At 43.7% G+C, this 127,112-nt stretch overlaps 3 protein-coding genes across 5 annotated transcripts; all 3 read left to right on the forward strand.

Moving 5' to 3' along the window:
• The first annotated feature begins 30,128 nt into the window (after nt 1-30,128).
• Nucleotides 30,129-52,697, forward strand: Lman1 (lectin, mannose binding 1). Of its 3 annotated transcripts, none has more exons than XM_027402712.2 (14): nt 30,129-30,384; nt 34,137-34,291; nt 34,372-34,479; nt 35,164-35,225; nt 36,026-36,125; nt 37,695-37,818; nt 39,073-39,131; nt 39,535-39,667; nt 40,853-41,046; nt 41,135-41,205; nt 44,196-44,346; nt 49,306-49,427; nt 49,630-49,692; nt 50,811-52,697. In XM_027402712.2, the coding sequence occupies exons 1-13, from the start codon at nt 30,147-30,149 to the stop codon at nt 49,664-49,666; spliced, it is 1,554 nt and encodes a 517-aa protein (XP_027258513.1). In that variant the 5' UTR covers nt 30,129-30,146; the 3' UTR covers nt 49,667-49,692; nt 50,811-52,697. The 3 variants fall into 3 exon arrangements, with proteins under 3 accessions (XP_027258513.1, XP_027258514.1, XP_027258512.1); XM_027402713.2 differs by having other exon boundaries at nt 50,962-52,697; XM_027402711.2 differs by having other exon boundaries at nt 49,630-51,287.
• Nucleotides 52,698-63,179: 10,482 nt separating this feature from the next.
• Nucleotides 63,180-76,820, forward strand: Cplx4 (complexin 4). Its single transcript, XM_027402626.1, has 3 exons — nt 63,180-63,346; nt 64,648-64,735; nt 76,593-76,820. Exons 1-3 carry the CDS (start codon nt 63,180-63,182, stop codon nt 76,818-76,820), a joined length of 483 nt encoding a protein of 160 aa, XP_027258427.1.
• A 15,802-nt stretch (nt 76,821-92,622) lies between these two features.
• Nucleotides 92,623-96,511, forward strand: Rax (retina and anterior neural fold homeobox). The gene is made up of 3 exons (XM_027402627.1): nt 92,623-92,911; nt 93,160-93,413; nt 96,026-96,511. Exons 1-3 carry the CDS (start codon nt 92,623-92,625, stop codon nt 96,509-96,511), a joined length of 1,029 nt encoding a protein of 342 aa, XP_027258428.1.
• Nucleotides 96,512-127,112: the final 30,601 nt, after the last annotated feature.

Below are 127,112 nucleotides of genomic sequence, written 5' to 3' on the forward strand. Positions count from 1 at the left end.
ATGGGGTTATTTACCAGCCAGAGTCTCGATGGGCTACAGGTATAGGATGTCCTAGTGACTTGTTACTTAATTCCTATCCTCTTTGCTTTGTTTGTCATTAAAGGTATTTTTTTAATTCAAAAATTCACCTATCACCAAAACAATGATTAATTAGCAAGATTCTTATTTATTCCTTTTGTTTTGAGTTTTTCTGTAATGGGATTGTTATATTTTATATTAATAGAAGTTAATTTAGCAAATACTTGAGTTCAGTTTCCTGACTTAGTAATACATACATATAAGAAATTGAGGGCTGGGTAGATGTTGAGCAGGTAAAGGCATTTACTGTGTGAGCCTTGCAACCTGAGTTCAATCCTCGGAACCCATGTATAAAGTTGGAAGGAGGGAACTGACTCCACAGAGTTATCCCCGATCTCAATGTCCCTTCTATGGTGTGTACACCCACACCCATATAGAACAAGAAGATGAAGATGATGGTGATGATGATAATGATGATGATGGCAGTGATGAGGAGGAATTACAGAAGTATTGTGCTTGAAAATGCTGGACAGCGCAATTGGGAGGCTGGGGTAAGATCATTTGAACACAACAGCTCAAGGCCAGCTTGAGCAACACAGGACTCCCAACTCAAACAAACAAAAATCATCTCCTGAGAGATTCCTGGCTCCTCTCCACTAATAGTTCCAGCTACAAAGAAGGAAACCATAGGTATCACAGGCTGTGTTTAATGTGTAGTCTCTGCTCAGGGCAAGGTGAGCTTAGTGCATTTTTCTTTCTGACAACTGTATTGTGTGCCATGCTAGCTACTGGTCTTCCTTGAAGCAGATGGAAGCTAGATCAGTGTGCACAGACACTAACAGGGGGAGGGCATGAGGGAAAAGTGGGAAGGAGCCAGGACAGTCAATGCTATCAGGCAATGCTGGCATGGTCCCAAGTCATAGTGTAATTACAGAGCTAAACATTGGCCAGGGCTATAAAAGTGGGTTCACTAAAGTAATTCTTTTCTGTCTATGCTCATTAAGTCAAATACTTTGAAGAGGTGTGGTATATAAACAAGTAGTCACAAAAGCATAACTCCATCAAATCAGAGGTGGCCAAGATTACTAGAAATGTTTTGGAAAAGAAATTTAATAAACTCCACTCTTTTGCTGATTTACAATGTCTGTTGTTTAAAGAGAACAACTGTAAACAATTGTCAATGATTTAAAAAACATAAAATATGGCTTATACAGAAAATAAAGCAGTGACAAACTCCATGATGGGCTGATCAAAAGCAAAGCCAACAGACCTGTATCTTAAAGTGTAAATAGCCATTTATAGTTAGGTGAGAATGTTTACTTCTTTAAAAGTCTGTGATTTGATAGGCTTTCAGTTACTCAACCAACTCCTCTCTGAAGATGACCTTAAGAGGCATTTGTGGTCATTCAGCAACTTTACCACTGATACGTATGGGATAAAATTGGGGAAAGGCCCTCCTGGGATGGCAGCCAGTATAGGGTTAGGGCTAGGTGCTTTTGTTCAACAAACATTTGCAAGAATGGTTTTACAACCTTGTCAAATCAAAGACAGTCTACTTTTATTGACATCTGTGTTTGACAAGACTGTATAAATACACACACTTTTTTTTACTGGACAGAATACATGTGTGGCCTACTAGAGCTAGTAATCAACTACTAGAGATCTAAAACAACTTTAAAGGATTGTCAATGGTTTCAAAATATGAAATGTGGCTTATACAAAAAATAAAACAAGGGAGAACTCCATGGTGGGTTGATCAAGAGCAAAGCAAATAGACCTATATCTTAAAGTGGGTATGAATAGATCTTTATAGCGAGGTGAGAATGCTTACTTCTTAGTGAATGTCAATGATTGGATAGGTTTTTAGTTATTCAACCACCTCCTCTCTGAAGGTGACCAATGAGGTTTCTTCTGTCTCCTCCATGCTCTACCAAAGGTGCTAGGGAGCATCCAGCTATGGTCTTCTTCACATCGCAGCTATTTTTTGTGTTTTTGTTTTTTGTGTTTTTTTTTTTTTTTTGACAAGGCTGTTGCAAGAACCTCTTAGATCTTGTCTTCTCAGAGGAAAGATTTCAATCAAGAGACACCGATTCAGCAGAACTTTATTTAGTAAAGCAAAGAAAGAGCACCAGAGAGATTGGCATAGGTTGCCTCAAAAGGTATAGTAGTGCTGTAGGTTCTGGTCATGGATTTTTTAAGAGTTTCTGGATAATTATGAGACAGGGGGCATATATGTGCAATCAGCTTCAGTGAGCTGGCAGCAGCCTGAGGCTGCTGGAGTCAGGAGCAGAGCCAGGAATGGCAGTGTCCACTGGGTTTTCTGGTCTGGAAGCCCAACATAGATTTAGATTTAGGGTGGGCCTTCCACCCTCAATCAAACCTCTTTAGAAACACCCCTGATGTGCCAAGTCATGTCTCCTGAACTCTGCCAAGATGACAAGCTTAACTCATTCACAGGTGATGGCAACCTGGGCCTTCTACTGGGACTGAAAATGTCCTGACGGGTATGCTGCCATCATAGTGTGGAACATTAGGACTTTCCACTTTGGAAAGAGAAAGTCCATGCAAGAAGGTCATAATGGATAGAGTGTGGTTCCAACAGCAACATCAAATGACACCACAAATCCCCAGACCAGGCAGCCCCCTCTGGGAACACCAGAAAGAAACATCAGCACGAACTAAAGCAGATGGTGGGTTTGTTTTGTGGTGGTGGTGGTGATGGGTTTTTTGGAGTTTCCATTCTCCTGTTCAGTGCTCTGGAGTGCTGTAATAATATTGACTTCCACCAAACCTCCCTTGAGCATGGTTTGTAAACCTTATCAAGGATCAGAACTGCCTGTAGCCTTGGTAAAGCAAATTTTTTAACCTTCCCTAAAGATGGGGGTGGGTGGTGTCTGGGATGCAGAGCCTCCATGTTAATGCTCCATGGTCATGGTCCCAGAAACAAGTTTTGAACAACACTATCCTGAGAAGACAACAGCTGAAAACAATGTTGCTCTCAAGATTTTAGGTTATTAAATAAATGATAGATACACAGGTGGGTTCTTTATTTCTTAAGATTTATTTTTGTTTATGTGAGGGATTGTGTGTATGCCATATGTGTGCAAGCACCCATGGAGGCTAGAAAAGGCCACTGGATTCTCTGGAGCTGGAATCACAGGCAGTTGTGAGCTGCCAGATGTAGGTGCTGGGAACCAAACTCTGGTCCTCTGTAAGAACAGTAAATCTTCTTAATCATGAAGCCACCTTTCCAGCCCCATGTGTGGAGTGTTTCAATTTTTATCATAAGCACCATGAAGTATGCACAAAAGTAGAAACTTGAGTATTATAATTTAGATTTTAAGTGTGCAAGTACACATTGCCAGCCTGTCACACTATTGGCAGATGGTGCCAACCTTTAAAGTCAACTCATTAGGGCATGCCCTTGAAGCCTGTATTTTTCCTTCCTACTGTCTTCTCTGCCTCTTCTCCTTCTCATTCTTCTTCTCAGCCACCATTGGCTAAACAGTTTTCCTCTGCTACAAGCTTCCATCATGATGCACTGCCTTGTCACAGTCCAAAGGCAATGAAGCCAAGTGACCACGAAATGAAAATTAGACAAAATACATTTTTCATCTTTGTAACTTGTTTTTTTTTCAGATGTTGCACCATAACAACAAACCTGACCCCACAGCAGGTATAGAAACCCTACAGCCATAACACCCAGGTTAGAAAGTGCCCTTTTACAGACTGGATTTCATGATACAATCTGTCTCTCTGTCTCTCTCTCACACACACATACACATCATTTAATCTGTTATTATTCAGCAGTTATTTCTAGCAGCTACACACTCTTTTTAAGTCTCTTTACTTGTTTCAGGAGGCTGCAATGTTTGAGATAAATTCCTAAGGGAAACCAGGTGGAATGAACCCTCAGTTCTGTTTGATGGGATGTTATTTGACTTCTGTTTCTCTGCTCCTAGATCTTTGACCAGCCTGTGTCCCCCATCCCACCTCCACCTAACAACTGTGAGATCCACAACTTTACCTTCCTGCAATGGCTATTCCTTAACCCTGTGTAAAGCTCACACATACTGTTTCACTCAAGCCCCCATGAGATCAGGTGTATGAGTTAGGTTTCTAATGCTGTGACCAAAGGCAGCTTGGGGAGGAAAGGGTTTATTTCACCTTATAGTTGTAGTCCATCTTGAAGGGAAATCAGGGCAGGAACTCAAGGCAGGAACCCAGAGACAGGAATCGAAGCATATGTTGTGGCTTGCTAACTTGCTTTCTTATGGTACGCAGGGCCACCTGCCCAAAGATGGCTCCATTCCCAGTCAATCAGAGGCTCCCCCATTAATCATTAACCAAGAAAACACCCCACAGACTTGCCTACAGGAGGCATTTTTCTCAGTCGAGGTTCCCTCTTCCCAGATGACTCCAGTTTATGCTAGAGTTGACAAAATAACTAACCAGGACATCAGGTCATTATGGCCCGTGGGCTTCACCAGGCACAGCTACCCTCTTAGCCAGGTACATCCTGAAAAGTTCTGTAACCTTCATAATCTCTACTCTCATCACCATGTATGTTGGCGCCACATTAAATCAACAATTTAATAACATACAAATTATTTTATACTCTGTGTCCTACAAACTGCAGGTGATTTATTACTGCCAGCTATAAACCAGTTGGTAGCCTTGCCTTATGGTATTCACCTACGGGTCTGCACACCTGCTCACTGCAGTTCACATGCTCATCACTTCACAGTCTCATTTGCATGCCCTTAAAGTGTCAAAAAAAAAACAAAAAAAAACAGGTTCTGTTCTCCTTCCAGCAGCTTTTTATATTAGACATCAGTCATCTCACCAAAAGGGTTGGAACTCCAGGTTTGATAAGCATTCTTGATCAATGGATTTCCAGGAGGAAAAAATTCTTACCTGAACTTTGGAAGCAAGATTGCTTATGTATCCTACGTAGCTTGTGCTGTCTTGACACTCAACATCAACTCCAAAAGTAGCTCAAAGCCAAAGCTCATGTTTCCTAACCTATTCCACCATGATCTGAACAAGCTTAGAAAGTGACTTCTCCATTCTCCTCTGAAAGCCATGACAATTCTCAGATTTGAAGACAGGGGTCAAGCCCTCTTGCCAAGTGGAGAAGCCTGGGTACCAGATGCCTTCCATAGCTCCACAGTTATCCAAGCTTTGAATGTCACTCCAAGGCACAGTGCAGGGAACCAGAGAGTAAGGCTGTGGGAGGAATAGGGGCACTTTGCCTTATCGATGTTCACCGGAGATTATTAAAGGAACACTCAGTGTCACAGGCTAGACCTGCAGAAGGGTGTCAGGAGCACAAAGAGGAGGGAATTCTGAGAAAGCTGAGTATTTGGGATAAAGAAGATTAGGACTTCCGGTTCTTGAAGGAGGAGGAGGCTGTAACTGAGTGTGGCAGGGCAGGTTAATGCTCACATATGCCAAGTGGGTGCCAGGGATTATAAACAGACAGTGTGCATGGCAGATATTTACTCTGGGTGACATAGGTCTGAATTTGCTAAGCATCCTTGTCAAGGTGAGTGGATGTCAGGGACTCCAGCGAAATGTGTTACCCCAAACTATCAGTACTGTGGCTGGGAGACATGATTTTGAGCCAAAACAAAACAAAACAAATCCCCAAACAAACAAACAAAAACAAAAAACAAAACAAACAAAACAAAAACCCCAACCCACTAGCCTCAGTGAGTTCTAGTGGCTAAATAGGGCAGTGTGGAGAAACCACACACAGATGTTAACCTAATTCTCTTTTTAAATAATGTTTGATGAATCAGACAAGGGGGTTCCTATTAGAAAATTTCACAACACTCTTGAAATAAATTATGGATTCCACTCTGGAATAACACAATACAGTTTGAATGCACAGTTTTCTGTAGCTACAATGGCCAGCCATCCACCAGCTTTGCTAGCTCCCCGGTTAAGCCACCTCCCTCCTTGTGGAGCAGACAAATCACCCCCTGTGGTCTTGTGCCCTGCCTTGCCCCTGAAGAACCTCCCTTTTTTTCTCTTTCCCCTTTTCTCTCTTTTATGCGCAGTTGGTTCCCACAGGCTGCTTTTATCAATATTTCAATTGGTTGCTGCTGACCTATACTTGAATCCAAATATTTGCCCTATTCAGTGTGAATTGCCCATTCAGCCACATGCTTGATTATGTCTGTGCCCTTTTGAGCAAACTGAATGGGCTACTTGACTATGTAATGCCGATATAACCTGGTCATTAGTAGTGTTTATCAGAGTCGACCATATGCAACAAGGGAGGAGGCAGGACAGGGCCTGGTATTTCCTTCCAGTGCAGTCATATGTGCAAACTACACATAGGCTCTTCAGAACATATCTGTACTCTACTAAGAGTTAAATAGGTCAGGAATCAAGGATGGGTAGTTTTTAAGACTCACAATCTTATTTCTTCCCTGGAATATTGTCTCCTGTAAAATGAACATGGTATTTTTTTAATGTCGACCCACTCTTGCCTTCATTGTTTAGATCAGACATGAAGTTCAGGGAAGTGGTCCTGGTTAACATCACCCTATCTCGATGGCCTGACATTCCTTTCCAGAGGGAAACTCCCTGTCTGTGAACATCGAAGAGCGTGTGACCACATCTGTGAACATCGGGTAGTGTGTATCCGAACAATGTTTCTTCTTGTTTTCCTTTCTTTCCTTAACTGTACAGCTTTAACTATCAGATGCCAACCCATAGTCTTCACTGTCAGCAAGGGAGAACCTGCTCCTCTGCCCTTTGTGTGCTGTGACTAGTGCCTCACAAACCCAATAGCAAAAGACACAGTAGCAGGGTGAGGGTCATCTAGTCATCTGTGCCTGCAGTGTGCATGTACATAGAATCCAGAGATGAGTAACTAGAGGGAGATCAGCAACTTATATAGCAATCTTAACAGAAAGTTATAGAATTAAAGAAGGGGTTAGTCAAAGGAAAGAGGGTTGGAGACTTTGGTAAGGCATTAATAAGTTATAGGACAGTCACTAAAAATGTATGGGCCATTTAGCCAGGTCTCTCTCTCTCTCTCTCTCTCTCTCTCTCTCTCTCTCTCTCTCTCTCTCTCTCTCTGTGTGTGTGTGTGTGTGTGTGTGTGTGTGTGTGTGTGTGTGTGTGATCTCAGATGAGATCCATTAGCTCAGTATAGTTTTGTCCTGTCATAAAGAAAGATCTCTTTAATAGTCATTATCTTACAAAGGGAATCTATGCCCCATTTTAAGCAGAAATGAAGAAGGCAGAAAGCTAATCACCTCAAGCCCAAGACAATTCAGATTTCACAGTGACTTCCTTTGGGGTGTCACACTTGAAACCACCCTGCCAGGAGAGGAGAAATTCTAACTGGTCATACTTCGGTTCCCCACTGAGTGAAAATATCCCCAGGAATACTACACTGCCTGACTGCCTGAAGGGAAAGACTGAAGTCTGGTGTCAGGCAGAGGGGTAACTTGCCTGACAGGAAGAGAAACAGTATACCTGTGTGTCAAAAAACAACCTATCCTGATTCCAGTTATGCCGGAAAAAAAAAAAAGTTGTGGCTTCCTGTTAGCTACCTATGTATATTCACATATCCCCCTAAATGCAGTAAACCTTCATCCTTCAGAAAAGTTGGGGCCCCTCATTGTTCCAACAAAGTAGTCTCAGTGTGTTGAGATCTACTATGTTTGAATCTCTTTGTTATTTTTCTTAGAGGTACCACCAGTGTCCTCCCTAGGGAACCAATGTGTTTTACTGGGTTACTTATAGGATAATGGGTTACTTATAGGATATGTACTGGTTCATTTTTGTCAGCTTGACACAAAGTAGAGTCACCTGGAAGGAGGGAACGTCAACTGAGGAACTGCCTCCTTCATATTTTCCTGTGAGCATGCCTGTGGGGCATTTTATTAATTGCTAATTGATGTAGGAGGGCCCAGCCCACTGTGGGTGTTGCCATGTCTAGGCAAATGGACTTGTAAGAAAAGTAGCTAAGCAAGCCCAAGAGAGCAAGACAGTAGGCAGCATTCCTCTGTGGTCTCAGCTTCAGCACCTACCCTGGCTTCCCTCAATAATGGGTTGTAAAGGGTAAAATAAGATAAACCCTTACCTTTCCAGCTTGCTTTTGGCCAAAGTTTTATCACAGTGAAAGAAAGGCAAACTAGAAGAGGTTGCTTAACTGGAGCAGAAATGACCCAAAGCCAGCAGCATCACCAAAATCCCACCCCAGCCTCAGTGACAGGTGAGAACCATCAGCTCACTATACCACTTACAGATGGTCCAGTTAGTCTGAGACTGTCACTCAGCAGTTCTTGCTGCCTCTATAAGCTTGGGAGAAAGGGGCACCTGGTTGGTTTACACTCTAAAGTGATTCTCAACCTGTGGGTCACAACCCCATGGGGGGGTCATATATCATATGTTTACGTTACAATTCATAACAGTAGCAAAATTACAGTTGTGAAGTAGCAATGAAAATAATTTTATTGTTGGAGGGTCACCGCAACCTGAAGAATGGTGTTGAAGGGTTACAGCATTAGGAAGGTTGAGAACTTGGTCTAGAGACTTCCTGAAACTTTGAGTTATTTCCTGAGTCCTTGGAGCTGAAACTCTACACCTCCCTTCAGAACACCCTGTGTCTTAATAAGCTTTCCTCCGAGAAGGCTTTTATCTTCTAGGAAACAGCTATCTGACAACCAGAAACAAGTATGATTGTAAAATGCAGGCTAATGTGTCCAGTGCTCCAGATCAGAGAGAGCATTGCAAGGACCTGTGTATTTGTGCTTGTCCTTGAAGAGTCCAAATCTTATCAGCAAAAGCATATATCTAAACAGTGTAGAAGCGTGCATACAGTCAGATATGTAGAATACCATTTCAAGTAGTGCAATGATGGACTGAATACAACCAAAAATGTATAGAAAAATTCCTGGCCTCTAGGAACTAGTAGTCTTTTCGAGGGGATAATCTGTGGATACAAATAGGCAATATCTGAGGTAGATCCTACTTAAAGGTACGAGAGGGTAAGGTGGTTATTTGAAGCTGGAAGAAGCCATGTACAAGTGCACTGGGTATTTCTCACCTGTGTCTTTTAAAGCCTTACGGGACACTATTTAGTTCTGCTTCACTCTCAAACCCCCCATGTTTCCTCTCTCTCTCTCTGCAAGTTGAGCCAGCCTTCAGGCATCTTTAGTGTGATCCTGTGACATAGCCAGCCTTATTGTTTTGTCTCCCTATTCCCTGTAAAGGGATAACAGTGCCTGAGACGGGGTAGAGAAATGGGCATTTCTTAAGCACCCACTACATCCCAGTCACTGCACTGGGCACTTACAAATGTGTTTGTTATTCATTTTTTATTGTCTTCACTAATTCTCTGGTTCCACCTCATTCAAGATACTCAGTGTCTAGATTTTCAAATCTTCTCCTCAGGAGCCGAGGAAGTTATCTGTGTCTGATCATGGGATTGCTTGGTAAGGTCTGGGATTCTGGCTTGCTTTAGAGTTCCTTAAACTGGCTGTGATAATTAATTGTGACTGTCAACTTGTCATGATTTAGAATCACCCAGGAGACACACTTCAGGATGTATCTGCAAAGGTTATTTACAGAGACTTCACTGAAGGGGAAAGACACACTGTGGATGAAGGTTGCACCATTCTAGGGCATAGGGTCCTGGGCTGAACAAAAAGAAGGCAGCCAGCTGGAACCAGAATTCATCTAGTTTCTGACTTCAGACACAATGTGACCAGCCACCTCACACCCCTGACATCATGTCTTCACCACTGTGACAGACTACACTCTCAAGCCCTTTCTCCCTCCCTTAAGTCAATTTTGCTAGCTATTTTGTTACAGCAAAAAGAAAGTCACTAAATACTGTCTCTGTTATGTAGCCACTAGGATTACTTCTAAGATCAGACAGTGCAAATCCTGTTGTGACTTTTCGCTGAGCTCATGTCCTTTAGAGTCCCCTTCCTGCCTTTCTGGGTCCTCTAAGCAAAGCCGTCACAGCCTGTTCCACACATTGTCCTCCACAGGGACAAACTTCACGGCTATTGCTCCCATGACACTGGAACATATTGGCAGCCTTTCTCCTATCTTGCATGAATTCCTGCAAAGGAAATTCACTGCATAAGCTCTACATTAAAACCCAGCTCAGCACATGTAAAAATAGACTAGTGCCCCTTGCCAAGCTACCCAGAAGGATGAGCAGTGACAAAGGTCCAAGAATGCCACCCAGGACTGCCTGCATGTAGACAATGTTCTGGCATCAAGATTTGAATGTGCTGATAAAAGCATGCTTTGCAGGGGAGTTGAGGGTTTGTTTTCAATGCTGGTTTGTCTGAGCAAGAAAGAGAAGGGAACTGACGCTTCTGGAATCTCTAGCTCCCTATGCCACCTGCTGGTGTTCTGTGACCCAGAACTGTAACTCAGCACCTTTTGTCCTTGTCTCTAAAATGCAGGCCTATAATGCTAAATACAACAGAGGCTGTGGCTGAGTTCAAGGCCAACCTAGAGAAGTTAATGAAACCCTGTCTCAAAATAGAAAGTAAAAAGATAAGTGGGGCAGAATGTTTGCCTAGCATGTACAGGGCCCTAAGTTCAAACCCTCATGCCAAACAACCAAATAAATTAAATAAGTACCACAAAATGGAGGCCTTTACAGAATTATTTTGACAATTAAATTGAAGAAAGGTATATACATCCATAGTTTATTGTCCAGCTATGGTGGACGATGTGGGAATGTAGGGGTGTCTTTAAGAACAACAGATCCTTTCTTGGCTCTTGGGGATCTTAGCCTGGGGAGCTAGGGTTCTCAAAACTTGACAGTCACTAAAGCCACCCGAGTCAGTAGCTTTTGAGTTCTTGTCTCTCAAACTTGAAGAATGAAATTCATGGACCGTAGAGGGCAAATTTTAGAAATATGTGTATTATAGATAGCTGGGCACTTAAGAGAGAGGGAAGGAGGGGAGAGAAGAGAAGGGAGGAGGAGGAATAGAGAGGAAAGGAGGGGGAGGAGAGACATTTATATTACAGGAAGGAGTTCTGGGAAACAGAGTACCATTGAGATGCTAGTCAGGGACTTTTAAAGGACAACAGAAACTTCCATGAAGTATGGGGAGGGGATGAGCTGGCCAGTGATGGACTGACCATGAGGTGTCCATGTGCCTCCTCTAGGCTCGGAGCATGTCCTGACATACATGTAGCCTCTGGGCAGAGGCAGTCATTTAGGAGAAGAGGTAACAAGGAAGCAGAAGTTGCTTCTTCATCCCTAGACTCCAGCAAGGAGATTCTTAAAGCTGTTGCCTTGGGGTCCCTGCGCTGCCTGACTAGTGTCCACCCCCTGTTCTTTGACATGTACATGTTGTCTTCATGTTAGCAATATGAGATTGAAGTAACTTCCTATTAGTAGTGACAAAATCACACCAACATCCAAGGTTTTCTCTATGGTGTAAAACAGCTCCAAATAAAGCTGCATATAGGTAGGCCATTTGACTGGTGAATTTGGGGAGAAGAAAAGAGTGTCACGGGAATGCTTGGGCAGTTTTTTTTTTCTAATAAATATCCATTAGTGGTCAAAAACAATACGAAGATCTTCGGAGGAAAACAATTGATAAATAATTAAGTTATTACTTGATGTATATAACAAACTACCCTATTACTGTTGACATAAGAGGAAGCCAAATTATTTATAACAATGTTAAATAGTTCTGAAAGTACTTGTGTAGAATGCCTGCTCATTATTTGTGGCTGTCAAAGTCAATTACCTTAAGCTAGATGATTCAAAGACAGAAAATGTTACCTCCCAGTCCTGGAGACTAGAAGCTACAAATCGAGGTGTATGGGGGGCCATTCCCACTGAAGGGACCGGTCTGTTGTAGGCCTTGCTCCTGGCATCTGTGGTTCAGCTAAAAGTACATTATAACCCAGCTCTGCTTTCAAAGCCATGCATCTTTGTTAGTCTCTCCAGTGTTCTGAGTCTTCATTTTAGTGCATGACCTATCCCTGCATCCATGCAACTCCCCTGAGGCAGACAGAAGACAAGGAAAATTACAGGGACTTGGGACGAGAAGGATGTGCCTACTCCCGCAGTCTGCTCAGGTCTCTTAGTAGCCGAGAGTCAAGAATCACAGTACAATTAGCATTTTCTGTGAAGGATGTCCACACAGATAGAATCTTCCTTTTATATGGAGCTGCTCCAAAGAAGAATGTTAAAGTCGAAAAATCCAGACTGGGCATGGTGGCACACACCTTTTACCTCAGCACTCAGAAGACAGGAAAGTGGATCTCTGTGAGTCTGAGATCAACCTTGTCTACATAGTGAGTTCTGAACCAGCAAGGACTACGTAGTAAAACCCTGTCTCAAAAATAGGGATGGGTATGAACAATGTTTAGGGCCTAAATGTATATTGCCTTTCTACTTTCTAAGTTGTAAACCACAACCTTCTAAAAACATCTCCCAAGAAACACCATTTATAGCAAAAGACATATCTGAACCTACTTGTAATCTATGGGTTTTGAAGGTAGCATGATGTATTCACAGAAAGGGGAAGGACGGAAGGAAAGGGAAGAGTATAGATGAAGGAGAAGTCACTCTGCTGAGTGAGAGAGAGTCAGTAGCCATCACAAAGGACCTTTTCCCTGGGAAGATCACAGTGGCAAGTATGTGTTTCCCAGCCCTCACAAAACCTCAATGTGTTTTCAAGCCAGTGAAATAATGGTCTTGATCAGGGACAAATGATAGCCATTGCAACAGTGCCCAAAACGTATTGATTCTCACATTGACACGATGGGCTATTTGCTAAATAACAACTAACTAATGTTCTGGCCATTTTTGTCCTGATAAAGAGAGCCTTCTGCAAATACTATGTTGGTTTGGGCATTGATGAGGAATTGAAATGCATGTAAATTACCTGATGAAGTTTCCATGACTCCATGTAGAAAAATATATTTTCCCCCAGTGTTAGTGTTCTCTACAAGTTCAGAGATACTTACATTGGAGTTTTGTGTCCAAAGTATTATAATCCATGCTTAGAAATATATTGCATATTTAATGACATGGCTTTAAAGATAGGTCCCACTTAAGTATTATCTGGTTAAGTCATAAATATTAAATATGTGAATTACAGCCAACATGTAGAAAGCAATGCTCCTTGGGTCCTTTCTAAGGGTGTGGAGTCACTTAGGTTGGTGACTGTTAATGCCAGCTTCACCTTGCTGGCTGAGATTACAAGACATTGCCACTACCATATTCTTCACATGTGTTCTCCCATTTCAACATGTGTGGGTTGATTATCTCCATGGAACAAATGAAGAAACTAAATAGCTGAGAAAAAGTGAAGAATCTGGATCCATCGGTGTGGAACCCATAGGCAGACCTGTCTGACTCCTAGACCTATACTCATTCCATTGAATCCTGGCACCACCTTGTGGGTATTTCTGGCTTCCAAAGGAGTAGCAGTATTGTTTACATTTGGGTTTTTCTCTTTGGTTCTCCATCATTGGCTGAACCATTCTGAGGTTTGTACATTTCTGCCTTTTCACCCTCACTCCATCTCTCTCTCTCTCTACCCCCTCCTTTTCCTGTCCCTTACTCCTTCTTTCTTCTTCCCCACTCTTCCCCTCTCTCCCCACACCACCTTTCCTCCCTTCCTCTTACCTCTTCTCTAGTACTCGTGCTTTATAATTAACTGACACTTTGGGCCCAGAACGGCCTGTACCATATATTTCTGGCTCTTGGATGCATCATGACTTGTGTGCTATGTCTGAGATATATACATCAGATAGTATTAGCACTAGAGTGATATTGCTGGCGATGCTCCCTGCCTTCTCCATGCACATATTGAATCTGAGATGGTATAAATGCACATGACCCTTCTATATGTTACCAGAAAGCAGCTCTGCCTTCAAAACAAAGCATAGTCTCCCCAAGCTTATGCTCCAGCAGCCTCTGGACCTTCACTCATCGTAACCATGAGTCTGGGTCACTCAGGCCTGTGAAACTGTCTTTTCATTGACACCTGACACCTACATCTTCACAGAGTTGCTGCATCACATAAGAAAACACTTTCTGGAGGTTTAATTCCCAAGACTGCTCCTCACTCAGGACACACCTTCCTGTGTCTGCCCCAGGGAGGTGCTGGGCCAGCAGCCCAGTTGCTTGGTGTGTGCACTCCCTCCCTCACCATTATATTTCTCCCTGGAAACAGCAACATGCATGGCGCCCTTCAGAGCTCGTGTTAGAAAGCACAAATAATAAATTATTAGGGGAACAAAGATGGGGCTCATGGAGAAACGATCGCCCTGTGGGTAAATAGAACCCCACTGTGTATTAAACAAAAAGTAAACCCCATTTTCTTTTGGATAGTTAAGTTGCCATCAATTCAAACAGAAAACAAGGCCCTGGACATAGTTAATAGTCCGCAGACTGGCCAGCCCCGGCTTTGAAAGCAGTTCAGCTTTCCTGAAGTGCTGCTTGTGCCCAATTATAACTCACTGCTCACCGTCTTCATAATTTAAATCTGTCCGCCCCTCAGGGGGCAAAATTTTTTGCTAATCAGAGCCATGAATGCACCTTTTTCCTTTTGACAGCATTCAATTAAAGCTAAATGGTCGGTTTTGAATGAGTTACTGTGAAGAATAAAGGCATTAATGAGGTAATTTCATTATGGAGGCTCGGCCAGGCCTATGTGAAAACGAGGGAACTAAATGGAGGGGAAAGCTGCTGAGGAAATTAGGGTTTCTTCCACCCTAATTAATGTTTGGGGGCATTTAGTACAGGCACCAAATTAACTGCTCCAAAGAACTCTCATTGAAAAAAAAAATACATTGTTACTCTCTCCTGTAATTAGAAGACAGTACAAGGAGAACCCTCTGGGAGTATAAAGCGGGCCTTTAACTTGTTCTGAGGGCCACCGAAAACACACTATTAAGGATGGGGAATTTAAGGAAGCAGGCATACAATATGGGATTGTTTAGGTCCTTGGACTCTCTGAGAAGTAAACAGGTAGCCGCTGAATGAGGAATTATGAGACTCCTGGGGGGCCTGTCTTCCCAGCCAAACAGTCTTAAATGCATCCAAAAGGAAGAAAGAAAGGTGAATAGGCCCAGTGTGGGTCGCCGGGAGAATGCTCAATGCCTGTCTTAAGTGATTACATGATGTTGCGCCCGCCCCTCTCACTGAGTTATCTTTACACTGCTTTTGTCTGCTCTAATTGGAGCTGATGAGGTGCTAATTGGAGGCCTTTTTAAAAAGCCCACGACTTTAATCATTGGAAAAGCGGGGGAATCCGAAGGAGTGGAGTTAATGAGATGGAGAGAAGAGAGAAAACTGTATGTAGCTCAACAAAAATAAAACTGGTTTTGCGTGCTCGAAGAGGGAAGTTTGATGGAAGCCAGGAAAGGAGCCCAGGATGTTTTAAAACCTTTTCATAACATCTTCACAAAAGAGGATGCATCTTGCTAGTCCAGCAGTTTCTGCCTTTCAGTTCCCATCTCGGGCCTGAACTGGGGCAAAAACCCTCATGTCCCAACTCCCTGGTTCCCTTTCAAAACTTTAAGGAAGAGATGTAGGCAGCGGGCAAGCCCCTGCTGACCAACATCTTGCTTCTCAGAGAGAGAGTTTTCCCTGAGTCTTTTGGAAGTGGCATGCCATCAGCTGTGTAAAAGGTGTCTTCAGCAAATTTCCCCCATACTTGAAGCATAGCATTCAACAAGATGGGGACAGAAACCCAGGCTTGCCTTACCTATGTGACCCTGAGTTGGGTCTATTCTGATCTATTCTGATTTGGGGGCTCTTATTTTTTTTCTGGGGGAGGGATGCTGTTGTTATTATTGATTTTCTTTGCTTTTTTATTTTTTCCAAGTTGCTAAAAAGAGACTTATGGCTTTTAGCAGAAAAAAATAACATTTAACATATACTTGCATTCAAGGTAGCTTTAATTGTTCGGCTTTTGTGTTGTTTCGTTTGTACCACAGACATCACAGTGGCAGGCAGAGAGGAGCCCCCTGTGTAGTGCAAATGTGGGCTTCCGGAAACATCTTTATTTTTCCAATTGGAAATCACTTTTTATTAATAAAAATAAAGTCATTTTACTCAACAAGGGCTTAAAGAGAGCAGCCAACATAAGCCTTAGCAAAAATACAAAAACAACAAGAACAAAAGAAAGAATAAAGAGCAAAACCTCAAACTATAACAAAACAAACAAACCCCAAGCAACCAAAATCCAAACAAAAAATGAAGCTAAGCAGCATTCCCTTAGTGCTCCTGCTGCAGCAGCTCTGTCTGCAGGAGGCTTCGTCCTGGGCTGTGGTCTGTTCCAACTCAGATTGGAGATTTTCTGACCTAATCTCGGAGTCATTGTAGAACAAATCCTACAGAAACATCTTTTAAAGGACACTGAGCCTGGCCTGCTCTGCCAAAGGATCACTGGGAAGTCAGGACACCATGAGTGTTTGAGGGTTAACCAGGAAGTATGTGTTTCACCCAGGCTCCCACCCACAGTCTGTTTCCTAGCCTCCAGGAAGATCTGTAAGGGGTTTGTGGAGTGTTTTATTGGATTTACAAAGCGTGCCATGGACTTAGCACTTCTTAGAGTATTTCACACTTGTGGTTAAACCCTTCTGGAAGGCTAATTTCCTGATACACCATGACCCACTTGAGGCCAGTGACCCTGCCATTTGTCTTCTATTCTCACCTAAGTAGCTAAATGTTTCCGTCACCTTTCCCATACTGCCTTAATGTAAAATCCAAGCTACAGTGCATCAGTCAAACAAACACAAAACTAACACAGCACAGGCAGGTCAGCCTATAAATTTGAGCATGTGATGTGCGCAGAAGCTCAGTGGACTGAATTTTATCTTTGGGAAGTGAATGGATACCTGGGAGGTGCTTAAACCATGCCTGGCATGCAATTAGGGGCCAGAAATTCAGAGCAGACACAGGGCGACTGAGAGGAGGAGAAAAGGCTGAAGAACAGAGTCCCAATAGGCAAAAAGACAAACCGGATATGGAAACTGTGGATCTGAAGAAGAGAACACAAAAGGAGATACATAGATTGGACGCTGCCCATGGCACATACTGCCTCAGAGCTAGAAAACACCTGCCAGTTGCTCTGGTCTCAGACCACTGTTCCTCAGATCAAGTGATGGGTTCAAAATCTCCCAGGTCAGAGGAAGTGGCTAAATCAGCACTAAATTCTAGATCTGCTTCAACCAACAAACTTGGAACTGTTTTTCTTTTTCTTTTAGATATATTTTTGTTGTATGCTTATGAGTGTTTGGCCTTCATGTGAGAATATGTCCACTTCATGCATGCCTGGTTCTCACAGAGGCCAGGAAAGGATCCGGGATCCCCACTAACAAGAGTTATGAGTTATAAACCACCATATTGGTCCCAAGAATCAAATCCAGGTCCACTATAAAAGCAGAAAGTGCTCTTAGCTCTTAGATGAGCTCTTAAACAGCACAGGGGTTGACTCACAATTTGAAGAGGTTGCCAGTCATCTGCTATGACCAGGGAAAGCCAGTTATATGTATGTGTATACCTATATACATTTATACAATATACTGACACCTAGACCTACCTTTTATTGACATGGACAAATGTATACCTAAGAGGACAGTCACTGTGTTTGTCAGTTTGATTCGTTTGGTCATTCCTGTACCCTTGTGTTCAGCATCCAGCAAAAGTTGGGATATTCACAATCAACAAAATCTGGCCTGTGTCTTGTGCACAAGGCAGACATTACTGTAAGATCGCCACACCAGATGCACTGATTTCTGATGCTGTACATAAGGCAGACATTACTGTAAAATCTCCACACCAGATGCACTGATTTCTGATGCTGCGCACCATGCCTGTGTGCAATGTCAGATTGGATGGTCATCTGAAGACTTCAAATGGCACCAAGTGGGTTGCTTCCAAAACCCAAGCTGTAGTCACGGGCACCAGAGCCTCCCTCAGCTCCTGGCGAAGCAGCTTCTAATGGGTTAATGAGCAGCCTGAATGTGGAGGGTAAGGAGCAGTGGGGAGGGTGTGTGTGTGTATGTGTGGGGACCTGGTAATCTCCACACATTAGCAGATGCTCCAGCAGGAGGCTGGGGAAGCTATTTGCCAGCTGGCTGCAGCTTCTGGAAGAGCCAGCAGAAGGGTCGGTCCATGAGGCTTCCATCAGTTCCGAGACCATATTTTCAATGATAGTCTAAGGCATTTATCAATTTCATAAATTGAAATTTCCTTAGAGTTGTTGACATCTTTACTGTGTCAGGATTCCGAATATAATGTTCCAACCTCAGAAACAAAAATTTCTCTCCACCTTCCTCTTATGCTCCTGTCTTGCCCCTTTCATTCCACCCAACACAAACCTAGAATCCAGAATTTCTTTTTCCCCAAGGCAGATCACAGAAACTTCAATGCTACTTCCTCATAGCCAACCATAAAGCCTGAAAATAGTGGGAACCTACGCCTGCCTTTGCCGGGAAGCAGGCCAGGAAAGACTTGTCTAGCAGTAGTAGTAGACAGAAGGCTCATATCCCAGAGTGGGAGGAAAGGATGCTACATCTAAGACACCAAGAAGGGTCTGGACAGACAGGCCTGATGTTTGGCCCATGGTCTGCTTTCTTATCCAGTCCTATTCTACAGGGCTTTTGGGTCATCAGTCTCAAGAGTCCTGTGATACATAAAACAATGATCAGATACATCTGCAGTGTTTTCTTCTTGTTGACCTGTGTCTCATGACTCTCTTTGATAGGCAGTAAAGGGATCAACTATTCCTCCCCAGCACCCCACTCCAGCTGTCTGTCTTTGAGTTCGAGGCCAGCCTGGTCTCCAGAGCGAGTGCCAGCATAGGCTCCAAAGCTACACAGAGAAACCCTGTCTGGAAAAAAAAAAGATACTAGGATAGAGAGTTCCTGGCTGCATTATTCATGGTTGTATCCCTAAGGTCCAGCATAGCACTAGGTGTTATCCATAAAGGGCACAATGAATGCTGAATGAATGAATGAATGAATGAATTCCCAGTGTTTCAGGTATAACCATGTATGTCTGAGATTTAACCCAGATATTACAAGTTATTGTCAGAGTTATATATGTGGAGCACCTTATTAAGGACTCCTGGGCTGTTTACACAGCCACTGCAGGTGAGCTCAGCCTCCCAATCAGATCCCATTGCTGTCTGTGTTCCAAAGTTTACTTTCTGTCCTCCGAGTTTTAAATCTGTTTACAAACACTCAAAGAAAGAACAGATTGCCCCTCCTCTATGACACCTCTATTACCCTGTGTAAACATGCACAGCCCTTCAAACATCTCAGAGAAAGGCACACAGGCTTTGCCTCATCCCAGCCCTAAGGAGCGCCTATCTTCTCACCCATGTGTTTCCAATAAGCAAGAAAATCTTTTCAATTTCCTCTATGAAATTGGCATCTCTGTTTTCCTTTAAATTATTTTCTTTTGCATTTATTTGTGTGTGTGTGTGTGTGTGTGTGTGAGAGAGAGAGAGAGAGAGAGAGAGAGAGAGAGAGAGAGAGAGAGAGAGACTATGTATTCCATAATGTTCTTGCAGAGGTCACAGAACAACTTTCAGAAGCCAGTTCTCTTTCCTATTGAGTCCCAGAAATCAAGCTCAGGTTCTCAGGTTCAGCAGTAGGTGTTCACTTGATAAGCCATGTGGCCAGCTCCCTCCTGTTAACTTTTTATGCATAGTGCTCATTCCTGCCTTAGCCAGCTTTCCATCACCACAACAAACAAACACACAAGGTAAATAACTTATCAAGAGAAAAGGCAAGATTTCTCTTATAGTAGGGGTTTCAGGACACAAATATTTGTTCCCCTCGCTTTGAGCTTGCAGAGGCACACCATGGTGGAAGTATGTGGCACAGGACACTCTACAGAGAAAGAGAAAGGCTAGAGTGATGACTTAGCAGTTAAGAGAGATGGCTTAGAGGTTAAGAGCACTGACTGCTCTTCCAGATGTCCTGAGTTCAATTCCCAGCAACCACATGGTGGCTCACAATCATCTGTAATGAGACCTGGTGCCCTCTTCTGGCATGTAGGCATAAATGCAGGCAGAAGAGTGTATATGTAATAAATAAATCTTTTTTTTTTTTAAAAAAAAAAAAGAGTGCTTTCTGCTCTGGCAGAGAACTGGAATTCGAGTTCGGCCCCTAACACCCATGTAGGGAGTCTCACAGCTGCCTGTATTTACTCTAGTACCAGAGGACCAAGAGCCTCTATCTGGACATGTGCACATGACCACACACACCTACAGATAAAAAGAAACAAAATAAATCTTTTTTAAAAGAGGAAGCAAGGGTAAGGTCCCAGTTTCCCCTTCAAGCACATGCCCTCATTAACTGGAAGACCATCCACTAGACCCCACCCCCGGAAGATTCCAGCACTTCCCAATGGAAAAGAGCTGAGCAATAAATCTCCCACACCTGGTCCTGAGGGACATAACACTTCAGACCCAAAACACAGCAATCCCTTTATCATTATCATAGTTTCCTACCTAAACATCTCACTTAGATGCCACAAGACCCAAAACCTAGGCAAAGTAGATTATGAATGAACACAGAAAGAGAGTATGTAGTTAGGTGTACAGTGTGGTTTAGAAGTGTTCAGAGAAGGGGCATGAATGAGGTCATATAGCCATAAAGAGTGGCTTAGGGTGCAGAAGAGAAGCCTAGAATAAGGGTAGAATTAACTTTATGAGGGGCAGAGCCAGGGTGTGTTAGGGAAGAGTAAAGGGAGCACTGAAGAACTAGAGGGAGTTGAATTTTCTCTCTACCTCTCAGGGTTCTCTTGTAAAGCTTTTGGTTTTCTCTTCACCTCTGGTGGCATCGTCTTGGTTCACTCACCTGCACTCCTCTACCTTTACCAACCTGGCCCAAAAGTCTCATGCCACATAATCTTAATTTCCAGTCTAGCCTGGGCTAATGGAAACTCTGATGGAAAATACCCCTTCTGTCTTCCTTTCCCAAGTCCCATGGGTCACTCTCCTGGCATCAGGTGGTAAATAAGGTGTCCATCAGAGGAAACCAGGTTGTAGGTGACTAGTTTATAGAAGATTCTGAAAACAAGATTTAGCCAGACACTAGGCAAATTTGTAAAGCTTGGCCTGGCTTGAGCTCACTATGGGCTAAGTGGAGCCCTATAAGCCTGGCCTAGCAGAGCAATGATAATTATCTCCATTCCGTAAATGTTTTTTCTCTGCTGGCTTTTGGAGGCATTTATTCTCTAACACCGAATTACTCAATAGCCGTATAATTGTTGTGTCCATTTCCTTGGCTCTGATGGGTGGGAGAGCCAGTTATCTTTCCCAGTTCATTAGCCGACTGGCCTTTGCATTAGCAGCCCCACCATTGGGGGGTTGCCTTGGAGACAAAGCTTCCTGTGGGTAATCCAAGATTATCCAGCTCTTTGTCCCGCATGTGACCCATAATTACTTGCTAAATTAGAATGGTTTTCTGGAAATCACAGAGAGAGGTTAATATGTTCTTCCAGAACTGGTCAAGCTAAGATGACACTGAATTCAGAGGGAATTCAAGTCACATGATCCCTGAAGGCGTCTCATTGAGTAAGAAGATGAACTCTCCCACTAGGAAGCACTGCGCCCCACAAAGCCCCTGTCACTCACACAGCCTCCTCCGCCTGCTTTTCTGGTTGTGGTTTAATCTCATGACAATTCACTATGTCAATATTGAGTAGACTCATTCTGCAGCAAGAGTCTGCATCCATTTGTCTTTGATAGATGCTTCACGCTTCAGCCCATAGCTCTCCTGTAACTGCCATTTTCACTCTGTGTTCACACAGTTGTAATTAATGTACCAATTTGGGACAAGCAAGGAACTAATAGAAAACACAGAAGGAGAACATGCTGGGCAAAAATGTCTGTAAAATGTGCTTCCTAAGATTTTTATAGTGGAAGGGAGGGTAGAACACTCCTAATGAGAAGCCCCTTCAAACACTTTTTAAAATATAGATAAATACCACACCAGAGAATGCAAACATAGAATGATCATAAACATACATGTGACATTCTTAGGTGTTTATCAATTTAGACTGTGAGTGAAGCTACTGAGGAGAATTCTAGAAGTAAGGGAAATAAAACACTACCTTAAAATTTCAAATGAGTAGTTCTTGCCACTGGAATCTCAAACTTGGAATAGTACAGGGTCTGGAATCTCATAGTCACCCATCCAAAAGGCATTTAAGAAACCAAACTGAATCATGTTAGAATAAACACCATTGTCGATTTGACCAGTTGGCTATCTGCTTGATGAATTCCATAGCAAGTTCTGTGTTGTCATGATTGTATTTCTCAGCTAAGATATCACCTTTGAAAATGTTTACAGATCTAGTGTGTAGAGTGTGCCATGAGACCTCATTATGTTAAGCTGTAATAGTCTACAAAGACACTGGCAGATAAATCACCTTGTAAATTTGCAAACATCTTGAACATATGTGTTAAACACTAAGAAACTGATTTTACTGTGGTAGTCTGAGGTCAGCCATCACATTGAATTTTAGAGGGCAGTTTAGTAAACTGGTGGGGTGGTTAGCCAGGGAAATGAAAATTCTCTTTGACAACACTTTCTCTAGCAAGTTAGATGAAGTTCTGGGGATCAAACCAAGGGCTGTCTGTATTCTAGGTGGGCATTTATCTCTGAGCTATGTCCCAGGTCCAGTTTGATAGCACATAAAACCAGTACCATTAAGCATTTCCTAAAATGTATTCTATATGACAGAAGTCCTGTAAACATAAAGCACTATGAAAATGATTTTGTGGTCAAATAATACTGAGGAAATACTGTGTTAAAAGCATTAAAAAAATCTGAGTGTGTGTGGTTTTGTGTGCACCTGCAGTTTGTGTGTGGGTGCGTGTGCACACACTTGCCACGGGTCAAGTTTGAGTGTCTTCCTCAATTACTTTCCACCTTATTTTTTTTTATAGTCTTTCACTAGCTGGAGCTTTTTAATTAGCTAGACATTAGTCCGTGAAGCTCCAAGGATTCTCTGTCTCCATTTCCTATTGCTGGGATTCTAGGCATGTGTCTGGCCTTCTGTGGGTGCTGGGGATTTGAACCCAGGTCATCACGCTTGCAAAGAGAGCAAGTCATCATTCTTACACAGTGAGCACTATATCCACTAAATCATCTCCTCAGTATCAAATTAAAATGAATTTGTAGAAAAGTTGACTCTAATTTACTATTAATGAGCTTCCATCTATGTTTAATACTTAAGCACACATTATAAATATCCAAGTCTCCTATATTTATTTGTTGAAGCAATTCTTTTTTCAGTGTCTGCAGTACTCTCAACCAGTAAGCTTTAACTGGTCTAACTGGGAAGTTAACTTTGACCTTGCTTTAACTAATAGATGCAAGTGCAACCAAATTCTTCTGCAAGGCACCAGCTCTTCACTACTTTCCTAAACAGCACCACCAACTGGGGACCACATGTTCAAACGTCTGAGCCTATGCAGACGTTTCTGATATGTATCATCCCAATCACTGGGAAGCACCATCAGGGGCACGTAACTAGTACCAGGCACACTCTAATTCATGTACCCACTTTCTTTCATAGCTTAAATCCATTAAAGTAGAAAGCCAGTTTTGTTTGACTTTTCAGAGAAAGTAGCTAGAGGGGTTAGTTTTTTTGTTGTTTGCTTGGTTTTTGTCAACTTGACACAAGTAATGGTCATCTGGGAGGACAGAACCTCAATTGAGAAAATTCCTCCTTCAGATTGGCAAATCTTTGGGTTCATTTTCTTGATTAATGATAGATGTGGTACCAACCAAAGAGGTTGGTACCACTCCTGAGAAGGTGGTCTTGTGTTGTGTACAAGAAGTACCTGAGCAAGCCATGAAGAACAAGCCAGGAGACATCACTCTTTTCTGGTATCTGTTTCAATTCCTACCTCCAAGTCCTGCCTTGAGTTCCTGTTGTGGCTTCTGTTCAACATAAGGGGAAATCAACCCTTCCTTCTCCAAGTTGCTTTTGTTCATGATGTTTTATCACAGCCATAGAAACCCTAACTAACATTTTATGCTAAAGGTTCAGCCAAAGAGAAGACACATGAGTTTGGGCCTCTACGTGTCATGTGGGAAACTTTCATGAAATAAAAAATCAACTAGAACATAAGGCTCCAATAATTACTCTCTTGTCAGCAAGTAGTACAAAACACATCATAATTCCTATCAATAGGAATAGGGTGATTTGCCACATATAAATAGACTATCATTGTCAAAAAAGTCTTCTGGCTTTGTTTTGTTTTGTTTTTTACTATTGCCCAAATAGTAAAATTGTCCTTTGGTAGTCCATTTCAAATATTTTACCAGTTTTCATATAATACATTATTGTCTTTACTTGAACTGAATTATAAAATTCTAAAATAGTCTAATCATTTAACATTTGCTATAGGGGCTGGAGAGATGGCTCAGTACTCTTAAGAGCACTCTGAACTGTCTGCTCTTCCAGAGGACGTGGATTCAATTCCCAGCACCCACATGGCAGCTCGCAACTGTCTGTAATTCCTGTTCCAGAGGTTCTACCACCCTCACCCAGACATACTTGCAGGCAAAGCACCAATGCACATAAAACAAAGATATTACCTGCACCAGTCTCAATGCTCCTTCCAGAACCTGGGTTAGAATTTAGACAGTTTACTACCTTTTTGACAGTGTTGAGATGGTAGAGCTTGAAGATAATCCTTAGCAACCAAATCAACTGGGGTATAATTATCAGCACACAATTCTCCTGAGAAAATAATAAGCTAACATCTCTGAAATTTTCTTACCTTATGAGTATATTTAGTGTATTGTCATCATATGCTTAGCAAATATTTTCCATCCAAGCAAAAATATGATAAAAATCAGGCCAATCATGGATAAAATCAATAGTCCATGTTCTAAGCTGTTGGAATGAGAGATATTATGGATTTATTTTACATGTGCTCTTTTCCTAATAGGAAAGAAGAAGTAGGAGATTCATAGTTAGGCCTGAATTAGTGATGCATTTACTTGTCTGATGATTTACACTACTGTCTCTTCACTATTAGAAAACTGCCCTTTAAAGGGTCACAGCACCAGGAGTCTCAAAGAATCAGATAGGAAACTATTCTATCCATATCATGTTGATTTTGTCAACTTGATACCAACTAGAACTGCCAAGAAGATAGGCAGGCCTGGGGGCTACCTGGATCCCATTAATTGGTATAGGAAGACCATTTTAATTATGGATGACACCATTCCTTGGCTGGGGTAATCCCAGGATGGATAAAATGGAGACAAGGGCCCGAGCAGCAGCCTGCACTCATCTGTTTCCTGTTCACAGATGATATGTGACCAGCTGCTTCAGTCTCCTGCTGCCTCAACTTCCCTGTTGTGATAGACTGTACACTGAGCTGTAGTTAAAAAACAAAACAAAACAAAACAAAAAACAAAAAACCAGCCCCTTCTCTCTTGTGCTGGTTTTATCTCAGCAATCGGAAGGGATCGAAGGCAACTAATAAGATTGCAAGAGACCCAATGACTGCAAGAAGCCCTAATTATTGTTCCATGTGCTGCTGGATTTTTCCCCCATGCCAAAAGTGTTCCTGTGTTTCAAATATGTGTAGGCATCTAAGTGTTCTAGTTTGGGGTGACTGTAATTCTAGGTGCTCATATCTGGTCTTGTCTTTGCTGGGTGGTTGTTCCATTTCTTGATTTCTGTTGCCCTTTCTGTTTCTTAGGAGACAGTGGTGGCTGTGAGTTGCCAGGTAGGAGAATCTGTGATTCTCCCAGTTGTGGCCACTAGGCTCTGGGTAGAATATTTTCCTAGGTATTGGTTTCCGGGTAGGATGTTTTTCTAGGTATTGAGTTCCAGGTAGGATGTTTTTCTAGGTATTGGGTTCCAGGTAGAATGCTTTTCTAGGTTATTGGGTGTTGACAGTAATGAGGATGAGGTAAAAGCAGGGGGTCCAGAGGATGAAGCAAAGCAGGATATGCCACCAGGATCTGTTTAGTTCCTTGGGAATGGCGGGCAGAGAAGGAGGAAAGGTAGTCTGGGATGACACTGGACACTGGCTTTGTGGGGGAGGAGGCAGATTAAAGACCTAAAGATCACCTAACAAGCCATCTCTCCAGCCCCAGTTTGCAAGTATTTTTTTTTTTTTTTTGAGAATTTCTGCATCTATGTTCATAAGGGACGTTGATCTGTAATTGTCTTTCTTTGTTGGATCTTTATGTGGTTTGAGTATCATTGCCGGCTGGAGAGATGGCTCAGAGGTTAAGAGCACTGGCTGTCCTTCCAGAGGTCCTGAGTTAAATTCCCAGCAACCACATGGTGGGCTTATGACCACTTATAATGGGATCTGATGCCCTCTACTGGCATTCAGGCATACATGCAGACAAAACATTCATACGGTTAAAAAAAAAAGAAAGAAAGAAAGAATTCTTGGTAATCACTGGCACAGTGATAAGCAAACTGACCTGTGGAACCAAGTCCAAAAATACACTCATATGTGTCTGTCACTTGGCGTTTGACAGAAACCACGCCAAAGACCAGGGAGGAAAGGAATTATTTTTACAAATGTAACTGGGTCAATTGAATATGCGTGTAGAAAATGCACATCTCTATGGAAAATCAATTTATAAAGAAAGCAGATTAGAACATAGAAAACCCTGAGTAACTAAAGGAGGGTCTGTGTGATATTAAAATTATGAACTTTTATTGATTAAAAGAAAATATTTAAGAAAATTGTCTGAGACAACATATATCCAAAGAAGGACATCCAAAAGAAAGAACTTCTGGAAATGAGTAAGAGAGAGTCAGGAGCTTACTTTCTGGTAGGCTATTGGTAGGAATGGCAGTTAGTACAAATGCTTTGCAAAACTGGTTAGTGGTGGCTTCCATGTCTCAGCAACTCTGCTTCTACAGAAGCACAAAGCAAAAAATATGTTCCTTTTAAAAGGGAACACTGTTTGGCCAGATGGTTGTGGTGATGTATTCTTTATGATTTATTAAAGCTTGCTTGAGGATTCAGAAAGCAAGTCAGCCACAAGCCATAGAAGTCAGGCACAGGATTAAGAGGTAAATGGATCTCTGTTAGTTCAAGGCCACACCAAGCTATAAGAAATATATCTAGTCCTAAAGAGAAACAGCTCACACAAAGATAATCTCAGCACTTGGAATCACACACCTTTAATCCCAGGGCTCATGAGAGGTATTAAAGACAGAAACAGGGTCTCTGAGCTGGCATTCATTCTCCAGCCAACTTGAGGATAGGAAGGCATTCAGTCTCAGGATTCTCCAGCCACATTAAGGAGAACATAACAATCTGGGATTGCAGTATGAGGAGCCAGGATTGCCTTGCAGTCTGAGGTAGAGGCAAGAAAGAGCTAGTGGCTGGCTTCTTTGCTTTTCTGATCTTCAGCTTGAAATCGAACCCCAGTATCAGTCTCTGGATCTTTTATTTTTTGTGTTATGTTCCTTTAGTCCCAGCACTTGAGAGGCAGAGGCCAACCTGGTCTACAAAGCAAGCTCCAGAATAGCTGAGATAGTTACACAGAGAAACCCTGTCTCAAAAAACAAAACAAAAAAATTGAATGTTGGGGCAATTCCTCAGGCAGTGTTCTTAGGGCCTATACCTTTCTGTGTTTATTATGTTTAATAACATTAAAAAATGTAACAGCCTTACAGCATATTATTTATGTTTTGGCTCCTGAAAATTACAAGTTATAACTTGCGTTTCTTTTTCGTTTGGGGATTTATTTATTTTCTTTTGTGTGTAGGAGCATGTTGTCTGCATGATGTGTGCACCTGGTTCCCATAGAGGCCAGAAGTCACAGGATCCCTGGAAGTGAAGTTACCAATGGTTGTGGGTCACCATGTAGATATTGGGAATTGGACCTGGTCCTCTGCAAAAGCAACAAGTGCTCTAAACCACTGAGTCATTTGTTTAGCTCAGCTTGTATTTCTTGTACTTGGAATTTGGGTCTCTCATATCATTAAGTTTAAAACCATTAGCAATAAGTTTAAAATAGTCTGTGTATTTATTGCCAAAGACAGAATGAGTCTTTTTTTAAAGATTTTATTTATTTATTATGTATACAACATTCTGCTTCCGTGTATATCTGCACACCAGAAGAGGGGACCAGATCTCATAACAGATGGTTGTGAGCCACCATGTGGTTGCTGGCAATTGAACTCAGGACCCCTGGAAGAGCAGTGGGCACTCTTAACCTCTGAGCCATCTCTCTAGCCCTAGAATGAGTCTTAATACTGAGGACTTTAATAACAGAATTCTTGGAATTAAAACCCATCTCTGACGGGGCGTTGGTGGCGCACGTCTTTACTCCCAGAACTCGGGAGGCAGAGGCGGGTGGATCTCTGTGAATTCGAGGCCAGCCTGGTCTCCGGAGCCAGTGCCAGGATAGGCTCCAAAGCTACACAGAGAAAACCTATCTCGAAAAACCAAAAAAAACCAAACCAAAACAAAACAACAAAACAAACAAACAAAAAACTCTGCTCTTACTGTGTGACACTGGGTAAATTATTTGATCATTCCGTGCCTCCATTCCTTCATTGTAAAATGATGATGCTAATAACAGCGCCTACCTTAGATATAGAGGGCTTGGTGGAGCTTCAGTTACACTGTAAAGGCTCAGTAAGAGTTCGCCAGTTTTTATTAACTTCATGTTTGCTTCATAAATATTTGAAGGCTAATGTGCAAATCTGAGTGATGGTTTCCAGAGATTAAAGAACTTAAGAGGGGAAAGATGTGGAATTAAGAACCCAGAGCACCCAGGGCAATGACCCACACAGTCTAACAATGCAAGTTATAGATGTTTGTTACTGGTGTAACCAATAGGGGACTGAAGACGAGTATGCTTTCATTTAAATGATGGGTAGGAAACCTTAGATGTGGCTATCGATGCTCAGTATGAAGGTTTGATTGGTGTTCTAGAATGAGAATTACTAGTAATGGCTAGGGCATATGAAGAGGAGAAACCCGGATGTCAAAAACAAACAAACAAACAAAAAAAGCGGTCATACTGCCCTAAGGAGAGTGTGCTGTCAACAGCCCAGATGAACTAGAATTGCCTGTAAAATCATTTTGCTGTTTCTCAGGGTTTTTTTTTTTCTTTTTAAATTTAATCATAGTAAAGCAAAACTCTAGATGACTATGAATATGCTAACAATACAGATGCTACAAAATGTGAGGACCTGAGTTTGACCCCTAAAATAGAACACACATAAAAACATGGAAAGAGAGAACCTGCACCATAATGTTGTCATCTGACCTCCATCTGTGTGCTACATTATGTGTGTGATGCCCACGTACACATATCTCATGCAAACAAAATAAAAAAAATAAAATAAAATGCAACTCATTAATCGACTCTGCTCATAGCGTTTAAGCTTGTAACAACTACCAAGTTTTATTTGAATGCACTGTTGCCATGGTTTCAAAACTTTGGAAAGTCTTTGCCACTTTTTGAGAAATAAAAGTTGACTTGACATAAAAAACAAAATACAAAAAAAAAAAAAAACCCTGATTCAACCACCTAAAAGATCCTGGGGCTCTTGTGAGATGCTGTTAGTGGGCTGAAACTGTTAGTATTCATGATCATGCCTTGTTCCTGTAAAGTTCACAAAGAAAGCCAGCCACTGAATAATGAATGCCTTTATTCTAAATATAGTTTATTATGGACTGTTTCCACAAGTCTTAGGGCTCCCAAGGTTTTCTAAGCCACAGAAGGAAGCCCGCCACTCTGGATCTTGGAAAAATTGGTAGTACGGAAAAGTGGGAATCACCTTCCCAACACGCACTAGAGAGCTGGGTAGACCCCAAGGTCGGGTCTCGGTCCTCTCTCCCGCCCCTGTCCCCGCCCCTGCCCCTGTCCGGATCCCCGCCCCCTCCACGCGGCTGGAGTTGTGAGCTCCTGAGCCAGACCCTCCTCCCAGTCTTGCCCCACCTCTTCCGTAGCCCCGCCCACAAATGCTCTGTCCTCAGTGGACCCGGGAAAAGAGGGGGCAGGGGCGGGGCTCACCCCTTGCCCTCGGGTCTCTCATGCTCCACCAATCAGAGAGCGCCCTGTTGGCCATCCGCGGCTCCAGCGCCCCTCCCTCTCCCGCCGGCCTCTGCGTCCCAGAATCCAAGATGGCGGGGTCCAGAAGGAAGGGTACGCAGGCTGGAGCGCGGCCGTTCATTTGCGCCCTGCTGCTGTCTTTCAGCCGATTCGTCGGGAGTGACGGCATGGGAGGCGACGCTGCGGCCCCCGGCGCCGCGAGCACCCCAGCCGAGTTGCCGCACCGCCGTTTCGAGTACAAGTACAGCTTTAAGGGGCCGCATCTGGTGCAGAGCGATGGGACCGTGCCCTTCTGGGCCCACGCGGGGAGTAAGCCGGGGCTGGGCCGTGGATTGGGGGCCGGGTTTCCTCCTTGCTTTCCGTCCGCTTGTTCCACCTCCCCAGTGTCCTGCAGGACCGAGGGTCAACTCCGGCACTGCACGCCACATGCGCTGGGGCAGAACTCCCCCAGACAACCCCAGGTCCCCCTGGCTCGCAGGTTCCCCGTGTGTCTTCTCGCCCAGGTTGTCCACCCACTTCGCAGTCTTCCCTTTCTTAATCTCACCAGTACTTTGTTTGCTTCAGAGGTTTTCTTTTTACTTTCTGCAGTTCCTTTGCACTCAAACCAGCTTCTGGGTGTCACGTTACATTATACCCTGATGCCACGTCTCAAGGGTACACTTTGCCTGGCCATAGCAATTGAGACCAATTCCAGCAGCCTCCTCCTACTTGCTTTTTTTTACGGAGTTAGCAGTAGTCACTGGTCAGCTAGTTTCCCAAATGCTCCAAGATAGCATAGAGCCTTGGAGTGATTTCTTTGGTCTTTGGATGCCGTTCTTAAAATGTTGGGATTACACCATAGGATTGCCTCTCAGTTGACAGTGTGTGTGGTCTTGGATCTTTACACTATAAACTTTATATTAGTGTCTTTATTTAGTTAGTACAGGAGATATATTTTTGTATTGATTGTTTCTGAACTTGGGGCTAAGAATACTCGTATCTTCTCCTTTAAGACATCCATGAAATAGTTTCTGCTTCAAGGTTTATTCACTCTGACACAGGTGACAGAACTGTGACTGAGCACTGCCCTGAAAACAAAACACACCTCCACTTTTTAGTGCTGATGTGTCACTGCTGACCCAAGAATGTCAGGTAGCACTTGTCATTCCATAAGCTCCCCAGTGACTGTCAGATACATCCATTAAAGCAACTAGTAAATACCTTCTATTTTTGTGTGTAATTAAAGGATCATTTGCAGAAGGCTTTGATATGTTGATATATCATTTGAGATTGTCCAGTGACTGAAACAAAATGCTTCATTTCTAGAAAGTAATTGCTAAATAGAAAGCACACACCCGGTAAGGGCCATGTTCCTCAAATTAATGTGCCATTATCAGGTGTAGATTTCATTGAACTTAATGACCGAGTCATTATGTAGTTGAAACAGAGTGCAATTAGGCTCTTACTCAGTTCATTTATTATAAGCCTTCTGGGCTCATGTTATCAAGATAGCATTGCTCTGAATACACAGAGATGATGGGCATGATACTTAACACAGGTCTGCAGATCTTCTGTTTCTGTTTCTCTTTTGGAAATGATGATGAAATTGTCTGCACCTCTCCATTGACTGTCAGCTGTTCTGTATCTTTTCCGTCACAGTCCCACATCGCAAATTCAGAGTGTTAATCAACTACTGAAATTAGTTGTCTTCACTCTGTTTTACAGAGCCACAAGCAACAAATCTAGTCTACTGGGAAAGAGGTCAGGATAGAGGGTTGGAGTTGCTGCTCAGTTGGTAGGGTGCTTTCCCACCATGTGCCAAGCCCTGGGTTCAATCCCCAGCACCCCATTAACCAGGAGTAGTAGTTTACACTTGTAATCCCAGTACTGATTATACTGGGAGGTGGAGGCAAGAAGATCAGAAGTTCAAGGTCAACCTTGGCTGAGTTTAACTTCAGTTTGGGCTAAAGATATGATGTAGGTGTGTGTGTGGGGGTGTATGTCTAATGTACCCCAATGTAAGTGTGTGACTAAAGTATTTTACTGTTTTAGTCATGATTTGATCTGTCTACTGACTTTGACACTCACTGGTATGGATGGCATGGAAATCCATTGCTTTTGTGGTTACTATAAATTTTAATCTTATTCTATTGATGCTGTTCATTTTTCTCCCTTTTCATTTCTTCTTGCAATCGATCATTTGAAACCAGAAAAGTGAAGAAATTTAGGATTCAGTTTGAACACAGCCAATTGCATTCAGCCCTAATTATGATCACGTAGAGGGAATTTCTCTTTTATAAGTCGTACATCCTTTTGTACTGTCAGTACATCCTAAGGTTCATAAGGGCAATAAATGATAATAATCTTTAACGGTTCACAACCCTCAAAGCTCTCACCTTTACTCTCCTATTTGAGCTGTAGTAGGCAGCCAGGCATCTCCTGTGTAGATGGAACAAGAACTACAGACAGACAAAGGCTCTTGGACATTTACTCAAATCTTCTGTTTGTCTGGCCAGGGCTTTTTCCATAATGTTCTACCCCACCCTTTGAGTGTTTGAACCAGTGAGTACACTAAAGTATCTCAGCTTTCTTTTCCTACCTAAAAGTGGTGTCGTTTCAGTTGTTTTATTTCCTATTGTGAATATCAGAATGTTTACAATCAGAGAAAGTATGTTAGAATTGTTCAAATTTGAGCCTTTTAGTTAGCCAATAGTAAGAGGATGGAAGGATTTATAAGCATACTTTGTTTTATTGTCCCAGTTTATTGAATTTTGCAGAGACTGATTTTTTTTACAGACTGAAAGTTTGTTCAGAAGTCTGTCGGTGCTGCGTTTCCAGCTTCACCGGGTGATCTTTAGCGGTTTCAATCAATGACGGTTTTGTTTTCTGTCTCAGGCCCATGTGTGATAAGACAAGTGCTTTTTCAAAATTGATCTGTATGCCAACTTCTAATGTTTTAAAATTAAAGCCTGCTCATTGTTATTTTAGATATGATATGTTATACACTCAGTATATAATATAAATGTAACTTTTAGATGCACTGGAAAACCCCCAAAATGGTGTGCCTTGTGTTGCTGTGATGGTTTGAAACTGAACCAGCAATATCTCTGGGCTATACCTATATATAATTCATACTCATTGCATACTAGTGACCTGCTGAAGATCTGACAGTCATATAAGTGGCTGGATTGGGACTTGAGCCAGCTACTCTTTTGAGGATCACTTGTTTTCTCTAGAGTCCACTATAGTTAGAGAACTACTTATTAAATTAAAAGTTAGTTGGCCCTCTTCCTGGGGAAATGTATATCTGCAGGATACTTTGTATATGATTTTGTAATGTTTAGAGAAGTTGCCAGGCCTGCCCCTTTCATTTTACAGATGAACATATATGATGAATCAGAGTACAGAAATGATTTGTTCAAAGTCACAGCTGAACTTGATTCCTAGTGGTTGGTTCTAACAATTTTTTCCTAACATTGTAAATATATAGAGAGAGTTTGTAATATGCAACTGGTAGAACACATAGACTTTTAATATTGGACAAATTTGGGGGGTTATTACAATTAGATTATGAAAACCAAATAGTTTGTCTTTTTTATTAAAAATTTAAACAATATTTTCTGATCACTGGTTCCCCTCCTCACCTCCTCACCCATCCAACTCTATGCCTTCTCTCTCTTTAGAAAACATACAAATAAAAAAGAAACCAGAATTTTTTAAAAAAAAAAAAACAGAAAAAAAACGAACACCAGAAACGTACACACAGAAACAAAACCCATAAAAATACAAAATTGGAAACCATAATATAAAGGTCTTGATCTCCTTCGTCGGTCTCTGGAATTTTTAATATGTAATACATGGGTGTAGGCTTGCAGGTGCAATTCTCTGTTCAAAAGACAGAAGAGATATTACTTTAACATTTCAAAGTCATAGCTATCAGCATGAAGCTATCTCTAACACAATTCTTAGATACAATAAGAAGGTAAAATTGGATCTTTGTAGTTCCATGTAGCAGTTAATGTTATGTGTTGAATTCTGCATAATTATAACTTAGAGCCTTTCTTTTCTGGTTTCTACCATAGATGCCATTCCAAGTTCAGATCAAATTCGAATAGCACCATCATTAAAAAGCCAGAGAGGTTCAGTGTGGACAAAAACAAAAGCAGCCTTTGAGAACTGGGAAGTAGAAGTAACATTTCGAGTGACTGGAAGAGGTCGAATTGGAGCTGATGGCCTAGTATGATCATTTCTGTTGCTTAAACCAGTATGGTTGCATAAGCCACTGGTCCCTAACTAGTCCCTCTTATGTATTTTCAGGCAATTTGGTATACAGAAAATCAAGGCTTGGACGGCCCTGTGTTTGGATCAGCTGATATGTGGAATGGTGTTGGAATATTTTTTGATTCTTTTGACAATGATGGAAAGGTATATTTATTGTTAAAATTGTTAGCCATTTTCCCTTTTAATGTATTTTTAGCAGTTAGACTATGAGAAGGTAGCTTACTTCACACCTTAAACTTCATAAAGAACTTGGTTGATAGCCTATGCATGGTCATTAGTCTTGGTAGCAGAGAATCTCGAACTGAAAGCTATGCAGTTGTGATATTTTGCATGCTGATTTACAGTCAAGATGAAGACCTAGCTCTGAGAAGCTGTCTGTGATTCACACCCTGTATGTGCTTAGTGACTGAAATCATCAGCGTTTGTCTCAGATTTGGGCAGTGAAGCCAGGAGAGCTTAGGAAGCCATGGTGGTATTCAGTGCAGGGCTTGACTGGCCCTTGTACTCAACTCTCCTGTGTTAATTACTTTTTGGTCAGGCTGTTTTCCTGATGATATCTTAAAAATAAAATGACTTAGATGCTGAAACAGTGACTCGTGGCTTGGACACTTTAAGACTGATGGTCTTCCCTTTGGCTAGTTGTTACTGATTTCAGAGGACACTGTCAGCAATTTAAAGAAATCTTAATGACATTGAAGAAGCTTGGCCCATACTATTTTTAAAATTTAAGATCCCTAGAATCTTAGCAGTATGAAATTTTCATAGCAAAAAAAAAGAATGAAGTTTTCTATGAAAGATACTAAATAAATTCATTCTCTTTATTTTTAGAAAAATAATCCTGCTATAGTAATTATAGGCAACAATGGACAAATTAATTATGACCATCAGAAGTAAGTGTGATTTTGCACTATTTCTTATTTCACCTTTTCTTTGGAAACCCCATGAAATATATTGCTTCAAATCTTAACACTCCAAATGAATTAAGATTTTTTTCCTTGGGTTATAGTGTAACTCAATGAATGGGTCTAATTTCCGTTTGTGTCGTCAAGTCTTTCTGTGAGCCACACTTTACATGTTTATTCAAAGAGATATTTAGCTTTCACCAAACTAAAGAGTCCACAGTTTTCAACATTAATGTCACTGGCAGGGTGTTTCAGAGCTTCCAGGTGTTGGGTATAAGAAAATTGCTTACCCATGCCTTGCTTGACTTTTTCCTACATTGCTGACTACAGTGCTGGTAGTTTTCTACAGTCCCAAGTGTGCTGGTTTAAAATAGAAATGCCTAGGCAGGTTCCTTTAGATTTAGCTTCCTCTGGCTTGGATGGAGTTGACAAACTTACATCTTTAAAAACTCCATGAAGGGCTGGGGATGTAGTTCAGTCGTAGAGCACTTGCCTAGTGTGTGTGAGACTCTAGGTCCAACACCACAAAAAATAAAATAAAAATTAAATCCCACTGAGTGATTTGGATGTTGTCTTCTCTCATAATAGCATATCCTCTGTCCCTTCAGCACCCAGTGGTGTTAGGCTTCCCTTCCAGTGTCCCCAGAGTTCTGACAGGAGAGGCATTTCTGTATTCTGACTGACACAGGCAGTCATAAGTTTCACTAGAATTTGATATTTTTGAATCTTCCTGAATCTTCAATACTAAAAAGCCTTTTTTCTTTCTTTTCTTCTCCCTTGCATTACAGTGATGGTACCACTCAAGCTTTAGCAAGTTGTCAGAGGGACTTTCGTAATAAACCCTATCCTGTCCGAGCAAAGATTACCTATTACCAGAAAACACTGACAGTAAGTGGCAGTAACCATAAGCAATACTCTAGCATGACTTTTCTTTTGAATTTTGGAAAGAAGTTAATGTACTTAAACATGGGCATCCACACATCTATGTGAATGTAAGTATGTCCTCTGGTGTATGTGATTTCCTGTAGTGTAGCCTTGCCGGGAAGTTTCTGTTTGGTCAGAGGAGGTATAAGCACAAGCTCAAAGATAACATAAGCATACATCCAGTCTTCAGGATACAAGTAGGAGTAAGACAAAGGTCATTCTCCCTGAAGAGCTTATAGACTATAGAGTAACCATGTAGCATCACTGTGCTGTGTGAGGAGGGCTATGACACAGCAGTAAGGGATTTTGACCTTGGAACCTGGGCCCTGAGATGATCCTGGGGAAGGTCTAGAGGGGTTTAGTTGAGACGAACCTTGGAGCAGGAGTAGGGAATATGTGTGTTTTCCAGGCACAGAAAGCTGAACATTTGAGAGCAAATAGTTTGCTGTGGTGTGATGATCGAGAACATCTTGGAAGTCAGGTAGAAAGGCTGGCAGTACTTATTCTTGTGAGGAACTTTGAAAAGAGTTGGTGTTCTCAGCAGGAAGGGAAATGGTATTTGCAATTTTAACAAGTGACTTAGGCCCCAGAGCAAGTCTTAAAGTAATGTGATGGGAACTAGTTGAGATGATACAGGCTCCTAGACCCTTAAAACAACACGTCTGCTGCATTGTAATTTAAATGCAGCTTTTCATGCAGCTCTGTGAGATAGTCTCTCTATTTGCAACATGGAGAAATTGATTGTGAGAGATTTTAAGTAACTTGAAGAAACCCTGGTTTGAACAGCTCCATCTTATCTGCAGGGTTCCACTTACTGCCTGACCTGAGGTGATAGATGCCAAAAGGAGGTGAGAGGAGAGATGAGCAGCACTGTCACATTTGCTCACCTAGGATAATGCAGAGCATTTGTATTACTGCTGTGTGATCTATTCATAATCATGGCTCCCTAAGGCTTTGCAAGAGAGGAACTTACTTTCTTCACTGTAGAAAGTGTTAAATCATCAACATTTTCTCTTTTTGAGCCTTAGACAAATAATGGGTAAAAAAAAATTAAGTAAGTGATTTTACTGTGTAACGATGGTTAGTGAGTGAGTTTATTTCAAATTACCCTTTGTAAAATTGGGGAGATGGCTCAGTGGATAAAGAACTTGCGGTGCAACCCTGACAGCCAGAACTCTGATCCCCAGAACCCTTGTAAAAGCTGAGAAAGTGTGGTCATCTGGAATCCCAACACTCAAGAGGCAGTGCAAGATGGCTAGCTAGTCTAGGGAATCACTGAACTCCGGGGTCAATTTAGGGACCCTGCCTCAATAAATAAAGGGGAAAGTGATTGAGGCAGATGGCCAGTGTCAACTTCAGGTCTCCATATATTCACACACATGCAAGCATGCGTACACAAACACACACAGTATCCATATACAAAAGGAGTTATAACAATAGAAGGAAGCAAGGATAAATATTATTAATCACAAAATGCTAAAATTTATTTTTAAATGTGTTTTGAGAATCTAAAGCTGTACTGTGTCTTCCTAGGTCATGATCAATAATGGCTTTACACCTGATAAAAATGATTATGAATTTTGTGCCAAAGTGGAAAATATGATTATCCCCACACAAGGGCATTTTGGGATATCTGCTGCAACAGGAGGTCTTGCAGGTAAATCTTGTCATCTTTTCATATTGAAAGCTTGTGAATGATTCTTACTGGCAATCATATGTTTACGGTATATAGACTAGATTCCATTTCACTTCTAAATCTCTTTGGAGTCTTCCCTGGTCTGTTCTACCAGTCTTTGGCTAGGTTGGAGCTGCATGGGTGTGTATAAATGACACCATTCTTTCAGGCACACTTTGTAGTGAAGGGGACATATTTAAAGTTGAGGATGTAAAAAGTTACTTCCCAAGTGTTTTGGGACCATTAAAAATTTCTTTATCATATACAAAAGACTTTGGAAACTCAAGGAAATATTATTTGGGGGCAAACTTTAAATGTTGATAAATGAGGTTCCTCCACACCATTACAGTTTTGTACTCATATGGCACATTACCATTTTAAATACTTCCAAAACTATAGATTGTTCTATACAATCCAAGCAGAGAGGGAGAAAGTATATCCCTGTGGTTTTCAGGTGTTGCCAAGTCCAGATGAAGGCAGTTTCTCAAGGTCACATAGACACCCACACACACACACACACACACACCCACCCACCCACACACACACACACACACACACACACATACACACACACACACACACACACATACACACACACACATATACACCCCACACACACCACACATATACACACACACCCACACACACACACACACCCTGAAAGTCCTGGTCTGGATTTGTGATTCTTGACTGTTCAGAACATGATCTCTCCTAGCTACCTCTTCAAATCTCCCCGAGAGAGGAAGGAGTAGAAGGATGCAGCACACTTGAAATAAATCACTCTGTACCATGTATGTAGTCAGCCAGGATTGGCACAGTAGTTCACTGTCCTGAGGTCCAGTCTCCTTAGTTCCTGCCATTAACTTAAACAACTTGATATTAGTTTGACTTTACATGGTTTAGATAAAATAGAAGTATCATCCGGTTGTGAAAAACAATTATGAAAGGCCAGAGCTAGCGTGTACCAAAGGAAGGGCACTGCAAGTAGGTGGACAGGGTTTTGTGCACTTGGAACAGGACTTTATCCATGCAGGAGACTGGGAAAGTGTAGGAGGCACCTTCACCTGTCAGACACTCACTATTCACTAACTTCACTCCAGTTAAACCCTGCTGCACCTGCTGACTTGGGGCAGTTCTGAAGTCAGTCTTTCATAAGTAATAAATGCCTGTCAAGTAAATTCACAACTGTGAAACAACTACTTAGAGCATTTCTTGAAACTTTTCTTAAATTTGTAGATGACCACGATGTTCTTTCTTTCCTGACTTTCCAATTAACTGAGCCCGGAAAAGAGCCAGTGAGTATACTTTCTTCCAAACAGTTAATTCCCAGTTTTCAGTGGTGTTCTCCAGCTGTGGGTTTTGATAAGAGTGACGTCAGTCTGGGTCTAGTTTCAGTCCCTGCCATTTGGTGTTGTATAAGTCCCCGAACCCTCTCTGTAACATGCTGTTGATATGTTCAGTGGCCACCTCTTAATGTTGTCAGGATTAAGTGAGACACATGTGTTTATAATAAATACTCATTAAATGGTAGTAGTTACTATGATTTTTGGCATTATTAAAACCAAGAACAAATTAGCTGTAGTTTAAGTAAAGGACAACCTTTAAGCCAGTTGTGGAGTAGCGAGCATAAGAAAAGGGACAGATGCTAAGATGTCTCACCAGTTCCCTTTCTTATGACCTGCTCTTCCTCTGAAAAAGCCTACACTAGAAAAAGACATTTCAGAAAAAGAAAAGGAAAAATATCAAGAAGAGTTTGAGCACTTCCAACAAGAATTGGACAAGAAGAAGGAGGAATTCCAGAAAGGCCACCCTGACCTCCAGGGACAGCCAGGTAAGTTTTGGCTGGGGTGGCTCTGTGGGGACACTTGGGTCTGTACTGTCTGCCTCATCCCGTCTGTCTCAGCACACCCAGGAATTGCTGAGCACAGTGATAAATAAAGCAAGCCCTGAGTCCTTCAGGGTCTGAGAGTGTGGCTTGTGAGGTGTGAACGAAGAACACCTTAGTTGTGTGAGTGAATATGAGCCACTGGGTTGGAGCTTGGTGAGGGTGGCATTGACACGTTCACCACTGTGTTCTTGAAACTAAACAAATGAAAAACAAAAGACAGTGCTGCCCTCATGGGTAAATAAAACCATCCAAGATGGCTCTCTCCTTTCAGGGTTATGCAGTGGCCTTTATTGAAAAGCCAATTTTATATAGGTATACAATGTATTTGAATTATTTTGCCCCCATTTCCCTGTGTTACCTTCCTGTCCCTATGAACACAACTGGTCCAATAGTTCCCAGGCCTTTGAAGAAAATGACACCCTCATCCCCAGCAACTTCCCCTTACTGCTGAGAATACAGACTTTGATGGTGGGAATTTTTTAAGTGCTAGTGTAAGCCAGAGAAATTGAGACTTTATATGTTGTTACATCCTCAAAAATATAACAGTGCAAAGTCCAACAGACTACACACTTAGTATCTGCTAGGTTTATGTCTGGTCTTTCCCCATCAGCTTGAAAGAGACTGCTTGATAAAGCCCATGTCTAGCATTTGAATGCTGTGTAGTGTACAGTTCTCAGTGGTGTATGGTAAATATCATGTTGTTTGTCACCGTACCCTGAAGCTGCTTGTAGAAGGTGTATAAAGAACACAGCTGGTTGTTGACAATTATGGGTGACAACCTAAGCATCACCGTATCAGTGCATGGAATTTTCTTTTCACCCCAGAAAGTTCTCTGATTCCATAAACCTGCTGTCCACAAAGCCTGTCACTGTTTTGATTTCTGTTACTCCAGGTTAGTTCTCCCTAGTAAAATTACACAATACATATAAAATAAAATTATTTTAAGCGAAAAAGTTCAGATAGTAATTTCTATAGTAATTTAGTCATGTTTGAACTGTTTGGAAGTTTATACCCCTGTGCTGGTAATGTTCTGGTTTTGGTGTATGTCAGCACCTGGTCTGTTAGAGCATTTCAAAGCCACAGATGTTCAGAGGACTGTAATGATTGTAACTTGTGATTACTTTTCAGCGGATGACGTATTCGAGAGTGTAGGCGATCGCGAGCTAAGACAAGTCTTTGAAGGACAGAATCGTATTCATCTGGAAATCAAGCAACTTAACAGGCAGCTAGATATGATCCTTGATGAACAGAGGAGGTACGTCTCTTCCCTGACAGAAGAGATCTCCAGGAGAGGAGCGGGGACCCCAGGGCAGCCTGGGCAGGTAAGGGTTCCCTCAAAATGCTCCAGCCAGAACAGCACTGTGCTCTCATGACCTGGATGCTAAGCTGCTTTGTCTTGTTTCCCTCCAGGTCTCTCAACAGGAACTAGATACAGTTGTGAAAACCCAGCATGAGATTTTGCGACAAGTGAATGAGATGAAGTAAGTATCCAACAATCATATTTGAGTGTTCTGTTCCCTTGTCCTAAAGAAGCTTGTGTGCCTGCTCTCCTGTGTCAGTATCCTTCAGGAAGGCAAGCTGCAAACATCCAAATTTTAAAAATCATTATGATCTGAAAAAAGGGGGGAAATTCTTCAATATTAGCATCTTTAAAAACAAAGAGGTTTGTTGTAGTGATTTGAAACCAAGTATATGTCTATCTTTGGAAATTATGGGTGTGTGGAGTGAGCTGCTGCAACTCCGTGAGAAATCTTGGGGTAGAAGGGCATTTACTGTGGCAGGCCTGGAGAACAGGCACACTTGCTCAGGAATTTCCTTTTGATGCCGTCTTCTGCCCTATGACAGCCTGGACAGGTTGGAATAGACAAAGTCCAGACAGTTGAATGACAAATCTCTTATGAGGATGGCTGACTCACACAGATAGCCAATCTTCTCAATGTCTTTGACGGAGAACACAGCCCATGTGTGTTTTCATAAGCTAATGCTTCAGTGTTCCCACCCAGTTCAACCCTTGACAGGAGGGTGTCAAAGTGAGCCTTTTAAGGAATAAACATAGGACAAGGTTGAGCAGAAGAAGCTTAACAGACACAGCTGACAGCTGGAAATTTGTATTTTGCTCCTTAGTGTTTAAGAAACATTTTTGTTATTGGGTCACAATTCCCAAGCGAATACTTGTGCTGTTCAAATAGTTTAGCTAAATGAACAGATTTATTTTAGAAGTTGACTGGGTTATATAACATAGTATTTTTTATTTTGCGATTTATTATTTATGTTTTGTCTATATGTCCGTCCATACCATGTTCATACAGTACCTTTAGAGGCCAGAAAAATGGATCTGCGGTTAGAGGTGGTTGTGAGCCATCCTGTGAGCTAGAAATGAAACTCAGACCCTCTGGGAGAGCAGCCGGTGCTCTTTACAGGAGCCATCTCTCAAGCCCCTTATTTTCATATGAGTTTGAACTTTAGAATATTACATATATTAAGTCTCCGTGTATCTTTCACCCATCTTTTAATGTTGATATTTTATATAAACACTATATGATTGTAAGAACCAGGAAATTAACATTCATATTATATGTCAACAAATGACCTGGGTGGGCCCTCCATCACTAGGGAGCTGCAACACACACTCACATGCATGCATGCACGCATACACTAAAGGTATTACCCCTTTCAGACCTGCTGCCTCCTCCTCCTCCCACCTCCCCATCTGCTTATCATCAGGGTGTTAAAGCCTCAGATAGGAAGCAAGGGTCATATCTAGGAAGAGCCTTATACAGACAGGCTTACAGCTGAAGGGTATTTTCAGGGAATGGAAAGGACCAAGACCAATGAAAGAGGAGTAGGAGATAAAGTCAGAAGGGTGAAGAGCCTCTTAGTGTTTTACCCACCTTGGGAAATCACCCACCAGACTTGAAGGTATTTTATCCTGTCCATGGTGGACATAGGGACAGCTTGCCGTTCACAGACTTGAAGGACTTCATCCTGTCCATGGTGATCACATGATGACTTAACCATTCATAAAGCTTTGAAAGTACCTTCACTATTTTCAGGTACCATTCATCCCTTTATATAAACAGATCTGTTCTCTTTCTTCCATTATTAGAGTGCTTATGGTTTCTTACCATCATGCTGTCACTCACATCCACAGGCTTCAGTGGCAGCTTCGCCTTAGATTTGAGCAGTGGAGTCATGTCTTGCATGGGGAATATGCCCTAAATCAGTGTGTAAGAGTGGTGCATGGGGTCAGGAGACTGTCACACATTCCTTCATGCTTGATTGAGTAGACAGTGCTGCTTTGTTGGCTGTTTCCTGGTGACTCTCTGGGCTTGTACCTGAGGGCCATCTGATAGCACAGGGAGATAGAGGTGCAGTTCAACCCTAAGACCAACATATTCTCTGAATTCTCAGAGAATTCAGAAAGCTGCTGTGAATCTGGTCATGGTTTGTGACAACAAAAAGTAACATGGTCATCAAAGAAAGGGTGGCATGGGGGTAGGGTGCAGGAACACCTAGAAGCCCCCACCCCTACACCCCCCTGGTCCCACCCCTTCCAGCAGCTTCCCAGTACACACAGGGCTTGAATTACAAGTTTTCACTTTACTGTGATTCGAAAGTGATAAGTGTGCATTACAAACTGTACTACAGATTTTGAACTTTATCTTTTCCTGGGCTATGGTTATTGGTATGATATGACAATGGCGGGCAGTGGCATCTTACCTCAAATCTCAGTCAACCCCTCATTCATGAGGGTCAACAAGCAAATCTCTGCTATGCTGTGTGCTGATCCAAAGTGTTCTATCTACTGGGTGTATTAAATGTGCTTTTCATTTAATGATAGCTTTATTCAGACATGATGCCCCATAAGACAGGGGTCATTCTCCAAATAGTGTGGGAAGCTCTCTCAAGCTTTGGTATCTAGAATTTTTACTAGAGGACATTCACATAGGTAAGGATCCCTGAGCTGATTTTCAGTAACTTTCCAGTCCCTCTTTAGGTCAGTCCTTTAAGGTTCCATGTGAACAAAATAGGCTTGCTCACATCACAGTGTTTACGTGGACTGTCCAGACCTACCTCGGGACTTGTAGTCATCTCCCGGGAACTGGCATTACACCAGATCCAGCTTCACTCTTCTGAATACATATTTCTGTTGTAGGGTTCTTTTTTCCCCTTTTCCTTTCCTTTCCCTTCCCATCCTCTCCCATCGAGTCCCCTCTTTTCAGGCAGGGTCTCACTGTGTAGCCCAAGCTGGACTTTAGCTCCCAGTCCTGTTGCCTCAGCCTTCAAGTATGGAGTTTATGGGTATGCACCACTGTGTCTTCTGGTTTTGTATTTGTTCTGTTGGACTTTTTGGGTTTTTCTTTTTTTGATAATCTGATGCGTTGAACTTTAAAAGGAGTACCCATTTGAAATATGTAACTGGAAACAAAAAACAAAACCCTTGTGATTTCAAAGGGATTTTGTGTTCCAGGAACTCCATGAGTGAAACAGTCCGGCTGGTGAGTGGCATACAGCACCCCGGCTCTGCAGGCGTCTATGAGACAACTCAGCACTTCATGGACATCAAAGAGCACCTGCATGTCGTGAAGAGAGATATTGACAACCTTGCTCAGCGCAACATGGTAAGGTGGTTTCCTGTGTCATGGTTTAAGCTATGCTCATGTTCTTTCTTAACTGTCCCATGGGTTCCGAAAGCCTTTGGATTTGGGTTTCCTAGGTAGAAAGCAGAGCCTGTGTCGGCACTTGTCATTACTTACTGGGCAGGAGCAAACAACGAGGGTTTTGTGAGTGGGATTTACATTACCAGACAATGAAAATATTTGTATTCCTATTTTACTATCCTCTGTAATCCCATGCCTTTTATCTTGTTTGAGAATTTATAAATGGATATGAGGTCGATTTTTTCTGTTTTAATTGAAAATGGATATTTTTATAATATATTCTGATTATAGTTTCCCCTTTCCAAACTCCTTTATGGTGCCTCATTTGATAACAAGAAATGTCCAGTTGGGGCTCCGTCTCCCCAGTTATTTGGCAAACACATTTAAGTCACCTTTGTATTTGTATATATTTTAGGACGCTTCTACTACATTAGCTTTCCATACAGTTGCTCAGGTGGCCCTTAGTTTTAGCTGTCCCTCCTCATTTTTCCTCTCTCAGCTCCTTTTTCTTCCCCCTTCCTATCCCCATCTATAAGTATCTGTTCTATTTCCTCTTCCTAGAGTCATCCAATCCTCCCCCTTTCTTCCTTACTCTGTAACCTTTGTGACTGTATGAATTGTAGCCTGCTTATCAAGGACTTAACAGCTAACATCTACATATATGCAGATGCATACCGTTTTTTGTTCTTTGGGGTCTGGGTTATCTCACTTGGGATGATTTTATTTCTATCTCCATCTATTTACCTACAAATGTCATTTTTTTAAACAGCTGAGTAATAGTCAACTGTATACATATAACACATTTACTTTATCCATTCATACTTTGGCAGACATCTGTTTGTTTCCAATTACTGGTTACTATGAATAGAGCAGCAATGAGCATGGTTGAGAAAGTGTCTCTGTCTCGGGATGTAGAGTTCTTTGGGTATATGCCCAAGAGTGGTATAGCTGGATCTTGAAGTAGATCTATTCCTAGTTTCCTGAGGAACCACTATAGTAATTTCCATAATGGCTGTATAAGTTTACACTTCCACCAGCAATGGATAAGTGTTCCTCTTGCTCCATATCCTCACCAGCATAAACTGTCATTATTGATCTTGGCCATTCTGATTGGTATAGGATCAAAGTATTACTTGTATTTCCATGATAAGAAAGGATATTTATTAGTGTTTCTCAGCCATTTGAGTTTTCTCTTTTGAGAACTCACTGTTTAGATCTGTATTCCATTTTTTTAATTGGGTTATTTTTCTTGACATCCAGTTTTTGAGTTCTTTATATATTTTAGATATTAGCCCTCTATTGGATGTGTAGTTAAAAAAAAAAAAAAAATCCTTTACCATACAGAAGCTTTTCAGTTTCATTAGGTTTCTTAGTTAGGGATTCTATTGCTGTGAAGAGACACTGTGACCAAGGCAAGTCTTATAAAGGAAAACATTTAATTGGGGCTGGCTTATATTTCAGAGGTTTAGTCCATTATTGTCATGATAGGAAGCATGGTGGCATGTAAGCAGACCTGGTGCTGTAGAGGTAGCTGAGAGTGCTACATCTTCATCAGTGGGCAGCAGGAAGAGACAGTGAGCCACCAGACCTGGCTTGAGTGTCTGAGACCTCAAAGCCCACCCCCAGTGACACACTTCCTCTGACAAGACCACACCTACTCCAATAAGGCCATACCTCCTAATAGTGTACTCCCTATGTGGCTATAGGGGCTGTATTTATTCAAACCACCACAATGAGGTCCTCTTGTTATTCTTAGTTCCGTTGCTATTGGTGTTTCATTGAAAAAGTCGTTTCCTGTGCCAATGAGCTCAAGATTATTCCTCATTTTGCCTTCTATCAGATTTATTATGTTTGATCCATTTGGAGCTGAGTTGTGTGCAGGGTGATAAGTATGGATATACTTATATTTGTCTACATGCAGACACCCAGTTTGACCAGTACCATTTGTTTAAGATGCTGTCTTTTTTTCCAGTGTGTATTTCTGGCTTCTTTATTAAAAAAAAAAAAAAAAAAAAAAAATTGCTGTGAAGAGACACCATGACTACAGCAACCTTATAAAGGAAAACATTTAATTGGGGCTGGCTTACAGTTCAGAGGTTTATTCATTATCTTGGTAGGAATCATGATCGCATGCAGGAAGACATATTGCTGGAGAGGTAGGTGAGATTTCTACATCCAGATCCACAGGCAGCAGGAAGAGAGCATGACAAGGGGCCTGGCTTGAGCTTCTCAAACCTCAAAGCCTGCCCCCCCCACCCCCCCAGTGACACATTTCCTCCAACAAGGCCACACCTCCTAATAGTACTATTTCCTGTGGCCTTATGGGGGCTATTTTCATTTAAATCACATCTAGGGTATCATCTACAAATAGATACTTTAACTTTTTTCATTCCAATTTTGTATCCCCTTGATCTCCCTCAATTGTCTTATTGCTCTTTCTTAGTCTTCAATTACTATAATAAGGTATGGAGAGAGTAGACAGTCTTGTCTTGTTCCTGATTTTAGTGGAAATGCTTTGAGTTTCTTTCCATTCATGTAGAAGTTAGCTGTTGTCTTGCTGGAAACTGCCTTTATTATTTAAGATGTATCTTAGACACTCTAGGACTTTTATCATGAAGGGTGTTGTATTTTGTCAAAGGCCTTTTCTGACTTATGAAATATGTTTTGGGTAATCATGTCATTTCATTCCCCTGTTTATGCTTTCACACATTTCATTTAATGGATTTATTCATATCCTCTTTAAGGACTGCAAACAGATTCATAATAGCCATTTTGAAGTCCTTGTCTTGTGCTCCAGCTATATTGCATTTCTTAGGGCCTTCTCTAGTAGGGTTGCCAGGCTCCAGTGGAGACATACTTTCCTGTGTGCTGATGTTTTTATGCTGGTGTTAGGCATCTGGGTTGGAATGATTGTGATTCTAGGTGTTGTCTTTGTTGGGTGAGTTTTCTAGTCCTTGGTTTCTGTTGCTCTCTGGATCTTAGGAGTGTATGATAGCAGTGCCTTTGTCTGGTAAGGAGTGCTTATGGGTTCCTGGCTGGTGTGGCCACTGGATGTCCTCAATAGACTTGTTTCTTGGTGTTGGGAGTTTACATGCAGGAATGGGGACAGGCTAAAAGAGCTGGGGGCTGAGAAGATGGACAGGAGGGAGGAAAGCTGAGTTTGCTAAGATCTCTGGGGTCCAAGGAAGGGAGAGAAGGCTAGCCCATGCTGGTGGCCTACTACAGTGCTGGGAATGAGCTTGGGGGATTTGAATTGGATGACTAGAAGGAGAGTGAAGATCACCTTCCTGATCCTCTGGTGGGCGTGGTCAGTGGATTTCCAGGTAGAGAAGCTAAGTTGTTAGCCAGTGAGACAAAGGATGAGATGAGGAAGGCAGGCTGTGTGAGAAGATCTGAATATTGAATGTTTTGATCAGACAGAGTCCCTACCCCCCCCCCACCATGTACTCTTTAAACCCACTGAGACCACTTAGTATTGCCTGTGTGTGTATGAGGGCCACTCACCAGAGCATTGGCAGTGCATAGGGGTCACATCCCTGAAAAGAACGGACTCTCCTTCCCCCAGCAGCCATCAATAACCAGTAGGAGTTAAGCTGGGGTAGGACTTCATTAGCCCCTCCCTAATTAGTACTGGGATTTTAGCTGACTTGATCGTGTGTTTCTTAATATTCATATTTCTCTGGCCTATTTTCTCCCAAGGATCTGACCTGCAATTTTCTTGCTATTTTGTTATTATGTCACTTCAGTTAGGTTTTGAGATTAGATAATTAAGATTGTGTTGAGTGTTTTCCTCGGAGGCTAAGTAAGTAGCCTTGTACAGGCACGCATTTAGAATACAGTTGGTCCTAATCAAGCTTAGAAGACACAGGACCCGGGTGTTGGAGAGATGGCTCAGAGGTCAAGAGCACTGCTGCTCTTCCAGAGGACCTGAGTTCAATTCCCAGCAACCAATTGGTGGCTCACAACCATCTATAGTGAAATCTGGTGCCCTCTTCTGGTATCCAAGCATACATGCAAGCAGAATACTGTATAGATAAGAAGCTGGACCCCAATCCTTGAAATACATTATGTCAGCAATAACAACATTAACATGACTTTCTCAAGGTCATTAGTAGAGGGAAAAACACTTGTCTTCAATTTCCAATCTCATTTCCATTATATTTTGACACTGCCTTTCTTAACCATTTCTATGTTCATGCTTTGAATTTTTGCAAATCTTAATTTTCTTATTGGCCTTGGCTTTTCAACCAAGTCATAGTTTTGTTTAAAGATACTTTCCCTCTTTGTTGTAATGGCCAACTTGATGCGTCGGGGTGAGTATGTCCTAAAAATTATGCCTCATAGATGCAGCCAGATTGAGAACAACCAATCCTAGAAGCCACTGTGTCTGGGTGACATCTTTGTCCCTGATTTTTAATTAGCCCCTTAAGATACCCTGTCCTATAGAGACAGAAGATGGGACAGTTTTCAGAAGTCACTCAGGTTTGATGTTGTGAAATTTCAAAGGATATGTCAGGAAACAAATTCTGTTTAAGTAATTTGTTGGTAAGTAGCATGTCATTTATCATATAATCTGGAACATTACTGAGCCTGAAGTCTGATTGTATGTCAGTACAGAAATTGTGAACTGGAAGCATCCAGGGCAGTAGGAGTTTGTGGGAACCCGTTCCCTGAAGCCATAAAGGCACTGAAATCATTTGTAGTGAAGGCAGGGAAGGGCAGGTGGCACCAGGTTGGGGGGGGGCTTACGTCAACTGCTATGTGAAAGAAAGGATGTAAAAGTTAAATGGGTGGAAAATATTTAGGGAAATGAGTAAATGAAAATACTGTTTACCTAATAGATTGTTCTATAAGATTTCACACTATGTCTTTCCAGGCCATTAATTTGACTAATTATAATACACATTCTTTGCTTTACAGCCATCTAATGAAAAACCCAAATGCCCAGAACTACCACCCTTTCCATCATGTTTATCCACCATCCACTTTGTCATCTTTGTAGTGGTACAGACAGTGTTGTTCATTGGCTATATCATGTACAGGTAAGTAAGTCTCTTGATGACATTTGATCCAACATGTCTGGGGATAAAATACTTGTAGAATTAAATAGGACCTTAATGCAGCTTTCACAGACAATTTTGTTTACTAGTCTATTGGGTGTGCATGCTTAGAGTGCGTTTATCTCAGTATTTTCTACTTCAGAGGGCATTGATAGTTTAAACATTTTTTTTTTTCTTTTTTTAGGACTCAGCAAGAAGCAGCTGCCAAAAAATTCTTTTGACCTTCATTTTCCTATATGTACATCATGTATGTATGTATGTGCAAATGTCTTTTTGAGGGGATTTAGTATTTAAATCACTTCATAGTCTAAGTTATTAAGTTTTGTAAAAAATAACTCTTAAAAACATTCATTTTTCAGTAAAAATAAATCTTAAAGACAACCACATTTTGTTCATAGTACTACATGTCTTTACATTTCAGTGAGTTTCTCGTAGGCAGAATGTAGCAACTGAACAGAATAATGGCAAGTCAAGACATAAAATAGGGGCAGCCACTGACTGTGGGCATTACCCTCTCTATCTCTGGTGTTGGAGGTTTATTTATATACACACTTGCCTTTCTTCCCAGAACGTGAGGTCTAAACATGAGCACCCTATTCATGTGAGTCTTGTAACAAAATCATTTTTAGAAGTGAGAATTTCCTAATACAAGAGTGGGTTCTAGAGTCCTTGGTCCCAACACAGCTCTCTCCGGGATCAGTCACTTGTCTGAGAGCTTTAAACTAGATACTAGGCATCAGAGCATTTAATGAAATGTTTTCCCCTGTTTTTAATGTGTTTTTCACTTTTAAAGGAAATTTTGGTGGAAAACTAGTAACTACTTTTTGCCTACATCATTTAGGTGAGAACAATCCTATGACGGTGATTTTTAATGGGTATTTTGCCTGGTGTTTTATTCATTCATGATGGCAGTTGTCTTGAATATCTTTGTTCCAATAATGTCAATTTGATATTACAGAAATAATTTTTATACTTTTAATTTGTGGAGTTTATTTCTCCCATTTTGTCAAACATGTGGTTAGCTCTAATTACATGTTCTGCAGCTATTTTAAATTCACAGGACTTACTAGTACATTCTGGTTTACATTACTCTGGTTTGTGACTTGCAAACTTAAATTGAGTGGGCTATGGCAGAAGCAGCTCTGAACTATTTGAAAGAAAATTTGTAAATATTTAGCTGTTTCTCCTTTAAATGCTAAATAGAAATAAGGATACTGTGAGTCGCCCAGTAGAAATTAATCAGAAAACCTTAGGCTGGCAGGAGTTGTTGTAGGTTAGTTGTAACCTAACAACTACAGTTAGTTGTAGGTATTTCAGAACCACCTGTGACATTTTAAAGTGCAGATTTCACTTTTCTTTTCACAGCTGGGCTAGACTTTCGCTGGCTTCAAGACAATTTACCTCTTATTAAAGTAATGGTCTCGTTGCTATGGGATCCAGACCACCACTGTTTAATAAGATATGCAACTAAATTGTTCTAAGCCTTCGTAAGTTCTCTCTTGACTATCATTTGCAGATTGGGCTAACAACCTAAAATCTCTATGAAGACTTTACGAAGAGCACTCTATGCTGTGGCACTACCTAACTAGCACCACGTGTGCAGCCTCGCCTTGCATTTTACACTGGCATTCATCCTAGATCTCAAACACAGTGCACTCACAGTGGCTTCACGGAACTCTACAGCGTAAAGCACTTCTCACTTCTCTGTAGTGTTAACACTTGGAAACTCATGTTCCACAAGTGTCATTTTCCAGAATTTAATAAAAGAAAAAACCTTTCAGTGAAATGTCAAATTGTAGACATTGGGAAATCTTGAGATAAAGGACTGCCAAAGCCAGTATTACAAAGTCCACAGTCATGTGCCTGAATGTTAAAGGAATCCCAGATCTGGGCAGTGTACATTTTTCAAGTCCAAGGGGAAGCACAGTGATGATTCCTAATGTGATTGCAGCTAGCCATTGTAGCAGGAGTCTTTTAAATATCACTCAGCAAGATAGTTGACAGGGTATATATATATATCTCTTTGTTTTCCTCGAGATCATTCAGTCTGAAGCCTCTGAGCAAAACCCTACGCTGTGGGAACTTAGCGCTGCCAGCGTCCCTCTATTCTGTAGTGTCCTGTGTAACTGCAGTAATTCACTTCTCACACCAGCAACTATTTTACAGGTGCCTTGGATCAAAACAAAATTATTTTAACACTTTAATGTAATTTTATGATGCCACTCTTAAAAGAAATTGCAATTATGTAATTGCTGATAGGCTTGTGTAATATGCCATTTGCGTTATAATTATTTGAATGCTTTATTTAGCATAAAACTTCACCATGGAATCACAAACAATAACCAGTGTTTTGTCACATATTGAAGGCACGTCAGTGTTTTTCAGAGTATGGCCCATGGACCAGCCATTCAGTTCATGGAGTGCTTATTAGGAATACAGATTCCAAGACCCCATTCCAAGCCAGCCGCATCACTGGGGGGCTTCAGAGTGTCCATCCCACAGACACTGCACACTGACAGTTGAGAACCACTGAAATGAGGAGTAGGAAGAGGTGTGTGATGGTGTTTGTTTCCTTGGCTCTAAGCTGAGCTACGCACATTTTCACTGTTGTTGAGATCAGCAGCTCTGCTGGTCCTTCCTGTGCTTGTTAGTGTTTGTTTTGTTAAAAGACATCAGCAACTACAAACTAACCCCAGGTTGGCTGACCTCGTGGCACTTCAGTGAGGACTCTGAAACTTGTAGAATCATCTTTGACTCAGGCAAAGCTTAAGCCTGCCTGCTGAAGCTGTGGCCTTCCTGATTGTCACCACTTTATCTCAGACAGCTGCATATGTTGATAACTTGAGGAAACGGAAAAGACTTGAATAAGAGGTTACTCACCTGCTTTCTCTGTGGACAATCAGTCTTTGGAAAGAAAAGCTGATTGGTTGCCTGGCTGTGATTCTCTCGAAGCGCCCACATGCTGGTTGGAGAAAGGCGATGAACAAATCAAGTCATTTGGAATTTTGTGTTTGTAAGATTTAGGGTGAGATCATCTCTTGCAACTTTTTAGATCTGTATGTTGCTCGTTTTAAGATATTTCTTTTATGATGTTAGAGTTTAAAAGGGTTTCTATCCACTGTCAATTTCAATAATAATATAACATTTTGTCAAGGGTTTTTGTTTTTTGTTTTGCTTTTGTGATTGTTACTTGATGCTAGCTGGAATTCAAGAAATGTCAAATGACCTTATTCAAATAAAAGAAATATTTTAGTAAATTGTTTTTTTCCATCATTGATTTGACATTGGGATCTAAGTAGCTATTTTCTAAACAGGCCCCTGTTTGCAGTTGTATTTTATTTATCTGTGATCTGCCCCCTGCCATCCTGTTTCCTCTCCTGTTGCTCACAAGCAGCTTTAAGATGAGTTATTCATTTGGCTTGTAATTCCCAGTTAGAGCACATCATTTTGGGGAAGTCAAGGCAGGCACTTGAAGCAGCTAGTCACATCCAGTCAGAAGCAAGGAGAAAAGGAATGTATGACTGCTTACTGGTGCTCACCTCTGCCCTACACTGGAGTTGGGAGATGGTGCTACCCACAATGAACAGCACATCCCCCACCTCCATGAACACAGGGAAAACAGTCTCCTACAGAAATGCCCAAAGATCAGACATCAGCAATCCCTCATTAAGATGCTCTGCCCAAGTTATTCTAGATTTCGTAAAGCTGACAATTAAAACTGACCATCACACCTGTTCAAGTGCCTGCCATCTGTGGCATCAGCTCGTGGAGAGATGAGGTAGCAAGAGTATAAATAGCATGGATAAGTGTTTACCTTTGCCAGTACTGAAAAGTACATATTAGTTAAAATGATGTATTTGGTGTTTTTACCCTTTAATCCCAAATGCTAAAGGCAAGGCATGGAGAGCACTGATGAAACCTGGTGCAGCACCTATGGGGCACTTGGTTCAATTCCCAGAACCACACAAAGCACAAAAACAATCAAAAGCTGGTAGAAGTGTAGGTAGTTTAGCTGGAATAGTAGCAATGTCTAAAAATTAGCCACCAATGGTGGGAATTTAGTATAATTCTAGCACTGGGGAAGTAGAGAAGATTGAGGTGAAAGACCGAATGGATTTATGCTATTTGGATGTGCTCTCTTTCTAAAATTTAATTCCATTAATGAGATTATTGTTAAGTTCTTAGGTCAGATGCCATCAATTTTTCAAGCTGAGTAAGTCACAACTAATCAGTGTTTCTAAAGGGGAGTCATTAAATCAAGATTAGACATGATTTAAGAACAACAAACAGCATGGCAGTCCGAGAAGTAGACTAAAGGCAGATTTTCACCTTTCCCTCTTCAGATCCAGTTCAGTCCCCTAACTAAGCACCTGCTGAGACCTCCCCTCCCTCCCTGCCCCCATCTCCAGTGGCTCACACAGATCTTTCCAAATCTTACTTCCCTCCCACTCATCATTTTATCCCAGCTCCAACACCAGCAGGCATTCCTTGGGAGCACTCAGGCCAGGGAAGCAAGTAGGCTAACCAGTTATCACCTGTCTCTAGGCCTGGCACAGAAGTAGGCCAGCCAAGCAAGTAAGCAAACTTCAGATCCTTAAGCACCTGTCCTCCAAATCCAACCACCTCCCCTCTAGTCTCACCTCAGCTCTGTAGCAGACAGCCTGCTGTGGGCCTCTCCCGCTCTGCCCCCATTCTTAGGGGACTAAGCAGAAACTGATGGAACTTTCCTCCCTCCTTGGAGTCGTCGCCCCCCCACCCCTTCACCCCACCCCCCGCCAGCCCATCCCCATTCCAAAATTTCAGTTCTCAATACTTAGATTTTTACCCAGACCCCCAGTGGCCATACCTGGTAGGATCTCAGAAGCATTCCCTACCAGGCAGCATACAGCCACTAACACTCCTAAGAACAAATAGGGGAGTAGACCCCCGCCCTTTCACCCACCCATTACCACCTGTGGTGGGTGAGAGAGCTGTCCCTGACCCTCAGTGGCCACAGCAAACAAGAGGGCTCTGACACCCGCCTTCCCACACACAAAATCTAGGTAGCACACTAGAGCTAACCCTGTTGTCAGGAACATAGGTGAGCCAGCCCTGAGGGCAGGAGAGCAACAGAGCTGACCCCACCCACCTTGTCTGCTATGGCATGGGTGAGGGAAAGACGCCCTCCCCACTCTGCCCTTGCTATCTGTGGGAGGCAAGAGAGCTGGTTCTGTGTCACAAAAGTGAGAGAACTAGCCCTGCCCCTCACCAGCTGTGACACAGGAGAACGGGCCCTACACCCCCACCTAGATAGCATACTAGAGCTGACCTTGTTGTCAGGGTGTGCAGGTGAGCCAGCTCTGAGGGCATTCGAGTAGGAGAGTTACCCCTTCCCCATATGCCTCCCCCCTCCAGCAATTGGGAGAGAGGGCCCTGCACCTCACCTAGACAGCACACTAGATTGACCCTGTTGTCAGGGTGTGCAGGTGAGCCAGCTCTGAGGGCATGAGAGCAAAATTGGCCCTGCTCCTTGCTACAGGCTGCACTGGGTGAACTAGGTGATGCAGTGCTGGAGAGTTCATCCTGGCAGTGAGGATGAAGGAGAGCTGGCGAAATGATCAACGCAACTACCATCCAGGCCCAGAACCAGGGCTATGAGTTTGCCCTCCCCAATATCCACCTCATATATGAACTGCTAGAGCAGTTGAAGTGGAGGAACCTATAATTCCAAAACTGCAGGACACAGGACAACAACAGGATACCCAAAAGGAGCCCCCGTGACAGCCCGTTAGCCAAAGTGTAGCAGAAGCCAGAGGCCTCCAGCCAGACCAATAACTCTAGCAATGAACACATGCAAGTAAAGATGAATGGACTAAAGGGTAAGCTGTGACTCAATGGGCCACATTACAGCTTCCACAACAAGATTCCTGGGATTTTTGTTTTGTTTTTGTTTTTGTTTCTTTTAAATTTGGTTTTGTTGGGGTTGGGGCTTGCAAGGGCAGAAGGCAGATAAGAGGGGATGGGGAGAAAAGTGGGTTTGGGATGCAGGATATGAAATCCACAAGGAATCAATAAAAGTTGAAGGTGGGCAACAGGAACCAAGGAACAAAACATGTACCCAACAAAAACAAGCCCAGATAGCAGCACCTAGAATTACACTCATCCCAAACCCAGGTGCCTTGATACAGGTGTAAATAACAACAGGTAAAATAACAGACAGGACAGTATGTCTCCACTAGAGCACAGCAACTCTATTACAGTAGGTCCTGATAATTGCCACATACAAACAATGGAAGGAAACTATTCAAGTCTTGGAAGTATAAATAAAAATCAATGAAGAAAACTGAAACAGAGGGAAAACTGGAAATTAAAAGTTTAGGAGATTGAACATAAACTTAAGAGGCAAGCCTCACCAATAGAACACAAGACATAGAAGAAAATTCCAAGCATTGAAGACATAATAAAAGAAATAGATACCTCAAAGAAAATGTTAAATCTAAAAAGAAAAAAATACAGGCACAAAATATCCAGGAAATCTGGGACACTACAAAATGACCTAACCTATGAATAATAGGAATAGAAGGAAAAGAAACCCAGGTCAAAGGCACAGAAAATATTTAACAGAATCATATAATAAATTTTCCCTAATGGAAAGGAGTTACCTATCAATGCACAAGCAGCATCCAGAACACCAAATAGACTAGAGCAGAAAAATTCTCCATGGCATATAATACATAAAACACTTAAGTGTACAGAACAAAAGATTATTAAAAACTGCAAGGGAAAAAGATCAATAACATACAAAGGTAGACATAATACAATAGCACCTGACTTCTCAATGAGGACTCTAAAAGCCAGAGGGTCTGTACAGAACACATTAACGAACACATATGGCAGCACAGACTACTACAGACTACTATACTAGGAAAAACTTTGAATCACAATGGATGAAAAGATATTCATGATAAAACCAAATTTAAGCATTATCTACAAATCCAGTCCCACAGAAGGTATTAGAAGGTAAACTTTAATCTAAAGAGGTTAATCACACACTAGAAAACACAAGGAGTAATCCCAAGCAAGCAAATCAAAAGAGGGGAAACACACACAATACAAACCACAAAACAGGAATCAACAAACACTGCTCATTCTCAATGTCAACAGTCTTAATTCCCCAATAAAAAGAGTAGACTAACAGAATGGTTGCAAAACAAGATCTATCCTTGTATTATATCTAAGAAACATACCTTAACATCAAAGATAAATATCACCTCAGCATAAAATGATGGAAAAAGACATTTAAAGCAAATGGATCCAAGAAGCAAGTTGGTGTACTTGCTTTAATATCTAACAAAGTAGACTTAAACAAAAACTACTCAGAAAAGATAGGGAAGGATGCTACATACTAATGGAAAAAAACATGAAAGGGGCATTGAGATTCTTGACTTCTATGCACCAAATACAAGGACACCCAAGTTCATAAAAGAAATACTACTATAGCTTAAGTATTTATATTGCCACTCAAACAGTAATAAAGGGGGTGACTTCAATACCCCACTCTTGTCAATAGATGAGCCATCCAGGTAAAAACTAAAAAGAAGACATGCTGGAGCTAACTAACATACATCAAATGCATCTAGCAGATATTCATAGAATATTTCACCCAAACACAAAAGAATTTACTTTCTCCCCAACATTTCATCAAATTTTCTCCAAAATTTACCACATACTCAGCACATATTGGCGAGGATGTTGAGTAAGGGGAACTGTTGCTGGTGAAGTGCAAATTAGTATAGCCACTATGGAAATCAGTGTGACAGTTTCTCAGGAATCTGAGAATCTATCTCAAGATCCAGCTATACCACTCTTGGGCATATGCCCAAAGGATGCTTCATCCTAACAGAGACACTTGCTCAGTCATGTTGCTGCTCTATTCCTAATAGCCAGAGATTGGAAACAACCTAGATATCTCTCAACAGATAGATAAATGTGATACATTTATACAATGGAATATTATTCAGCTGTTAAAAAGAATGAAATTCACAAGTAAATGGATGGAACTAGAAAAAAAAACACCCTGAATGAAGTAACCCAAACTCAGAAAGACAAATATAGTATGCATCCACTTTTATGTGTATACTAACTATTAAGTCAATGATAAGCCACAATCCATAGAACCACAGAGATCAGGTGTGGAGTAAGGGACTGTAGTGGATGGATAGATCTCCCTAGGAAAAGGAAATAGAATAGATAGCTATGAATGGGTGGAGTGGGGTACTGGAATGGAGGGTCAAGTGTGGAAGGTTAGCTAAGAGGGTCACAAGGGAGGGAATACAGGAGTAGACAGCTAAAATTAAGGGTCACTTGAGGGATCATATGAAAACCTAATACAGTAGCTTTCTAGAATATATACACATATGAAGGTGATCTAAATGAAATAACCAAATAATGAGGGGGTACAGAACCCTATCTGAACATCACTTATCAGCAAATGAAGCTTCCAATACTGGGAATTGGTTACATCTAATTGAGTTGTTGGCCAAAGGGGTCCTATGGAATCCTCAAACAACCCAGGTTGTTGGCAAGACTATAGGTTGCTCTCTACAAAGTGATGGCAAGGCACTATTGCTGAAGACAACAACTACACAACTCACTGAACAAGAAGTAGTAGATGGTGCCCACATACAGCCTTCACCCCTATGTTCTAACACCTTTGGTACAGGAAGGTACTCTGCACTCTACCAAAGGAGAAATGTAAACACCAACCCAAGTACAGACCCTTGGTGACCTTCCTGCAAGATATGCTGGTACAATGGTGGCACAAAGATTGTTGGAGTAACCAACCAATGTAACTTAGACCCCACTCCATGAGATGGAACTCATACTCAACACTGTGTGACCAAGAACCTACGACTAGATAGCCTAGGAAGGCAGGGGGAGACCAAAGGCAACTGTTCTACTGAAATAACACAGCAATAAAATGACTCCTAATAACATTCTGCTACACTCATAGATCAATCATTTGCTCAGTCATCATCAGAGAAGCTTCCTCCTGTGCAGATGGGAACAAATGCAGAGACCCACAACCAGACAATATGAAGAGAGAGACCTTGAAACACTCAGCCCCAAATAGAATGTCTCCATCAAATCCCTCCCCTAAGGAGGGCTCATGTAACCGAGAGGAAGAGGAGTTGAAGAATAAATTTTAAAAATTAATTTTTAAAACATGGCCTTAGCTTTCAGAACAAAGCTCAATTAAAAAAAATAACACAATATTGTAACCCTGGGCAACAGCTGTGAGGTCAGTCATGGCATCCCGAGTAGTATCCAGGAAGTTAGCCATGAGGTAACCAAGAAGACTATAGCTGTAGCTGTGTCCCCTGGTCAGGATGTCCCCTTTTCTGTTAAATGTCCTTGAGGCTGAAGGTAGATTGTCCCCACTACTTCAAAAACTAAGGTGCCAGCCCATTTTCCCACCAGTATGCTGGGCCAGTCTAAGAGATCTTGGCTTCATTATACTATCATTTGCTTTGTTTTGTTTGGTTGTTGTTTTTCAGTCTTCCTACCCCAACTTTGTAGGCTCTTCTAGAAGATCATAGGGGAAAAAATACCCTAAAAGGGAGATTTGGCTCATCCTGATTTTGAAGGGAATTACCCTACCTCAAATACTCAAAATCTCAAGACCCCGAGTCTACTGGACTGTTACCCCACCCTTAGGGATTGTCTGCTCTAATCCCTATAGTTCAGTTAATTGGTGCCCATGTGTAGAGGTTAGACAGAAGAGGGTATCAAGTGACCTGCTCTGACACACTTCAACTTATTCCCTTGAAACAGAAGTCTCTCAATGAATCTGGAATTGGTTTGATGACCACCAAGTCCTAGCAATCCTCCCATCTCCATCCTCTCAAAGTGCTGAAATTACAGCCATACTTACCTTTCTATGTAGGATCTAGGGATTTGAACTCAGATCCTCATGCTTTCAGATTGAGTGCTACCTGCTCAGCCATCTCTCCAACCTCTTATCTTTTGGTCTTTTGGAGTACTTGCTTTTAAATTTCAACACCACCATGTGACAGAGCTTGGGTAAAGGGGTTTTTATTGGGGGAAAATGAATGGAGAGAGAAAAGGGGAGAGAGGGGAGGGAGACCAACCTCTGGGGATAGAAGCAGGAGAAGGGGGGAAGAAGGGAGGGAGAGAAAAAGAGAGACAGGCAGAGAAGCAGAGAGAGAGAAATGGGGGATGGGCAGGGCCCTTTTTTAAAAAAAGGGAATGTAGTGAATGTGCACAGGTTGTGCTCTTAGTGGCTGCAGCTGAGGTGTATCCTGTCAAAACCCCAAGGACAGACCAGTACAGATGCCTGAATACTAACATCCTTTGTATTGCTTTGCTTAATAAATTCCAGCTTAAACTGTGTCTCTTAATTGAATCTTTTCTTTCAAGAAAGCAAGCACACACACACACTCACATGTGCATTTGCATGCATTCGCGCCCACGCGAGCGTGCACGCGCGCGCACACACACACACACACACACACACACACACACACACACACACACACACACGTGCCCACATATGGTGGAGACAAGCTTGAATAAAGGGATGATAAACACATCAATGTGATTGGAGCAAGCTGGGCAAAAAGTGTGGCAGAGGCAGTTGACAGGCTGGCACAGCCCAAATCATATGAAGCCTCACAGGCCACAGTGAGGCTTAGGGACCTTATTCAATTGCAGAAGGAGCCCTGGGAATGGCAATATCTATGGTTTCACCTCATGAATCCTGTGGAATTTACTTCCCCTTCCTGGAGGAACAGAAGATTCTACAACCATCTCTACAAAGATTCTGCATGAACATAGCAGAACATAGTCACTGGGATTAAAAGGTGTGTGCCACCCAGCACTGGGGAGGCAGAGGCAGGCAGATCTGTGTGAGTTCGAGGCCAGCCTGGTCTACAGAGTACGTTCCAGGACAGCCTCCAAAGCTACAGAGCCTGTCTCAAAACAAAACAAATCACGCTGCTGCAATACAGTGAGAAGTAAAACTTGGTTCTGCCAGTGGGAGTGTCAGCTGGGGAGCCAGTGAGAATTTTATATCCCAAAGCAAAGCACTGGTAAGGGACATTCCATTTCCACACTGGTGTGATTACATCTAAGAGTTTTTACAAGGATGGGTGTGAACGTACACACATACATTCATACACACACTCACGGACAAGGAAAAAAAGTGTTTAACAAGCTAGTTTGGGGACTTCTCTATTAATAGCATTAACTAGTTTTTAATAAAGCACAATTTTTATATTTTAAAATAAACCCAAGCAATTTAGCTATAACAGAACAGGTTTTAATTTTCATTATTTTGGATTTTTGTTCTTTTGCTAAGGGATAGTACTTACCCTGTGATCTAGACCCATCAGATCCAAACTGGCTGTTGGCATAGCTTTGGTGGAGTGGGAGTTGCTTTCTGACAACACCTTTTATGGAGGACATAATTTAGCAGGCTGTCCTTTGCTCTGAGAGACTAATGTACTTCAGATGTGCAGTATTTTCTAAGAGAATATCTCTGCACTAAACTGTGGGGGGGGGACCCCACAAAGTCAAAAGTTTAAGATTTAGAATTTACAGTCTTAGAAGCTCAGTAAGACCCCTCGAGGAGATGAGGTATAGCTTACCATGCACAGGAATTTAGAGACAATGTTTGAGTGTGTTAAGTTTCCAGCAACCGATCTAAAAACAAAAGTGGAGGCAGGTGTTAATGTCTATTTTCAATTAGAGAAAGCTGGGTGAAGTTTCTAATTCACTCCACACTATCTAGTTTGTTCTTTCATGCCGAAGCTACTTGAGCAACATTTTAAGACAGACTTGTAGAAGGTGGAAAAAAAGGCATTAAAATATATACAGTGAAGATGTTATGCAAAACTCCCATCAAAACCCAGGTTATCCATTCATTTTAGGGGTGTGTTGCTTGATGTTTTTTACTCTTTTGGCTTTTTGACTTTTTGGGGGGACCCGTCACCCATCGCCCAAATAAGCCACATATGGAGGCTTATTACTTATAAATGCCTGGCCTTAGGTTGGCTTGTTGCTTGCCAGCTTTTCCTAACTATAATTATCCCACTTACCTTTTGCTTTTCCTTTTCCGTTCCTGTATCTTACCCCATGGTTTGCTGCATAACTGGGCGGCTTGCTGTGTAACTGGGTTGCTGGCCCCTGGAGTCCTTCTCCCTCTACTTAAACTCTCTCATGGCCGGCCATTCAGCGCTTTACTAGACCATCAGGTATTTTAGACAAGCAAAGAATCACAGCTTCATAGAGTTAAACAAATGCAGCATAAACAAAAGTCACACACAGGGGTGGTGGCCTATGCCTAGAGGCCTGTTCCTGCTGAGAAAATAATGGGCATCAGTTACAAATAAGTTTCCTATCCCTCCCATCCAGCTCTTTAATCAGAAACATTCAAACATAGATTAAAGCAGCAGTTCTCAACCTTCCTAAAGCTGTGACCCTTTAATACAGTTCCTCAGTGGTGACCCCCAACCATAAAGTTATTTTTGTTGCTACTTCACAACTCTAATTTTGCTACTGTTATGAATCATAATGTAACATAAATATCTGATTGCAGGATATCTGATATGTGACCCTTGTGAAAGGGCTGTGCAACCCCCAAGGGGGTTACTACCCATAGGTTGAGAACTGCTAAATTAAAGACTTAGCTACACTCAGTTCTTACCTTGACCTGAAGAAAGCCATAGCCAGAGAGAATGCACTGTTACAAAGCACTGTTGAGGCTGTAGCCAAGTTCAAGCATCACCCAGGAAGTGCACTGTGTGCGAAAGATAAAGTGCTCTAACACCAATACTTACTGTGCCCCAATGCATACTGAAGACTTGACTCCCGTGGGGTCTCTGTCTTAGTGTCAAAAACATCCTTCTCGTGAAGATGAGTGGCACTTCGGTGTAGCAGAAGCAGCTAAGCAAAACTTCCTGGGTGAACTAAAGACCATGACTCACCCCTTGAACCCCCATGCCTGAATTGTGTATTTCTTTCTAAGACACCATTCCCAGTAAAGCGGGACCAAACTGAACTGAACCCCAGAGCAATGCTTGCCTAAGACTCTGAGTCCAGTGAGATCAGATATGGATCAAAAGCATTAGTTTTGCTCAATAAAGCACTCGGGTTTGAATCTCCCTGGACTATTTCCAACAGGATGTTGTACTCCAGGGCTGGGATGTGGAAATTCCACAGCAGCCATAGAATCAGTTGCCTCCAATTAATGTAATTGAAATGGGACTCTTGATGAAGCCCTGCTGTCTATATAATTTGAACTTGAGGGGATGGGAGCATTGCTCAAAGGTAGTATGTTGGCCTGGCACTCTATCTCTAGCTCTGGCCAAATAAATAATGAATAAATAAATAAAATAAAATTTAGATGGGTAAGGAAAGCCGTGCAGAGAATGGGCAGGGTTTCTGCCCCGTAAAATTAGCTGAGTGTATTAATCATAAGGCAGAGGTTGCATCTGACTGTGGGCTTTAGTAACCGGAACCATCTGCCTCTAGGCTAAGAGTTCACCCTCTAATCCAGCTTACGACTAGCAAAAGCACTCTCCCCTATCCTGTGCCCTTGGACAGAGGAGGCCTCGCAAATCCTTTGCTCCCAAATGTGTGGCTGTGGTTGAGAACGTTGGGAGGGTTTACTTTGGTCTGGCTTTGTTTACTGTCAGGCTTTGACTGGGTTTCAGTTCTCTAAGGGCAGAGACCATGGCTTTCTTTGTGAAAAATATGATAAGTAACCAAGTAAAGAATTTAGGATTTGGAGGTGGGTCTGAAGAAAAGAAAGAAGAAGGAGGGACCTCAGACCCCGCAGCAGCTCAAGGGATGACTAGAGAGGAATATGAGGAATACCAGAAGCAGATGATTGAAGAGAAGTGAGTACCGTGACTTCAGTCCCCTGTAGAACAAACGGTCCATCCCGAGTACAAGCCTCCAGTGCCCGGGGTGATGGCTCTTGGCTTCTACGGATGCTTTTCCTTTGACCCTTTCCCTCTAGCCCGATGAAAGTTGGTTCTGCTAAAACAGAACCCTGTAGCATTGCTGCCTCTGCATGCTACTAATACAGATGGAAGTGAACAATAGTCCACCGTGCTTAACACAGCATAACACTTCCTGGTTTAGGCACATTTTTAATTGGCCTTGATTTGATTGGTCAAGGAAAAAATGGTGGGTGTGTCTTTTTAATTTTTCTGATTAAAGGCCTTGGGTCACACAGGTGTGGGCATTGGCGGGCATTACCAAATGGTACACTTTGAAGTTTGGGAAATTGAATTGCATGCAGTGTTTTTTCTTCAAAAGAAAGGTAGAGGGTGTATTCTCAGTGGTTCTCAATCTTCTGAATGCTGCCACCCTTTAATACAGTCCCTCATTGTTGCTGTGACCCCCAACCATAACATTATTCTCATTGCTACTTCATAGCTATAATGTTGATACTGTTAGGAATCATAATATAAATATTTTATACGCAGCATATCTGATTTGTCACACACATCCCCAAAGAGCTGTGGCCCACAGGTTGGGAACCTCTGGATTAGGCCCTCCATCCAGTGAGTACCCAGGCTGGCATGATGGGAATTGAAGCTGTTTCATTTGTAAATAGTGCTTCTGACTAGGGAAGGTAACACTGCTTGAACACTGTCACTGGGGCCTGGCAGCAGTGACAGTGATGGGAAGCAACTTGGCACCATGTCTCCTAACACCACAGGCACCTCCGAAGAATGTCTCAGTCTTGGAATAGGAGGCCTGGTGTTTTTGCTTCTGTAAGTGCTCAGGGAGGGGTTTATTAGAAATACAACCTCCCCACCTAAAAGGTTGAGTCAGCAGAGGAGGAGCACATGTGGAATCTGCCCTCCCTGTGGGTGATTGTCAAGGTCAGGGTTCAGGACCACGCAGCCCATCTACAGTCATCCTCCGAATGCTCTCTGCTTACTTCACAAAGACATTCCCAGGCCCCACTGCCCCAGGACTTTGAGGTCCAGAGTGCTGGAGTGCAATGATGATAATAAAATAGAAGCAGATACTGGGGACTTGGAGGGGGAAGTCTACATTTTTCCAAATGCCAGTGGTCAGTGGTAGTCAAGTGTGACCCAGGGTCCTGCTCCCTGAGAACCAGCTGGAATATATGGGGCTCTCTATCTCCTATGACCCTGTCCCCTATTCTTTACCTATTTTTTAGGATGGAGAGAGATGCTGCATTTACTCAGAAAAAGGCAGAGAGGGCATGCCTCCGAGTCCACCTCAGGGACAAATACAGGCTCCCGAAGGTAAGAAAGTGTCTCATTGTACCTTAATAAAAAAATGGAGAATGTTTGATTATCAGCAAGGTAATGTTGATGAATAAGTGTATGTCCTAATTTACATATGTGCTATTATAAAAAGAGCATTGAACCTGTAAATGGTTTAATTTCTATAAATTTCCTGTTTGACTCAAAAAACATGAATACTGATAAATGAGATTCGTGTGTGTGTGTGTGTGTGTGTGTGTGTGAGAGAGAGAGAGAGAGAGAGAGAGAGAGAGAGAGAGAGAGAGAGAGAGACTCATATGTGCACATTTGCATGTATAAATGTGGGCATGCACATGAGATGGCTCAAATGTGGTCAGAAGACAACACTGGAACTATTCCTTATTTGAGAAAGGGTCTCCTTGTTGTTACAGAACCTCTATACATCCATACACAGAGACATTTTTTAAGTTCTTTCTAGGTGTTGGGCATTGTATTTCACATATACCAATTCATTTAGGGCCTGTTTTTACCTCCATCTTATAGCAGACGATACAGGCACAAGGCAAAGAGCCTTCCTACTCCAAGCCAGGGTCTTACTTCCTTTGTTTCCTGCCTCTGTTGAAAGGGACAATTGGTCTCTCTCACTTTGGAAGGTGCTAGAATAGTGGTGACTCTTATGTGACATCTTTTGAGAAGGCACTATGGTCCAGTGTGTCCCTGGCTACTGGAAAGAGGATGTATTGACATGCTATGGCTCAGATATATCATTCCAGGACTTGTCTCCCAGTGGCAGAGGGCCAAGCACTTGGCTATTCCCACTTATGTCTTGTGTTTCCCTCCTGCCTCAGTACTTCCTGAGGCACTACACAGTTCTGTGAACTGCCCTGCCTTCACCCATACAATGGGTATTGAAGACTATATTCTGAAAGTGCATTTTCTATTACAGAACAACCAATGTAAAAGTCCTCCTAAGTGCATCCAAAAATGAGCCACGTCCAAGTCGGCATGAGTTAAAATTTCCTTCAATGGATCCCCTGAAGATCCCTGGAAGAGACCTTCCAGGTCTCTTGTTCCCAGCAAGAGAAGAAAATGTCATTGAGTTTTAAATTTGTTTTCCCAGGCATCCAGTGAGTCAGGAAGAAGGCCCCTGCTCCACTCAGCTGTTACTTTTCTCCCTGTTGCTTGCATTTTAGAAAGGAAGGAACTGTTAAACCCCCCCTTCCACTCTAATCATCGGGTTGATTTCCTGAGACTCTCTGGTGGGCTATGTGAAACCTGTCCTATGGAGGCAGCCTGTGTCTCAAGTACAGTGCTGAGAAGAAACTCCCAGCAATGGATGAAAGCAGTATAAACATTACTTAGAATGGAATAGATGGGGCACAAATCAACACCACACACGCACACACACACACACACACACACACACACACACACACACACACACTCATCCAGGCATAGATCTTCCACAAAGGTTGAGCTTTTAGAAGCTTCACTTTGACAACCGTTCTGTCATCACTCAGTGGGGCTCTAAGGGAGGTCAGGTCTCTGGCATGGCTCTGCCAGGGTGACACGGTGCAACTTCTGATAGCCTCACTTCCCTCATGTATAAAAGGAGGACAATGACACCCAACCTCATCTGAAAAAAGCTTTGTCTGAGAAAGCAAAGAAGAGCCAGTACAGCACATGGCAAGTAGCAGGACCTCACTAGTTAGAGGTGGGGTGATCAGTGACCACAAGATTGTCTAATTTCCTCATAGAAACCATCAGGGATCTAGGGGACTCAAGGTGAGAACAGCCGTGCATGTCATCAATGCAACAACTCAGGCTCCTGAACCAAAGGACTTCACCTTTGCTCATCCCTGCTCTAATGGGGAGTTTATTATTCTTGCTCATTTCCAGACTCAGGGGTGGGGGGCTTAGCAGCATTGTCTGGACTCTCAATGCTCTTCAAAGAACCAGTCACCCTAGTTTCCATCTGCCAAGCTGTCCTTTGGAACCAGAGCTTTCCACTAGAAACTATATGAAGAAATGAGCTGTTTTTAAGGGCAACTTCTGTGCATGCTCTTTGGGAAACGGTGGTCACCACATCCACATAGACAGCTGCTTGCCAAAGCCAGCCGGCAGTGGAGGACGAGGGACTGGGAAACCAGCAGCAGTAGAGTCCCGTGGTTTTCAGTGCATGACTTACTCATGCTCATACATGCCCTTCCTGCCAAAGCTGCCTCCAATGCACAAGGCTTGGAGACATCACCATCACCCGATTGTTTCAGTTTCCAGTCTGTGCACATGTGTGCATGCATATGTGCAATGGTTGTGTGTGTGTGCATATGTGCCATGGGTCTGTATGGAGGTCAGAATACAGCCTCCCTTGTTGCTTGCCTTCTCCACTTGTTATCTCTGCATATGCCAGGCTAGCTGGTTTGTGAACTTGTCGAAATTGTCCTGTCCCCACCTCCCAGCTCACCACAGGACTACTGGTTACAAGGCACGCTGCACAACTGCGTCCAGCTTCCCATGGGCTCTAGGTATCTGAACTCATGCCCTCATACTTGTGTGGCAAGCACTTTAGCCATTGAGCCATTTCTCCAGGCCAGTTCCTGATTGTTTGCAAAAGTCCTGCAGAGGAGGACTAACTAACTGCACGCTTTCACCTCCCTGTGCACCCGAGAAAAAACTCTCGCAGCTCAGGAGACTTAAGGGAGTCCCGGAAAACCAAGTCTGAGTGTGCCTAATGAGTTACAAAACACATTGCACCCCGGGCTTCCTGACCACAAGCAAGACAAAACACAGAAGGATTCGAACTCAGTCCCTGTACCTATGGTATTGCTGCCTGTTCTTTTGGCTCCCAAACAATTGAGGGCAATTTTTGAACTCTACCTGTCTTAAAACTACACTAAAACAGTTGGGTAACCTGTACCACCCTACTGCCTGACCCTTTTAGGGACAAGTCACTGAGTCCCACTCCCATGAACACCAGGGTTCCCCTGTCTTCATAATCTCTAATGGTTCACAGAGGCCTCCCTGGCTACCTCAACTCCAAATACACAGATGAGAATTTCACCCAAGCACACCTATGGTTCATTGACTAGTTGCCTTTCAGCTCCCTGTGGTGCTTTTAGATTATGGTTGCTTTTTGTAAAATTGCTTCTCTATGGTGTTTTACAAATTTCCCAATGGTGTGAGAAACACTGAGAACACCGCTTATGATAGGATCACCTGCTTTTTGCAAAGTATATAGAACTGGAATTTGGCATGGCTCTCTGTGAAAACAGAACCTAAAACTGTGCATTCAAAAAAAAAAGAAGAAGAAGAAGAAGAAGAAGAAGAAGAAGAAGAAGAAGAAGAAGAAGAAGAAGAAGAAGAAAGAAAGAAAGAAAGAAAGAAAGAAAGAAAGAAAGAAAGAAAGAAAGAAAGAAAGAAAGAAAGAAAGAAAGAAAGAGAACCCAGGCAGTGATGGCACACTTCCTTAATCCCAGCACTTAGGAGACAGAGACAGGTGGATCTCAGTGAGTTCATGGCTAGGGTGGTCGACAAAGTGAGTTCCTAGACAACCAAGGTTGTTACACAGAGAAACCTTGTCTGGAAGGGGAAAAAATCAGGTCATATTCCACTTAGTCTGTGTAGTACCAGATGCAGCTGACTTCCCCAGCCTCAATGCATGGCACTTGTGGATGCCATTTAGCTCCACCTTTATGTGCCTCCTTTGCTTCCTAGAGTTACCTGTTCCCTTTCCCACTCACGGATGAGGTTCAGAGAGCAATAGTCATAGGAGCCCAAGAGGGTCAAATGCAGCTCTGGAGACAGGCTGAGGTCAGCATTGGGACAATGGCTCCCTCTCTCCAAGAACAGCCGCTCTGGGACGGTGCCTCCTGCAGGCATGACCATGGAACTCACCCCGGAGGCTGCCTGCATGAATGATCCCCAATGCCAGGTTCCCCCTAGTGGTAGTCACTCTCCCAGACCTGTGGGGTGGTAGCCGCATTAGCAATCTGCAAAACAAGTATCTGGATGACAGTTTCCCTTTTGACTCCCATCCTTTTGCTGTCGAGGAAGAGAGTGTGCATTTTAAATCTTCCTGTGTCGTACTGGGAGAGAGTCCTAGGAACAGTGCTCTCCGCTTTAACTGCTAGGATGGAATGATTCTGTAATGACATTAATTGGATGTGAATTGACAGAATTAGAATATTAAACTGCAAGAGAAGATGGGAGGTATGAAGCAGGGGTGCTAAAAAGGCCACCCTTTTGTTTAAATATTGTCTCCAGCCAACTTGTCCCAGTGGCCACCCTGCTGGGTTTGACATATTATAGACAAATCTTCATTTTGCCTGGGACTATGCCACAGAGCCCTTTCCAATGGAACCTTTGGAGTCTTCTCTGAATACCATGGTCAGAATCTGAGCTGAAGACATATGCATGCTGCATTTAAAAGCAAGAGGCCCTGAACTACCAACAAGTGTCACTCCCCTGCCACTTGCCCTCTAGTCACTGGCTCTCTGATAGTGGTCCCAAGGCGGCTAGGAACCGAGTCACTACATGCTTTCCATGCAAGGTCATCTGAGGAACATGCCATCATAGGCATCCCCCAACAATCACTAAGTCCTCTCCCTAGAATAGATCTGGCTTCCAGGATGGCCACCAGGCTTCAGCTCCTTGGCACCTGTGCCTGAGTGCTTTTAACTTTTTATTAGATTTAGTTTTTGCTTCCAGAGACGCACACATCATAAGTATGCACTCAATACACAATCCTGAAAAGTGTGTAAACGGAGAGATTTACGAAAGATCTGGGAGCTTACTGGGATGATTATTCCTCATTTACTGCTTTTCCATGCCCCAACTCCTCATGCCCTCTTTGAACTGTCTCCTCCACAGTGCTAGACATTAGAACTGAACGGGAATGGCTCTGGGCAGAGAATGACCGGACTCCAGTGAGGCCCTAGCAGCCACCCCTCCCATACAGCATTTGTAGCATGTGCAGCCCTGTGTTATCTGATGACATCTACAGGAGGTGAACAGTCAGAGCAGAGTGTTAACAGACCGCAGGGAACCGGACCAATTCAGCATGTCCTAGGCTATTCATTCACAACACCCTAGGGTCACCAACACCATGGTGACATAGCTGCGGGAGGCAGTTTAGACCTGTTCCCTTGACCAAAGCCAAACAAGGAACAGATTTGAGAAAAAATGGCTTCCCAGGAGCTGTCAGGTTTAATGAGGATGGCTGTGTCTCATTTAGGAATTAAAACTGTATTTTCTAAAGAGGCTATTTGGTTGGTGTTTCTTAGGAGAGAGGGGATTTCACTCTGTTACTGGCTGAAAAAGCAATAGTGATCTTAAAAACAGAGCAACATAGGCTTTGGGTGGCCATTGATGATTGCAACAGATAAGGCGTCAAATAAATGCAGTAACCATGTTGCAGCACTCTAAGGGATATATATATATATATATATATATATATATATATATATATTGTGTGTGTGTGTGTGTGTGTGTGTGTGTGTGTGTGTGTGTGTGTGTGTACACACACACACACACACACACACCTACCTATACCAGTTGTCGGATGTTCGTCATCACACACCGAGGCTGTGTTGGGTTCCTCTGGTTTTTGGTTAGAGACCAGTGGATAATTTAAGATGCATAGTGTCATCCATGTTCCTGTTAGGTGGGATCACCTCTACCACTTAGTTATCTCTTGCTCAGCACCTTCAGTGTCTCCTTCTCTATGGACTCCATTGAGGAAATTGCCTCCATCCCAACTAAAACAACCAAGCAGCACTTTTCACCTGAGCATACCTTCACTGGCTTGGCTCCTGCCTGCAGGTTCCATCTTCCTTTAGCTCAGAGGTTCTCAACCTTCCTAATGCTGCAACCCCTTAATAAAGTTTCTCAAGTTGTGATGACCCCAACCATAAAGTTATTTCATTGCTACGTCATAGCTGCAATTTTGCTATTGTTATGAATCACAATGTAAATATCTGATATGTGAACCCTGTGGCGCAGTGGCCCACAGGGTGAGAACCACTGCTTTAGAATGTCAGTGGTCTATCCACACAGTACCTTCTTGTCTGAGCCCCTTGTTTTCTTAGCCCCAGTGGTCACTTCCACCATTCAGTTTCCTCTCCTCCATTTACCCTTCTGCTCTGATTTACCACCAACTCTATTGTTTTTCTTTATAGGTTACATTCCCCTCTCCACCCCCATTTTCTAGAATGCTCCAGAGCACTCCCTTGGCCATCTTCCTTGAGATGGCCTCTTCTTCTCACTCAAGCCTGTACATTCCTACTGGATGGCTGCATCTGGCTATTGTTTTCTGCTCCCCCTACATGTTGATGACTCTCAACTATCGCTTACATCTCTTTCCTAAATGCCACTACCTGGTCACCTCACTGGCATATGGAAGTCACACTTGACTCTTCTGTTTGTTCTAACCTCAATCACCAAGTCACCTTGATTCACCTTGTAGAGTCTCAGTCCATCCCTGTTCATGTTGCCCTACTTTCCACCTCTGTTAGGACAGCAGCTCTGAGCCTTGTCACTGTGGGAAGAGGTTTCCAAAATACAGATCTTACCCCCTTCCTTCCCTCTCTGTTTGGGTTTCCCCAAAGACAAACTACAACTTTTAAAAGAACTCCCAAATTGTGACCTCCATGCCATGCTGTGGCTTTGTGGCTTCTGTCTTTTTTCACTGCAGGCTGCTCCATGTTCCATGCTCCCAGGCATGCTCCATTCACCCCACACTGGCCCTGCACCCTGATTCCTGCTCTCGCTTTCCTTTAGGGGAAATTGTTGGTTTAGTACTCTTCTTCCAAAACTTTCCATGGCTTCCTCCCCCACTGAAGGATGGACTGGGTCAGCCTCCGCCAGGTCCACTGACTTTGGTGCATATCCTTTATATCACAGGTTCTCAACCTGTGGGTCATGACCTCCTTCAAGGCAAATATCCCTTTCAAAAGAGTCACCTAAGACCATCAGAAAACACAGACATTTACATTATAACTCATAACAGTAACAAAATTACAGTCATGAAGTAGCAACAAAATAATTTTATGATTGGAGGTCACCACAACATGAGGACCTATAATAAAGAGTCACAGCATTAGGAAGGTTGAAAACCACTGCCTTTTATCATCTTAGGATCCTAAATATTCACAGATGCCATGTGCTTTTCAACAGGACTGGCTTCATCTTTGTCCCAGTGCGTAGCATTCATATTCAAACAGGCATACACATGAACACATACACATACTCAGAGAGAAAGAGAGAGAGAGAGAGAGAGAGAGAGAGAGAGAGAGAGAGAGAGAGAGAGAGAGAGAGAGAGAGATATACAACTGCTGATTGAATGGTTGTTATTGAGCTAGCAGAGAATGAGAATAATAGCCCATACCCAAAGAAACATCAGAAAGAACCTGCCATGAGAAGTATATTCAAATACATTTTCATGCAAAAAACAGGGCTGGACTGGACATAACAGTGTTGCATACAACAAGAGGCTACTTTATATTATAACTAAAATGTCATTTTTTTTCTAATTCAGTAAGTCCCATGTTTTAAATAAAGCCGCAGATCTTTCTAAAAATGAGCCCTGTCCCCAGACCACTCAGAATGTATATGTAAGTCAGGCCAAATTAATAAGAGAAAAGAGTCCCACAGTGTGCCCCAATCCTATTAACAGAATTGTCAATCTGGGTCAGTCACTGGAGAGCATGCTGTCCCCCTGCTGAGCTGTGCGACTTAGTTACACCTGGTGTTTGTCTGCCACATGAAGGGCATTGCTCATTATGCAAGTCTCTCAACCCAGTGGTTTTTAAATGTATCATTTGAAAACTCCAATAGAATTTAATTTAAAATTTGCTTCATTATGGTTCAAGGCTTCTTCAGAAGTCTTTTTTTAGGATTAAAAGTCCTTGGGGCTTCTGCAGGGTCTGAAGCACTGAGCCTGCCTGCTTCCAGCAGCTGCTTCTGCTGATAGGCAGCAAGGAGGCCATGTGAAGTCCCCTCCTGTTGCCTCCCTCCTCCCCACTCCTCGGCCTGCCCTGATTCCCTTTGCCCCTCCTCCTCAGCTCCCTAAACAGCAGTGGACTGAATGTCCAGAGGGACATGACATCCTGAGACACAAAGAAGCCGGATTTCCTCAGCCACACCAGCTTTCTCACTGAAACCTTCAGAAGTCCATCAGTGTCAGATAGAACACCAACTCAGAGAGGCAAAGAAGCTTCTCAAGATTACACACCCTGTATATGGGTGATGGGGAACTAAACTGACTTGATCATATGGACCATATTGTCTTGCTGGGCAACTCTGGTAGCCTGCTGGATTAACAACCACAAAAAGACATTCCTAACAAGGAAAATGATGACCTGTGTCACTGACCTGGTACTTGTGTAGTTCAGATGGGCCGTGAACTGTTGACAATCTTTCTGTCTCAGCCCTCCAAGTGCTGCAGTTATAGGCATAAGCCATTACACCCACAAGAAATGATGCTTTTGTAAGCATCTGCTTTAAAGGACCTGTGGCAAGAAGTACCTACTGAAGGCCATGATGTCATACATCAGGGAACATCAACCCATCCAACTGTTTGGTATATCACACACCCAAAATAAACCAACAAGCCTCAAATGGAACCAGATCAGATTCCCCTCTCATCAAACAGGTACTGGCTTAGCCACACTCAGCTTCATGAAGGCAGAACAATCTAAGATGACAGACACCTCATCTCAAGTGTGATCAGAGATGAAGGGGCAAAAGCCAGAGAAGAGGAAGTTGGAGATCCAAGGTTATGTTCACTCTTGGATAAAAGGTCAGGGGTCAGTCATAGGGAAGGACACTATCAGAATATGGGACTGTTTAAATAACAAGGTATATAGCCTGGCAACAAAGCCTGCAAGTCTGGTGAAGAGATTAAGATGGCCAACTTGCAAAGAAATAGTTTGTACTTGGCTGTATTAAAAACGCTCCAAGGTGATATCTAGAAATGACAGCCAGCCAGTTGGCACTTGTCTGTAATCCCAACATTTACTTGGGAGGCTGGGCTAGCAGGATTGCCAAATGTTCAAGGCCAGACAGACTCCATAGTGACAACCAGACCAGCCATGTTGCGGAGCCAAATCCTGTCTCAGTAACAACAATAAATTGGGCATGGTGGAACACACCTTTAATTCTATCATTTGAGTAGTGGCAGCAGTAGGATCAGGAGTTCAAAGCCACCCTTGGCTACATAGTAAGTTCAAGGCAAGCCTGAGCTAAATGAGACCTAAAAAAGAAAGAAAGAAAGAAAGAAAGAAAGAAAGAAAGAAAGAAAGAAGAAAGGAAAGAAGGAAGGAAAGAAAGGAAGGAAGGAAGAAAGAAAGAAGGAGGGAGAGCGGAGGAGGGAGGGAGGAGGGAGGGAGGGAGGGAGGGAGGAGGGAGGGAGGGACCCAAGAATTCACTTTTAGGAAGGTCCCAATGATGCTATTGCTGCCAGAGAGAGTCCCAGTATAAGAGCAACTTTGGTGGAAGTGGGATGATGGAGATCCCTCCTCCTGGTTGTCAGGCATGGTGGATCCCAACATGGAAGGAAGCCATTAAGACACTTTCTTAGGTGCTAATGCTTTGTGCTAGGTTATCCAGACAGATGGAGCTGAGAGATCCCTCTCCCCCCCCCCCCCCCCGTAAGGAGAGTAGGTTCAGTGTTTCACGACACTGGCTGGCTGGTCCCTGCCTTCTAGTATGTGAAGCTCTAAGCCCACAGTGGTCACTCTGTGCAGAGTCCAACCTGCTGACATGTGCAGAGATTTTACTTCTAATCATAGAGGAGGGACAAGGACCCCCAGGATTATCTTTTAAATCATTTACATTTGATTGAGGGATGAAGAAGTTTCTGTTTTGCAGGAACTCAAAGAGAATTGAATGAAGTCTTTTTCCCACTACTCCAGCAGAAATACCCAGAGGGTAATCTACAAGGAAATCAGACCATTAAGATAGGTAAATAAAAACAAATGGAAATGCAGGATTTGTTGGGGACCCCTAGGGATTTACTAATTACTCTCATAATGCTTGAGTAGGAACTAATTAATCTGTTAAGCACTGGGAGGGGCTAACTCACCTGCCAAGTACAAGGCTGGGTTACATCATCTCCAGAGGCTAAGTTGGAAGTCTCATGCTAGAGCCAGACTTGCTGTCACTCTACTTGTATCCAAGTAACTGGGACCCTAGGGAGAGGTTGCTGGGCTCCACATCCCCAAGGCTTGCCTAGAGAAGATTGCCAGAGTTGGGGGAAGGTTTCAGCCACCATGTCCCTCCTAGCCCATTTAGAGCTGGAGAATAAATAGTGCATGCATTATCCTGACGAATCTCCCAGATCCTGTGACAACTGGTTTTGGATCATCTCTGCTAGGCACCCAGGCGAGGGGCATTTCCATCTCTTTAGGTATTGACTTTACCAAGGAACTCAGCAGATACTAATCTGTCTTAAGTCAAATCAGTGTGACCTGACTAAAAGTAATATGACCATGAGTGACTTTAATCAGGAGTACAGGAGGGAGTAAAGGGTATTAGAAAGGATGATGATGGAAAAAGCCTATGTTAGCACCCACCCTGTAGGTATTGTTTGGCCTTATATTTGCTTAGTGGGTGTCATTTGTAAAAATCTGTAGCCTCCACCTGTCCTCCTGCAAGGTAACCTACAGTACACTACACAGAAGGCTGAAGGCCTGGCAGCCAGAAGACCTAGGATCAAGTTTACCTTATGTTACAACTGGATAGAGAATGGTTTGAGAGCTATCATCTGGGACATAAGCTACTAGAAACTATTCCCAGGGGAACTTTTATTTTCTTTAGCTTTTTCTCACTACCAAACACTGTGTAGCATAAAGGGCAGGTACCTAGGGACAGTATACTAGAAAATCCTACTGCAGCCAGATTACTTGGCAATAGAGTCAGTCATACAGTGTACCAGCAAGGAACCACACCTATAATACACATCGCCTACATGCCACACTATATCTGCAGGCACTGGTGGGCCCAGGTCAAGTTAGATATGATTCTGTGTCCCTGAGGGGGCCCCGATACTACAGAAGGGAAGGAAGGAGTTGCCACTAAAATATAAAGATTGAAATAATGGAGTCACAGGTGGTCACTACCAACTCAAATGCCACCCCTAGAGTGGGGGTCAGCCATACTCGCACGTCATGACATGAGACTTTCAGGCTATGTCGAATCTATAGTGCTACTCTGAGAAAGTGCTGGGATTGACCTCCAGTTTCTATGTACATCGAAAGAGGGCTTCTGGGGCTAGAGATGTAGCTCCATGGTTAAGAGCATCAACTGCTCTTCTAGAACACCTGTGTTCAGTTCCCAGCACCCACATAGCATAGTGACTTACAACAGTCAGTTCCAGAGGCTCCAATGTCCTATTCTGGCTTCCATGGGCACCAAGTAAACATGTGCCTGTGGAGGCCACATGATGGCTCAAAAACATCTGTAACTGCAGTCCAGGCACTGCATGCACATGATCCAAATGCATACAATTAGACAAAAACCCGAGAGAGAGAGAGAGAGAGAGAGAGAGAGAGAGAGAGAGAGAGAGAGAGAGCTTCTGGGCTTCCATTTATGGGTACCATTGATTCAGTAGGTCTGGGGTAAGATCACAGAATTTCTAATTCTAACAGTCTCCTAGGTTATGCCAGTGCTGCTTGCTCTGGGAGCACAGTGAAAAACTTTGGGGAGAGAAGGCTCTAGTCAATCCAAGATGCGTAGAGTGAAGGATCTCCTACCATGGAGCTGCAGCCACTTCCACTGCCTCCAGGTTTAAGCATGTTGCTCTAATCACTCATTACTGACAGTCCTTTGTTCAGCTAGCTATCCAGTTGGTCAATTTCAGAGTTATTTCTCTGTATATTTTCTGATTGTTTTTTCACAGAGTGAAATGGATGAGACGCAAATCCAACTGGCTGGGGATGATGTGGATTTGCCAGAAGATCTCCGAAAGATGGTAGATGAAGACCAAGATGAGGAAGAGGAGAAGGATTCTATCCTTGGGCAGTTGCAGAACCTCCAGAACATGGACTTGGATACCATTAAAGAAAAGGCACAAGCCACCTTCACAGAAATCAAACAGTCAGCAGAACAGAAATGTTCTGTGATGTGAGGGGTATTGGGGTAGTGGAAAAAGAGGGAGCTCACCTGCAGGAAGACAAGTCTCCTGGGGGTGGGGGATGATCATAATGTGTCATAGCATAGCGAATATATTTAAGGAAGCCATGATGATAAATCTGTCTACAAACACGTAGACAACAATTCAGTCAATCATGATGTCCCTAGCAGAGCACTAACTAGTGCTTGCAGCAGGGAACACACTTCCCTTTTTGTTATAGCCATGAGTAACTAGGAAGTACCAGCTACAAAACTATGGTGCACAGCCATCTGGTTAACGGTCTTTCGGACAGCCAGAAGGAACCAAACAAAAGCAAGTGGCATTTCCTCTCCACTTTCTTTCTTAGCGAGTAGGGTCTCATGATATCCAACCACAAGAATGATGCCAGTTACCTACAGAGAAAGGCACCTAGTACCAGAACTACAGGCAACAGAGGAATCAAACAACACACCACTTCTTATTCCCGGCATCCTTGATATCTATGATGTTTTTTCTTAAATATGGCTTAGACACTGTGCGAGTCACTTCTCTTCTGTGATCACATACCTGACATAAACACAGTAAAGAGAAGAGAGACCTATTTGAGCTCACTGTTCAGAAGGTCCACTCCATGGTTGCTTGGCTCCAGTGGATTGAGCAGGAAGGAGAGAGGATGGAGTGGGGAGCCAAGGACTAGAAACACCCAGTAATCCACTTCCTTCGGCTAGGTCAAACCACATAAGATTTCCAAAAAACAAATCACTAAACGGACACTTCATGTTGACAACCCAAATTTTCCAATAGCCATTTGTCATTGTCCCATTGAAGACTACCAGCTGGAGGACAAGCTCCCAGCACATGATCCTTTTAGAGGACACTGCCTGTCTAAGCTATAGCAGACATGATTTCAGCCAAGTGGCAGTGGTGATTAGTGATGTGGTCAAAAATAAGAAGCAGAGGCAGAAAGTAGACTTCACCAGCCCTATGCACAGGGGGTCATCAGCAGGTTTAGAATGACCTTGAAGGAGGTGAAGTTCAAGGGTGAGAGATGCTAGGAGAGCCATTGCTACCTGTGAGTGGAGCATGGTTCCTTCTGTCTGAACTCTGATAGCTGTGGGAGCACGGGGTAGACAAATGGTACTAAGAACTTCAGTAAAGCTGTCATTCTTTATCCACTTAGCTTCCCCGTCCGTGTTTCTTTTCCCATTGTTCTAAGTTCTACCCCTCAGCCTGCCTTCCAGGACATTAGACTGACATTCTGAGCTAGTTCTCCGGGTTGACACAAGTGTCTTTTCCTCAACATCAGCTCTTTCAAAGACAGTGAATCAATGCTTTGCCTCCAAAACACTTAGATCTGTTTAGCCAACACCAACCAAAACAAAACAAAAGGAGCTTTTTAGTGATTCTATTCATCCTAGGACACAAATAAGGATAGAGAACCATTTTATCAAGAAGAAATTCTCTATTAGAAGGTAATAAAATGCAGCTTCATGCTATAAAAGCATGCGAATAAAACCAAGCAGTGAAGTTCAGAACTGATGGCCCTTTGCAATGTTTAGCTCTGCTCAGAAAGTCCTGGTGAGTACTGGTGCTGTGTTTGAGGCTGATTGACCTTGTAGCAGCCACAGCACCTCACACCACAGACACACTCTAAAACCGCACCCATCTCCTATCAGAATTAGTATGAGTTGTGATTCATTTTATATAAGTAACTCTAAAATATAGTTTTAAATGACATGTTAAGTGGATGCCTACCTCTGTCCTATAGTCAAGTGAGTGGTGGGCTGGGCTGGGTGAGGGGTGCTGTGTCTGCCTGAGATTTGGTGACATTTTGTGGTGACATAAAACATGTATCTAATTATTCAACAGAGCAGCTGCAGGATGGTACAAGGATTTACTTTCCTACAAAATATGAAACCAACATGCCCAAGGACATCACTAAATTGCCACTTCATCTTGACAGCCCAAACTACCACAATGCCATTTGGTCATTGCCCCAGTGGAGCGGCACACCCTGTAGAGGCCTGGCCACGATGCCACTTGAGTCACAATGTGCCACACCATAGCACTACTCCACAGCAAACCCCAGCACCAGTACATCACAGCAGCATACCATAACGCCACAGCGCATAGCACAACATGACACCGGATTACACCACAGCACCACAACACCACACTGCCACACCATAACGCCATGTCACAGCATGACATCGCAAGACCCCACAATATAATCATCAGAGCATACCACCCCACACAAAGAGCATGCATGTTGAGTTACAGCATGACAGATGCCAAGCACTAACTTTGACCACACCCCAGAACATCAGGCCAGATCATATCACCTCAGTTAACACCAAACCTCAAGTCCATGGATGGAGATGAGGAAGATGTGTATATTAGGTTCAAGGCTTCTTTTTTGTTTGTTTGTTTTTGTTTTTCGAGACAGAGTTTCTCTGGGTGGCTTTGGAATCTGTCCTGGAACTCACTTTGTAGACCAGGCTGGCCTCGAACTCACAGAGATCCACCTGCCTCTGCCTCCCAAGTGTTGGGATTAAAGGTGTGTGCCACCACTGCCTGGCAAGTTCAAGGCTTCTTAACTTTTTCTTTCGACCCCTTTTATCTGAGAAATTTTTACACACACTGGTGTTTGTAGGTATATAAATGAATATTCACTGAAAGTAAATCATAAAAATATTGAAACAATTTTACATATAATTTTAGCATTCATTAAAATAAAAACATATATTCTAAAAAGATAGATGTACTTATTTATTTCTATGTAAAATATTAGTTCTTTGCTGAATATTTGCTACTGTAGGACATTATCTTCAACATTTTTGGGAGTTGATCAATATTTTGATTTTAGGCTGAATGTGGTGACATACATCTATAATCCCAGAACATGGGGGTTGGAGTCAGGGTGATCATGAATTAAAGGCCAGCCTTGGCTACAGAGTGAGTTTGAGGCCAACCTGGGCTACATGAGACCATGTCTCAAGAAAACCAAAACCACATTTAAAAAATTTAGAACTATCCAATGCTGAGGATGCCACTTTGTGTAAACATGCAGTATAAAATGACAGGTGTATGTTTAAAACCATTTCACACTCTGCTGGAAACTCTCTCCTAGTCCTCAGCCAAGATTCATTTAGCAACTTGTTATGAAATTCAAATCAGAAACTCAAATGCAGGGTTTCTTTGCATGTGTCTGCATTTGTGTTGTGTATGTGTATGTTGTGTGTATATGCGTATTCACATTGGTATTCCAGATGCCAGATGCTGACACTACCCAGTCTTCCCTCGGTTGCTCTCCACTTTATATATTGAGGCAGTGTTTCCTTTGAATCCAGAGCCCACCAGCTTGGCTAAGCTAGCTAGCAACTCTGGTCCAGGGATCATTTGTCACTGCCTCACCCACCTGGCCTGGGTGGTGGATGGCACCTTCTAGTAGGAGCCCAGATAAAAAAAGCTATTTCAGGAGGAAGTTGACTCTCGCCTTTCACTGGCTTGCCCTTCTCTCTCTCTCTCGTCAGAGTTGATTTGCCCCATTGCCCCATTGCTGCTGCTGCAGTTTCCATCACTGAACTGTAGACAGTGTTTCCAAACTTCCATCTTGGAACAGGGACCAGGGGCCAGAAGCTCCCCAGAAGCCCTCCAAGCCTCTAGTGCCAGTCTGTGAGTACTATAGCACCCCATCTTGTGTACGGAGTGAGTGCCAGTAGTCCCTTCAGTGAAGGACAGTTATTCTGGGACTATGCTGGCTATTGAGACAGCCAGCATCTCAGGTGTGAATTGGCCATTTTACTATTTTAAATCTCACTTAATTCATATATATATGAATTTATATAATTATATATTATATCACATTATATTTCTATATAATATATATATGGAGAGAGACAGACAGAGAGAGAGAGAGAGAGAGATCTTTGGTTACATTCCTCTAGAGAACTCTGACTAAAATAGAGGGCCAGGGTTAGGTGTGATGCACACACCTTTGATCCCAGCACTCAGGAGGCAGAGGCAGATGGAGCTCTGTGAGTCTGAGGCCACCCTGGTCTATCTGGAGAGTTCAGGTCAGCCCAAGACTACCCAGTAAGATCCTTCCTCACACTTTTTAAAAATGAGATTTGAAATGATTTATTTACAATAGCATTAGGAAACAAAATTCTTAGCAATAAATTTAGCAAAAAATATGGAAAACCTGTATACAGAAAACTGAAGCACATCCATGTATTAGAAGAATTAAAGTGTCCTGGTAATTCATATCCTCCAAATTGGTCAAGTCAGTGAGATCCCAGCCATAATCCACATGGAGGAATGGGTGAACTGCTCCTAAAGTTTCACTAAAAAGGCAAACAAAGTTAGAGGTGCTGAGTAAATCTAGAAGAAAACAAGATTGGAAGATTTGGTTGCTCAAGGCTTTCTTGAAGCTTCAGTAACCATGACAATGTGGTACTGATGCAGATGGATCACTGAAACAGCATACAGAGCCCAGAAATAGACCTGCCCATCCATATCAACCTATTACCCAGACTTTTACAAAGATGGTTCTGAGAGGTCCCATGTACTTCCTTCAGTTTCCCTGAATAGCTTCATCTTTTATAATGATTGTACAATGCCAAAATCAGGTAGTTGACAGTGGTTCAATGCATGCAACTAGTTTGCTGCCATCACTTGCTAGGTTTGTACAACCATCATAATCAAGATACAGAATTAATTCCATCACCATGGAGACTCCCTGTGCTGACATCATCATATCCATCCCATACCTTTCTGATCACTAACGACTGTAAACTACTGATGTCTTTACTCCCAACCAAATGAGTTTGTTTTGGCAGTGGTACCAATGCAATCCATGAATGAATTAAATATGCAGAAATATATTACATCTAGACCCTTACCTCTAACTATAGCAAAAACTTTAATCCAGTATGGAGTAGACCTAAGCATAAAGCATTAAAATGAACTAAATATACTCAATGTCTAAACACAGGGGTCCTGAAGAGCAATTTGTCTTTTTATCCCCCTAAGAAAGTAAAGTTCTTCTGCCCCTATGGTTTTAAAATGGAAGAGCATTTTATGTAACCCCTCAAATTTAATGCAAGAGTTGGAGTCCCAGAGTGCTCTCCTACTCAGCACAGGAGCTTCTGGAATGGTCTGTCACTTTTTTCTTGTCCTCTTGTTCATGTCCCACAGTTAGTCCAATGCCTCAACAGAATCATCACCACCAGGTGTAAAGGCCTCCCAGAAAGTGTTAGGAATCTGATACAGCCCCCTACAACCACAGCACGCAGTCCTGGAAAACCTCAGCAACATATTCCTTCCCCAAGACTGAAACAGCTCTCGAAGGCAACACTAGACCACTTAAGAAGAGAGCTCCCGAATGTCCTCTTCCTCCTTAAGTCTTGTGTTAGTTCTTAAATTTTCTCTTAAAAAAATTTCTTGTCATTTTTTAATTCTGGTAAAATATACACAGCATGAAATATGACATTTTCTGGGTGAAGGGCCCTAAGCACATTCACGACTTTGCTTAATTAAGGGCCCACCCGTTTCCAGGACTTTTTAAACTTTCCAGTTGAAATTCTGTACCCAGAAAACAACTTTTCTTATGACTACCTCGCTGTGGGTTCTAATTTATTTTTCTATGAATATTTTGCATTGGTTTGAGGCATAGTCTCAATATGTATCCCAGGCTGGACTCTTAATTCATCATCATTATCCTCCCTGCTGCCACTGCTGTCCCAGGGCTAGGCTTACAAGGCCCAGGCCACACGCCCAGCTTGCATCTGTGAACTTGACTCCTTGAAGTATTTCACATGAGCAGAATAGTGCAGTGTCTGTGTTTTGAAGCTACCTTGTCTCACTTATCATGCCGTCTTCAAGGTTTGTTCATGCTATAGCATATGTCCTTGTATGTTTCTAGATTTAGTATTTCTCGTGTGTGTGTGGGAGGGGGCATGCAGGTGAAGGTCTAAAGACAACTTGCAGGAAGGAGTCAGTTCTCTCCTTTCAGGACATGGATTGGAAGACTTGAGCTGAGGTTGAACCTCACTCTTGAAGATTGAGTAACATTCTACTACATTCGTGTGTGGTATTTTACTCCGGAGAACACTTAATGCCCCTCTAAATTGTGACTGTTATGAGTAGTGTGCTAAGAATGTGGGTGTACTTGTGTCTTTCTGACTTCCTGCTGTCAGGTTCTCCATGTGTGTTTGTGTGTATACATGTGTGTACATGCACATGTAGGCCAGAGGTAAAACTTGAGTATCATACCTCAGAACTCGTTTTAATGTTTTTTTTTAATTTACTTTAAGATAATGTCATCCAGTGTTCCCAGTGCTGGAATTACAAATGTCTACCAAAATGCCTGCTTTTTTATGTGGATTTTGGGCACTAAATCCTGATCCTAGCACTTGCATGGCAAATATTTTACTAACTAAGCTATTTCCCAAGCCCCTCGTTTCTGTTTTGAGTGCTTCTGCACAAACAGAATAATTGGCAGGTTTTTCTTAACATTAGAAAGAGAAGTGGTATCAAAATGTGGAATCACGAGGATTAAATTCAGGTTCAGAAACCCTCTAAAATTATCTTTTAAAGAATTTAATTATGAAAATTTAAACCTAACCCAAAATAGAACAGTGCAACCAATCCCCTGATTCTGAACTCTTGCTTCTTAACTCTAAAATGCTATTAGCCTTGGAGAACTGTGTTTGCACAGCTCTATCTAAATAGGATCAGTCCTAGGCTATGTGACTTCTGAGGTATGGAACGATGGAGTGTGTATGCCAACCGGTGTTTGCTTGCTTTTGTAAGTTATTTCAGAAGCCCCTCAGACTTTCAAGTTGTGTTTCACTGAAGATCATTCATTTAACTTACAAGGCCTTCAGTGAGTGCCTGAGCTCCTCCACTTAAATGAAGACACTTCTGGGCAGCATCTGAGATGCTATTGAAAGCATCTGGGGATAATTAGATTTCTCAGGACATATAGAATCAGCACTTTTAGGGCTTAAAGGGTCAACGGAGAAAGCACAAGAAAATGGATCCCCCCAAAAAAATCATTCACAAAATTGCAGTAAACTGAATAAGTTAACTAACCCCCAATAGAGTGCCATAGAGTTGTCAGAGCCACTGAGGACAAAGAATCCCACCCCCTGAGATTGCATGGTCTTACAGCAAGGTGGCAGTGGCCCTGCAAGGGAAGCCCTGTCTCCTCTATTAACAAAGGCTCACATCAAAGGCTGTGGGGGGAACCCTAGCTAGCACTAATGCTAACAAGACAGGAGTGGACTGAATTGATGACCTTTGAGAGTGAGCAAATGGTTCCTGTGTGTGCGCTCCTTGAGAGAGAAAGCAAAGAAGTTTGACATTTTCAAACACACAGGAAATAATATTTTAGAAAACTCCAGATAACTGGGTATAAGAATGTGAAAAAAAGGTTTATCTGTGTTATTAGCAGCTGTGTGAAAAAGACGCATTCCTTACTAGTTTCCTCACAAATAAAATAGAGTTCCTAGAAATTGCATTACATCATCTGTCACATGTGCAACATGGGTGCAGGGATCCAACTGATGAGGTCTTTATTTTCATATAGCTTGGAGTCCAGTGAGAGTCAGGTATCAAACTGCTATATATGTGCCAAGGAGCACGGGTGTGAAGGGCGGTTGATGCTACAGGAAAAGTAGAAGGACAATAGAGAACATAAGAAAATTAGAGAGAGGGCTTTTCTGGGAAGGAGAATAGTTACTGCAAAACTCCTGAGTCAGGGAGGGTCTGAGAGGTCCTAAGTGTCAAATGAGATGGTCCCAAATATGGGAAAGGGATGGGTCTTAAGGAGCAGTGCAAAGTGTTTAGATTTGAACCTAAGAATAACAGTTGGTTTGGATAAGTTTTAGTGAAGGAATGTATTCATCTGTCATATTTTTTAAACTTGTTTTTTGTTTGAGAGATGGTCCTACTATGTTGCTCTTGACTGATCTGGAGCTTGTGTCTGAGGTCCACCTTGAAACTGTGGTCTTCCCAACCCAGACTCCTGAGTGCTGGGATTCCAAATGTAAGCCACCACATACAGCATTGATTGACATTTTTGAATAGTTACCTGGCTGATGAATGGAAAGAAGGGAGTGAATAGTAACAGGAGGAAGGCATTAGGACTGCAGTGGACTGCACCGTGTTAGAGAAAAAGAAGCAAATGGGCTCACAGAGATACTGAAGCTAGGGTTGTAGGACAGAAGAGATAACAATAATATTGACTTGATGGGGTGCTGTGAAAATGGAACAAGACAGCACATGAAAGGTGACACACGACACTTGGTCAACAGTGTTATCAAGATGCCCATGATAGTGACAAAGACTAAGGCCAAGAGCAGAAGGAGGGGACTATAACTTGTTCATTCCTTAGGACTGAAGACAAAGTGGTTGGGAACCTTTGACCTGACCATAAGGTGGTAGAAGTTGACCTAATTTAAAAAAACAAAACAAACAGGACATTTCCACTCTAAATTAGAGAAAGAAGGATAATGGAATGTTGGATTTTGTCAGCTGTATTTTCTACGGTGCATTGAAAGGATCTTATGTCTTTTAATCTTTCAGTGTGTAGATTTAGCATATCACATGTTGTGCTTCACAAGGGTCAAACCATCCCCTGCATCCAAGAGATGAACCCCCACTGCATCATGGTGGTGATACTTGTCGTGTAATGTTATATTCAGTTTGCCAGGATTTTAAGATTTTTTTCTTAAGGATATTAGCATGTAATATCTTTGAAAAGTATCTTCCACTCTGTTTATCTGGACTGTTTAAGAGTAAATGCTATAGGGCAAATTTGGAAGTCCCTTTCTTTCAACATCCTTTTCTTCCCATTTCTTTGGAAGAGTTTCAGATGCATTGGCATTCATTCTTCTTTAATTAATTGACAGAATTCACTCATGAGGACATCTGGTCCTGGGCTTTTCATTGTTGGGAGCATGTTTTTAATTACTGGCTACATCTCCTTTAGTAATATTGGTCTGTTCAAATAGTTTATTCTTCATAATTCAGTCTTTGTAGAGTGTATATTTCTATGAATTTATCCACGTCCTCTAGGCTATCCAATTGTTGACTGTAATTATTTATAGTTGTCTCTTAGGATACAATACAATCCAAATCAAAAGTCCAGTGATAATTTTTACAGAAACAGAAAAATAGTTGCAAAACATGCATCAGATAAAGGATTACTGTTTAACATATATAAAGAAAACATACATCTCGACTATCTTTTCAAAATATTAACAGATTGGTACATTAAGCAAAGGATATAAAGAAATTTTTCCAAAGAAGACATGAAAATGCCCAATAGGGATGTGAAAAGTGTTCAAAATCACTCACCACATATATAAGGAAGCACATATCAAAGTCACAATGAGACACTACTTCACATTTACGAGGAGTCTCTTTTTGAAGAAAAGAATTCGGAGAAGTTGGCACCCTTTTGCATGAGAATGTAAGACCTTACCATTACTGAAGGAAGCAGTTCAGTAACTCCTCAAAAACTTAAACATTCAATATGTGATCTAGTAATTCTGCATCTGGGTAAAGCCTCAGAAGAATTCAAAGTAGAGATTTAAACGAAATCATAACAGCTAATGCCCACAACAGCATCATTTACAACATCCAAAAGACAGAAGCAACACAAATGTCCAACAGTGGGTAAGCAGAGGAGCAAGACGTGGTATACATAAGCCATGGGAGATAATACCACTTTGCCCCTCAAAAAAAGGTAAATTCTGATACATGCTACAATATAGCTAAACCTCAAAGATAGTATGCTAGGTGAAATAAGCCAATTACGAAAAGACAAATACTGTATAATTCCTCTCACACAATGTATTTAGAGCCCAATTATAGAGGCAGAAGGAAAGATGGTCGTTGCTGGCACTGGGCTGAGAGGATAGTGGGGCATTATTATTTTGTGGGCCCAGAACTGGGGAAAATGAAAAGGCTGTGGAGATAGAAAGTGGAGATGTTGCACAATAATGTGAGTATACTCAGCACCAATGAATTGTATACTTTAAAATGCTTCAGATGGTATGGTTGATATCATTACATGTTTACAAAAAGAAAGAAGTAAAAGAATGCTTTGATGTTTGAAGGTTTGTGATGGCCTCATACTCTGGCTGTGTCCTGAGTCTGTCTTCACTCTTCAAACTAATAAAATCGAATGTGTTAGTCTCTTGTTTGAAAAGGGAGACTGGGGGAAGAAAGTCTGAGTGTGTTTGTTTGAGTGTAGTGATCAGAGAATGGCTGTGAGAGGAACAGGCTTCCCAAGACAAGAAGGGGAGACAAAAACCCCAGCTGTAGGTGTGGCCAAGACTGCTGGTGCAAAGGGGCGGGCGTCCTCGGATTTGCCTTCTTAGTGCTCTAAGAGGATTGCTGAGCTTCGGGATCTTCATCCCCTCAAGATAAATGTCTCTAGTGCTTCCCCCAGACACTCTGAATTCAATTAGTTTAATTAGAAAACAAGCAAAGAGGCATTATCTTAATATAGCTTTGCTCCTAGCAGCCCCCAAAAGTCCATTTCTTTGGTGGATATTCAAATTCCTCCCTTTTATTTATATGTTCTGAGATAATATAAACTTACACTTTCAAAGAACATTCTTACCTAGCAGATCATGCTTTTGTTCTAGTTTTAAAACTGATATTAATAGATATCTTCTGATTTCTTCATTCTTTAGGGGGACAGGAGCTGTGACATATCAGTATAAATAGCAGGGCAGCCTGATTTTGAATGTTTGCCAATCTCTGAGGGAAAAATGCTCCTACTGTGGCTCCTTGTGGACTACTAATGTGACATCAGAACTCAGGAAAGCATGCCTCCAGCTCTCACAGGACAGTGGGCACAGGTCCCAACACACTAATGAGTGCCAATGGAATTTTATTGCATAGAAGCTCCCCGGTCTTGCAAGCTCAGGACAAAACAATTGGGTTGGTAAATAATTGGGGTGTAGTGTGAAGAATTATCTCATTGTGCTTGCCCAGCAGATATATATCTTGAGAAGCCACTACAGATATGCCCTCAATGCGAGCATGAGATGTCCCAGTGAGGGCCTGAGGATTCTGGAGCAGGTGTTGAGTCTGTGGGAATTCCTGGAGACCTTGAGAGTCTCAAGCCTCCTATTCTAGCCCTGACTACCATGTTCTGAATCATCTTGGTAAATCATTTTTTTTCCACATCTAAAAAGGGACGGTGCCAGATATAAGAGAACAGAGCAAGAGAATCACCAGGGTGTGTGTCCCTTCTACATAGCATGCCTTCCACATAGTGTGCTCTGAAATGATTGTGTCTGGGAAGCAAGGGGAAGTGGCTGAGCAGGACAAGTTTTGTGCCTCTTGCCAGGTAGTCTGCAGAGACCTATGGCCTTTGTTTTTGGTGAAGGGAAGTGTTTGAAGCAGGTTGTTACCTCCTCTGGGAAGCACTATAGGTACTAATTGCTACTCCGTTGTGTCTATTGTGTGGTGGTTTAGATGAAAATGGCCCCCATAGGTCTATAGGGGGTATGACCTTGTTGGAGTAGGTACGGACTTATTGGAGGGAGTGTGTCACTGGGAGTGAGTTTTAAGGTTTCAGAAACTCAAGCCAGGCCCAGTCTCTGTCTCTCTCTGTCTCTCTGTCTCTCTGTCTCTGTCTCTCTGTCTCTCTGTCTCTCTCTCTCTCTCTCTCTCTCTCTCTCTCTCTCTCTCTCTCTCTCTCCCTGCTGCCTACAGATCTAGATGTAGAACTCTCAGCTACGTCTCCAACACTATGTCTGCCTGTGTGCTGCCATGCTTCCCCACCATGCACCACCAAACTATAAGCCAGCATCAATTAAATGTTTTTCCTTTATAAGACTTGCTGTAGTCATGGTGTCTCTTCACAGCAACAGAAACCCTAAGACACTACTGGATGTTAGGAGCTCCTGATTTGATGGTGTTTTTCTGTCTGTTGCTTCTCTCTATCCTACTCGATATTTATTCTTTTGCTTACTATATGCTTAACTCACTAATTTGAAATGAGAAGCACACAGCTCTCTCTTTCTCTCTCTCTCTCTCTTTCTCTCTCTCTCTCTCTTTCGGGGTGTGTGTGTGTGTGTGTGTGTGTGTGTGTGTGTGTGTGTGTGTGTGATGACAGTCTAAGTTGTACCTTGCTTTGGCTAAAGCTAAAGTGAAGTTACTTTCCCTGAACTTATATTAAGTAGTGAGTAAAGATGTTTCCTGGGTATTGTATGACAGAGGTTGGAATATTCTAGGATTAAATGCATCACCTGAAGGGCTAATCTACATGTAGGTGACTGAGTTGGCTTTACACACTCTATGACTTTTTCTTTTCTTTTTCTTTTTTTTTGTTTTTGTTTTGTTTTGTTTTGTTTTTTGAGACAGGGTTTCTCTGTATTGCTTTGGAGGTTGTCCTTGCACTCACTCTGTAGATGAGGCTGGCCTCTATCTCACAGAGATCCACCTGCCTCTGCCTCCCAAGTGCTTGGATTAAATGCATGTGCCACCATCGCCTGACTGACTTTTTCTTTTTTAACCCAACACATGACAGTGCTGAGAGAAAAAGTTACTAGAGATGGGACAGAATGGCCTTGATTCCCTGTCCCACACTAGAGAAGCCCCTCCACAGATGCCCATCTCTCTAGAGTGTAGTGGCTGAAACAGTGTGTGATAGTTTTTAATGTAATTGGCCCCCATAAGCTCATAGGGAGTGGCTTTGTTGCAATAACTATGGCCTTGTTGGGGGAAGTGCTTCACTGTGGGGGTCGGCTTTGAGGTCTCGTATATGCTCAAGCCATGCCCACTGTCCCAGTTCACTTCCTGTTGCCTTTGTTTCAACATGTAGAATTCTCAGCTCGTTCTCCAGCATCATGTCTGCCTGCACACCACCATGCTCCTGCCATGATGATAATGAACTAAACCTCTGAACTGTAAGCCTGCCCCAATTAAATGTTTTCCTTTATTAGAGTTGTTATGGTCATCGGGGTCTCTTCACAACAATAGAAACTCTAAGACACAATGCATGTTAGATACTTCCAGAAAGTGGACCCTGTCCATATACCCAAGATAATATCATCCACCAGACTACACATGTCTCCCCCACATCTACCACATCTACCAGCACTATCTCTGAACACCATCAAGATGCACAGAGCACTGTGACTAAGTCAGCCACAGGTGGGGGCTGGGAAAAGGGAGCTTCCTCTGATCCATCTAATGAACCAATGAATTAAACAAAGGGGGAGTTCAGAAGCCAGGCTCCCCACTTTTGCTGAAGCAGAGCTGATTATGGACTAGCTTAACTGCTGGAAAACACAGCTCCAGCTAGGAGAATTAGGGACATGTCTGTCCATTCATTTTCTCTAATCGAGTTCTTGGGAAATACACATGTAGATTAGCTCCTAACAATGACCCCCAGCTGATTGCTTGGAGTACCCTCCACTGTGCCCACAATGGTCCTGACTGGCTCTTTATGTCCCACACAAAGGCAGGCCCCAGTCCTCAGGCCTCATCAGGACCTTTAAAGTCCTTCCTGCCTTTCTCCAGCGACTCTAATAAACAGTAAATAAAAGCTCACCTCTCTTGGAGCTATGTGCAGAGCTGGGTAGTTCCAGCAGGAATTAACTTTGGAAAGAGAGTAAAGAAGCAGCTTGGGGGCAGGTTAAGGAATGCTGCAACTTTTCTGCTGTTACAGAGATAGATTTACTATGGGGAAGTTTACAGAAAATGCATTCTGTCCAAAGGGAAAGAACATATACGGACGACTGCCCTCTGCCTCAGTACCTCAGCCACCTGCTCTACCTAACTCAGTACCCACTAAGCCATTTGCAGGATCAGTGCCTCAGCTTCAGGAGCCTCCCCAAGGCTCCAGTCTCACTGGACTGGTGGCTCAAAGGTCATTCTCTATGGACTGGGATCTCATTTCTTTCCGAACTAAACGGTTCTCCCCTCAGCTCCAGAGTTGCAGGATTCAGGAGTCCTGACAAGAGATCAAAGATGGGCTGCAAGCCAGGAGGCACTTTGATTCAATTAAAAATCTCACATTGCAATAATAACCACAAGCTAGATGCCACCAGAAACTCCAGGATGAGGAATCAGCTGCTCAGAGTTCTAGCCCTGCCCCTCCATTGGATGTCTCGTTTTTGAACATCATTTCCTCTTCAGGAAGACCTGCCCTGTTCACTCACAGGATGTCTAGGATCCAATCGCCGGGCAAAAAGCACAGGGTTTGAAAACTCTACAGTGCTACTTATTTTCATTAATTTAGCTTATGTTTGCATTATAATTTCTTTCAGCAGGTGCCAGGACTGAACGTTATTAGGCAAATGCTCTACCCTGAGTGACATCTTCAACCCTAACAAGTTTTTCTTAAAATTCAAAGAAAAGCTTTCTAACCCGAACCAGAATTTTCGTTTTAAGCCAACGACAATTACCCCATGGCCTGGAAATTAAACTCGTGGAAACCGGCTGTGCAGGGGTTTGTGTGACCTCATTCAGGACAGTGTTGGTCCTGCAGAAAGATAAGGGTAAAGAAGTCTGTCTTGGTGGAGACCTGAGAGCGTTGAAAGGTGGGATTGGGGGGAGCAGGTCCTCAGCTCCTGGGGGGAGAGGGTCTTCTGCAGAAACCTTTCACCTAGTTCAGACTTAACACTTCAGCGAAACCGGCATCACCCGGGGGTCTAACCCTCAGCTTTGAGGGGTACAGTGGTCACAGTTGCCCATCAGCGACAAGGCCCTTAGGAATCATCTTCCTGCTGAGCCTTTGAGTCACCCTGGGTCACTCAAGCCTCAAGGGGCCTCCAAGGGGGAAAGGAACACAAGCGGATTAGGGCGCTAACCCTCAGGGAAGCGCTAGGACCTTCTCCCCAGCGAATGTCCTGACCAAACCAGCTTTGCGTCATCTGCTTAGCCTGTGGAAGTGACAGAAGACCAGGGTTGCTCATCACTGTAACTCAATTAAGGACCCCGCCCTTTCCAGATAGCTCTTGAGAGGAACGTTTGTGTGTCTTCTGCGGGTCTTGGAATATCCCATATTTGAGGTCTTTGGTTCTGTGGGCAGTTCGCGCTGGAATGAAGGAGCTGATCCGAGCGTACAGAAAGAAGTAAAAACAGATGCAACCAAAGAAACCCGCTGCCTAGGACTTCAAAGCATAGATATAGAAACGAGAGGAAGAAAGGGGAAGATTCAAACTTCCCAGTGAACTAACTCCCAAAGTTATAGCTGGAAAGTCTTTGGCTGCGCTTGGAGCTCCCAAGTGCCACACAGATCAGGGTGTACAGCTCTGAGAGGCAGGCAAGAGGAGCAGTTGAACACAGAAAGGGGAGAGGCGAACCCCGCTCGGGAAGTCTGACCCGGTGATACTAGTACTGGGGGGAGAGATGCCCCTCCGGTCAAACTTCCTAGTCCTGGTACCTGGAAAATGTTTGTGGAGTTGAAATAGATGAAGATGTCAGATGGAGGGACATTCCCGGTGCAGGCCTGGGTGGCGTGCCTACTAGGACCCTAGGCTGATCAGGGGAAAGACCCGCCCTCTGTAGGGGGAGGGGCCGAGGGAAAGAGAGGAGGAGGAGTCCCGGACCAGGACCAGCGTGCGGCTGGTCCTTTGCACTACAGCCCCTGTTACCCTGAGGCCAAACTTCCCGCTGTTGCAGCGGTCCGATTGACCCAGCGCTTGCTCATCTCCAGAGCAGTTGCCCAAGCCTGGTGCCCTCCAAATCTGGCTTTGGTCGGACCCGTCCAGTTGCTCATATTCTAGAAGTGCACACCGGCATCGAGCTTCACCTCTGCAAAGTGAACGCCCGCCTCCCCATGCACCTGCCCGGCTGCGCTCCAACCATGGCCGACGGGAGCTTCTCGCTCGCTGGCCACCTGCTCCGCAGCCCGGGCGGGAGCACCTCACGCTTGCACAGCATCGAGGCCATCCTGGGCTTTACCAAGGATGACGGGATCCTAGACCCCTTTCCTGCAGAGAGGAGTTCCAGGGGCGCGAAGGAGCGGGATCCCAGGTTGGGCGCACGGCCCGCCTGCCCGAAGGCACCGGCTGGAGTCTCTGAGTCTTCCCCACCGCCAGCCCCAGGGCTGGTCCCGGAGTACGAAGGTGAGTGCACAGCACCGCTGTGAAGCCCTTGGAGTGCTTTGCAAGACAAGCTCCTTTTCCTTGACCTTTCCAGCGGGTGTGGGGGTCTGCCCGATTTGAGATTAGAGAAATATTTGGGACCCCACATAGCTTCCATCAAAGACCTCCTCAGGCCAGCTCAGGCGCCACTGGGAGGCCTAGGGCTGCAGGGAGGCCACCGTGCCTCTTGGACAAGTGGCACTGAACCCCTGGGGCCTCGTTGTCCCCAGCTTCTCGCCCCTGCTACCCCAAGGAGCAGGGAGAGCCACGGCCAAGCCCAGGACTGCCAGTTGGACCAGCAGCAGGTGACTCAAAGCTGCCAGAAGAGGAACCTCCCAAGAAGAAGCACCGACGCAACCGCACAACGTTCACCACGTACCAGCTGCATGAGCTGGAGCGTGCCTTCGAGAAATCCCACTACCCCGACGTGTACAGCCGCGAGGAGCTGGCGGGCAAAGTTAACCTACCCGAGGTTAGGGTTCAGGTAAGCTCTAGGGTTGATGGGAGGGCCAAGTCTAAAATGCATTTATTTAGTGTGTTCCTTCCATGGTTAGGCAGCCCCGAGTCCAGGGGTATCTAAGATCTTAGACATTTCCCCCATGTACCATCCTTTGAGCAGTCAGGTTCAGTAAGATATCCCCTTTGGGGGAGAGGGCTCCTGACTTTAAACTGAAAGGACTTGGCAATTGCTTGGGAGATGAAGAGGTTGACAGCTCATTAGATGGAAAAAAGGGGGGGGGGTTGCGGGTGTGCTGCAGGCAAAGCGAATGGAAGCTTGAAAGCAACAGCCAGGGGGTCACTGGATTGAGGCCCCCCAACTGCCGCCCTTGTCACCAACTGCGCACGGTCTCAAAACGAAAAGTCCCTTTCCTGGTAAGCCACCAGTTAAAACTTAAGGATTTAAGAAACTGACTTTTCCTTCGTTTTACACCGACTTTTCCCTTTTTTATCGTGAGGGAGTTTTCGCTTTAATTAAAGCTGAATTTCTTTAATCCCCAATCATTAAAATATTTGGAAGCCTTAAATATTTGCTAGTCATCTGTGAAAAATCTGGGAGGGCTTCCAAAGTGAAAGAGTTTACAAGGGGCCTGAGAGGGTGACAGTGAGAACAGGTTCAATGTGGCTGAGAATGGAACCAAGATGGGCTTTTTGTCTGGTAGGATTTCCAGGCAACGGGGACTCTCTGAACATTGGACACTTTTAGCTCTGTCTTTAAAGTAAAGGGGAACAAGGTCCTGTGCCTTTTGTCTTTTTCCTTAGGGTTGATTGAAAGTGTGGAGTAAAAGTCACGAAAGTGTGTTATTTCTGAGCTGCCTAACTTGGTTTGGGATTAACTATCAAAGACAGTTCAGTTTTTCCTAGTTCTGCACTGGAAGTTTATGATTTTCATTAAAAGTTGGAAATTTCAGCACTTGCTGCCCAGGAAAGGGGAATAGGTACACACACACAGAGAGAGAGAAGGAACAGAAGATGAAGACAGAGAAAAAGCGGTCCATCCCAGCATTATACAGAACACAGCAGGCACGGTTGCCTGGGGCTCCCTATGCTCTAAGCTTCCTCTATCCCTCTTGTTCAGTGGTTTTGCTTTCTTTACTAACTTCTGCAGTTCTTAAGAGTGGGGTCTATAGCTTTCCTGGGACCAGCATGTAACTTCTCTCCCCATATAAGCACATCATCAGATGGTCCTACAGGATTAAAGGCAGCAGAAGAGCAGTAGATAGCCAGCTATCCCAATCTTCAGCCACACAGCCTTAAAAACTGGATCAGGGTTGTAACTAATTTTGTAGGGAGAGAGCAGGGAATTTCAAGAGGCTCAGGGCCCATGGGGCCCACCCTCCCCGCCCCAGGAGACTCTTTTTTTTTTTCCTACTCTCGGCAAACGGCAAACATCTAATATTTCCTGGTGGCTGGAAAAGTTCTCTTTTTCTTCCCAATTCAAGTGTCACGCATCCTTGGCCCTTCTACATTCTGGTGCTGGGTTTTCACCTTCTATGCTCTCCTATTTACATCACTTTCCCATTGGTCCATGCCACTATGTTCTCTTCATAAACCCAACCCTTAAGCAAACCGGTTTGTTCAAAATTCTTTCATAGTCTTTACAGAGAGAGAGAGAGCAACCCCCCCAAAAAAACCACAAAGAACCCCACCAGGATTCTGTTTTGTAGATGAGTGGAATGTGGTGGTAAAACACTACTGCGGCATCCTTCCTCATGCCTGTATCAAACCAATACTGGAAGATCCAGGGCAAGGAACCATGGAGTCCTTGATAGGGACTTTTCCCCATGTGAAGAAAGAAAGAAAGGAAGAAAGAAAGATAGAAAGAGAAAGAAAAAGAAAGCGAAGTCCCTTTGTATACAACGATGAGCCAACATATGAGGGGAAACGGCAAAACTCCGTAATATAAAATCAGATATAATACACTTAAACAATTGTAATCTTGGAAAGTAATTTATAGGAGCCTCGGGAATGCTAAACAGGCACCAATTAAATAAAGCCTAGAAATGATCAGAACAGCGACTGAAGTATACACGAGGTCAAAGAAACCTGTTGAAACGGTTGCATTTTTGACATGGGGAGCTGCCGGTGTGTGGTACACCTGCATTTATAGCAGGGAAAGGGGGCAGATAAAACAGAGAGGCTGAAGCAACAATCGAGAGCTACACCATACAGAGCAGAAGCAAGATCCCAAACTGAAGCATCAGGGAGGGTTGCCAGTCGAAGGGCCCCAGAAACCTGCTTTCAAAGTCCTAAGGTCTAGCCACACAGTTAAATTCACCCTTCTCTAACAGATACCGCCACAACCAACCCTGAGAGATACGGGAGATAGGGGGTGCTTTGGAGGAATGGGGTGAGACAAAGAGACGTGGGGGCCAGAAAGAGGATATCGACAAAAAGGAGAGCAAAAGAGTACAAAGCAAGAGTGAGGAAAGACCAAGGAGGTAAAGGAACTTCTGAGTCCTTCTAGCACAGGACTACTCCAGCCCCAGGATTATCTAGGGAAAGGGGGAAGATCAGGCTGGCAGCCCTGCCCAGGGTGGGGACTTCACTCTGCTTCGCTTTGCCCTAGCCTGAAGGGCTCTGTGATGCTTCTGGCAGGTGTGGTTCCAGAACCGACGGGCTAAGTGGAGGCGGCAAGAGAAATTGGAAGTGTCGTCCATGAAGCTGCAGGACTCGCCCCTCCTCTCCTTCAGCCGCTCCCCGCCTTCCTCGGCTCTGGCCCCGCTGGGAACCGGCCCGGGCAGCGGTAGCGGACCTCCCGGGAGTGCCCTGCCGCTGGAGCCGTGGCTCGGGCCGCCACTGGCGGGTGGAGGCGCCACAGCGCTGCAGAGCCTGCCGGGCTTCGGGCCACCGGCACAGGGCCTCCCGGCCAGCTACACACCACCACCGCCCTTCCTGAACTCCGCGCCCCTGGGCCCCGGTCTGCAGCAGCTCGGGCCCCCGCCTGCATACCCGTGCGCGCCTGGATTCGGGGACAAGTTCTCGCTGGAAGAGGCGTACCCGCGCAACAGCAGCATCGCCGCACTGCGCCTGAAGGCCAAGGAGCACATCCAGGCCATCGGGAAGCCCTGGCAAGCCCTCTAGAGGCGCTGCGGAGCCCTGATCACCCAGCCTGGTGGCCACTCTTCTCTTTGCTAGTCCTGCTGCTAGCTGGCTAGCCAGCCTTGGGCGGGACACTCGCGCCTTCTTCTGACTCTCCTAGAAAGGCCAATGGAACCCCAACTGGGTTACCAGAGGGACGAGCTGTGAGTCCCGCTGACCACACCGCTCCTAGCTGCTCCCACAAGCATCAGCGCCCAAACCCGGGAGGGACCAAGGACCTTGACCTGGGATGTTCCTGATGGAGGGAAAGGGGAGTCAGAAAACTAGAGTTGAAGAAACTGTTTGTAAACTTAGTTTAAAGTATTTTGGAGGAAAATTAAAGATTTGTTTGTTGCCCGGCTAAGCGTGCTCACCGACTACATCGACTACATCGTGAGGGTTAAGGTAGGAATCAGATACAATGCTGTCTTGGACCTGGTAGGTCTGGGAGTGAGGAGTGCAACACAGTGAGCACGTGCAAACTCCTGAGAGCACTGCTGCGAGGGGGCTTTGTGAGGTCCAGCCGCACCCGTGTTCCCACTTATTTGTTAATAGCCAGCGGCCCTAGCCACTTTGATCCAGTGGGAAGCAGGTACACCACCTTCATAGGTGGGACCAGAACACCCCCAAACTCCTTGCTTTCCAGGTGGCCTTGAGCTCTGACTCTCTCATCACTGCTGGTCGCTGGCCTGGTGCCAGGCCTCACCCAAAGTGATAATGTGAGTTAAAGATGACTCTTTCTCCGGACTGTGGACCCTCCCCAGTTAGCTTTGCATTCCCCAAGCTAGAGCTCTGTTAAGGGCAGCAGTGCTGTGTAGCAATAGCAGACCAGACGGGAAGCTCCCTGTGGCTCTGGGAAAGTGGGCTCTTTTTCCTGGAATGTTACTGGCTGTGGAGCAGGGGAGGGATGCCCCTATCTCAGCCACTGCAGCTGCTCCCGAAATCTAAGTTCAGGAATAAGGGGAATCCAGGATTCCCTCCTGGACAGCCACTACATCGCCCTTTAACAGTGGCCTGGCCCTGCTTGCAAAGGGACCTTGCAGTTTGGAGGCTTAGCACCCACCGGTTGCTGACCCTGGGTCTTTAGCACAGTGTGGGGCTCTCCAGTTTATTTTCCTCTTCTAAATGGACCCCACCTCACCTGGAGACTTGAAAGGCAAATGGGATCTCCTGTGGTTAAGATTTTGCCTTACCAGGAGCAAGGCAGAAGGGCACACCTGTGCAATGGCCTATCCTCTCTCTCAACTCTATTCCTGGAATGCTCTTGGTTGCAGAAACCTACTCCATCCATGTTAACTACCTGGAGGTTGACATAGGGCATAATTCAGTCCTTGTCCTGTAGGATATGAGGCACACAACCAGGATCAGTACCCCAAACCTCCAGAGAGTATGCTGACAAGAAATTAAGTTGCCTTCTCAAAGTGTAAGGAATAACACCTGTATTTTTCCTCACTAGGATGTCTCTGGGGAAATGGAGTATGACAAATGATTATATCTAAGCAAGAAAAAAAAATAAACTTATAGAATGGATTGTGTGTCAGGCTCTATCAGCTTAACCCATCTTCTATTCCATCCTTTAATGCCCAGGTTTAAATTTTGTGTGTGTGTGTGTGTGTGTGTGTGTGTGTGTGTGTGTGTGTGTGTATGTATACACCATGCTACCATGTGTGTGGAGGAGGGCAATGGAAACCTGTGTGAGATACAGACATAGACCTCAGATCATGAGACCTTCCTGCAGACACCTCTACCCACTGACAGGTCTCACAGGCCTAGACCTTTCCAGGATATTTAGCTTCACTAGTCCAAGCTGAGCGCACTTGCCTAACCTTTCTCTGCCTGCCTCACTCCTGGAACCTGTGACCTTGCCCATGATCCACCAGCATCTTCACTTGCCTCAGATACCTCCATGAGCACCTGCTGTCTCCTGTTGTTTCCACACTTTTCCAGCCCTGACTCAGTGAAACAAAGAGGACTTGCTGGGTGAGGTTTCTTGACAGTGCACTGTGTTCCTGAAGAGACTGGCCCATCTGCTTGTTCCAGACCCAACACTCACAGACTATCATGTGGCTCACTAAATAAAGTGTTTGACTGGGGTTACTTATAGGACTGGGCCAACATATACAAAGCTGTGCGCTTTGAAAAATAATTAAGATATTGGAGAAATAGATCAATGGTTAAAAAAACTGGCTGCTCTTCCAGAGGACCTGGGTTCAACTCCCAGCGCCCTCATGGCCGTTCATGACTATCTGTAACTCCAGTTCCAGGGAACCCTATGCTCTCTTCTAGCACCAGAGATGCATGGTGCACAGAAATACACAGAGGCAAAATACTCATTCACAAAATAAAGACTTCAGAATTTTTCTCTCTATAAGTGTTAACTGCCTGTGAATCTGCCTCTCATGTGCCCTCTCCCACTTAGCAACCATTAGCTGTATAAATCCTTAGGAAGGGACCAGCCTGGTGAGCCCTTGTCCCTCCAGGGCAAACAGCCACTTTGTGCAGGTGTCTTGCAGGTAATCAAGGCTGCCTCAAGAGGGTGTCTGCCATCTATGCCATACCCAGAGTACAGCGTCCACAAAACACAGTGTAAACTGGGACAATGTCTTTGTGTCCTTCCATTTATGAAATGGGGCCAACTGTGTCTTCCTGACAATTATTGTGACACTTGAGGAGAGGCAAATCTCTTAGAAGAATGCTTGTACATAAGAGGTCATCAGTGTGTGTGTGTGTGTGTGTGTGTGTGTGTGTGTGTGTTGTTGTTGTTGTTGTTGTTGTTGGGATTGAACCTGCAAACAAGTGCTCTACTATTGAGTAGTATCTGAAGCCCAGCTAGTGATGTGATTATTTCCAAAGACTTCTCTCAGAAACATGGGTGTGGTTGACTCTGTTAGTCCCAGAGATGACTTAGGAAACACCATTCTCCTGTGAAACTAGTAGGCTAGGAGAGGGTGGTTGTACAAAAACATATGAGAAGAATGGAAAAACAGCCAGAGGCCCTGAGTTCCTTTTTCAGGTCCTAAACATGGCTCTTCAGTCATATTGAAAACTGAAGGGTGGATTCTGGCTAAGTGAATGTTTATGGTTCCTCCTAGGAAATTGAGAGGTCCCTATCTCCTGTTGGCCCTTGGCTCTAAGAGTGTAAGATTCACTGGCCACCATCCATGCATGTGTGTGGGAGGGAGGAATCTAGTACTCAACAGAGACTTGAGAGGGCAGCAGCTTGCCACAAAAATAACTAAAACCCCAGTGACTTTGAACAGTTGGACCAGTGCTCAAGTTCCAGGTTTACAGAGCTCAGTAGGTCAAAGAGGCTCTGGCTAGGGTGGAGCTTAGGCTTCCTAAATTAGGCTGATGGATCTGCTTTGGGGTAGAGGAAGGTTTTCAATGACCCTGAATGGAAGTTTTCCCCAGTCCCCCTCCATCACTGTCTCAAGAAATGATGTCACCTAGTGCAGGTTTGGCTCAAGCAAAGCAGTTAGTAAAAAATGAAAGCAAGAACCAGTTGGGAATAGTTTACAGAGTTCAGGGGGAAAGGAACACTGAGATGAAACCCAGATGGAGGCAGGTTTTAACTGGGGCTGGGGCTGGGGCTGGGCTGGGGCTGGGGCTGGGGCTGGGGCTGGGGCTGGGGCTGGGGCTGGTCAAGCTAAGAGGAAGACCGTGGAGAGTCTCCCCCACCCCAGGATGAACACCAGGTTTTCCCTAGCCAGAAGTTGCAGGGAGCTTCTGCTTTTCTGCTTTGAGAATGTGTTACCTGCTGTGCAGACCCCAAGAGAGTAGAGAAGGGGTCACCAGAATGGACAGCAAAGAAGGGCAGTCAAGATGGCCACACCCTTCCCATCCATCCCCAACATCCATGAAGCAGTGCAGGAGGCCCAGTTTCTGTGGGCAGGGATTCGATTTCTCACCATGTCAGGGCTCTGCCCAATTTATCTCCCAGAGAAAGTCTCTCCCAGTCAAAGGTCTTCAGATCCCAGGGTGCAGAGAGCAGTGGCATTGCAGTGTCCCCCTTGCTTATATCCTGGGATTCTGAGCTGTGGCCCCAGATAGCACCCTCCTTATTTTCTGGCCCTTGGTACTGAGATGTATCTGAACCTGGGACAGTGAGTGGCCGTGTCTGGGCTAAATGGGATGGATTAGAGGGACAGGGCTTCAACCAGAGGTTGGCAACCAAACCGAGGGTATCCTCTACTTATTTTAAGCATGTATTTAATAGTTGAAGAAATGAAAAACATCAAGCTGCAAGTCCTGCCCTCCATCCCAGTTCATCTAGAGCCTGGTTAGGGAAGGAGGCCAACCCAATCTCCCTTCCTAAATCTCACTTTGAAAGTGCAGAAATTGCCAGAGCCAGCTGCAAATGAGCACACCCCTCCTATGCATGGTGTACAATGACTACCTCCAGGCTGCAGGCCCTAGAGCTCTGGGGCTCCTCCTTGGTGGTGATATCTCCATCTCTCCTGCCTCAGAGGCTAACCTCACTTCTAACCCCACCCCAGCCCACTTCTCTGGCTCTGCTCCCAATACTCCCCATCCATAGCAGATTCTTAGGCTATGCATGGAACCCCCACCTCCCTACAGGTGTGCAGAGAAAGAGTTCCATGGAGATGCTATTAATTAACAGCTTACGGTTTCTGGGTACTTAGCTACTGTACTAACCGGTCTGGGAAAGATGAAGCCATAGTGTGCTTTATAGCTACTGGTGACCCTTCACTGAGGACTGATTCTTAAAAATCTAGGCTCAGCTTTTTAACTGTACAAGTGGTTTATAATTAATGGCTCATTAGTGGTCAATTCCTTAATCAGGTCTTAATTGCTCACTGTAAAGCTCTGTCCTAAAACTGGATTAAATCATGTAGACATTTGGCTATGGAAGCTGCTGGCTCCTGCTACCTTGAGCTGGACAGCTTTTCTAGTTTTAAGTTTTACTTTTCTCGAATACAGTTCATCCTACCCACAGCCTCCCTTTCCTCCCCTTCTACAGTGCCCCCCCCAGCCACCCCTCTCCCCCAGATCTACTACTGCTCCTCTGTTTCCCTTCAGAAAAGAGCAGGCCTCCCAGTGATATCAACTGAACACAGCATAACATGACACAATACGACTGCTTAAACCCTCATATCAATGCTGGACAAGGCAACTCAGGAGAAGGAAAAGGGTCCCATGAGCAGGCAAAGAAGTCAGAGACCCCCCCACACACTGTTAGGAGTCCCACAAAAAACCCCAAGTAAAACAACCACAGCCTGTACACAGAAGGCCTATCACAGACCCATGCCGGAAAACCACATGCCCACACTCTAGCTGGTTATTTGGCATAGGAACATGACCTGACTCTTTCCCATTATGTGTGACCCAATATTTTGTTAGGGAAGACACTTTGAGACATAGCTTTGCAAGCTAATTGTGGCAAGCTGAGGGTGTGCTCTTCTCTTGCATTTCTGTGGTCTGCTGCTGTGGTAGAGATACGATGCTGGAGCTGGAGCAGCCAGCTTGGTCCCGGTCATGGTCCCGGTCACGAAAGTGTGCCGTGTGTGCTCAGCAACAACATGGAAAGAACTCACATCTCTGACACTGTGATCCCAGAATAAATGGATTCCAACCTGGACTCTCGAGTTTACTCTGAATTTCCTTAGTCACTATCAGTCACAATCAAACCCATTCGTTTCTCCCTTCAACCTACCTGCAATTAATTACTTACCCTAAGTTACTTAGAAAAAGCCCAACATTTTACTGTACATTGTAATGCACCTTAAATTCACCCACAGATGCTTTCCCTCTTAGTTCTTAGTTCAGGGCTTTATCACCCATTGTCGTACTGCTTGGCCTCCCACAACAGACAGTGCTTCCACGCAGTGACTGTTTCTTCACTTAGTTACTTACAACACTCCTTAGGCCCTCTTCTCTCTCTTCTCTTCTCACCCCTCCTCCCTATCTGCTTCCCCTCCCCTCCATTCCTATCCCCCCTTCCCCTCTCATCCTCTCCCCTCCCTCCCCTCTCATCCCTTCCCTTCCTCTCTCCTCTTCTGGTTTTCATTTTCATCTCCCCCATCTGGCCAAGCTCTCCACAGTCCTATGTTGATCTCTGTTCCTCACTGTAGGCAGGATTAGATATCCCCAATTACCCTGCAGAAACAATTCCTTCAAACTCACGGACGTGCACTCGCATACACACTACACACACACACACACACACACACACACACACACACACACACACACACCAGAGAAATGGCATAGGGGAATGGAGGGAGGGTTTAATTGTGAGAGGGTTGTGGGGTGGTGAAAGAGAGGGTAATGGTGTGTGTGTGTGTGTGTGTGTGTGTGTGTGTGTGTGTGTGTGTGTGTGTAATAAAATTAAAACAAATTCTTGAGGCAAAGCCAAGTACAGAACATGGCCTCTGAGGTTTCTGCAACTCCTATCATACCATCCCTTTGGGTGTCACTAGCAATCCCCCCTAGCCTTTCCATGAGACGCCAGTGTACTCTGAAGTTCCCCAGGTGAGCATGTGCTTTTTCCACTCTGGGGCTTTGAACTTGTTGAACATAATGATACAAGGTCAGCATGTGGATGCCAATTGGATTTCTGTATATTTCCAACAGGCAATCCAATACAGAAATTAAGTTCTATCAACAATAATGTCAGAAAGAATAAAGGAAGACATAACAAGATATTAACGAAGAACAAACCTTATCCTCTAAAAACCATGACTATCAGTGGAAGAAGAAATTAGGAAACAGAAAATGGAAATACATTTTGGGATTGGGATGGTGGCAAGGCTGTGGTGGCATCTCCACATGGAGGTCCAGCACAAGCTCTGACAGAGTCCAGCTGGCCAACCCTGAACCGTACGTGTGGATTCCAAACACAGCCAGAAACAATCCTGGAAAGCAAGGGGGGACATACACTACTGATGTAGAAACTTCCCAGGAACCAGTGACAGCATCCTATGAGTACAGGGCTAGAAAACTAAGTCAAGGTCTGGCAAGAGGGCTCAGCAAGTCAAGGTGCTTGCCTCCAAGCCAGATTACCTGAGTTTGATCCCCAGGACCCCCATGGTGGAAGGAAAGAACAGACTCCCACAAGTTTTCCTCTGATTTCCACATACATGTACCCACATATATAAAACCATAAAAATTTAAAATGATGTAATATGATGAAAGAAATGTAGATCAAACAAACAGTACAGGGACAAACCATTCATCTAGAGCTGGGTTTTGGCAAGAACCCAAGCTTATTCAATGGAAAGACTAATGTTTTCACCAAGTCACGCTGACAGAGTATGTGCAAGCAGGAGAATGAAGTTGGACCCTCGTCTCACACTGCTTTTTACCTTCTGTTGCTGAACACATGAGATTGATGACTCAGAATGGTAACAGGTTTATCTGGGTTCACAGTTTTGGAGGGTTCTGTCCATCACCAGTTGTCTTGAGCAGGATAGAAGCATAGAGAGAAGCTAAGGAATGGAGAACACCTAGGATTACACTCTCCCCTTCCAGGGTTTGTCTGTCTCCAAGTCCTCAAGACCTTGCCCTGACCCCGGTCTCAGAAAGGTCCCATCACCTCCCAGTTGTGCCACTAGGGAACAAGTCATCAGCACATGGGTCTTTGGGGTGTGGTGGTTAATCTTCATTGCCAACTTCTGGGTTTAGAGTCACCTGGAAATGCACTTTTGGGTGTGTCCAAGGGAATTTTCAGAAAGGTTTAACCAAAGGGGAAGAATGTATTTTGCACCCATTTCTATTGACCCTGAACTGAATTAAAAGGGGAGAGAGAGCTGACACCAGTGTCCTCCACCCCTCTGCTTCCTGACTGCCAGCACAGTGTGCCCAACAAATTACCTCCTACTCCTGCCACCACCACAGACTGTATTCTCTGACTACAAGACAAAATACCCTTCCTTCCTTAGACTCACTGTGTCAAGTGTTTTGCCACAACCAAGGGAAAAGTAGCTAATACAGGGGGCACTTGAGGTTCAACCAAAAGCACATACAGAACTTTGCTTGAAACTGAGCACAGACCTAATGTAACAAAAGCTTCACAACCCCAAGAAGACACAGGAGTAAAATCTTTATCACCATGGATTTGGTCAAGTCTTAAATATTACACCAAGTGAATGGACAACAAGATGAAACAGTGAGTGTACTGTCACCAAAAGGTCACACTGTAATTAAAAGATGGCTTCTACAAGGTGAAAGAACAGTCCACAGAATGGAAGAAAGAAAAGCCTTGAAAATCACATCTGACAAGGGATTTGTGTCAACAGTGTATAAATGCCACTTGTAACTCAGCGGTAGACGATCCAATATTATAGTGGTCAAAAGATCCGAACAGACATTTCTCAAAAAAGATCCACAAATGACCAACGAGCTCATGACAACAACTTGTTATAGTGATCCAGAAAACACCCACTTAAAGCTCCCAGGGAGAGGGACTTCACACATCAGGGTGGCCAGAACCAAAAGGTGGGGTGTCGAGACTGGAGAAGTGGGGAAACACAATGATGGTGGGAAAGAGAGATGGGCCAGGGTCAACGTAAAAACCACAGATCTCTTCTTAAAGGGAATCATGATAGTTTATCGGCGCCGTTATGAGTAACCACAGCCCTGGAACACAGGTTTATGTTTCCCCAAATTCCATGTTTCAATGTGAAAGCAGTTTCACAGGTTTTTTTTATAGACTACAGAACAAAGTCATAAATCAAGGCAAGTTCAAAATACAGTGATGGGTGAATCTGAGAGGCAGATACATTGAGATGGGGGAAGCTTTTCTATAGGCCCACGGCAGTGCTATCGGATGGTATTTTTAGCTCTTGGATTGGCAGAGGCTAGTATTCTGCTAAGACAATAGCTTCAAAGAGGTCTTTATTTATTATCACAAGTTAGTTCTAGATTAATAGCTTCTAGGGCTTTTTATTTATCATCATGGGGTGTTGATTCAGATAGTGGGCCAAGGAAAGGTTGTTCTGGAAGGCTAAACTAGCCCAAGATAAAGTAATTAGTCTCAGAACCTCCAAAATTCCAATCTCTACAACACCAAAATTCCCATCAGTTTTCAGGGTATTTGATCACACTGTGAGTGCTGAGATTGCATTATTTACTGGAAAGAGTTTCTAGTTGTGGTGTGGCTCAGCCTTAGCACACACCTTTAATCCAAGAGCTTCCTGCTTGAATACTGTAAACAAGTTAAAATAAAGTCAACCATAAGTCAAAAGGCAGAGCAAGCAACAGGTTGACAGGAAGCCAACATAGGATTATAAGAATAAACCATGGAGAGTAGGGGGAGTTGAGAGGATGGACATTGAGGGCATTGGTTTGAGATGGTAGGAAAGAGGAGAGGTTTTTTGAGATGTTGGTGGAGGAGGAGGGGCAGCTGGGTGCCTTCTCTGACTCTCTGAAGTAACAGGCTGTAACCCCAGCATCTTCTTCCTGAATCGTTATTGGTAAAATCAAACGACTGAGATTTGTTTAAAAAAAAAATACAGCAAGTCAGTCCATCATTCTCTGAAGACCCAGAAACTTCTTCCATGAGATTTTTGTTCACAACTACAAACAGCTTCTTTTCAAGAATTTTAGTTCACACCAGCCACTTTGGAAAAGTTCACACCTGGTAGTTCATCAAATGATTAAACATGGAGTCAACATATGACCTCATCATTAGTCTAGTCTCAGTCAAGAAAAATGAAGGCTGCATATGTTCACACTGACATCTGTCTGTGTTTGTAGCATATTTGTGATAGTTCAAAGAAAGGAAAAATCCAAATGGTCATCAGTGGATGGATTTGTGAACAAAATGTGGTATGTCCATGTAGTGGAATATTATTCTGCCACCAAAAGAGCAAAGTTCTGTGCTTTACTGTGAGTAGAGCATAAAAACATCACGCTTACTAAACAGCCAGCCACAAAAAAATTATGATGTAAGTGGCAATTAATATGAAGTCCAGAATAGAAAAACCTATAGAGAAACTAAGTAGATACATGGTTGCTAAGTGTGGGGGACACAGGTACATAGAGATACAGGTAGGGTGAATTATAAAAGCATTTCTTCCTGAAGTAGTGAAAATGTCCCAGGATTGACTGTGGGAATGGGAGCCTATGTCTGTGGATATATTTAGAACACTGGAGGGAGGGTTTAGACAGGTGGCATTCGTGCTCTGTGAAAGCTACATCAATAAAGCTTTTTAAAGTGGCCTCTGGCTCAAGGCAGGGAGATCTCTGTGAGTTTGAGGCCAGCCTGGTCTCCAGAGCGAGTGCCAGGATAGGATCCAAAGCTACACAGAGAAACCCTGTCTCAAAAAACCAAAAAAAAAAAAAAAAAAAAGTGGCCTCTGGCCTTCATGTGCTCACACCGGAAAACTGCTCTGAAATGCATTTCCTGATATTCCTCATTGCCCTCTGGGCCTATGAGAGTCAAGAAAGAAGTGTAGTTGCAGCTGACAGTCCAAGAGTCTCCTTCTGTCCTTCCAGTTGTAGCCCTTCCTCTGACTACAGGTCCACCACAGTGCCACTGCCCTCTTAGTCACAGACTCTCTGCTCTAAACACTGTGTCCCCCCAACCAGGTCAGATGTGGACAATGCCTTTGTAACTTATACTGTAGACCAGCCTTTATAAAATCCCAGCTGGGTGGGAAAGAAAACAACTACTTCATCTGGCTAAAGACCATTTTCAACCAGTGGCAGCTGTGTAGTGGTATGGAGGTCCTGCGGGGCCCCAGGGCCCAAGTGAGGCTCCACTCACTCCTCACTAGTGCAGAGCCAGCCCTCCAAGAATGACAACCTTGGACCTTTTTTCACATGGGCAAAAGATTCCTCTTCAGAGTCCATTCACAGTGCAAAGCCCTCTGCTCCAGAGTCTCTGGGCTTATGGATGCAGGCTGGCCTCAGTCCAAGAAATGGATGCCCTCTTGAAGAGTTAGCAGGTGATTACCCACAGGAGGCTTGTATAAAGTTAGACCAATTGACTCTATCATGGACAGAGGACCGGCTCACAAACCCCCTCCAAATTAAGGTTTGCTGGTGTGTGTGAGAGGTATAGGGGGTAAGAGAGTGGGACATTTATTGTTAAAGTTGCTAGGAGGAAGGGCTCACAAGTTCCCGCCCTTCCCAGAATTTATGCTCAATGCTTGCTAGGTGAAGAGTTTTCCTTCAGTGGTGCAGCTGCACGTGCTTAAATTTATTGGTTACTGTGCCACACCAGGGTCTCTGGAGTGATTTGTTTCTGTCCTGTCTGCATGTGAGTAGACCTTTGTTCGTATCTCGTGTGTGTGTGTGTGTGTGTGTGTGTGTGTGTGTGTGTGTGTGTGTGTGTGTGTGTAAGAGGGCTTCCCTTCCCCTGCCTCATCCCTTCTTCACTGTGCCTTGGGTACTGTGACCTCCAAAAAGTTGGATGAAATCAGGCTCGAGTTTCAGCTTGAACATTGCTACTGCAGCTGAGAACAGGTGCTCTCAAACTGCGGGGCCCTTCGTGGTCTCTGCACCTAGTTTTGCTGCTCTTTGGCAACAGTACACGCTCTCGGATTCCTAACTGAGAGATGAGCGGGAGCAGTTGGGAGCGCTTCTCGGCTGCCCGCCCCCAGGATAGCTTTAATTCCGGTGGTCCCTTCTGGGTGAGGCTCCTTTCCAGGACTCCAAGAGGACTCTGTCCACCAGGCTGCAGAATTTCAGCCTGGACCCAACTCCTTCAGTAACTTGGCCGAGGCCTCCCTCTGGTGGTCATCTTGAGAACTTCACCTGCGGCAATCGCGTCTGGATCCAGGTCCTCAGCAGGATTGGTGTCTTTCCTCTCTGTCTCCCAACACTCTGGAGCTTAGGGCTTCTCTTTGGAGAGACAGCTCTCACTTCACGCTCCGACTCAACTTGGCAGTAAATAATCCTGATTTTAAGGCTGGTTTACTGACTCTGGCTAACCTCCTCCAGATACAGGGTCAGGATGGTTACCTGGTAAGGCTTAAGGGAGTTTTGGTTCTGGAGCATATAACTCAGTTGCCTAAGCAAATCTAACAAAAGAGGGTTCACCTAGACAAATACATTCTTAGTTTTGATACAGAGCTTCGGTTCTTCATGGAGCTGCTCAGGTTCTGTGTTTAGTGCATATAGAGAGATGCAGACAAAACTTGACAACAAACGGTTGCACTGGTTGCACTGCTAATGCACCACGCACAGATACACTGTAACTATGTAATCACACATGAGGGTATTATTAGAGCAGTGAAGCTGGGCATTGTGCACTAGTGAAGAATTAGAGCGATGCTCACTAGTGCCCTATGGTGGTGCAGCCATACATAGGTGCACTATTACAACAATTCACACGAATATAATACCATAGCAGGACTCGTGGACCTATGACATCAGCTCTCATGGAGAACTAGACAAGAGCACACAAAGATGTATTAGTATATCACTGCACACAAGTGTACTAGAAGGAGCATTTACAAATACATCACTAAAGAACCATGCCATGGTGCATTTGCAAAACTCAGTGTTCTGCTGCTGCAGTGCAAACTTATGTCCATTTGCAACAAAGCAGACACGTGTACCTGTACAACTCTGCATATGTCTTAACTACAATAGCAGCACCTACCTTTCAAAGAGTAGAGCCATGTTCTGGGAGGGACAAGCACACTGAGCAAATACAGATGGAAGGCATGGTATAGCAGCAAGAATGGTTTATTACTAATGCACCTCCCACAGAAGTAATTACACCCCACAATAGTAGAAGTGATCATAGGTTTACCAGAAAGGGCACACATGAAAATATTATTATAGCCGTGTTCCTAGACATTGCTAGTGCAGAAATAGAGCAATACATATTGACGACCTAGTGCTAGCATTTGCATGTATTTACTAACACATCAGAACACCGGGATATCTGAGACCAGCAGCCCACCCCAGGGTCCTAATACAGCAGCACACATTGTAATACAGGTAAACGGGCACGTATGTATTTGATAATTCATATTCTTGTAAAACCACACATGGATGTTCAACTAGAGCCCCACACAGAGGCACGGTTACCAAAACCCACATGAACGTAATCCTACCGCAGGACTCCTGAAAGTACGGCATCCACATACAAGGGGACACTAGTGCATCACTGCACATGAAAGCACTAGCAGGGCAGCAGACACGATTCTATTACTAGAGCACTACACAGGATATCTTTGCAGAAACCGATGTAACTGCTACAGCAGCATGAACTGACGTGCGTTCACAACAAAGCAGATGCGTGTGCTTGTACAGCTCTGCACGTGCCCAAACTAGGACACCAGTCCACTGACTTGGAGGAGTAGAGGCATACACCAGTGTGTACAAGCACACAGGGCAGATGGAAGTTAACAGTGCAGGAAGGAAGGACGTTGTACTGCTAGTGCACCACACAGACATTCTGTAACAGAAGTGATCAGATATTTGCTAGAAGGACGCTCACACGAGGCTACTGTTACAGCAGAGCCCCGGGACATGGAAGCACTTGTGCAGAGGATATCAACACACAAGAATGTTCTACCAGAGCATCCATCCCACACACATTCTCTTTCTATAGCACTACACAACGGCATCCTTCCAAAAACCAGAGTACTATTCCCTCATCATAAACTGATGTGTACTTACAACAAAGTAGATAGATATTGTCTTACAACTCTGAATATGCATGAGTTAGCATAGAAAAGAACAGGCTTGTAGACTACCAGCGTACCTGGATGGAAAAGTACAGAGTACCAATGTTAGCAACTGTACAGCAGCAAGAATGTTGTGTCCACCACCACACACAGATGTACTGTAGCAGAAATGACCATAGAATTACTAGAATGCAGTGTACATGAGAATATTGCTGTAGCCTGGGCATTGAAGCAGTAGTGCAGAAAGAGTGCAGTGTATATTAGCGTCGTAATATTGTTGTACCCATGAAATTACTAGGTGTGGCCCATAGAGAGTGGCACTATTAGGAGATGTGGACTTGCTGGAGTAGGTGTGGTTTTGTTGGAGGCAGTGTGTCACTAGGGGGTGGACTTTGAGAGCTCGGAAGCTCAAGACTGGCCAGTGTGTCATTGTCACTTCCTGCTGCCTGTAGATCCAGATGCAGAGGCTACCTCTCTGGCGCCAAGTCTGCCTGCATGCCGCCACGCTTCCTGCCAAGACGATAATGGACTAACCCTCTGAACTGTAAGCCAGCCCCAGTCCTTTATAAGAGTTGCCATGGTCATAGTGTCTATTCACAGCAATAAAACCCTAAGATACTAACAGGTCCGAACACATGGATGCTCGTGGCCACGTATGTATTATTACAGCAGCACACACGGAAGCACAAGTACAGGCGCACACATAGATTCAACATCCATGATCCCTCCTATAGCAATGAATCTATGTGCATCAAGCTGCACACATGGATGTACCACTACAGCTGTACACTATTATATAAATGTACACCAATGTTATACCACAGCACGAAAGTACTATATCATCATTTATCCAAATCAGTGGTTGTACCAGGCTTTTTCTTTTAGACCACCAATCAGCTCCCAAATCATGACACGAAGACTTATTATTAGTTATGAATGCTCAACCTTAGCTTATGCTCGTTCCTGGCTAGCTTTTTTTTTTCTTTAACCTAAATTAACCTTTTTCTCTTCATCTACATTTTGCCTCAGGGCTTTTTACCTTCTTTCTTTCTGTGTGTCTCTCCTGCTGCCTCTATGTCTATCTGACTGGCAGGTGCCTGGCTTCTGGTCCCAGGCGTGTCTCCCTCCTCATTCTCTTCTTCTTTCTTCTCTCTCTTTGTTTATGAACCTAGATTTCTACTCTTACTCATTCTCTCTGCCTGTCAGCCCCACCTATCCCTCTTCTGCCTAGCTATTGGTTGTCCAGCTTTCTATTACATCAATCAGGTGCCTTAGGCAGGCAAGGTGAAACAGCAACACATCCTTTCATAATTAAACAAATGCAGCCTAGAAAAGTAGCTCATCTCCACAAAATTAAACACACACCCTTACATTGTTAAACAAATGGAGCATAAACAAATGCAACACACCTTTACACAGTTAAACTAACATCCCACAGCAGCAACAAATGCAACACACCTTTACACAGTTAAGCTAACATCCCACAGCAGCAACAAATGTAACACACCTTTACACAGTTAAATATTCCACAAGTGCTTCTCAACCTTCCTAATGCTGCGACCCTTTAAAACAGTTCCTCATGTCGTGGGGACCCCCCAACCATAAAATCATTTCATTTTTATACTGCTTCACAACTATAATTTTTCTGCTGTTATGAACCGTGATGTAAATATCTGATATGTGACCCCAAAGGTTGAGAACCACCTGTTTAAGTTCTAGCCAGGGGCACAAAAGAATACACTAGTATAGTATATCAACACACACACACACACACACACACACACACACACACACACACACACACACACACACGGGTAAACTAATAGAGCACTGCACAGACATCTATTGCTAAAGCAGTACACAATGGCATCTTTGCAAAAGCAGACTTACTACTACTGCAGAGAAACCGATACGCACCAACAACCAACCAGCTTGATGTAAAGCTCTGCGCATGCTTGAGCTAGAACTGCAGGCCACAGCAATGCACCAGGATGGACTGGTGCAAATGGATGGAGAGTTCTGCTGCTCTCACACCACATGTGGGTGTACTGTGTCAGAAGGGGCCAGAGATTTGCTGGGAAGCATTGCACATGAGAATAGCATTATAGCAGTGCACCTGGACATTGAAGTAGTAGTGCAGAAACAGAAGAATTATAGGAATGATTGTGCGTGCTCTTGCAATGGAGCACGTTTCAGGCATGACTACAGCCAGACAGTGAAGCTGAAGCACTTTTCTAGAATGCACACAAACGTTATGCTACAGCAGTACTCACGGAGACACAGCATCAGTAGCACCCATCTGCGTGCCAGCCAGGAACACAGGATACACTAGCACATCAATGCGCATGACTGAACTAGTAGAGCGGTGCACGCACTCTGACTTTGCACAAGCAGTTGCCCTATGCACGATAGGCTGCACGATAGGCTGATGTGCGTTCACAATGAGACAGACGGATATATTTGTACAGCCCCAGGAACACCTGAACACAAACAGCAGTGTACACGTTTTTACAAGCATGGCAGTGCATGGGGATGGACAAGCACATGCTGCAGAAGGAAGTAGTGGTCAAGAACAAAAGCAGCCGTGCTAATACAGTGCACACAGACCCAACAGGAGCAATCACCCACTTACTTGAAAGCAGTGCGCTTGAGGATATTGTAGGAGTGCATCTACACACTGAAGCACTTATTCAGAAGCAGTGCAGTGTGCACTGCTAGCCTAGCGTGAGTTTTGCCATGTGTTTCCTAGCACACCAAAACACAGAGATGTCCGAGAACATGCATGATCATCCCTGTAATATTAAATCCGAGTGCTTTCCTTGTATTTCCATGCGAGCTGCTGTGCTAGTGCGTCTGTGTGGACTACTGTTTATGGACATTCGTGTGCTCTGATGTGCTAATACATAGGTGGACACACTGATGCTGGGCTGTCAGTGAAAATCACTCTACATACGCACTAGTACTTCAGCGTCCCGGTGCACTATCGTAATATCTATTGTCTATGATCGCTGCTGTTGCAATACATCTGTGTGTGGTGCATTAGTTCAATACAACCATTCTTGCTGCTGTACCAGAACTCCCATTTGCACTTTGTGCTTGTCCACCCCAGTGCCTTGCCATACTCCTAAAACATGTGTGGCTCTCTCTTCTACTTCAGGCATGAGTACAGGTACTTTCACCTGCTTTGTTGTGCTGTACATCAGTCTATGCTGTAGTGGTACAGCGGTCTTTGCATTAGGAATAGAGGTGTGTACAGTGCTCTATTAGTTCATTCACACACGCCTACACTCCTTCCTCCCCCTCTTCTGTAGGGTTCCCCCAGCTCTGCCTAATGTTTGGCTGTGGGTCTCTGCGTCTATTTCCATCAGTTGCTGGGTGAAGCCTTTCCGATGACAGTTGGGCGAGGCACCAATCTACGACTATAGCAGAATATCGTTAGGAATCATGTCATTGACTTTTTTTTGCCAGTCATGTTTGGTTATATCTTAGGTCTCTGGGGTATCTTGCTTCTGGGTCCTGGTCCTCAGAGGTGAGCTCCCCCTCAGGGTACGGGGCTCCAGCTGGGCCAGTCATCGGTTGGTAACTCCCACAATTTCTGTGCCATCTTTACCCCAGCACATTTTGTAGGCATGTCATATTGTAGGTGAAAGTGAGTTTTGGCTGGGTTGTGTTCCAGTCCCTCCACTCCAAGTCTTGCCTGGCTACAGGTGATAACTGGTTCAGGTTCCTATCTCCTATTGTTAGGAATCTTAGTTAGGGTTACCCACATAGATTCCAGGGAGTTTCCATTACTCTAAGTTTCTAGCTCATCCCAGAGATGCCCCCAGATTCCAGTTGCCTCTCCCAATACTCTCTCCCTCCATCCTCCCTCCACCAGATCCCTACTCTTCCCATCCCACCCCCTTCCTGCCATGCCCCCGTCCACTGGCAATGCCCATTCTATTTCCCCCTCACTGAGAGGTTCATGTACCCCACCCCCTTGACCTCTCCTTGTTGCTTAGCTTCTCTGGGTCAGCAGACTGTAGCCTGGTTCTCCTTTGCTTTACAGCTAACATGCACTTATGAGTGAGTACATACAATGTGTGTCTTCCTGGGTCTGGGTTACCTCACTCAGGATGTTCTTTTCTAGGTCTATCCATCTCATAGCCAGTCTCCTGATGTTATTTTTTTTAACAGCTGAGTGATACTCCACTGTGTAAATGTACTACATTTGTTTTCTAATGATAGAGAGAAAGAAAGCCTATGGACTTGGATGGGGGGGGGGGACTAGGCTCTAGGAGGATTTGGGGGGAAGGGAAGCCATGACCAGAATATACTGTATGAAAAAAATCTATTTCCAATTAAAATTTTAAATAATTGGAATGGTCTTATTTATTTATAACTTCCCCAAACATTATTAAAGAAAAAAAAACAGTGGTAGTAAATCTCTAGAACATAGTCCATTGTCTGGGATTCCTCCATCAAAAATGTGTCTTTTGATTTCTAAACACATGCCGGTTCCTAACCGAAGCTCTGCAATATTCATCCCTGCAGTCTGGGGTCTGCCTTTGGCTCAGAAATGATTGCCTGAACAGCACCGACAGCTCCGTCAAGTTTTGTTTGTATCTCTGTATGAAACAACCACAGAATCTGAGCAGCTTCATTAACCACAGCTCCGTGTCAAAACCAAGGATGTGTTTGTCTCAGCAACAGGTGAGCCCTCTTTTGTTTGATTTGCTTTAGCAATGGCATCAATCCTAAGTTAGTGGCTCGAAGTTAGCTTGAGCCAGGACACCAGCCTTAAAATCAGGATTCTTACAACCAGGTTGATGAAGGGCTGTGAGTTTTTAGCTGCGTTGGTGGTATTAATTTGTGTTATCGGGTACTTAGTCCTCCTATTTTTCAATATTTTTTCCATATTCACATCTCACAGCTAAACCAAGTAGCCAGTAAATTGCCTTTGGTTTTCTGGTTTCCTTTTACAGTTGAAGTCCAGGGCTGTGAGCTCGCATCTGAAAAGAGACCCAGTGGCCCAGCCTTAGCACTGGAGTCAATTAGAAAATGCCAACATTTTCTCCTGCGAGGTTGTCAGAGTCCTGCCCACTTTGGCTGAATTAACATAGAATCATTTCCCTCTGGAGCAGAGGAGTGACGTAGCTCTTGAATTTGATTTCTCCTAAAGGCTAGGTTGACTTGGCCTGCGTGAGAATCGGAGCGTGAAGTGAGAGCTGTCTCTCCAAAGAGAAGCCCTAAGCTCCAGAGTGTTGGGAGACACAGAGGGAAGACACCAATCCTGCTGAGGTCCTGGATCCAGACGCGATTGCCGCAGGTGAAGTTCTCAAGATGACCACCAGAGGGAGGCCTCGGCCAAGTTACTGAAGGAGTTGGGTCCAGGCTGAAATTCTGCAGCCTGGTGGACAGAGTCCTCTTGGAGTCCTGGAAAGGAGCCTCACCCAGAAGGGACCACCGGAATTAAAGCTGTCCTGGGGGTGGGCAGCCGAGAAGCGCTCCCTACTGCTCCCGCTCATCTCTCAGTTAGGAATCCGAGAGCGTGTACTTTTGCCAAAGAGCAGCAAAACTAGGTGCAGAGACCACGAAGGGCCCGGCAGTTTGAGAGCAACTGTTCTCAGCTGCAGTAGAAATGTTCAAGCTGAAACTCGAGCCTGATTTCATCCAACTTTCTGGAGGTCGTAGTGCCCAAGGCACAAGGAAGGAGGGATGAGGCAGGGGAAGGGAAGTCCTCTTACACACACACACACACACACACACACACACACACACACACACAATGCGAAAAAAGGTTTACTCACCCCTAGATATGACAGAAACAAACCATGCCACCCCTGTGTGGCACAGCGACCAATGAATTTAACGGTGTTGTTCACAAAAGGATGTGCAGCTGCACCAGTGACGAAACTGTTCACCTAGCAAGTATTGTGTATAAATTCTGGGAGGAGCGGGGCCTCGTGAGTCTTTCCTCCTAGCAACATTTAACAGCCTATAAATGTCCCCCTCTCATTCTCATTCACACTCTTGCCAGCCCTTTATCTAGATTTGTATGTCTATTCTCACAGGACACTATCACTGGTTCCCAGGAAGTTTTTACATCAAGAAGTGTAAGCCCCATTTTTCTTTCCAGGGTTGCTTCTGGCTGTTCTTGGAAATTGCTATGGTTCAGGGCTGGCTTCTTGATTGTACAAACAAGCCAGCTGGGACTCTGTTGAAGCTCATGCTAGATCATGTGGTTGAGAAGTCAGGTAGAGATCAGGAGAAAAGGATTCAAAGTGTCAAAATGGGCTTCTTGTCCCATCCGCTGGGGACTATGAATATAGAAAGGGGGGGAGGGCAGAGTCTGTAAGGAACAGTGTTTCCTCTGAACACATTTGTTTTCAGGGCTCCTTGAGATGCTCAGCTGGACAAGTGAGTATGCATCCTGAAATCTGCAATGTTGGGTCCTAGCCCACCTCCTGAGGCCCATGTTCCTTGAGTGTTGGTTCTTATCAATACATGCCCACCTTGCCTTGCAAAATCTCCAGGTGGTAAAAATAAACCATCAAGCAGAGCCAATAAAAATAATTGTGTGAAGAATGAGACATTAGAATCCACTAATGGTTAAGCAGGGTGGTGGTGGTGGAGGTAGTGGGATTAAAGGTAGAGCACACCTTTAATCCCAGCACTCAGGAGGCAGAGGTAGGTGGATCTCTATTAGTTCGAGGCCAGCCTGGTCTACAGAGCAAGATCCAGGACATCCAAGACTATACAGAGAAAACCCGTCTTGAAACATTTTTATATAAAAGGAAAAAGAAAAAAAAAAGAATGCAGTAATGGTTAAAATTGGGGAAAGGCTTTCTCAGACTCCCTGTGCAGGGAGAGTGCTGTAGAATTCATTCAGTGCCCACTAACATGAACACAGCTGCTAACACATGCAAAGCAGAGGAGAGATGCTTTTAAAAGACCTGAACATTTTACAAGTCTATTGCAAAGTCATGATAAAGATAGATGCTTAGATACCGAGCCTTTAAGTGATACTAAAACGTTTTGTTTTAAGACCACACCAGCAGATTATGTCACACCCAGGGTGGCCTTCTTTGCTCTCAGGCTCAGGGCCACCAATGTAGCTGTCATTAAGAAGCTGTAGCAGGAGCCAGCAGCTTCTGTAGCCAAATGTCTACATGATTTAATCCAGTTTTAGGACAGAGCTTTACAGTGAGCAATTAAGACCTGATTAAGGAATCGACCACTAATGAGTCATTAATTATAAACCACTTGTACAGTTAAAAAGCTGAGCCTAGATTTTTAAGAATCAGTCCTCAGTGAAGGGTCAACAGTAGCTACAAAGCACACCATGGCTTCGTCTTTCCCAGGCCGGTTAGTACAGTAGCTAAGCACCCAGGCACCGTGAGCTGTTAATTAATAGCATCTCCATGGAACTCTTTCTCTGCACACCTGTAGGGATGTGGGGGTTCCATGCATAGCCTAAGAATCTGCTATGGGTGGGGAGTACTGCGAGCAGAGCCAGAGAAGTGGGCTGGGGTGGGGTTAGAAGTGAGGTTAGCCTCTGAGGTAGGAGAGATGGAGACATCACCACCAAGGAGGAGCCCCAGAGCTCTAGGGCCTGCAGCCTGGAGGCCCTATACACCATGCATAGGAGGGGTGTGTTCATTTGCAGCTGGCTCTGGCAATTTCTGCACTTTCAAAGTGAGATTTAGGAAGGGAGATTGGGTTGGCCTCCCTCCCTAGCCAGGTCCTAGATGAACTAGGATGATGAGCAGGTCTTGAAGTTTGATGTTTTCCATGTCTACAACTATTAAATACATGCTTAAAATAAGTAGAGGATACCCTCGGTTTGGTTGCCAACCTCTGGCTGAAGCTCTGTCCCTCTAATCCATCCCATTTAGCCCAGACACGGCCACTCACTGTCCCAGGTTCAGATACATCTGAACATGACTCAGTACCAAGGGCCAGAAAATAAGGAGGGTGCTATCTGGGGCCACAGCTCAGAATCCCAGGATACAAGCAAGGGGGACACTGCAATGCCACTGCTCTCTGCACCTGGGATCTGAAGACCTTTGACTGGGAGAGACTTTCTCTGGGAGATAAATTGGGCAGAGCCCTGACATGGTGAGAAATCCCTGCCCACAGAAACTGGGCCTCCTGCACTGCTTCATGGGTGTTGGGGATGGATGGGAAGGGTGTGGCCATCTTGACTGCCCTTCTTTGCTGTCCATTCTGGTGACCCCTTCTCTACTCTCTTGGGGTCTGCACAGCAGCCAAACACATTCTCAAAGCAGAAAAGCAGAAGCTCCCTGCAACTTCTGGCTAGGGAAAACCTGGTGTTCATCTTGGGGTGGGGGAGGCTTTCCACGGTCTTCCTCTTAGCTTGACCAGCCCCAGCCCCAGCCCAGCCCCAGCCCAGCCCCAGCCCAGCCCCAGCCCCAGTTAAAGCCTGCCTCCATCTGGGTTTCATCTCAGTGCTCCTTTCCCCCTGAACTCTGTAAACTATTCCCAACTGGTTCTTGCTTTCATTTTTTACTACTGCTTTGCTTGAGCCAAGCCTGCACTAGGTGACATCATTTCTTGAGACAGTGATGGAGGGGGACTGGGGAAAACTTCCATTCAGGGTCATCGAAAACCTTCCTCTACCCCAAACCAGATCCATCAGCCTAATTTAGGAAGCCTAAGCTCCACCCTAGCCAGAGCCTCTTTGACCTACTGAGCTCTGTAAACCTGGAACTTGAGCACTGGTCCAACTGTTCAAAGTCACTGGGGTTTTAGTTGTTTTGTGGCAAGCTGCTGCCCTCTCAAGTCTCTGTTGAGTACTAGATTCCTCCCTCCCACACACATGCATGGATGGTGGCCAGTAAATCTTACACTCTTAGAGCCAAGGGCCAACAGGAGATGGGGACCTCTCAATCTCCTAGGAGGAACCATAAACACTCACTCAGCCAGCATCCACCCTTCAGTTTTCAATATGGCTGAAGAGCTATGCTTAGGACCTGAAAAAGGTTTCCTATTGGTTGAATAAGGAAGCTGACTGGCCTATAATAAGACAGGTAGAGATTATGCAGGAGAACCAAACTAAGGACACTGGGGAAAAAGAAGAGTGGAGTATAAGAGTCACCAGCAAATGCAGGGAGAAGCAAGATGGGCATGCTGGCATGCTGTACTGAGAAAAGGTACCAAGCCATGCATAGATAAGAAATAATGGGTTTCCACAGAGTGACACATGCCTTTAATCCCAGCACTGGGGAGGCAGAGGCAGGTGGAGCTCTGTGAGTTTAAGGACAGCCTGGTCTACAGAGTGAATTCTAGAACAGGTTCCAAAGCTACAGAGAAACTCTGTCTTGAAAGAGGAGGAGAAGGAGGAGCAGGAGGAGGATGAGGAGGAAGAGGAGGAGGAGGAGGAGGAGGAGGAGGAGGAGGAGGAGGAGGAGAAGAAGAAGAAGAAGAAGAAGAAGAAGAAGAAGAAGAAGAAGAAGAAGAAGAAGAAGAAGAAGAAGAAGAAGAATGGGTTTTAAAATCTAAGAGTTAGCTAGTAACAAGCCTGAGGTATTGGCCGAGCATTTAAATTTAATATTAAGTCTCCATGTAAGTTACTTGGGAATTGCCAGATGGGACAGAAACTTCCAACTACACAGCACACATGAGAGTGTTATTACATAAGTGCACCTATGCTGGGAGCCGTGTTGTAAGAACAGCAAATGGTGTCATCCCACCAGGAGGAAAACTCTCTGATGGGAAACCTTGTTAAGACAAGGCCACAAGGCTACAGACTCTGGAATATCTTTTGCTTCTGTGTGTAACTACACATATGCTGCTGCAAATTTCCCCTAGTGGCCATGGAGAGTCCCCCATTGCCTGTATCATAGAAAAGTCTTAGTGCACCAACTCCATGGATTTCTTTTACATCCTGGGCAGTCTAGGAGTTGGCGCTCTCTAGACTGCGGTACACCTGTACTTTGAAATGTTGGTGAAGAATTAGAGCAATGCACACGTAGTATTTACTGCACATCAGAACATGTTGGTGTCTGTCATCAACAGTCCTCACAGAAATCATTGCACAGCAGCACACATGGCAACTGAAGAAAAGGAGCGCACATGGATTCCATATTGCAGGAGTGACCACTCATGTTCCCATAGAGCAGCACACATGGATACATGACCACAGCCATACACAGATGTACCATTACAGAAACAAACGCAAATGTGATGCTACAGCAGGTCTTGTGACTGCAAGACATCAGCACTTGTAAACATCCTAGACTGGAACAAACAAAGACATACATCACTGCTTGTGAATTTGCAAGTAGAGCCCACACAGGCGTCTTTTACTATAGCACTACACAGTGGCATCTTCACAAAATACAATGCATTACTACTTCTGCCTAAACGGGTGTGAATTTACAACAAAGCACTTGAACAGCTCTGAACATGCCTTAGAACAACAACAGGCATGTTTTCGGGAGTAAAGTAGTTCACCAGGATGGACAAGGACACAGTGCAAACGGAAGACGTGACATCACAAAAACAAGAATGGTCGTATTCCTAAAGCACCACACACAGATACACTGTAACAGACATGATCATAGATTTACTCGAAAGAAGCTTACGTAAGAATAGAATTATAGCTGTGCTTGTAGACACTGAAGTACGAGCTCGGAAGTAGAGCAATGCACATTGAAGTCTAACAAGAGTGTTTCCATGTCTTCACTAGCACAGCCTAACACTTGGATGCCCATGAACTGCTGTCCACACCAGTGAGCTAGTACAACTGCACACTTGGAAATACACGTAAAGGAGCTTACATGGACTCAATGTTACAGGAGTGATCATGCATGTCCTCCTAAGGCAGCACACATGGATGGCCAAGTACAGCCATACACACTTGTACTATTACAGAATCGTGCATGAATAGAGTATTATAATATATCACATTGTCATTCACAGAACTAATACTTCCACTACTGCAGTGTAAATAAATATGCATTTGCAACAAAGCAGGCAGATGTACTTGCACAACTCTGGACATATCTGGAAGAGCACGGAACATATTTTTAGCAGTAGGACAGTGCACCGGGTTTCACTAGCACAAAGTGCAAATAGAAGTAATGGTACAGCAGCAAGAACAGTTGTACCAGCGTACCACACACAGATATACTGGAACGATAGTACATGTGAGCGTATGACTATAGCAGTGTACCGGGACACTGAAGTTTCAGAGTAGAAGTGTGTCACTAGTGTCCTGGTATCCATACACCCATGTACTTAGCTGCACATCAGAACACATGCATGTCTGTGAACAGTAGTCCCCACGGGCATACTTGTGCAGCAGCACACATAGATATAAAGGCAAAGGATCTCACATGGATTCAATGTTACAAGAATGAACTCTCATGTTCTTATCAAGCAGCACACATGGATGTGTACAACTACAACTGTATATAGATATACTATTACAGACACACACACACACACACACACACACACACACACACACACACAGGTGATATTACACCAGGAGTCATGAATGAGGGCATCAGCATGTATTAATATTAGATAGCATATACTAGCCCATAACTGCAAGCGAATGTTCTAATTGAGCACCTCACATGCATCTCTTGCTACAGCACTACACGATGGCATCTTTGCAAAAACTGGTGTACTACAGCTGAAGTGCATTTACAACAAAGCAGATGGGTTGACTTGAACAGCTCTGAACATTCCTGAACTGGAACTGCAAGGAACAAGATTTTAAGAGGGCAAAAGCTCCGGGATGCAAAATACACGGTGCAAATGGAAGCAATGGTTGGGCAGCAGGAGCAGTTGTAAGATGCATGCGCCACACTCAGATACACTGTAACAGACGTGATCATAGGCTCACCAGAAAGTTGCACACGTGAGATTATTATGGCAGTACAACAGGACATTGAAGGACCCATGCAGAAGTAGAGCAACGCACATAGGTGTCCTCGTTTCAGTGTTTCCATGTATTTCTAGCCCACCAAACTGCATTATGTCCAGGATCAGTAGTAGTCCACACAGTGTGTTAATAAAGCGGTGCACATGGAAAGGCAAATAAATGTCACAGGAGTGGTTGCACATGCTGTAGTAAAGCAGCACACATAAATGTACAAGTACAACATCCACAGACGTGCTATTACACAAAGGCACAGAAATACAAGGTGACAGCAGACTCATGCATAACATCAGCGCTCAGGAAGTGCTGGACAGCAGCACACAAGGGTAGATTCGTGCATCACTGTGCATGGATGCACCAGCAGAACAGCTCACACAGCTTTTACTAAAGCACTAAACAACATCCTTGCAAAAACGGATGCACTACTGCTGCGGTATTAACTGATGCGTATTCACAACGAAGCAGGTGGCTGTACTTGTGCAGCTCCGCATAGGCCTGGCCTAGAACAGCAGTGCACGCATTTCAAGGAATAGAGCATTGCCCGGTGATGGACACTTACACAGTGCAAATGGAAGTAAAAGTCCAGAAGCAAGAACAGCTGTACTACCAGCACACCATGTACAGAGGCGCTGAAACAGCAGTGTTTAAAGATTTGCCAGAAAGCAGTGCACAGGAGAACGTGATTTTAGCAGTGCGCATGGCACTGATGTACTAGGGCAGAAATACAGCAGTGCAAACTGATGCCCCAGTATTGATGCATCCCTGTATTTACTAGCACACAGAATACATAGCTGTGCATCCGCATGGGAATAAAATACAGCAGCCCACATGGAAACACAACTAAAGGGCTGCACACGGATTCAATTTTACAGGAGAGATCATCCCTGTTCTCATAAAGCAGCATGCATGGATGTATAACTATAGCTATCTATAAGTGCACTATTACTGAAATACACAGGAATGCAATATTACAACTAGACTCATGGATATAGGACATCAGCACACACGGAATTACCAGACAGGAGCACTCAAGGATATACAAGTATGTCAGGTGGACCAGTATTGGACCTATATACTCACAGGCAATTTGAGGGCTAGAAATGTAGCTCAGTGGTGAGTGCCAGCCTAGCTTGTCCCAGCTCATGGTCCTATCTCCAGTGTTATAAGAGTAGTACAGTGGGAAGTTGTGTCCCTAAACAACAATTGCTGGTCTTTGAAAACACATTATCTTAGTTATCTCACAGACAGGAGAAGTGCTACAAACTTAGGCCCAGCAGTGCAGGCACATGTCTACACAGACCCCAGGAACTCCTCAAGATTCAGCTCTTAGGTTAATTTGCAGAACCTGTAAATGTTCCTAACCCAGCAGTCTTGGTTTGGGGCAACCAGATTGTTGGTTCTCATCAATTCCCATACTTCTTCCCTGGCTCTGTCTGCCTGCTGAGACCTTCCTTATCAGTAGCTACAGCCCAGGGTGGCTTGCTCGGTCTGGCAAGCTCTCTGCTTTTGTATCCTTATCCATGGGGAAGGACTGAGTCCTCAAAATCAGCCAAGGGGCAAATTTGACACATCCCCCCAAAACGCTGCATGCCAACCAGAGAACACAGCAGGGGAATTTGAGCACTCTTGTTGGGCAAACCACACTAAGGAGATGGGCGGAATAATTAGACCTTTAATGAGATGCTCTATTTTTCATTCCCAGAATCCTTTCTCCCATGGAAGTAGCTTGCAGGACCACAGCCAAGATTCAGAAAGCACCAGCTTCTAAGAAACCCTAATTTCTCCTTTCTTTCATTCTATCAGTCAAGCATGCTTTTCCTAACACTGGGCTTCCCTCTTCCTCTAAAACCCTCCACCCCACCACAAGGCCTCCTGTCTGCCACTGTCTGATCTCTATGCTGGCTTAAAGGACATGGCTTTTGGCCCTCTTCTCCTTTCCACTCTCTTCTCCAGGCAGCTGCTATTTATAGCTTGCTGGCCCAGAACAATTTTCTTTTGAACTTTAATATAATAAATGTCCTTGAGCTTTGGTTTGAGTCCATTCTTAAATTATTTTATTAATGAAACTAAGAACACCAAGATGGCACCTTAATTTCCCTCATAGCATCATGTCTGGTTCTAATTGTTAAGACACTACCCAAGCAAAAAGCCCATCCCAGATCAGCTCTGAGCACAGGCAGATGTTTCTGAACACCTCCCTAACAGGTGAAAGCTATTTTCCCTCCTCCAGCCCTAGAGGTAAGCAAGACCAAGGAGCTCCCTCTGCAATCCAGACTCATGTTTCTGTTTTTTTTTTTTTTAATTCACAATTACCCCACTCCTACCATCCCCACCTCATAACCCAGAACCCTTGCCTGTCCTTTTAGGTTGTATATAGCAGAAGCATCTTGAGAACGTGGCTAGCACAGGGGAGCACCACCTGAAGCTCTTCATTTCCTCTTCATTCTATTTACTTCCACTATGGATTCAGAACAACTATTGTACTGTTACTTTAACAGCCACTTATCTTGCAAGGTGAAGAAGAAAGGGAGGAAAGATGAGGGAAATCCAGACAAAGGGGAACCAAATCTAATCCCCCAGGCTCATCCCCAGCTCCAAGAAAGACTACCTGCTATGGTCCCGCCGACCTAGCTGCAGCCATTCCCAATGGACTAACAGATTCTGATAACACACCCTACTTTTCTCTCTCTCTCCTATTAACAGCCTCATGTCCCCTTATAGCCCATCACTATTCCTAAATGTCAGCTCCCAATACTTAGAGACATATTCCACCTGGAACCCCCAGTGACCACACCTGGCAGGATCTTAGAAACATTCCCCACCACAGTAACCACACACTCCTAAGATCTGGAAAGGGCAACAGAAACCAATGGACTGAACACCTAAGCAGCAAAGACAAGACCAGATGTCATCACCTAGAATAACAATCACCCCAAACCCAGATGCCTAGACACCAGTGTGCAAACACAGTAACAGCCAGGAGAATGTGTCTCCACTAGAGCCCAGCAACCCTACTACAGTAGGTCCTAGGAAATGTAACATACCTGAAACACGAGACAAGGCCTTCAAATAGCCTTAATGAATATGTTAGAAGTTCTTTAAGAGGACATGAATAAATCTATTAATGAAATATTTGAAAATACAAACAGAGAAATGAAGAAAACAGCTTAAGACATTAAAGTGGAAATGGAATCATTAACCCTAAGTGAAGGAAATTTTAACTGGAAGTAAAAATATAGGAACTCAAACAGGAACCTCAGAGGCAAGCCTCATCAGCAAAATATAAGAGATAGAAGAGGGAGCAAGGCATGGTGGCACATGCCTCTAATCCCAGCACTCAGGAGGCAGAGGCAGACAGATCTCAGCAATCAAGGCCCTCCTGGTCTACAGAGTGAATTCCAGGACAGCCAGGACTTCATAGAAAAAAGAAAAAGACAAAAACCTCCCAGCTCATCACCTATTCTGCTGCTGCTGCTGCTGCTGCTGCTGCTGGACCCTTCCCCCAAACCCAGTACACTTCTGCTGATCAGGTGTGGGCCACACCAGTCAGAAGAACAGGTGAGTGACCTGCCTGCCAGCTGAACTTCACCACTCCATAGACACCCATCCTACAAACTACACCCTCCCAGCTCACCACCTGCCCTGCTGCCAGGTCCTGCCCCCAAGACCAGTAGACTTCCATTGCTCATGTGCAGGCCACACCAAGTCAAAAGAACAGAGACCCACCCCCCAGCTGCACCAAAGGCCAAGCTAGCTACCAGAAGGCCAGCCCCCAACTTGGACAGAGACTCTGTACTAGATCAGAGTTCACACTGGCCATCAGGCCATAATGACCAAAAAACAAAAACAAAAAAGAGGAAACACAAGCTGTCTTAGGGTTTCTATTGCTATGAAGAGATACCATGACCATGGCATCTCTCATAAAGGAAACATTTCATTGTGGTGGCTCATTTATAGTACAGAGGTTTGGTCCATTATCATCATGGTGAAAAACAAGGCAGTATAGGCAGTATACAGGCAGAGAAGTGGTGCTAAAGAAGGAGCTATGAGTTCCTACATCTTGACTCACACACAACAGGAAGTTGTCTGGGACACTGAGTGTGGCTTGAGCATATATGAGACCTCAAGCCCACCTTCATAGTGACACACTTCCTCCAACAAAGCCACACCTTCTAATGGTGCCACTCCCTGTACCCACGCAACAAAGACAAACTCAGAAATCAGTACCTAGGCCTATAATCATTCCATACCTAGATCTCTAAATGCCACTGTAACAATACAAGCAACAACAGTCAAAGGAATATGGCCCCACCAGAGTCCAACTACCTATGACAGTAAAACCTAAATACTCCAATGCTGCTGAAACACGAGAAAATGACCTTAAAATGACTTTATGAATATGATAGAGATCCTTAAAGAGGAAATGAAAAAATTGCTTAAATAAACAGAAGAAAAGACAAACAAAAATTGTAGGAAATTAATGAATCCCTTAAAGAATGCCAAGAAAACCAAGAAAAAACAAACATGAATACAACTATTCAAGACCTGAAAATTGAAATAAATAAAAACAATAAAAAACTGGGAAAATTATGGAAATGGAAAATCTGGGTAAGTAAATAGGAACTACATATGTAAGCATCACCAACAGAACACAAGAGATGGAAGAAAGAATCTCAGGCTTTGAAGATACTATAGAAGAAATAGATTCATCAGTCAAAGGAAGTGTTAAATCTAAAAGACTAACACAAAACATCCAGGAAATCTGGAATACTATGAAAAGGCCAAAACCTAAGAATAATAGGCATAGAAGAAGAAGAAGAAGAAGAAGAAGAAGAAGAAGAAGAAGAAGAAGAAGAAGAAGAAGAAGAAGAAGAAGAAGAAGAAGAATCCCAGCTCAAAAACTCAGAAAATATATTTAACAAAATTATAAAAGAAAATTTCCCTAACCTAAAGGAAAGACATGCCTATAAACGTACAGGAAGCTTATAACACATCAAATAGATTGGACCAGTAAGAAAGTCCCCTCACCCCCACCACATAATATTCAAAACATTAAACACATAGAACAAAGAAAGAATATTAAAAGCTGCAAGGGAAAAAG

This window comes from Cricetulus griseus, chromosome 2, assembly GCF_003668045.3.
Source record: "Cricetulus griseus strain 17A/GY chromosome 2, alternate assembly CriGri-PICRH-1.0, whole genome shotgun sequence".
Lineage (NCBI taxonomy): Eukaryota > Metazoa > Chordata > Mammalia > Rodentia > Cricetidae > Cricetulus > Cricetulus griseus.

Coding starts and splice junctions, on each gene's coding strand:
- Lman1 (XM_027402712.2), top strand. CDS start 30,147: ATGGCGGGGTCCAGAAGGAAGGGTACGCAGGCTGGAGCGCGGCCGTTC. Junction 34,480..35,163: donor CTTTTGACAATGATGGAAAG/GTATATTTATTG, acceptor CTTTATTTTTAG/AAAAATAATCCTGCTATAGT. Junction 35,226..36,025: donor ATTAATTATGACCATCAGAA/GTAAGTGTGATT, acceptor CTTGCATTACAG/TGATGGTACCACTCAAGCTT.
- Cplx4 (XM_027402626.1), top strand. CDS start 63,180: ATGGCTTTCTTTGTGAAAAATATGATAAGTAACCAAGTAAAGAATTTA. Junction 63,347..64,647: donor AAGCAGATGATTGAAGAGAA/GTGAGTACCGTG, acceptor CCTATTTTTTAG/GATGGAGAGAGATGCTGCAT. Junction 64,736..76,592: donor ACAAATACAGGCTCCCGAAG/GTAAGAAAGTGT, acceptor GTTTTTTCACAG/AGTGAAATGGATGAGACGCA.
- Rax (XM_027402627.1), top strand. CDS start 92,623: ATGCACCTGCCCGGCTGCGCTCCAACCATGGCCGACGGGAGCTTCTCG. Junction 92,912..93,159: donor GCTGGTCCCGGAGTACGAAG/GTGAGTGCACAG, acceptor CGTTGTCCCCAG/CTTCTCGCCCCTGCTACCCC. Junction 93,414..96,025: donor TACCCGAGGTTAGGGTTCAG/GTAAGCTCTAGG, acceptor TGCTTCTGGCAG/GTGTGGTTCCAGAACCGACG.